Source organism: Megalops cyprinoides, chromosome 6 (assembly GCF_013368585.1).
Source record: "Megalops cyprinoides isolate fMegCyp1 chromosome 6, fMegCyp1.pri, whole genome shotgun sequence".
Classification (NCBI taxonomy): Eukaryota; Metazoa; Chordata; class Actinopteri; order Elopiformes; family Megalopidae; genus Megalops; species Megalops cyprinoides.
The window spans coordinates 9972720-10096412 of NC_050588.1; the positions used below are offsets into that span (position 1 = coordinate 9972720).

Sequence of the window (123693 nt, forward strand, 5' to 3'; positions counted from 1 at the left end):
CTACAAACTTACCTTACCAATTCATTCAACAAACCCATTTCCCATCACTGTTCAGTACCAAGAAGGTCTGTGATCAAAAGGGAAGGCCTTTGGGATAGCAGCCTTCCAGTTCTATGAAAAAGGTGACCTTGATTTTGTGAATTTTGTTGTTATAAAACAGTTGAGCTGACGTGTAAGCCCCACCTCTCACCCATAGTAACACTAGCATGCAACAGTCACATTATTATGCAATTCAGCCTTTCACACACTTCTACAAGCCTACGTTTGTGTGGTGCAACACCACTGGGCACTTAATACACTGATTTTTTTTTTTTTTTCGTTTGAAGTTGAAGGCGGTGATTAAGCAATGGTTAGTGGTTTAAGTGGAATTTTACACATAGCTCATTTTTCTCATAAAGTATTGGGTGTTTTTTCATTTATGGTTTTATTGGTTTCTTGTTTTTGCTGTTGAAAATTTGCGATGACCCCACAGCCCCTCCCCCCCATGGTTGTATTGGCTGCGGGGCGTGTCACCCAAGCACACCCCGGTTTTAGCATACGCCTCCTTCCAGCACTCAGCCCTTGGAGAAACCTCCATGCTCTGCGCTTCCCATTGTTGGCATCCTGCCTGGTTTTGCTCGGAGTCCTGGTGCCTGTAAGGAACACGCATCGATTTGTCAGGCGGAGGCCTATGAACAAGGGTAGCGTTTACTTGTGTGAGAAACGTACTCTCTGCACTCTGGTACTTGCTACACTGAGGCAGAGCCAGGCCTCGCATTGTTTACACAAAAGGTGCAATTTCCCGTGCTCTCTGCCGGTCACCCATGCAGCATATTCTTTATGTAATGCATCCTGTTATATCCTGTTGGATCCCGAACTTTGGGTAAATGTCCCCCCCCCCCCCTTTTTTTTTAAAGTGCAGGATCAGATCCCAATCTGAAAAAGACAACGGGCACCAGCTATTCTTTGATGTAATTCTGCTGCCCTTTATGTCACCTCTTGTCCCCTCTGGTTGTCTGAATGGGTTGGGTCAAACACTTCTGGAGCCCAAACAGGCATTCTTCTTTTAACCAACAGCTGCCAGACTCTTCTTTCCATCCCCAACCCAACAGCACCCAGAAAATCTACCTCTGCTGAGCCTCTCAGAACTTGGGACTGCACAGCTGGGGACACAGAGAGGGGTATCACGGTACCATTCCTGTTTAAATGGAATCAGATTTGAAGCTGCCATAAAAACAAGTGTGTTCTATTATTTTAGTCAGACACACACTTGAGCGAGTGGAACCTTTGCTGCTGATACTGCAACGGTTGCCCTGTTCAAGCTTGAAAGAGCGACTTGATCTCTCAGCGGAACAGCAGAGGACCACATGTTGAACGGTATTAGGCGGGAGGAAATTCACAGTTAACTGTAGGCACTGGGTAAAATGAATGCACCCAAATTCACAGACAGTGGGTTGCATCTCATGTGTGTAAGTGTTACATTGAGGTGTTGATTTTGAAGTTCGGGGTGCCGTAGTTTAATGACCCAAGACCTGCTGTTCACGCTCGCTGACGACCTGTTAAGCCCCTTCTCAGGACTTTCTGTTCTGTACAGAAGCCCAGGCCCCCGGACCCATCCCTGGCACGTCACGTGGACGGGTTGCAGTGCTGACTCCAGCCTTGTCCTTAAGGCTGGATCACATCTGTGTTTACGCACCTCCGTGAAGTCGAGTCAGAACAGGGTATAACAGTTTTTTTTCCCCCCCTTTCTATTTTTTGTTTGCTCCTCATTCTTTGCCTTCACGGATCCTCGGATGAGGGCTTTTGTCGGTTTCATTAGGGAATGCTTTGTGCAGGTGTGCCGTGCTGGGAGTGAAGTCGGCGGATGTTAGCAGAACAGCGTGGCCTGGTGTTGACCTTTTTACCCATTGTCTTCCCCGACACCCTGGGGCCCGGGCTGTTTCGGAGCATTTCGGACGCAGCACCGGCTGGCTCTAATTTTCCTTCCCCCATAGGAAGCTGATGTGCTGCTAAGGGGGGGTGGGCGAGGGTCGAGATTTGGGGGGGGCGGGGTGAGATGGGGAGAAACCAGAGAAGTATAGCTTCCTACAAGGTCGGGGAGCTGGATCAGAGCCAGGGGTATGAACATGTTTTGCTGGTTTGCCCATTTTTTTTTTTGCTCCATACGTACACTTCGTCCCCCAAGCTCACCAGAGATTCAATGTCGGCTCGTCTTATGTGGTATGTAAGCCATGCTGCAGGGGAATTGCCATACACTGGGTGGTTCACACAACTAAATTAAAGTAGTTACTGATACATAGCTAAAGTAGTAACTGATTTTTTGGCTTGAATTTAAAAAGGTATAACAGGCTGCAATGATCTATATATGTTAAATAATAATTTTAAGTTAAATTGTGGATAACGTTTCACATGGTGGCCTCTGGATTTTATAATTGTTCCATGACAATCTCATGCATTTTAGATGTTTTTGCATTGCGGCTTATTAAGAAACATGCTAGCTAAATGTTCTGCAGTGGTCAATACGGTCCATAAGGTTATTTGTTCTCTTTGGTATGAAGTCATAAACTGTGTCCTGTGTGGCAGTGCTTTGTCAGAGATTGTAGCAGCCTGTCCCTGCAAATATTAAAGCAGGCAGAGATGAGCCTTTACTGTGGGTCATCCTCTTCGACCCATAAGCCAAGGCAAGTGGCAGACTGGCTACTGTTACTTCTTCACCCTCTCCATCGGTAACCGGCAGCTGAATCGGCCTATTGTTCCCAGCGCCTTGTCCTCCTTTGTCTGTTGTGCTTGGCAAAAGGTCAGGGACAGTGACGCCGATCACGACCCGGTGCTGAGCCAGGAATGCCCCCATTGTGCAGCGTGTCCCCAGGGCTGTACCTCGTTCCTGACCTCCGCCAGCCGCTGTAACACCCCCCCCCCCCCTCTCTAGACCCCATCCCTCTCCACGGAATAACAGGCCTTCAGGTCATCCAAACCTTGTGGGCCGCGTGTAGACACACTGACCCAAAAGTGCAGGCAGACCACCAGTGCCGCTCTTGCCATCACCGCACCGGTGATGTTTCTAAAGACAGAGTGTCGGTGTGATATTGAAGTCTTCAGCACGTGGTTTGCTCCTTTTAAAACACCATAGCAGAGAAAGGAAGTGTGCTCAAAGAGATGGTTTGAAAATCCAAAAATGGAGACAGAACGTCACCTGGAAATGTACAATTAACATTATTTGAATAAAGTCACAGTGTATCCTAACATACTAGGGATACACTAGTAGCCAGCAAGTAGTAGCCATACACCCTGATGGAGGGAAAAGAACTACACACTGGCTTAACTCCATATAATTGTTATTGGAAATCACATGTGACTTTCTTTTCCCTTTTCTGTGTGTGACAGTAACCCACCAGTGTCTGCTTTGCACCGATACCTGGTTGCTCTTCAGTCAATTATCCCAACACATGCTGGGAGAAACTCACCTCTTCTAACTCCTGGGCACCAATGTACAGTACCAGTCAAAAGTTTGGGTAAGGCTCCTTATAGAAAGGTTTTTCTTTATTTTTACTATTTTCCACATTTCAGGATAATAGTGAAGACATCAAAACTATAAAATAACACAAATGGAATTATGCAGTGACCAAAAATGTTAAACAAATCAAAAATCTAAAAATATTTTTAGAATCGAAGTAGGCAAAATATATATTTTTTTTAAATAACTTCACCAGTTATATTTGTCTGAGAAACACATTTCAAGCATTGAAACAAAAGTCTTTGGATCAAAATGTCTTTCAATGCATGTTTCCTATTATCTTAATCAGTTATGTCCAAACTTTTGACTGGTACTGTATATCAGAAAGCATGCCAAGGCTGTAGAAGTATAGTTCACAGGGGAAGAAAACTACGTGGATGACCTTTCACAGCGAGGGGTTCATCATCCAACCATGACTAGATTTGGCTGCTGCTCTGAGAACTCCCTGGTTATGTCTAACTTTACAGTCGCTGTGTGGTCATTTGTGGTCTGGCTGTGCTTTTTTCTAGACTGACTTCATTGAACAGATGCACCTGTGGTTTCCTCTTTGGGACTCTTACTGGAAACCATATTATCTTGGGAATCCATTAGCGTCAACCATTGACTGTACCCTGAAATGACTGGCATTTAGGTAGCATAGCTTACATGTAATGGAAGTGTCTATTACACTTGAGCTATCTGTGGAAAATATTGAATGTCACATCGTACAGGCACTCAGTTGTATGTATGTATGTACATATTTTTAATATATGTCCTTTGAAACCCTGTTTCTGATCATGTTTTTTCTCCATTCAGTCACACAGTCAATAGTATTTCGATCTAAACAATTCAAAACGTACTAATTCTTACTAAGAAACAACAGAAAATATTCTTTGCACTCATTGGAAAACTTTAATGTTTTTTAATGATGATATTGTGAATATACAGTGTTACCAACAAACAGATGTATTCATTCCATAAAACTTGAGAAGATACTTTCAGATATTTTAAGACAATAAACTTCAACTTTACCATGCTGGCTCACTTCTGTTATTGTTTCTTTTGTTGTTCTCGATGTTTTTATTAAATATATGTCTAATAAGTGATGAAAGCATATATGAAAGCAAACAGAAGAGACCTGGAAATGTGCATAGTGGTATATGTTTGATCTATTAGAGATGCCCTTTGTCCTTAACACTGAGTATCATATTTAATCAAGTGCTGCTATGACTTGGCACTCACCCATGTGGCTGAAGTTGGAGGAAATGTTGAAGGAAGTGAAAAGGAATCTAAATGACCGTTTAGGTTTGCAAAGGACAAAGCTCATCTCAGTTATAGGGAACAGAGACCCATGTCTGAGACTCAAATTGATGTCCTTCTGCACCCTTCCTGCAAATGATATTTCAACTTGCATGGCTTCAAATGTCCAACCTGCTAGAACAAACAAACAACAACCCCCCCCCCCCCCCCCAAAATATTAAAGAAAAAAAGGATAACATTTTGTTGCAGCAACCCAGTATTAGTGTCCATATTTTTAAAACTAAGCAGGGAAGAGCATTTTGAGCAACAACAGGGTGAAGGACTCTAGGGGTGGGCATCCTGAGATGGAGAAAGGGCTGCCACTTAAGTTCACTATCTATGTTTTGAAGGTAGTCAAGAGGAGTCTCAGAACTGTCTACATAAATCACATACTTCAGTGCTGGTATAGATAGCTTACTGCTTACTTTTTTAGACAATATAATAAGGGATGTGAGTTTCCTTTGCAGCTAATAACACCTGAGTACAGAATCTTTTTTGTATTTGCTAATGTCTATTCTTCTTGCCAAGCAATGCAAAGCAATGCCAAGCAACTCACTTCTAATAGATATGCATACGCACCTTGTTGGCCTCTATCCTTATTTTCCCCCAGTGTGAATGCTACTGCCTTTATAATCATTTTACATGTTATATTAATAGGTGAATTATAAAATTAAGATAATGTGTTTAACAGACGACATTGAGAGAGTGTGTTTTGGATACTGTGCACAATGATCTCAGCTTTAGAAATAGATAAATCAGATTTGTTGTGTGCTGGGTGGAGCTTTCGGAGAAAACATACATTGAAAGAGTTATAGTTTGGATATGTCTATGAGTGGCTGTCAGATGATCGTCTGAAATGTGAGGGCTTAGTTGGTTTGACGGCGGTGACATTGCCTGGGGGGTGCTGACATCACGCCTCATGAGATGACAGTTCAATTCAGTGTTAATGGTTTTTTAGATGTTCTTGTGATGCTTTTACCCAGAGGCTCACTCTGTCGCCTGTGTGTGAGCCTAGCCCTGTGATTGGCCCAAAGGGCAGCAGTGGAAGGACCAGCAAAAGGGGTCAAGTGCAAGAGGAAAGACTCACAAATGACTCACTAGGTTTGTGCTACAGTAGGTGGGAAGTGACCTCGGAGGTCAGAAATGAAGTGGGCACTGTAAGACTTTGCTCTCTGTTCATCATATAAGTCAAGGGTGGCCAGTTTGTGGCCGTGAGACCTCACATGGTTCCATGTATGGACCCTGAAGTGACTGTGAAGTAACAAATCATATCTATTACAAATTGAATTGTTATCATTAATGATGTTATTGTTGGGCCCTGCTAAATCTGTAAAATGCTATTTCAGCAAACACAAACAGAATTTGAATGTATACACGATAAAACAGCCAATCAATCATCTCCCCATGATGCCAAGAATAAAATGGATTTCACATATAAATAATAAAACATAAACAGTTCTCAGTATAGTTAGTAGTGTGTGTATTAGAATTATAAGAACATTTTCACTGTGCTCCATTGAATCTGACGCTAGTGTTACGGCCCTGCCCATTTTTTCCCTGTCCTTCCTGGCTTTTGTTTGTCTTGCAGGGTGGAGCTAGTGGGCAGGTGCAGGTAGTTTACCTGATTGGCCTGCTGGGGCCATATAAGGGCTACCTGGCCGATGTGTGGGGTTCCCTCTCTCTCCCTTCCAGTATGCATTGGATGTCCGCTTTGCTTTCGCGTTACTTTTTGTCTTACCGCTACATTTATCTTGATGCTATTTTATCCTTTTGAGTGTTCCTCTTTACTTTAATAAACTACTTTCTTTATAAATTTTCCACGCGTGGTCTCCCATTCATGTTGCCTCACCAAACGAGCCTGGTGGGTGTAACACTAGTAAATGTTGTGTTCGTGTTTGGACACCCCCATATAGATAAAGCAGGCCATTGTATGTTTCCTTTCCACTGACTGAATAGAAGATACACTGTGTAGCTACTAGAATTTTCATATTGGTATCAATTATTTCAATGCCTTCAGATCTGTGATTTTAGAATGGAAAGATGACAAGGTGCAGTTTGTTCGTTCGTTGATAACTAATAAAGTTTGACAGAGGACATTTAATAAGGGGTACAACAAATGTACAAACAAATAAAGTCATATTTTAATGATATTATTCCTTATGACTCAGGTATCCCTTCCTGCTATTACATTTTACTTTGACAGGAAAACAGTTTTTTAGATAAATTAGTTCTTAAAGTTCTTAAAGAATTAAAGTTCTTATTAAATGAGAAGGATCTGAACTGTACTGCATAAAACTGCAGGCTCATCATGTCTGTCTGGGATCTCTTGTTGCATCCGTGTATCTTACATTTATTATGTAGCATTTACAGCATTTATCAGTTTATTCACTTCTTTAAAACTCACTTTTCTTCATAATTGTAATGGATGGCAGATGCAATTTATTTGATTTCATAATCACCACAGCGTGCTTCCTCCACCTTAAAACCAGGCAGAACAGCTTTTATATTTATGTCTGTTTACATGTTTTAATTTAAAGGTTAAATTACATTGTCTTATGATCATTAGATGTCCGCACACACATACAAAGGACTTTGGAACAATTATTGATCACTAGTCGAGATGTGCCCAGAATTATTTAACACGGCTTCAATCGGATATCAGTATATCAGCATATTAGATCTAAGTTTCAAGCATTTTGTTAAGTTGCAAAAAAATAACTTGTGTGTACATGTGAGTAAATTTGTACACGGACGTACAAGTGTGTTGTGGAAATAAATGAAAGCATACGTCATACAGTATGGTAGGAGCCACTACCAATATGGCGCGCCGAACTACCAATCTTATTTACGTCTACATACGTCCGCTCTGTACGCCTACATTAAGTGACCTACTTCCGCCGTGTCTTTCTCTTTCCTGCAAGCTGCACTGGGAGAAACGTGGACAGAAAATGAGGTACAACGAAAACTTGAATAAAATTGGTTAAATGTTTTATTAAGACTGTACTTGACATTGTAACGGCGTATAACAATGTTACGACAGGGAATGCCTCATACAGAGCCGATCGGATAATTCGTTTTGACATATTAGTTAAACAACCGGAGAATTGCCGCCTGCCACAATGTCTGTCAAGCTAGGTAGGCCTAGCTTGCTGGCTAGCTGTCTTACTCCATCGACTTCAAAATTGCCACCACCTGCATGTCGAAAGAGTGTTAAACATAATCAGTTTAATCTGATTGTTCTTGGTGCATCATTATTATCCTTAATGAGTTCATGTAAACGGTTTATGTTGTGAAATGGATAAGCAATAATCGGAGCGTCTAAAAGTTGCTTGGTCTAGCTAGCCTGACTAGCTAATTGACCATGCTCAGCTAGCAGAAGTTACTTGGCTTAATTAGCAAGGCAGTTGACTAAATTGCCGTAATTACGTCACGTTAACTAGCTTTTTCACCAGATGTCAAACACTCAATTTTCGCGAGTCAGTTGAGATGAAGTCAAATTAATTTTTTTGCTGAGAATGAACGGTGCTGGTTCCGCGGCGTGTGAGCAATGAAAGTAACTATCCACATTCCGCCTTCGACTTCAAGTCTTTGCGCAGTCTGCTGGTCTTACGTTCCAGTGAGTCTCTCAATGTTAAATCCTGTCCGCTCCGATTCTTGTAGTAATAGCAAATCAAAGCCCAAGACAGATAAAATATACAATGTATACGAACTCTGCAACGGACGATGGATTTATCCCAGTACAGAGCAGCTTATATTGATGACAGCGCTTTTAAATGGGGTTTCAAATAGGTAAAACTCATGAACGCCATAGCTCTCCCTTGCGTATTTGAAGTAGCACATTTTGTGTAATGCGAAGCACTGAAGTAGGTTGCAGAAAACTATCGTTTGATTGCAGCCACATTGCACCTTTCTGCATTGCACCATGTCACAGAATCCTGGGCAGACGTCTGATTACTGATTTAAAGAACATGACTTTGCATTTGAAGAATACATATTTGGAACAAGAAAATGTTTTACTGGTGAACTCATTTCAACACGTAGATGGAAAATGTTTGAATCTTCATGCTTGCTTTCCGTGTTTCTTTTAGTAAAGTTTCCAGAGACACGCTCTATGAGGCCGTGCGTGAGGTCCAGCAGGGCTCCCTAGCCAAGCCACGCAAGTAAGACTACACACTTTTTCATGATTAAACCACTGATGGACTCTGAATTAGAGGGGAATTAAAGGGGGGGAAACTGTCTAAAATTGAAATGGCCCTGTTGTGGGTGGGCTGCAGTCATGCCTCTGAACATAATGTAAAATGTATCATGACTGAACTGAAGCGTGGTGAAGGGGATAAGGTACCAAGCAGTCATTTTGAGAGGCACTCACACCTAATACATACATTCTCTTACCAGTGATATTAAACATCTGTCTCATTTCTTAAGGTTTGTGGAGACAGTGGAGCTCCAGATCAGCTTGAAGAACTACGACCCCCAGAAGGACAAGCGTTTCTCTGGCACCGTCAGGTTCGGCCCTTTCCCGTCCCACCCAGCCTTCCGCCCGCCTGCCTCCAGTCCTGCCTGAGCTTCCTGTGTGAATTTGCCAGCATTATGGCTCTCGATTGGAGCACTAACCAACTCATGCATTGGGCTGGTCTGGAGCGGGTGGTGTGGAAGAGTTTTGGGTAGTCTGACTACCCCTCCATGTGTTGGAGGGGAAGCAGGCGGACCCCTACCCTGGGTCTTAAAATATGAGGGGAGGCAATGGTGGGCAGGGCTTGTCCCCGCATCCATCCGGAGCCGACCATTTTAGTTACAAAATGGTGTTGCTGGTGGAGTCCAGATGAGAAGCCAGCCCAGGTAGTACTGGTAAGAAGTTTCTGTTCTGCCCCAATAATGGTGGTTTGGAGGGTCAGTCTCCCTCCATGCTGGTTCCCTTTCCCTGGTGTGTACTCATGTTAGTGGTTGGCCCCTCCCCCGTGCAGGCTGAAGACCACCCCCAGGCCCAAGTTCTCTGTGTGCATCCTGGGCGATCAGCAGCACTGCGATGAGGCCAAGGCCGCCGACCTCCCCCACATGGACATTGAGGCCCTCAAGAAGCTCAATAAGAACAAGAAGCTGGTCAAGAAGCTGGGTGAGTTGCAAAGGGTAATAGGTGGCAAAACATTCAATGAACTTAGTGGTAGCAGTAGCTCTTCACTCTGGTGTACTGTCTAACCGTCTTGGTATAAGTTAGTTTTTGGTCGATGAATGTGACCGTGAGCAGACTTAAGCAAATTGAGAAGATAAGGGACTTAAGTTACAGTATTTATCCTTGTGCCATTTGTTACTCCCCTGGGAAAGCCTTGTTTCTTGAACTTCTGTCTTCTGTCCCACAGCTAAGAAGTACGATGCCTTCCTGGCCTCTGAGTCTCTGATCAAGCAGATCCCACGTATCCTTGGGCCTGGTCTGAACAAAGCCGGCAAGTTCCCTTCCCTGCTCACCCACAACGAGAACCTCACCACCAAGGTGGATGAGGTCAAGTCCACCATCAAGTTCCAGATGAAGAAGGTGGGTATACACCAGAGCCCTGTTCCCCCTCCCTCCCCTTATCGTAAATGGCACAAGTGTTAGCTACTTCACATTTGATTGATCTCCTTGAATTTCTTTGAGTGTCAAGTTATACTAGGAGTGAGTCAGCAATTCTGTAAAACTCCAAACACTGACTTGGGAAAACGGGCAATTTGTAGGCTGGGTCTTTGTGTGACTAATAAAGCGGCGTATTGTGTTGTGCTGTGAGTTACCGGTCCCCACTCTAACCGTGTTCCCCTTCGTTTCGCAGGTGCTGTGTCTGGCGGTGGCTGTGGGCCACGTCAAGATGACCGAGGACGAGCTGGTCTACAACATCCACCTGGCGGTCAACTTCCTGGTGTCCCTGCTGAAGAAGAACTGGCAGAACGTGCGCGCGCTCTACATCAAGAGCACCATGGGCAAGCCCCAGCGCCTGTACTAGAGGCCCAGGCTGCTTTTACTGCCAATAAACCTGACAAAACCACCAATGCTGTTCTGCGTCTCTCTTCTCCTCCTCAGTTACCTCACCCTCTGCATGACAACACAGTGCTGATGCGCAGCGGGTAAATCTTAATTTGAGTTACCGGTCTGGGCTTTCAAAGTATATGCAGTGCCTACAATACAAGTTCAGTTGGAAGAGTGGAAATGGCCTAACTGAGTTCAATTGATGTAAGTAATATTGACAATGGCCAGATTTGGCTTGCTAATTGGCAAAATGAAAGCACACACAGATGTGTGAAATGGTCAAAGCCGGTGGCATTAGGAAATAGTATGGAGGTGATTGGGCATATACCCATGCAACACAAACACAAGTGTGAAATTAAACTTGGTATTTTTAGCTATAAAACTATCCGCTTTCCTAGTATGGTTTTGCAAAATGAGAAAAGCTAGTCTGTGCAGTGGTGTTTCTTGTGTTTGCATGCAGGCTTTATGCTGGAGAACAAGTTGCGCAGTATAATTCAGAATGCGCTCAGCATCAGATTAACCAGCTGTGGTTTGATCTTCAACACATTCGAGTACATGTCTTGTGTTCAGCTATGTGTTGGGTGTGATGAAGTCATAATTACAACACTATGTCACTTGAGCTTCTTAGTTTATCAAGAAGGATCATTAAATCAGTGATAAAACAATAAATTGTAAAATTTCATACACATCTGATTTCAAGAGTATGTGAGTTTGTTATAGTCTTACTATATCAAGTACACACATGATCTCCTAATTGGTTTCGCTAGGGATCCCAGCAGCTTGTAGGAGTGAGAATTCAAAGTGCTAACCGACTGTCAAAGAAGGGTTTACCTGGGGCTTAACATCCAACAGTTCATCCTGCGACATCCTGCAGTAGGAATTAGCAGATCAGAGTACGTCCTGTCTCAAATAAGATCAGTGTACAAGTCAGTGCTCCAACCCCAAAAATCTTGCATGTCGAAAGAGGGTGCTGACCCAAGAACAGTTTCTGGGGATAAAAAGAATCTACAGTTCATTTCCCCTGGATGCTCTCAAGTAGAAGAGGTCACTTTTCGCTGAATAAGAATACCTCATGCGTCTGAGCCTTTCCTCTAACGCGCACAGTCTCAGTGCTGTTGTATGGAGCCCTGTGCCTGGCGGCTGCTCATGTTCCCTTGCTGCCTAATCCCATTGCAGCTGAACTCCAGCGCAGGGGAGCGTAGCTCGCCTCTGCAAGGCCCTGCCTGGAGCACGGCAGATCCAATTTCAATTCAGCAATGTGCAGTATAAGCTGAATACCAGATGTTTATTGTCTATGTAAATAATCACTCAAGTATTTCTTATGTCACTCATCCCTAACGTTAGGTCCCTTCATGAAGTAATGTACTTCGCTGTCCAAAATAAAAGGAATGTGCCATAAATTTATGCCAAAGTATACAGCATATATGAGAGCATTTAACAATGGCTGTCACTTTCACTTGTTTTGTGCATGTATTTTTGGAGTATCCTCGACCATTCTTGAATGAAATTGTGCATGTGAGAATGGAAATTTTTATTATGTAGGAATGTCTCGCGCTTGGGTTTTATAGTTTGGACGTGACGTGTGTTGTGCTTTCCCGAGGGCCTCTCGCATCCAAACTCGCAAACTGGCTTCTCCCACCACAGTGCATGGGGCCTGTTTGCGGAACACAGCACCCCCGGGCCGATAATGCACTCCTAATGGCCCGAGTCCCAGTAAGGTCTCCTGAGCTGGTCAGGCCTGTCATGGACATCACTCCTAATGGGATTAGCTTCCTCTGTGCCTTAGTGGTTAAGAAGTCGAGAGAGAGAGAGAGAGAGCTGAGAATCAGAAGGTAGGTTACTTTAGCCCCTGATTTATGTTGTTTTTTTCGTCTGCTTCCTTTGAATGTCGGTAAACCTGCAGCGTGGCCTATCTTGTCTTGCTCGAGCCCTGATAACGCTAGCTAACCTGTCACAGTGATGGAAGAGAGCGCTAGTTTCTGTGTCTCTTCTCGGCAACAGTCTGCCGCTGTTGCTTTTGGCAAGTCCGAGGGCGTATTATCTTTAAGGATACACACCGTTCTAAGGGCATCTGAGTGTATTAGTTAGCCATGACATCTTAGCTTGCAGCAGCCCGTGTCTGTATAAAACGTCTGCGAAGTGTGTAGATGACTCACATATATTTGGCTGTGGTGGTCAGACCAGGATAGGAATGTGTGTGTGCCAGAGGTTGCGCTCCGTGAGTCACCCTCTGTGTTTTCAAATGTGCGTATGCTTGCAGTGGTGCGTGTGCAAGTGTTTCTTTGTGTGTGTCAGCGTGCAAGGGTGTTGTGTGCATGTAGGCATGTCTGTGTGTGTGCTTGTGTGTGTTTGTAGAAGTGCAGAATGTTGTAGAGAGCAGAACAATAAGCTAAGGGCGGTCCCTGCTCGATCCATCATCAGTCAGGCCCTGGATGGACCTCCTCGAGACTAGAGCGTAGGCACCACCAATCCCCTGGCCCCACCCCCCATCCCCCACCCGCGCTGCCACTCCTCCCATGTTGGCTGCCATGTGTCTGTATTAAAGAGAGGGAAGGCAGCTGGTGGGAGAATAAACAACCGCTGGGAGAAGGACTGATGGGGTGTGGTGGAGGAAAGAACAGATAGAGCCACGTCCACTGCTGACACGGTGTTTGGCAGGGGGCTGATGCCGTTTGCATGAGAGCAAAACACAGCAAATCTCATCCCAGTGCTGTTCTGCTTGCTGTTCATTACCATGCTCCAAACTGGGTAAGGATTTCATTCCTCGGATTGGAAACAGATACACATCCCGTTGGTAGCCGCAGCAGTGTAGGGGTTAAGGACCTACGCTGCTGATCTGAAGGGTGCAGGGTCAGAACCTGAGCTGGCATCGCTGTGGTACCCGTGAGCGATGCACTAAACCTGACCCGCTTCAGAAGGTACGTAAACCCGGAAGCTATGTGAGTTGCTCTCCATAATTGTTTCAGCTGTGCAAATGGATACTTGCGTCACAATAATCGTTAACCTCCTGAAGCTTGCCAGGTAGTTGACAGACAGCGCGACTGTTTTGCGTTCTTGTACTTGTGCCTGGTTGTCTCTCAGTGCAGTACCTCTAACTCAAACCAGAAACACATTAAAAATTACCACGTGTGCACACTAGCCTAGGTGCTATCTGATTTTATATGCCATTAACAATGGGCGTTGTCCTGTCACAGAGTTGTAGCTTTGTGCCACAGTCTGTGTCCTATCACTGTAAAATTCATGCCAACAAAAGGCAACTCCAGAATATATGTAATTTTTAGCTCTCTAATCATGGTGTTTGATGGATAGGCGTTATATTCTCTGTAAGACATCTGCACGCCTGTTGGACTGATGGTCAGATGGGCATGCAGACCACCTTCAAAGTATGCTTTGTGCTGTGAGGAATGTTAGACATATCTTATCACTTCTTTGGTCGGCCCCAGCCCCTGAGTACGTGGTCAGGGTGGTCTTTTCCATGGCCATTTAGTAAGGGCTTGTCTCAGGGTCTGGCACCTCTGTCTGCTTTCACATGGCAGAGTAATCCATCTCTGTTACATAGCTCCTGCTCCTCAGACCCTGCCTACTTTATCATTGCCCTCTCTTCCCTCCTCTCTCCTACGCACAACCCCTCCCTTCCAGTCCCTCTGCATATCTGTCCAGCTACACTGTCCTGCTGCTCCATCTTACAAATCATACTGTTTTGTCCCCATTTCACCTTTAGGGTTTTCCCTCCTGGTCCAGGGTGGTATTGGTTATGAGTGTCTTTGGATAGGGACGGGAGAGAGGGTGAAGTTGAGCCCCTCCCCCTTGAATTCCCCAATCTCTCTTTCGGTATTGATGCCATGGAATGTGACCATCGAGCTGCTGTGTAGCTAGAGAAAAGGGGCCAGTGCCTGGAAGATGGTCCCTTTTGAAGTGATCCTCCAGGACACTCCACATGGAAAGGTCTCTCTGTTTTGGGAGGATTGTGGTTATGGGCTTACACTACATTACAGTCATTTAGCAGACACTCTTGTCCACAGCGACTTACATATGTTACAATTTTTACATTATCCATTTATACAGCTTGATATTTACTGAGCCAATTGTGGGTTAAGTGCCTTGCCCAAGGGTAGAGCAGCAGTGCCCCAGTGGGGAATCAAACTGACAACCTTTTGGCTACAAGCCCTGCACCTTACCTCTGTGCTACACTGCTGCCCCTTCTTGACAGGGCAGGCTATTTTGTCGCACGTGAATAGAATACACGCAAGTCCTGGCATTGCCTGAGCCTTCCGAATGAAATATCGAGCAAGTCTAAACTGAGACTCTATTCACAAGGCCATTAGTAAGGTAACAGCGTTTGTTTTGACAGGCTTATTGCAATGAGCAGAGGACAAAGCCATAAGAGAAACCCGAAGACGCATTAACTGGGGTAAGTGCACTGCAGAACTCTTAACTTACAATCGCTGTGTAGGGCGGGGCATCAAACTTACATCTAGTTTTCACTCTGGTCATAAATTCCCTTGGCATAACTGCCTGAGTGATAAGCCATAATTAATTAGAGAGGCAATTCCCAAAAGGGTTCGCGGTGAAATGTTTTTAAAGCACTCTGCAGATATATCATTTTGAGCAGAAATGCACCATTTGCAAAAATGCTGAGAATGTCAGACTGAGTAAATGATTGTAAAAATAATAATAAAAGGAAACAGAGGCAAAGGCAAGAGCTCACTCGCGGTCCTAAAAGAGCTGAGTTTGATACCCCTGATCTCCTCACACACCTAGTGTGTGATGCAGGGGTAACACCCTGGCTCAGAGGGTGAGGGTCTGAGCAGGGTAAACGGGGTCAGTCTCGCCTTTGCTTTCAACGTACTATCACCAATGGCACTGTATTGTATACTGTAGGACCGTGCACCCTGCATATTCCGAGTTGAGGGCACAGCCTATGTCCACACCAGGAACCAACAAGCCGTGTTATGAATGACCAGGTGAGTCTGTGCCCCTTTGTCCAATATTTTCCCCTCTTTTCTTTTTCTCCCCATTGCCACAATCCATTTTTCACACTGATTTTGCACTGACTGCTCCAGTGCTGCACCCTGGATAGCTGAAACCATTCATCATAAAAAAGACACTGGTACCCAAAAAAGACAAAGGCACCTTGATGGCAGATCCAGGGTTCATTTTCTTGTGTGGGGTGTACCTGTGCCTCTGGTGCTGAAACTGTTAATTGAGAGCCGTAGTGAGACGTTCTCAGGAGCACAGGCCCAGTGGTGCTGTACACCCACGGAGCTGGCAGAGGGACGGCTGAACTCTCCGCTTCCGTAAAAGGCCCTCTCTCCCACGCTTCCCATTCCATAGCGATGCATTCACGCCTCTGACCGGGTCAGTGTAAATCAGTCCGCCTGATGGGACAGCAGAGCATGATGGGAAACGCTCATTCCCACCACTCAGCTAAAAGAGTAGCTGCTGTGGCATGTACTCTCAGTAAACCCCATGGGCTCGCTTTGTGTCTGATTGGGGTGGGAACCGGTGCTGTTTTGTAACAACAAACAGTGGTTTGTGTTTCACTTGCAAATGAAAAATGTTCCAAATTTTTTGGTTTTACTGTTTTTACTGTCTTTTTTTTTGTAAAATGCACATTTTATATATAGGAGTGACAAAATAGCCTAAATGTATGAAAGCTTAAATCACCATAGCAAATTTCAACAGTTGTATACAGTGCATTATCAGAATGGTGCAAACCAGTTCAGGCCGGATTCGGTCGATGACGCACTTCTAAACTGATATTGCTGCATCACAAGTTAGGGACTGTTTGGAAATGGCATCAAGGGCACCTCAGGGGCGTTCCTTGCTTTCTGTAAGGAGCCGCTGCATGTTGCTTGGCCTGGGTATGGCCGATCATGCTGCTTGTCCCTCTGTGGGTTGGTGAGTGACGTTCAGGCCTGTGTTCTGTCTGTGACACAAGGAGGGAGAGGAGTTTGTTCATCCTCCAACATTTGCAGATATCAAAGTGCTCTGGCAGCAACCGAAGCATTTCTCACCAAGGAGCAGGGAGTTTCGCACAAAGCAGCCTGAGTGATAGTTATGGCAAGGCCCAGTTTTCCTTTATGACCAGTGCCGTTATCCTGCGTCTCAGCAAGAAATGGAGTCCTCACATTACTTTAATGCTTCCCAAGTGGTTTTTGATTTATTCGCGCTAACAAGTATAACGGACAATTTTTCAATTCATAGCGGTCTTCCTCAGGACAAAGAACATTGATATCACACCTGTATAAACAACTTCTGGTTCAGTGTGATTGATGCAATTGTTCTTGGCTCAGTCAGGTTACAGACAGTAACAGACAGTTACGACATATAAGTGGAAAAATGACTCCCAGAATTAGCGTTGTTCAGTAGAAGTGGATGTTTGGAAATACGCAATTATCTTAGTGCACCATCACATTTAGCAAGATTAAAACTTTGTATGTGCCAGTTCTGCATGACCTTTGTATGTCAGACTGTATTGTCTTGGATCCTGAGTGTCACCCCTAGAATTCATTGACTTTCAGAGGTGATGATATGTATTGCTCTGTGTGTTTGCTGGTAAACGTGAAGAATCCTCCATTTTAAAAATCGACTTTGCCATGATGATTTATTTCAGTTGCTTTGTGCACACACCCCAAAGCTGTTTGAAAAGCACTTCTGTAGCCGCTTGAACCTCTGCAAATATTTTGAGTCTAATGGTTCCCATGATACTGAGAATAAGCTTGAAGGGAGTGGAGCATCTCAATTAACACTAAATTTATTTGACTGCTTGCTTTGGTTAGTCTGGAGCTATATGTGAAACTAGCTGACAGCGCGCTCGATGTGTATCCACTATGAGCAAATTGGTGCCCTGAAACCACTACTGTCCCCTCACATTTAACCCCTTCTGAGCTACTACCAGATATAAACCGAAAGCCAGAGTCAGAGGGAACTCTTTGCTGTGTGTTTTTTGAATGCATGAGTAATCGCTGGTTTGTATTCTCCTCCTCCAGCCCCCTGCGGTGGAGCCGAAGCCCAGCGAGTATGCCAGCATCCTGGGGGACAGCGAGGAAAGTGAGGAAGGTACAACACATTCAAACAACTCAAACTTTACTGACATGTAAAGCACCTAAAACAGACACATTGTACCATGTTGTGCTGGTTCAGAGTCAAGCAGAAATCACTGCATCAAAATTATGAAACTGTGACCCTAAATCAGGACAGTGGTTGGCATATGCGGTATGAAATGAAAGTGATGTGATGCCATATGAAAAAAGGCAGCTTGCTGTTCCCATTTTATCCGCATGATGGCAGTGTTGTACAGAAACAGTATAGCATATCGTATAAGCTGACTCAGGGGGTTTTCAGTCTTTTTCTACACTTATTCTGTACTGCTGAAAACTGTATCTCAAGTTCCACTTTATGACATTTTATTACTGGGTGCTATAATATTTTTACAAAACGCTATTCCAGCACAGACAAGCATGGGTCTTGAGCAAGGACTAATGTATTATACCTGTCCCAGAGTGACTTGCATATCACCCAACAGGACATTCTGGATACTGAGACAAATTGGGTTAAATACCTTTCTTAAGAGCACAACAGCAAAAACCCTGCTGCTGCCTAATCAAATTGGCAACATTTGGGTTACAGAGCATGCTCTTTAACGCTACACCTCTGCGATGCTCTCCTGTTCTGGGTGGCCCTTCATGACCCATAGCTTCTGTTTGGACCCTTTATATACAAGGCACAGGAGACTTATATAATCACCTGCAGCAGAGGTTCTCCTTCACTGTCTACACTAGGTGCAGCAGCCCTCAGTGTTCACCCAAATTACAGCCTGTAGGAGGAGACTTCCTGATCTCGAATAACCTGAACTCTCCCCCAGAGCCCAGCCCAGAGGATCTGCTGGCTGCCTCCTGGGAGGATCTGTCTGTGCTGGAGCGGCTGGGACTCAGCAGGTTTGTAGGCAGGCGCAGGGCTGCTCAGACAGGGCTGTGCTTAGAGACTTTGTGTGCCTCCCATCGGGGCTTCATAAAACTGAATGTATCTGTACTGTAGCACCAATGCTCCCAACCTGTATGCCTGTATACCTATGTATAACCTTCACAGTTATGAATGGATTCTCTCTCTCTCTCTCTCTCTCTCTCTCTCGCTCCCTCTCTCTCTCTCTCTCAGTTTTACTCTCTCCCTCTTATTCCCTCACTCTCCCCCTCCTTCTCTCTCTCTCTCTCTCTCTCTCTCTCTCTTTCTCCCTGTCAACATATTTGTAGCTGACTTCCTCAACTTTGTACAAACACAATGTAAGAAAGATATGGTGTATTTGCTGTTTGAAAGGAAACTGGTTTTGATTACGAGGCTGGATACATTAATGCATCTAGGGGTTGTTTGCTTGGCAGTATAGCATTGTGTATCAAAGCACGTTAACTCTATTTTCTCTTGTGCTAGGACAGGAGATTTTTTGTCAACTTTAGTGTTAATAGGCTTTCATAAAACTCTCTCTCTCTTAGTGCAAAGATGACAGAGGACGACGTGGAGGTGAGCTGCTTTTGTTAATTACTAATTAATGTTTACATTTACATTTAGCGAGACAGGGAGTTTGTTCCACCACTGGGGAGCGATAATGTAATGTTAATTACTAATGGGCGAGTCAGAGTGAAAATTACAGTTTCATTGATGTGTTTACTGACAGGGATATTTTTGTCCCTGGACATATTGACCTTACTGTGTGTGCTCGTGTCACATGGTTAGGGCCTCTCCATACTTGTGTCACATGGCTACGGCCTTTGGGCATCCCCCGTGACCCTGTTGTCTCCCAACAGGACGCCTTTGCCCAGCTGGCCCTAGCGTTCCGCTGTGACCAGTACACCCTGAAGAGGAGGCTGCTGGCGGAGGAACATGACCGCAGTGTGGCTGAGGAGAACCTCCACCTGGAGCTTGGGAGGAGCAAAGATACGCTGCAGGTGCTCTGTCCTCACCGATTATAGTCCCTATCCTTCACAAACAGTGATATATCATACAGTATACAAATCCAATATAGGAACAACATGTTTTTAATTCATGCCAAAAAAATACACTATGTGTATTTCAGAATAATTTCTGATGAAGATTCAGAGTAGGTTCAGATGCAGGTCCTATACATTTACTCTAACCAACCCAAGGCTGAACTGGTTTTTCCAGCATTACTTTCTCTTCTCTTATCGGCTGTTTCAGTCACTTCTTCACCCCTCCAGCTCCGCCTCCTCTCTCTCATGAAATGGAATCAGTCAGCATGGGCTGTTGTCAAATAATAACTTAAGCTGGCCCTGTGTGCAAGATCTGCCTGTCCTTTCACATTGTCTTCTAACAATGATAAATGCAAGCTGTTACCTGGAATTCCTTTCCGCAGAAACCTGCATGTATAAAAAATGCTTGTATTTGCATGAAATGCATATCTGTGTGAAAATGGCATATACAACAGTGGCTGCGGTTGATATATTTTGTGATTTTAGGTAGCATGCTTCAATTATACAATATATTGATGTTTCGATGTTTTGCTGTGAGAGGTGTGTGTGGTGGCATTTTGCGTAGAATGTGAAGTCTCTCTCTCCTCCCCTGTGTGTGTGTAGTCCCTCAAGCTGAGGTGTCAGGACGCCGCCCGCAGAGAGATCCTGGAGAGGCTGGAGCTCAGTCTGGAGACCATGGGTGACATGCTGGAGAGCATTGTCAATGCTGCCGAGCAACTGGGAGCTGTGCACCAGGTACACCCCCGACTGCAGCTCCAGTTATAGGCTTTATGCCCTGCCCCGCCCAGCTATCGATGGGAGGCCCCCACCTGTGGCCTGCTGGATCGCACCAATGGCCACCTAGCAGTGTCTGGACCTAGCGATGAACTGATGGATGTGTTTAGTGACAAGCTTTTGAATGTTTCCGTTTCACTGCTTCCCCAGGGGTACTCCACACTGCCTTTACCTGGGGGTCAGGGAAACATTTTCCAATTTCTCTCAAGCTGCCGTGGAGTATCTGCAGTCTGTCCAGTGCTTTGTGGCAGTATATAACAAATGCATTTTGATTGGTTGATCGAGTTGTAAGGAAAAGCAAGGCGCAATTCTGATCTTCGCAGAAAAGACTTCTTTATTTACAGGAACGGCAGTTGTCAGAAAAACGTGGAAACGCACTCTGGGTTCAGCAGAGTCAATCTGAACCCCGAGCACTCAGCGAAAGCATTCTTTATACTGATAAAGAGCTTTGATCAGGATCGACAATAATTAGCATGCAGGTGGTGAAATACAGGAGGTCTGGTAATTACATTATCTTCCCTAGCAAGAACAGTTCTCAATCACCCATCACCGGCTTCTTTAGAAGTACCAATTGCTGCAATGGCCAGCTGCGGCCATAGTGACAGTTGAAGTCTGTGAGCAGAACTGTGGTTACAATAAGGCCATCTAGACAAATGAATACAGGTATTAGCATACCTTAAGTGAGAGGATCTGTGCTATCTTATACTGCTCTGAGTGAGCTGGTTTAGGGATCTGGACCAAAATCTTACAGACTGAATGGATTTCACTGTGGTTATGTTTTGCTGCAAGAACTGCTATGGTTTGCGAGGTAAGCGAAGAGCAGGGTTTGAGATTTGGAGGCAAATGAAGGAGGATAAATAAACTGAAATGCTCTCAGGGGTGTAGATTTTACTGTTTTTTTTGTGTTCTCATTGATGGTATCAGTAGCTTGTGAAACTATGGCATTACAATACAAACAAATTGGGCAAGCAATCAAATCCAGTGTGAAAGGCATCCCCAGTGCCTGGCTGGAGGTGTATGGGGTTGCACTTGAGCCACAAAGGTGAGCTCTGGGTCTGCTTCTGTCAGGAGGCGCGGGTGAGCCATTCTGTGGAGCTGATGGTGGCCCACGTGGAGAACCTGAAACGTCGCCATGCGAAAGAGAGCTCCGAGCTTGAGGAGACCAGGAAACTGGTGCAGAGGAGTCGTGGTCGGCTCTGCAGTGATTCCACAGGCAAGTGCTGCCACCTACTGGCCAGGAGGACTTCAAGGACTACTTGGTATCACAGAAGACCCTCACAATTTGTATTTCCCATTTACTACCAGCTGCCAGGCCCCAGACCCCTGTGTTATGCTCTCATATTTAATTTACATACTTTGTTTCTCTGTACAGTGATGTACGCACAAATATGGCCTTTAGTAAAAGTCTTCAAATTACCATACCGTACTAACCTCCTCATTCCCATAGCAAACAGATGCTCTTCTTAATCCTCTCTGGATAGACTGATGAGACAGCTGTTACATACATACAGCAGGTGATGATTGCCTCTTAAAACTCAAGTATGAGTATCACTATAAGGAAAACTGACATGTTGCACATTGAATCTCCTGGTTCTCTGTTGCATTATACGTATGATCACATGTTGCAAGATGCACTACTGGATACCATATGCACTGACCTCTGGTGTTTTATTCCAGATGACGGTGAAACGAGGCATGGTATCTTAAGACAGTCTTCCCAGCAGGTAATAATCCAACTGAAACTCAGAGTTGATTTTAGTGTCTTAGCAGAGGTGCTGTGTGTGCTTTATTTGCTGGCTTGCTTACTGCTTGTCTTATATGTCTACACCCACTTGTCTCTTTGTATGGTAAACTAAGAGATTTTATGTGTAACTGCTAAGAACAAGTAATGTATTCTCATGTTTAAACACTGGCTAAACATGGTAATTAATTTAAAAAAAGTTAACTTCCATATGTATAGATAACTCAGACCAATCACTTTGTATTTTTTGACCTCTTTCTCAGTACCTCACTCGACGGAGGGTCAGCATCACTCTAATACCAATGCCTGCTCAGGTAAAAATGACTGAATCTCCTTCAGATCGCACTGCGCTGTAAATATCCTCAGCGATTCAGACAAAATGTGTGTGACTGTGTTGTGTCTCTGCTGTGACTGAAGTCCTCATCTCCTACACAGGGTGGTGAGGTGGAGTCAAAGTATATAGACAGCATCAAGACCAATGGGGACAATGACTCTTTGGGACCACCAGAGGGCAGCACTATACAGCCAGATGGCAGGTACCGTGTGGAGCAATGTTTCTCAAGCCTACTCCTGGAGCCCCCCTGTCCTGAATATCTTCCATCTATCCTTGCTGCTTGATTAAATCAGGTGTGCTCAGCTAATCAAAAGTGCCACTGATGAGTTCAGTCAGGTAGGTAGAGCAGGGAAAGATGGAAAAAGTTCAGAGCAGGGGGCCTCCAGGAGTAGGATTGAAAAACACTGGTGTAGAGGACACAGTTTCTATTCAGTTATATATTTACATGAGAGAGAGAAAGAGAGACAGGTCAGGTCAGGTCTCTGATTTGTATCACTCTTTTTCATTCTAGCCAGCATGTGGCCTCTAAAGAAGCTCTGTCCAGGCCCAGCGCCCCTCAGGCCCCAGCGGAAGTGGTTTCTCTGCCCCAGGCAGGACATCCTGTACACAGACAAGAGGAGGGACCCACCACCCTGTATCTCAATAGGTACAACAGATAAGAGAATCCATCCCACAACTGTGAACATCTATCACAAATATCTATATATAATACAGTAATATGGCAGCTCAAGTTAAGAAAAAAATAAGGGAAGCTAAAAGGCGTTTTGAAAGACAGATGGCATTAGATGCAAAGAGCAACCCTAAATGCTTTTTTCAATATTACAGTCTAAAAAGGATAGTTAAGGCTGAAATAAGCGGTATAAAATATAAGGATGGAGTTATGGTTTATGATAACAAAGCTATTGCTGATACACTAAACAGTTACTTTGTGGAGAGTTTCACTGGTGAAGTGTTTTCACATATGCCTTCAGGTGCAGTCAGTTCTCAGAGACTTATGGAGGAAATTGATGTAGAGGATGCAGAAGTACTAGATAAACTTCAAAAACTTAAAACAAATAAGGCAGCAGGCCCTGATGGAATATATCCAAGAGTTCTCAGGGAACTAGCAGAAGTGGTTTACAAGCCTCTGACAGTTATTTTTAAACAATCCCTTAAAACTGGAAAAATACCAGATGACTGGAAACATGGCAGTGTAGTACCTATCTACAAGAAAGGAGACCGGACTGATCCAGGAAATTATAGGCCTGTCATCTTAACTTGTATCACATGTAAATTACTGGAATCCATCATTAGAGATAATTTGGAATTATTCCTTGAGCAAAATGGTATCTTAAATGATAGCCAACATGGTTTTTGCAGAGGAAGGTCATGCTTAACAAACTTCCTGGACTTCTTTGAGGAAGCTACAGCATGTTTGGACTCAAAGCAAGCTTATGATATTATCTGCTTGGACTTTCAAAAGGCATTTGACAAAGTACCGCATGAGAGGCTCATATTGAAAATGAAATCTGCAGGAATTACAGGAGCTATCACTGAATGGGTTTGAAGTTGGTTGTCTAGTAGAAAGCAGACTGTAACTGTGGGAGGAATTGTATCAGAGCAGGGTCCTGTACGAAGTGGAGTCCTGCAGGTATCGGTGTTGGGGCCTTTGCTATTCCTTATATACATAAATGATCTTGATGCAGAGGTTAGTAGTAAAATAGTAAAATTTGCAGATTATACAAAACTTGGGGGTCTAGCCAACAGTATAGAATCAACTAAGGTAATACAGGAAGACCTAAACAGCATCCAAAAGTGGGCGGATACCTGGCAGATGCCTTTCAGTTTAGATAAATGTAAAGTCTTGCATGTGGGAAATAAGAACCTTAGACAAGACTACTACGGGGGGAGGGGGGGGGGGGGGGGGGGGTTGGAACTGGAATGTGCTCAATTTGAAAAAGACTCGGGAATAGTTGACCCAAGCTTAACAGGATCTAGGCAGTGTGCTGTAGCAGTAAAAACCGGCAACAGGATGCTGGGATATATAGCCAAAAGTATTGTGTTTAAATCTAAGGAGGTTATATTAAAATTATACAATGCTTTAGTCAGACCCCAATTGGAATGCTGTGTGCAGTTCTGGGCACCACACTATAAGAAAGATATTGAGGTTCTTGCAAAAGTTCAAAGAAGGGCAAATAAATTAGTTCCTGGCATGAAATATAAAAGCTACGAGGAAAGACTCAAGTTACCTAACCTATTTAGACTTAGAGAGAGGAGGCTTGGGGGTGATTTAATGGAGGTTTTTAAATTTATGAAAGGACTCAATAAGGTTAACTACAATACATTTTTTAGGGTGAGTTCAGTCTGTAGAACAAGAGGACATAAATGGAAACTAGTTAAGAGTAAGTTCCGCACTGATATAAGGAAATATTATTTTACACAAAGAGTTATCAATACATGGAATATGTTGCCAGGTCATGTAGTTGACGCAGAGACCCTTGCTGTGTTCAAGTCCAGACTTGATGCAGTTTTAGATACTCTTTAATTGAAATGGCAAGCTTAGTTGGGCCGAATGGCCTGTTCTCGTCATAATGTGTTCTTATGTTCTTATGTAAATATCAAACCCCTGTGTGTTTACTTTTCAGTAGAAGTATCCTTTTGCTTTTGTGTGTCCATTTATCTCAAAAGAAAACAGAAAAGTAGATGAGAAAAGATAAGGAGAAAAGAGAAAATGAGATGAGAAAAGATAAGGAAAATGGTTGGGCATTCATTGCATGGCCATCTGAAGGTCCACCGAATTCAGTGTGTTAAACAAGCTTGGGTGGCACAAGGGCTCTCAGGGTAATTTTGGTTGTTTCTGTAGGAAAAGGCTTAACTTTCTGTGTTGTATAGGCATGGGCAGTACACCCCCAGCCTGTAACGCCAGATGGTGTAGAGGTCTGTATTTAGAGGTCTGTTTGCGTTTGGATGATTGAGTGCGCTTGCATGACATGTCTTTCTGAGTGGGAGTTTCTCATGCTTGTGTGGGCGCTGTGTTATCTGTTCACTGCTCAGTGCGAGTTTTACACCTCAGTGTGTCTTTTGTCACTGTGTGTCAGTCCTGTCCAGGACACTGTGCGTCACAGAAGAAGGAGCAGGGCAGGGGTGCGGGAGGACTCTGAAGCGGACAAGGACTCGGGCGCGGACAGTGAGCGCCAGTACAGCGACTCTGACGATTTTGCCCCGGACTCGTATGTGATCTAAGAGGCGTAGATAGATTCTGCTCCCAGGGCACTGACCCAGGATCAGTTTAAGCTTTTCAATTCATTCAAAGCTTAATCAGAATGATGTTCAGGCAGGCTGAATCTGGGTCAGCTGAACGTTTCATGCACAGGGTGCCCCTTTTTCCAAGTATTTCCTTCTACCCTATTTGTCTGATTGTTGGTAACCATCTTTTTTTCACCAGGCATATGACTGAACAGCATCCCCTGGCGTCCTGGATGTCTCAGTGCTACTGGATAACCGTCTGGCTTTTAGTGATGGCACTTTCCATTCTGGTGTTTTTGGTCGTCTTACTGTGGCGTCTAAGAGCTCCCGTCGTCTGGCTGTGATTCCCCACCTCAGAGAAGTCAGCCATGACAGGCACCCTGCTGTCTGCCTGCAAATTTGACTCTGACAGACAGCGGCCAAGTGCCATTGATGTCCAAGGTCTCCGTAGTCAACACCAATGGACTATGCACAGTACATACTGCCATCTAACGGAACTGTCTTGACTTGGTACAGATAATAAAAATGATAATTTCTTTATGGTTTTGTTTCTTAATTGATCTCAGGAAACACTTTGCACTCTCCAGCAGAGTCAAACAGGTGTGTTAGCCCCCCAGAAGCTCTGGCTGCTCTGCTTCTTCCAGGGGGAAGACTGCCCTCTACTGACCAGCCATTGGAAGCAACCTTATTTTCCTTAGATGTCTTTCCCCAAGCGTTGTCCAAGCCCATCCCTGCAGAGCCTTGGCCATTGACTCAGGAGGCAGAGAGTTGTATGTCCACACACTGATAAAAGAATGCACATGCGGGCTATCCTCAGAGTTTCCATATATGTAGCTACACCAGACTAAACCGTTGCAAACACGCCACATGACTTTGTCAGCATATACAGCAGAAAATGAGGGGCTCCCAGGCTGGTGTGGCACAACATGGGGCAGAATTCATATGGAATCACTTCTGCAGTAAACAAAATTCCTAGTAATTACATTGGAATGGGCATAGTTCAAATTGCACAAGTGACTGTAAGCCGGAAAAAATGTTTCCCATTGTGCATATGCAGTTTTATGTAAGAGGAAGAGCTGGTGATAGCCTCTCCTCCACATCTCTGTCAGACCAAGCCCACCACCCTGGACCACTGCCAACTTTACCATCATGTAAGGTTGCATTGGTTTGTTGTCCTGCTTATAATAAAATGCTGTCTTCCTTACAAGATACTTGCTTATGTGAAAAAATATTTATATGCAGCATATGTATCAGACATCAGATTGCGTCTCTAAGACTCCATGATATTACAGTCAACAAAGAACGCAATGGAAGTACATTTGTGGTTGCATCTAATGAATTCTCTTGGACGCTGGAGTTAAATGGAACACTACACAGATGAATTTGTTATTTTGTCATATTAGGACATTTAAACATGTGCCCGAGCCATGGTTTCAAAGACGAAAGGAAATGGAGGAAATGTTCTTCAGATGATGGGCAATACTAATATGCATTCATGATTCAAATGAGTGGGATTACTGAATGGGTTATTGTGCCAGTGCTGTTACATTTAGGTGTAAATTCTGCCATTCATACGGTCAAAGAGAGAGTGGTCCTGTTGTGCCTCATCCTTTTGGTCAGGCTTTATGCTTGAAATATTTGATAAAGGCCTAGTATCAGAACAGTTGTTGTATTTGTCGTACATCACAGGAAGAGGGGTGATATGGTATGTTTTTCTTTATTGTTGGGTTCTATTCCGTTCCAAGCAGGACAATTACCTAGACTGTAATGCTAGTTCTAGTTATCACCAGCAGGAGCCACTGTTGCTTTTTTCTCATTTATACATCAGAGATTTTACCTCACATAGGGCTACTGTTAATGTACAGAAGCCGATTAAGTTAAAATAGGTCCTCTAAGTAAAAGAGGTGTTCGACAACCTTTTTGACTGTGATGACAACATAAGGATAATTGTGGAATACATTACAATTATCTTAAAAAGCTTTGGTGGTGTAGCTGTTAGCCATATGATGAGTGTAGTGTATGTAGCGACATGTAGTGTGTAGGACGACGAACACCAACTGGCAGATCAAAAATTGTCCTGTGTGGACTGCCAGAATATCTTAGTCCTAGCTTGTGGACCATCTGGCATTTGAATCAGCAATATAAGTGGCTTCACGTTTGGTTCCCTTCACTGCCTTATTGTTAAACATAAAGCAATGGGCAATTGTATTAGACTGTGACAACCGCACTCCAGGGTATTTTTCCTTTGCGCCATTGATTGCGCCCTATGTGAATCCAGGCTCTCACCGAGGGTGAATTGATTCAGGCCGATTTAGAGGCACGGGTGAGCCGTAATATTGATTGGCCATTCCACATCCCACCACGCCACCGGCAGTGGCGAGTCCTTGTGTAGCTGGATCCGACCGAGACGGCTAATAAGCGGGGAAGATGCGCGTCGGTGAAGTCTTTCTTGGGGACGCCGGTTCCAACGACACAAAGCGTCGCTTGGGAGATCTACAACAGTTAATGAAGAATGAAGAATTAGTGGCTTGAGGTGAATCAAATGAAACCCGAATGATTCATCTGTAGCCTTGAATATTCCTTTGAATGTTAATCACCAGCACCCATGCAACATTGCAAACTTATTTTGCCTATCTACAGGAGCAATCCGTGCATATTATGAATATGCCTTTGTAGACCAGGGCATTGCGTAAATGAGATTATGACGCTCAAAGATGAAAGAAAATTAAATATTAGAAAACTTAATAAATGTTTTGTGGCAGCTCAGTTTACTAATATCTTAATTACTCAGTATCTTAGTCACTGTGTTTCTCACCATTAAAGTGCAAAATTCTACTTGCTTTATATTAGCAAGACATCTTTTCACACACAAGGTTTGATTTTTTTGAACTATGGTCCCATGATGGTCTGTCTGTGACTAAAATTAGCATGTGGTACAAGGCAGCCAATCGTGAAGACTCCTTGAAATTAATGCAACACCTCACTGTCACTGAAGCAATGAGGTGGCATGGGAACACAAAATTAGAGCAGCAGCAATCAACAGGATGAACTACTATCACTGAGATTTTAATAGTGGTGACTTTTAAGTGTCACCAGAGCAGAGAGAGACAGAACATTTCTAGGGTCATCTCCTTGGCAACATCATACATGAAGCTTGAAAAAAATACAAACTGCAATACATCTCTCTCTGATATACGTCCTCAATGATGCTTGCCTGCTGGAGTTTTTTTTTTTTTTTGCTTTGGACTCTCTGGATCTTTACACATCATCTCCAGCAGACAGCTGATTTACTGCATGTGTGATATCAAAATAGCAGCACAGTGTGTCATTGACCTTCAGCGATAATACCAGATGCTGCCCTGCTTTCAGGGAGAACAATTAAAGCTGTTATCCTCAAATGAACTACCAGTCTTGTGACTCAGATTTCTAAGGTAATTCATTATATGGCAGCACCACAACAGTGTCCCTGCATAATAAATGTAGAAAAATACTGAGTATAGATATACACTATATGGACAAAAGTATTCGGACACATGACCATTACATTGTAATGACATTGTATTCAAATACATATACTTTAATATGGAGTTGGTCCCCCTTTTGTAGCAACAGCTTCCACTCACTCTTCTTGGAAGGCTTTCCACAAGATTTTGGAGTGTTTTTGTGGGAATTTGTGGCCATTCATTCTGTAGTGCATTTATTAGGTCAGGCACTGATGTTGGACGAGAAGGCCTGGCTCGCAATCTCCGTTCCAGTTCATCCCAAAGGTGCTCGATGGAGTTGAGGTCAGGGCTCTGTGCGGATCAGTCAAGTTCTTCCACACCGAACTCATCAAACCATGTCTTTATAGTCCTTGCTTTGTGCACTGGGGCACAGTCATGTTGGAATAGAAAAGGGCCTTCCCCAAACTGTTGCCACAAAGTTGGAAGCATAGCATTGTCCAAAATGTCTTGGTATGCTGAAGCTTTAAGATTGCCCTTCACTGGAGATAAGGGACCTACCCCAAACCCTGAAAAACAGGTGTGGCTAAATACTTTTGTCCATATAGTGTAGCTATAGATATAGACATAAATATAGATATAGAATTATAATGGTTTGCAGTATGTTGTGACCAGGACACTGTAAGAGGTGCAGGTCCTTGTGTGTTGGCACGTATTTTCCAGTTTTTAAACAATGCATGCTTACAGATTCATGTAAGGGAATGTGACTAGCTCCAAGCTGCTGGAAGAGATAAGTACCCAGGTCAATTAGGGAAAGTCAGGAGCAAGTTAGCCTCAAGCTACAGAGTTGATCCACTGAGGTGCTCTGAGCTTCTTCTGAGCGGCTTAGCCTTATCTTTTGTCTGGTGTTCTGCATTACACAGCATGTGAAGTGAAATCCACACCATAGCTCATAATGGTCCCACCTATACCACACACATGTGTATAGCAAAGCTTCTTTTACAGAAATAATAAAAAAGCAACTACATTGGAATATGAGCCTAGCGTGTGATTCCAGAGCTCTGTGTGAGCAGATATATTGTTATGTGCAAATTTACGTGACAGAATCCCTCCCAGCTGAGGATAACTTTTGGTTGCTTGGCAACACTGTCTCTCTTTAGTGTATAAGGCCATGCATGGTTCAGACAGCAGGCATTTTTAAACGGACCACTTTACAAAATGTAATCAGTTTTGGAGATGGAGTGAGGGCTTGTCTGTGAATGGATATGAGCTGGGTATGTGTAGGCAGGGTGGTAAAGACCACGCTGTTCAGGAACAGGACAGGTTGTGTGTGTGCATGTGCCCAGGGTCGGTGGGATTTTGGAAGTTTGGACGTTTTTTTTTTTTGGGGGGGGGGGGGGGGGGGGGGGGTGCGGTGAAGAAAATGAATACAAAGACCAGATCTCTGAGAAGGACTGTAACCAGAAAGGTGCAGGTTGACCAAAGGAACTCTTAGGGAGCACTGTTGTTATCCCTGTCAGTAGTCAACTTAATCTGAGTTGTATACAAATGTACAGTTGCACGAACGGATAAACTATTAGCTTTGCGCTGTTTTCTACATAGTTCCAATGGATTTATTATTTGACAAATGTGTAAAGCCCCCTGATTTTTAAATCAATTTTGCATTGTACATGCAGTGATCGCTGTACCATGTTATCTTATGCCTTCAGCTTTTAAGAGAGCGGCATTACTGTTTGAAATGCAGGTGTGGTTAACATTGTGCCACTAGATCTTTCGACGAGTGTATTATTTTACATATAATTACATAACATTTTTATCCATTGAAAAATGGAAATGATTTCGCTGTTCACCTCTCACGGGCAACTTACATTAAAATGGCAGCTTAATTATACCACCATGAATGAGGAGTTAGTAAAGAAATTCACTCTTGCTTCGCCTTGACGCATTTAGTCAGTGCGCCCTGTATGCTCCTGAAGTTGCTCTTCTTCAAGTCCCCCAAAATCCAAAGCTGTAACCCCCAACCTGGGAGTTATTTCTGTCCTCATCATCAGTGTAAGCTGTCCAGACCTCTGTGGCTTTTTGGCCGGAGCTGCAGAACGGACCATGCATTTGCGCACTTGTTCGCTAAGTCTGTAGGCTCCGCCCGAATAAGCCACTTCCCATTCTCAACAACAGATCCACTCTTCGCAGTACAAAGGTAGACCTCTGGAGATATCGTCGCATCACTTGCTCCTGACACATCTACAGGTAAGAACAGCCCGTTGGGTTTTCCTTCTTTTATATATTGAGCTTTGTATTCTGAGCATGTTTACTGCTTATAAAGTTCATATATAGCGGATATATATTATGTATATGTGTATGTAAATGTAGCAGGATTTCTCAGCTCGTAGCTACAGCATGCTTTAATGCAATTTGTCCGTGTTATCATTTCATTTATCATTTCATTTGTTTCCCAAACATAACAAAATAGTTTTACAAACCAGCTTCTCCCTGTGTTCTTCACTAAAGTGTAATCCACTACTGAATTGCGTTTTCTTCCCGGTAGCCGGTAGAAACGATGAATAACAGTGAAGTGACGCGGGAAGACTCTGCTAGTTAATGTCAGCGAATTACTTTTTAACATCATAACATGACATAACATTAGAGATACATAGGTACAGGAACAGAGACGATGGGGACGGATACAGGCACAATTATGATTGTTAATAAGATTATTACGGTTATCATTTTTACTGTTGTTGTGCCTTTCATCATTTGTATCGATGTGATTGAGCAGGTAATATGGTTAAATTGCAAATTCCCTTACATAGATTATCTTGTTAACGCACTTGTTCATGAAATGAAATTGCTTCATGAGTGTGCTATCGTGCTATAAGAATTCCTTTATAGTACAGAGAATGTTTGTTTGTCTAAATCCATGTTAAACGTTTTAACTTGTTTCCATCAAACGTCATGCTGTATGTTAGGTACTCAGTGATTTGAATTGGGAGGACAGACGGGCTTTTCCCACGTGGGTGTTGCGAGTTGCTTTACTGCTTCAGATTAAGATTTAATTAAAGCTTTATAATTGCACCTTCTTTTGGTGTCGTGTTTACGAATGAAATGCATCAGTTCTCAAAAATACTCATTTTTATGTAGATGGAAATTATCGTAAAGCAACCTAGTGCAGATGGAGCTGAAGTACAAAACAAGCGAAAATGAAAAGAAATGGGGGTAACTTGCACCATGTGCATAACATTGATCTCAAGGCACTGAGACCCCTTTATTAATATTAGCCTAAATGGAGCTAACCAAAGACAGTGTTTTGATCTCATATGCACAACCTTGTTTGAAAGAACAGGGAGTAACAAAGTAGAAAAGCAGAACTTTCTGAATGCCATCACTCAGACAAAATGCTGAAATGAGTCCTAGATATTTGTCCTGTTGGGTTTGAGGTTGTCTCCACTAAAGGACTCTTACAACAATGATCAATAGCTAACCTTACAGCAGTCAGCAAACATTTCTAATTGAAACTTTAGAAGCTTCCTGGAGATGTTCAACAGGTATTTGAACATGAACCCAAGAAAAAGAGTTAATGTAGACATAAAAAACAAACAATATGCCAATATGTCCTTTACAAGGGCGATTTATCAGTGCTTTGTTACAATTTCAAGCTGAAATCCTTGGCTTGGCTTTATAGAGGACTGCCGCAGGTGCCTTTTAAGATGATGCTTTGTTGTCGGAACTGCCAGAGGCTAATCTGAAGCGTAAGCCCACAGACACCTCTCGCTTCCAAAACAGGGATTGAGGACACCTGCTTTCAGGTGACGGCGGCTTCCCTGTCGCCGGTGTAATCGGGTCTGAATGGTCAGGGATTGTGCTCGTCTGGTTTGGCTTGGCTGCGTATGACAATTTGACATATCTGGGACGATATGACATCCTATGTGGCACATATCCACACGATATGTGCCATCCTTCTCAGGCTGTTAACAATGTAGAGAGCATCTCTGTAAAATTGTACGCGAGGAGTAGGGACTGACAGCACCGGTTGTACATTGCTGGCTCCAGTTACCAGATCAGGCAGAGGAAGTCCAAAAGCACTTTTGTCAAAAGGATCCCTGTGTTCCCCTCCCATCTTACTGCAAAGACAAAAGACCCTACTGGACAGAGTCATTTTTGAGGCTGTATGAATTTCTGGTGGCAAAATTCACAGAAACTCTATGTGCCATATCAGTAACCTGATAATTCATCAGTGCCATTGGAGGAAGGGGTCTGAATCCTTCATATGAAGTCACTTCAGGTGACTGACAGTGATAGCTGTGTCCTAGAAGTGAGAGCTAAGACGGACATAAAGAGCCTATCTAACAGACAATCAACTCCCTGGTCTACAGCGCTGACCTTGACCGATGCTGGTGATTATGGAAGTAACTGACCTTGTCTGTGTCCCCCTGACTCCAGACTGACCCCAGACCGTGGGAATTTTCACACCTGTAAGAGTAATCCTCTTCGTATGAGTTAGGAGGGAGGCCTTTGAAATGTAACATTGAACACTAGCTCGATGCGTGTGTATTATGATTAGTGGTGTGGACTTTAAAAAGCAGGCAGGTGCCACCTTAATAAACTTTATTGGTCAGCTGAGTTTCTTTTCAGATACCATCTGTTTTTGTTGTCGATTGTCTGACCGAATACCGAATACTGACCGAGATGCTAAAGCAAAAAGAAGCACAGGCAAACATTCAACCATTTCTGTTTGTCATTCTGGTAGAAATCCCTGCAGAACTTTAAGTCAACATGGGTCGCAAAGAGCCAAACAGCCCCTGGAAGAAGAGCACGGACAACATCCGGGATGTGTTCGACTTTGTGGAGGTGCTGGGATCGTAAGTATCTGCCTGATAGTGGGTCGCACCTCATAGTAAAGGAACCAGTTGTGACCAATATGCAAACAGCTACTCTGGACCCACAGCCACCTCAGTACTTCACTTATATGGCTTCTAAGCCCAGAAGGTAACACGACCAGTGGAAGTCTATCAAGGGCACAGGTTTAATGGCAACATTTTTTACTCAAGTCAGGTGTTCAGAAAGTAAGATGACTAGACATCTTCCTAATATTTCACAGAATTTCCCTGGGAAGCATGACATCAACTTTATTTGTACAGAAAACTTGTCACCTCTCTTTGTTGGTTTAAGCAGGTGGGAGGGTGAAAGTTTAGCATCTCACTCACTGGCAAATTCTTGGAAAAGCAGTAGTTTTTTATGTAAGAGCCACAACGTTAATACTGTATTATGTGGTCCCTGGGCAAACCTTGTTAGTGTGTAGGACCTTGCTTTGAGTCAGAGGTTGAGTAATCGAAATTACTTTGCTCATTAAGGCAGACCAGATGCCATTGCTGGCCTGAGCGTATTTGTCCAGGATCTCCTTTACGGCTGCACTGGAGGGCATTCTGGCAGCGCGTTGGACGTAATCTTCAGAGGCCCTAATCATGTCCGCTACGGTCTGAGATTAATGGCTCAGTGACAAGACAGCCAGGAACTCTTTTTGTCAATGAATTCCTGTGTCTCCAGTCAGGTCTCACTTAAAAAGCGCATTTCTTCTCCATAGCCTTTTATTTATAATGTGAACTCTGAATTTAAAAAAAAAAAATTTGAAAAAAAATTATACTGATTGCAAAACACAGAAACTCAACATTCAATGTCCTGCAGATACAGTTTGTCAAGTTGAATCTTATGCATATTTTGGTATTAGCCTAAAAAGTGTCGAATTCTAGCTATTTTAACACAACTTGATAACGGAACAATAGTAAAGAATTAGGAACAATAATGGATTAGTAAGATTAGGAACAATAATGTAATGCTTGATATCACAATACAGCGTAGTAAGTACTCTACAAAAGTGATAGTTTGAATTACAGTTGGAAGTTTTCTCTTTCTGTTGTGCCTCTAACATGGAGAGTGCCAGATGTTTTTGAGCAGACATGACCGTGAATATTTCGTGGATTATGTCCACAAGAGCTGGGGTTTACCCCTGCATCCTCACAGAAGCCTCTGACTTGTGTTGAGTCACGGTCAATTTAACAACGTCTAAGCTGTTCTTATCACCCTCGACAACAGGCTTAGACCGGACCACATCCAAGCTCCTTTGTAAATACGTGTCTGTATGGGCTCCTTATGTTAGCACGCCGTGGCTGAACATGAGATTCGCAGAGGGGGTGGGGGGGGGCTAGGCAGGCCAGGTGTCCCCTTCAGAGGACGTGCCTGGCGCATGTGATATCACTCGTGACATCACCACGAGTACAGGAGTGTGATCCGCAGCAAGCAGCCAACCTGTTGCTTATGCTGGGGATGTGGCGTGTTGATGCATCTGCTTATGGAGGTTGAAATGAGGTTTGGTTTGGTCAGGAGGGTCAGCTGAGGGATTGGCGGCATGCACTTAGGTTGTACGTCCTGGCGAACAGTCTTTATCTGCATGTGGTGCTCATTTGTGTAGAAGTAAACCACAGTCATCAGGTATTGTGGGCACGAAGAAAGGGTAGGAGAAGATAAGATATTGATAAGAGGTTAGGATATTACAGATGATGTTGTATACTGTAGCAGAGTAGGAATGGTATGGTATGTTATAGTATGGTATGGCATGGTTTGGTATGGTATGATATGATTAGATAGGAACAGTGAAGTTGGTAAGGACTGATGAGGGAGTTACTATAGAGCACATACAGTGACATGGGCATAGAGTGATTATGGGCATGTTAGATACGAGGAGAGGTCTTTATTCGGTGAGGTTTTTATAACAGGGTAATAGTGACATAGAGAGAGGGACAGTTGCTGATGTAAAGTTAGTAATTTACAGCATATGATCACATGGCTTGTAGCAGTGCAACAATGTTTCTGAAACATTACCAAGATATTGAGACAGTTTAATTTCAGTGGGACTACTGCCTGGAAGAGTGCTTGGTACACGAAAACATTGAGGATCTTCAGAGTGTTTCATCAATGGAATGTTTGCTTTCAGAACAGTTAACATGAATCACCAATGCTTTTGTGAATGGTGAAGGCCTGTGAAAATCTAAGAATAGCATCAACCCACAACTAAAGGCAACTAAGGCAACAAGGTCTCTGTGGTGAAGAATGCCCATTTACAAAATTTATCGGAACAGATCTCTGAGTTATTGATTTCTATTTATCATCAGTGAACACTGTGAGATGGGGAGTGATTGTCAACCATGATTTACATGATTTCCATACATACATACATACACACAACATGTTCATAGGAAGAGGCAGATTTGCATTGTTTTAGAGGTATTACCTTGAGACTCATTATCAGACAGCACAGAATTGTGAAGGAGGAGCCTGGTGTAGGTCTCCTGTACCCTCCCAAAGTCCCAGACCTCCTCTGCCCTGAGTCCTCCACGGGTGCTATTACATAATGGATTTCAGCCCTAATCCACTTGCTGGGACAGCTATTCCCAGGCAATGCCCAAGATAGAGCAGGAAGAGAGGAACAGCGGGGAAACTTAAATTAATCCCTTGCCTGTCAATAGAGTAACTGCGAAATAACCCTCTGCCTTTCCTTGTGACCAGGGCTAGATTAGAACAGAAATGGTAAATACATGGACTGCCTTTCTATAGTGCTTTTCTACTCATTTTGAGTACTCAAAGAGCTTTACAGGTTTATACCTCACATCTACCTAACAGTGGCCATGCAAGGTACCAACTGGCCACTGGGAGCAGTTTGGGGTTCAGTGTCTTGCTCAAAGACACTTCAGCATTCTGCCAGGAGAAACCAGATTTGAACCAGGGACTTTCTGATCCCCAGACACCTGCTCTACCTCCTGAGCCACTATCACCCAGACCAAAGAAGCCTTGAAAAGTTACTGTAGAATGTATTCTGTTTTCAGTACTGCATATTCATAATGTTTGCCAAATTGGCACAGGTTGGGATGTGGTCTTTCTTTGTGCACTGCTCTCTCTGTGGCATTAAATACATTTACATACCATTGCTCTTATCCCTTTGGATAAGAGAGTCTGCCAAATGACCAAATTACCAAATGTAACACAGTCACACACAAATTAACCAGTTTTATTTAGCATGTTTGTATTTGCATATTTTGATGCAAATCTCTCCTCATTTGCACTGCATAGTGAAATAGTCTCTATCCATGGTCACGCAAGCACCAGTCAGCTCTGTAGTGGACTGGGGTAGTGGCATTGTTTTTGCTGCCTCATGAAATTTTGACTGTTGTGTAACAGTATAGCATATTTTCATGTAGATCTAACAAAATATTAATGTAATCTAAAACTTAATATAAGACATTGCTATTGCAATTAAAAGCTATAATGGAGGACTCTGACAAGTAGGTATAACTTTTTGTTAGCATATGCAGATTGGATGGTAGCATGAATTCACAGGAAGGATAAAATGACGCACATTACCCGTCCCTGTACCTGAAATGCTGGGTTTCAAGTTCAAACCCAAGGAGGGAAACTGATGCCATGCTCTTTGTCAAAGGGCTGCACCTGGACTGTGTAACTGTGAACTTTCTGCTGTGGCCAGCTGATTGAATGCAGTGCCAACCAGATCTCTCCCACACGTCTGTCTGCACAGGGGTGCGTTCTCGGAGGTGTTCATGGTGAAGGAGAAGAAGACGGGGAACCACTTCGCCCTGAAGTGCGTGAAGAAGAAGCAGCTGAGGGACAGCAACCTGGAGAACGAGATCGCCGTGCTCAGGAGGTGAGAGAGAGAGAGAGAGAGAGAGACTGCCATGATGCAGCTGTCCAGGTGTCACGAGCGCCGTGGTAATGTGTGCGTCGCCTCCATCTGCCCGAGCTGATTGAGGGTCTCGAAGTTGTGTTCAGAAGGTCTCTGATTTTCTGAGCCACTCCACACTCGCAGGTGTTTAGTATGTGAATTCGCTCGGGGTGGAGCACAAGGGTGGAGGTGAATTCAGTTTATGGACCCAATGCAAAAATGGAGTCCTTTCTGTCTCTGGGCACTTTGGAACTCATCTGTGGAAATCCTACCACCGTACTGAGTTTGAATTGTATTCGCAAGCCTTTATAAGAGCATGCAATAAGAAAAAATAAGCAAGAATGATTAAAAGTGGTGCAAGAAATGTTAATCGATCGCTGTAGTAACTGGTGCTTGATTTCTCTGCATGTCCATCTCTGTTCTAGGATTAAACATGATAACGTGGTGGGCCTGGAGGATTTTTATGAGAGCCAGACTCATTACTACCTTGTCATGCAGCTGTGAGTACTCAAGCTGTTCACCCCTCCGTTCATTCATTTATTCATTCATTCCTCTATTCATCAGATCACAGTATAGACAGTTTTCTGTTAATGAAGGTAAGGCTTTAGGCTGCACTGGTTGCTAGGGAGAGGAATACATTAAATAAAAGCAGAACATTCACTCACACACACACACACACACACACACACTCCCTCTCTCTTCCAATCTCTCTCTTTCTCTATCGCTCCCTTTCTTTTTCTCTCATTCTCCCTCTGCTCATTAACTGAGCATATCTGTCCAATCAGACATCTTACATGATTGTACACTCCGATGCCCTTGGTCACAAGCAGGCATGCAGTATTAGCAAGTTGTTTTACTCATTGGAAAATCTACCCATCAGCAAAGGTGAGGCAGATCGGTGAGAAGAGCATCACATGGTAGACAGCAAGCGTAGACCCTAGTGCTTTTGGATAGAATGGGATGCAGTGCAACTGTTGGTGAAATGACAGTGAAATAGTGGCAGGGAAAGATGAAGGAGCCTGAAAATCCCGTTGAGATAACGTAATGTGGGGTGACGGTTTAACAGAAATGGAGCATCGTGTGTGTTCTTACTCCCTTGTCTGTCTGTTTCTCTCTGCCATTTAGTGTTTCAGGTGGCGAGCTGTTTGACCGGATCCTGGACCGTGGAGTGTACACGGAGAAGGATGCCAGCAAGGTGATCCGGCAGGTGCTGCAGGCGGTCAGCTACTTGCACCAGAACAGCATCGTGCACCGTGATCTCAAGGTACAGTGTCAACACACCATCTCTCGGCAAACTCCCACTGCTTTCCACTGAACTGACCCACTGAATTAAGATCAGTTTTATGGCCTGAAGCTATACTATCAATACACCAGCACTCAGCACGTTCAGACTGAACTAGGACCAGTTTTTTTGACCAAAGGCTATTGATATTAGGTCTAACGACGATTTGTTCCTGTCCTCAAGGGTGCTAAGGTCTTGTGGTTTTCATTCTCATTTAACCATTAATTGTTTAATTATTTGGACAGACTGCTATTTGGACAGGCAGACATCTTTGCAGGTGTGGAGAACCTGATGGTGTGTGCATCTATGGAGCAGGACAAATAAGCCCTTTACTGGCTAAGCCATATCAAAAGACAACTTTGAAATAAGGTCTCATGTATAAGAAAATGCTTGTAAGGCCTGTGCTTAGTGTATGAAAGTGCTGTTGGTCAAGACATGATGATCAAAGTTTTGGATCCCTCCCCCCCCCCCCCCCCCCCCATGATTCTCAACAGCCAGAGAACCTGCTGTACTACAGCCAGGACGAGAACGCCAAGATCATGATCAGCGACTTTGGCCTTTCCAAGATGGAGGACCATGGTGTGATGTCCACCGCTTGCGGCACTCCAGGATATGTGGGTAAGGAGGTGCTGATGCCTGAAGGAATGCATGGTCAGACTGTAACCTCGAGCACTGATACAGATTCACACATTAGATTCAACCTCTCCTCTAATAGCTGTCGGATGAAAGGAGAGATAAGGGAGTGTTACGTGGTGTGAGAGAAGCCATACCCAGGGATACATCAGATTAAAGTTATAACAACTTAAGGGCAATAAAATTTTCTAGTGGGAGTTGATTAGATTGGGAAAACTGTCATTTAAAAGTGTTTGCAAAGTTAACTCATAGTTGTGGATCATTTGATTTCTGAAGCCAGCAGATTTTTTCCTGAACTTATCTCTAATGGAGCTGCAACAGCTGTCGAAAGGAAAAACCTTCAATATCACATTTACTCCCCTCAGCCCCTGAAGTCCTGGCTCAGAAGCCCTACAGCAAAGCAGTGGATTGCTGGTCTATTGGAGTCATCACTTACATACTGTGAGTACTACATAAGAGGTCAGAGCCACTCTACACTGGAAAATGTCTGCTTATAGACTCCAAATAAGCTGCAGTTCCACTGACCTCACCTTAGCAGAAGGTCAGCTGTACCTCTGAGGTAAACCATCGCAAGAGTTTCCATAGGGCTGATAGCGCATTGGCTAACCGCTTGCATGACAGTAGGTTGGCCGGTTGCCTAAGTGAGTCAAGGGGAAGAGTGGGCGTGTTTTTCCTATCTTGTCATTATGACATCAGCGTCCACCTCAGAGCTGTAATCAGGTTTGGTTTGGCACCGTTTCCCAGATGACAGGCCTTTGTGAAGTTTACGTCAGTGTTCAAAGAATTTTATGCTTTTTTGTTCTGTGTCAAGACACCTGTAATGATACACAACAACCCAGGCATTTCAGCAGAAAGCCTTCAGAATAGCTTGTTGTACAAGGCACAGCATGGTGGACAGGTCCATGGAACCGGCCTGAAGATTTGAAGTTTTGAAGATTTAAGCTAAAATATTGTGCTAGCATCCAGCCAATTCAGCCAATGCTTATCTCAAGATAGGTAGCACAGTCTTTGTGTATCTTGAAGAGTTTGCACAAGACAACAAACATTTACTACACTGTACTGTCCACTATACAGTATATAGTCAGTGTCAGTGTCCGCCAGGTTTTCTTACCCTGTCATTTTTTAATGAGCAAATGCTCATTTGGGGAGAAGCTGCACTCATTTATTTACAAAACTATACTTTAGGTAGGTGAATGAAGCCTGGAAAAAATGTATGCCAGGTGGGTCAATTGTAATGATGATCTGGAGCCAACAGTGATTGAGATGAGAGCAGGTAAATTGTACCTGAAATGCAGTCCGCCATTTTGGCTTGCGTTAGAGCATCATACGCATAGCTGAAGCAGGCCAGTGGAAACCTGGCTCGCATGAAGGCTTTACAGTTCCTGGGGGGGGCGGGGGTGTGTGTTATAGAAACCTGTTAAGCACCATTAGCAGAAATAAGCTCATTCTGGCAAGGGCTTGGTTCCCTGGCTTTTCTCTGTAGGGGTGACGGTAACACTCTTCGGAAAGAGGGATGGCACTGAGGTAGTGATGATAGGGCGCCCTCTTGTGGAAAATACCCTATCACAGGAATGGCAAGATGTGGCAGTGTATCCAAGATTTTGACCAAATGAGAACCACAGAACCCACAAGTTTTTACTCTACTTAAACATTTAGAAATTTATTAGAAAAAAATAAGGCATAAGGCAACAGATGCAATTGAATACTGTTTTGAACTATTATACTGAACCAGAAAATCTTAATTTACTGTAGGATTAGGTCCATTTGCTCCCACTATTGTAAATTGGCCTGTAGAGTAATTTTTTGAATGTCATCACACCACAGTGTTGATCATAAAAACAGATTAAATTAACCAGGTTCTCTTGCTCTTTCTCACTCTGTCTCTCTGTCTTTCCTTCTCTCTCTATCTATCTTTCAGGTTGTGTGGATACCCCCCTTTCTATGAGGACAATGAAACACAGCTCTTCTCAAAGATCATGAAGGCACAGTACGAGTTTGACTCTCCCTTCTGGGACAATATCTCAGAGTCTGGTGAGCTTGCTGTCTTTGCTCCTGCTTTTGGAATTCAGGGGGTAATATTTCCATACAAATTGCAGAAAATTTTAAGACAACAGCTTACTGTACCACGTAGTTTTAAAGTCTTCATATTTGTATCACGGGATCCTCTTCACTTCTCGCAAATAATAAATAGACTCGTTTGATGCAGGGCAGAAAATCAACCAGTCAGACTGTATTTGATATGGCACTGCCAACCAATGAAATGCGAGAGAGCTTTTTACAGAGCATGTCTTTTAATAAAACCATCACTTGTTGGGGACATAAATTACATTACATTACATTACATCACATCATTTAGCAGAAGCTTTTACCCAGAGCAACTTCCAAATAAGTGCATGACCTGAGATAAATCAGTTATCACAAAACTATTTGGAAGTTTCCTGACAAATTTGGCATATAAGGCCGATCAAAGAAGGATGGAAATTGTACTTGGGAATTGGGAATAAAAATTCAGTCACTGATGTGGACTGCCGTTCTCCCCGGGTCCCTACAGCCAAGGACTTCATCCGAAACATGATGCAGAAAAACCCCAGCATGCGCTACTCCACCGAGGAGGCACTCAGGCACCCCTGGTGAGTACTGGCTTGGGGATTGGATGTCTGCGATATCAACCAAAGACATTCACAAGACTTGCCCAATCAGAATTATGACTCGCTGGAGTTCCTTCATTGCAGAATTATTCCAGCATTGTCTAGGTTGCCAAGCTGGAATCACCCAGAGTCCCTGTGTTTTTCTGCTAAGTGTCCCCTCCTTGGTATTGCAGGATTATTGGTGAGACAGCCCGGAGTCAGGACATCTACCACTCGGTCAGTGAGCAGATGCAGAAGAACTTCGTCAGATCCAAGTGGAAAGTGAGTTCCACACCTGGGGCCACAGCGCAGCAGGCCAACACTAGAGACTTTTCGTCATGGTGTCTACATTCTACTTCATGACTCAAATTTGAAATTTGTGACAGAAATGTTAAAGGCCTTTTGGATACTTCTCTGAAAGAATAAAATCAAGGAAAATTCTGATAAATGAGAAAATGATCTTCCAAATGGGTGAAAAAATGTTCAGTTACACTTGATGCCATTGTCCACTGATTTACCGTTTCATAAACATCTCATTTCATAATGCATTTATAGATATCATTAGCTGATCTTTCCCCCTTGTTGTCATTATGGGAAGTTTTAATCTTCTTTCTTCTTAGATGTAAAAATGATTTATGATTACTAATTGACAAAATTTTTGGTCATAAATATGTAATGTCATGAAACTGTTGTAATTTGGATACAAACACTTCACAGAGTTAAATAATCCAAATTATCTGTGAGGTAATGAAAATGAACCATCTGTGAAACTGTCAAGGGGCTCAGGCAGGGACTCAGGCACAGACAGGAAGGCACAATGAACAAGGCGAGTTTATTGTATCCAAAACGGTATCCAAAAACGAGGTCAGAACAAAAAGTCAAAAACCAGGGAAAACACGGCGAACAACAACCAGAAAACAGACACAAAAAATCGAGGTCGAGAGGAACAAGCAGGGTCGCAAAAACGGGCAAGCAAAACAGAACAAAGAACAGCTGGTAGCGAAACAGGTGGACTGAGACGAACTAGCAAAGAGCACTCAACAAACAGGGAATATATATGGAGAGTCAGATGAGGGGATGAGATGCAGGTGTGCAGGCAGGCGGGTGATCAGGCACAGGTGGGCGGAGACAGGGCGGAGAACAGGGCAGGGCTGGAACACAGGGGGAGAACGGTAAACATGAGCACATGGACAGCGAAAACGACAAAGCCAGCTAAGAAGCCGCCGTACTGACAGAAACTGATCACTAGCTCAGCCAGCTGTCAATTTACATTTGAATAGCAGCATGTCTGGAAAATGTCTGGATGATTCCCCCCCCCTCCTATGTTTTCTTTTTTGAAGATCCCCATAGATGCCCTCATATGTGATTATCAGTGTACTATGTCAGACTAAAGGCAGTGTCCTGAACAGAATGGTAATATGTGCATGCGTGTGTGTGTTTCAGCAAGCCATCAATGCCACTGTGGCCATCAACCACCTGAAGAAGCTGCATCTGGCGCACTCAGAGGCCTGCCTCAGACGGCGCCAGGAACCTGTGCCGGCCATCCACGTGATGGACGTGTCCTCCGCTGACCCCTCCCACAGCAACACGGACGCTGAGAAGACGGCAGCCAATGGGGACGTGTGTCACATGACCCTGCCAACCAACCCTAACGAGCCCAGGGGCCACCATCACTCGCTGAGGACGTGCAACAGCGAGCCGATGCATGCCCTCACCATCGACGAGACAGGACAACACGCCTACCACTCTGCGGCGGCCAAAAGGTACCTTATTACGCAATAAGAGGCTTAACGCAGAGCACTGTGGTGGCTCAAATGAGCCTTTGTTTCTCTTTGTTCACTGCTTTGTGGAAACCCCTGAGGCCAGGTGACTGACTCAGTGCCCGCTGCCCTTTTTGTGTTGCAGCTGTGAGAAAATGACCACTGGCACCAACAGCGAAGGCCAGCCCTTGCAGACCAGTGTGTGCTCTGTCATGTGATTGCCCGGCCGCCAGCGATGGGGGAGACAGAGAGGTAAAGCCCCACCCATCTGTTCCTGTCTCCCTTGTCAGAGGATTCCTACAGATCAGACCTGCACATATTATGAATAGCATGTGTCTTTGTATCTTTGATTAAAGTCTCTCTCTCTCTCTCTCTCTCTCTCTCGTTCTATCAGGTTGGACTGCTCCAATGTTGGGGCTGAGCTTGTGTCTCAGCCACTTTGAGTAGGCAAGCCCACAGCACTTTGGTGGAGGGGGCGTTTCCACAGGAATGAGATTTGATCCCATGACCAGTGATGCCGGGCCTGAATCCGGTGTGTGTCAGAGGAGTGCCAAGACACCCACACACTGAAACACATAATTTACACAATGTACCTAACATTCCAGAACTTTTTCGTAGTGGGCAGCACTGCAGAAGAGGTCAAGCGCCCTCTAGTGGTGCCACTCTTGAGCGTATACATTATAACACAAAGGAACTGTATTTTTTTATGTTTGCTCTAATTGAAGCACTGGGAGGGGAGCAGGAAAGGCATTAACGTAACATAACGCTGTGACACGCTTTTCTGTGTGGTATCGTTCAAGTGGTTTAATTCAAGCATGCTCTTGGGAAGACACAACTGAATGTAATTTCTGTGTTGTGAGCTGTATTTTGAGTCTTCAATATGCCGCTTCTTTGTTCCTGAAAGAGATTTGATGTGCAGGGGCAGACAATAATGTATTCATTATGTCTGTAATTAGCACAGCAATACAGGAATTGCCTGCTGCATGTCAGCTTGGCGGTAATGAGATACTGAAAGCTACGCTAAGCTTGCAAAGTGAGCACAGATATGATCTGATGTCCAGGTGGTTGGGTATTTGGTCTGGTTTCACAAAGCGGCTCTTGGTGGGACTGGTGGTGTTAAGTTATATTTTTATATCGCAAACTTATTTCATGACTGTTCTATGCATACAGTTATTGCGCAAATTGTATCCAGTTTGTCAGAATGCTGCCGTGCTTGCAGGCGCTACCAAACTTGGTAAAGCTTGCCAACCCGCAAATGCTCACGCTTCTTAGAGAGATAGTTGTCCACCTTGTGTGTGATGCTGTCTCGGAGATTGCTACGCCTCTCGTGTGCTGAGGAGCTTCCACAGGTGTTCTAGCGCCGCTGCTATGATGACCATGTGATTGTCTTCATATCATGCAAATGACAACGACAGTTGTGTCCATGCTTATTATTATTATTTTTGCTTATTTTGTCCGTGTGACCAATAAAAAGCAGAATATACAGAACCTTGTTGTTGTGGTCATTGGGAATTAGGGATTAAGAGTGTTTGTATTGTGCATGAGGGCGCGCTGCGCCACTGGCCCAGTTCCATGCGACGGCCTGATTCACTCACACAATCCTCTTAAGCGCGCTCGAAAGCCTTTAAGTAGTGGGTCACGCGTCACGTGCATGACTGTCGGGAACACTTCATGCAGACATACGCCTCGTGGGATCAGCAGGACCAAGATTAAATACTAAGTTCACGCAGCCGAAATAACAATGATGCAAGATAGCTGTCATGAAAAAAATGCTTTATTGGAGAGCTTTTGACAAGTTTGGACACAGGCTGAGAAGTGAACGCTTAGAAGACTGATTCAATGATAAGACTATAAAATGCCAAAAAGTCTAACATATCACCATCAGATAAACATCTGTCATCAGTCTATCACCTCTACCCTCTGTGACTTTGACTGGCATCACAACATGTTGAAGTTTTTTGTGCCAAATTAGGCCAGGAGTGTTGTAAAGTTCAGTACTGGAGATATGTCAGTCCTGAATTTGGAGTCATATTTCATTCAGTAGCTGTGACCCATGGGATACCTGGCTTCATTAATACCTAATGATATATATTCAAATCCAACCTTGAAGCTGCAGGTCCAGAACGTGTCTGAGGCATAGCTAGGTCAGCTACTGCTATTATTGTTTGATTTGATAACTTTAACTCTCGTCCATACTAATCTTGTGACAGAGGCCTTGGAAAATTGTTGAATTTTATGTCTCCAGGACAGGACGATGCACACTCCTCAGGTAGAAACAGAGATAAATTATAAATAACCAATAAATAAAGGTTTGCTGTATAACTGGGTCTCTAGAGCTGTGGTACATTCCAGACCACTCCCTTGTTCCCTCAACTGATCCTTCATCAGCGGTCAGACGGTTAAATGAACTGCACTATGCTGATCACTGATCCAGGGTCAGCCGCGTGAAGCACAGGGTATTGCTTGCTCAGGTGCAAGCTGCCAGGCGCTCGCCCCTCTGGCGAATGTCGTTCAGGATGGTCAGCAGCCTCTCGTCCAGGCCGGTCATCCTCTGAGACTTCTGCTCCAGCTGGTCTGACATCAGCTGCAGGGACTCCTCCACACCTGGGGACAGGAGAAGAGGCGTCAACAGGCGGGGTCAAATGCCTAAAACCGATGGGAGAGACCGAGCTACCCTGCCCGTCTCCCATGATGCTCGGCGGCCTGCTGCCACCATGTGTCGTACCTGTCAGTCTCCTCATCATGTCCACGGTATCCTGTATGAGAGTGCCCGCCTCCTCCTGCAGGTGCTGCACTCTGTCCCCGGGGGAGCCTGCGCCGTCCCCCCTGCCACTGGACTCCTTCGCCTTCTGCTTCAGGAGCTCCAGCTGGTCCTCTACAGCCTCCAGGCCCTGCACACAAACACACACATTATTGAGTGTAAGGACTGCAGAGCGTATTCAATGGCATGTAGGCAATATTCACTGTATCATCCATACCATCCCATTAAAAAGCACAAAGAATAGCTCAGGGTGAAAACATGAATTTTAGTTTTGTTTGATACTTGATTCTGTTGGGTGCACCCATTTCCTTGGTACTGAGTTATGGCATTTTTCAGGTACATATTGCAGGTCTTTTATGGATGAAGTGCCTATTTAGGAGCACTGACATTGTCGTACATGGGAAAAAATGGATATTTACATGGTTTTTCTTTCTTTACCCAATTATAGCTTTTTATGGAAGAAGCCAGGCATTTGCTATACTTTTTTGCTGTACACATTCTCTTTTACTGGCATAAAAACCTGCTGTGAAGCTTAAGTCATTAAGACCTGATTGATATAATCAATGTCTCCAACCACTCATTTGAGACACCACCCTTGGGGGGGGGAATTGGCCCTCTGATTGGCTCACCTTGGCTGCTGCATCTGCCTTCTCCTTGGCAGCAACTGCGTCATCCTGGGCCTGTTCGGCCAGCAGGCCGCTGCTCTCCACCAGAGCCTTCAGATCATCCAGCTGCGGCCGCATGGCGGCTGTCAGGTCTGCCACTCCCTCCAGAGCTTTCTGGGCAGGGCCGAGCTGAGCTGTAGTCTGGGAAAATAAAATATATATAAAATATGTTATACTTACAATATTATTGGTAGTTATTGCTCTACTGTTATACCAATATATTGACGATTTTGTTAACTGCGTAAGATATCGCCCTTTTGAAAGCCAGCTTCAGCAGCATTGCACATTGCGACATGCTGACAAAACATAAAGTTTGAATATTGGATCATCGATGTGAAGAGAGAAATGAAAGTAAGAAAGAAAGGAAGAGAAAGAGGGAGTGGAAGAGAGAGAGGGAAAGACATTGTGAGAAGAGGCAAGAGTGGGAGAAAGGCCCTGAGAAGAACAGGATGTGAGTGAAAGAGAAAATGAAGGAATGGACGAGGGAGGGGAACAAAGAGGCACGCTAGAAGAAGAAAGGAAGGACAGCTCTCGCAATGTCTTGCATGCCACCAGACCAAGCCTGCCGACGGCCAAGCGTGGTCCGGTTCCCACTCACTGCATCTTTAGATGCTGTGATCTGCACTCTGTGTTTAACTTGGGTCGTGAGCTGCAAGGGAGGGTCAGCTGGGCGGTTAGTGACACGTGTGTGCGGCCTTTACTGCCTCACCTCTTTGATGTTGCTGTTGATGGTATCCACGATGCCCAGGCTTTCCTGGATCTTGGACTCGGCGTCCTCGACGGAGGTCTCTGCGCTGCTCAGGTCGCCCAGCAGGCCGTCGACTCTGTCCTTCACTCCCAGAGCCGTGTCCCTGTGGCGCGCGCACAGCAACGTTAGGGCGTCAAAAGGCAAACGTTAGGCCAACGTCACACCGACATTAGTTTAGTGTCAGACCAATAAGGTCAATTAATACAACACCAGACCAATGTTGCCCAAATGCAACGATCGCAGCCACACACACACACACACACACAGACCTTAGCAACATCAGCATGACAACAGTAAGATGACTGACATGATACTGAGACACAGCTCATCTTTACAATCAAGAGCACACACAGTCATTCTGTTTTTTTCACACCCTGGGTTTTACCAGTACATAAAGCACTGTAGAATCTGTGTCAGTTCTGGACTGTTTCAGTGTTCAGGCTGAGAGTGGATGTGCTGGATCAGGTTGGGCAGTTGCAGTACCTGGCGTTCTGGGCCTCCTCTAAGAGCCGGCGGGCCAGGTCAAGCTGTGGAGTGGTGCTGGCCAGGAGGCGCGTGCTGTCGGGCAGGCCAGCCGCCAGCTCACGCATTTCCTGGATCTTCCTCTTGAGGGTGGCCAGGCTGAGGGGCAGTTTGGTGTTCAGGACCCCCTCAGCCACCTTCTGGATCTCGGACGGGTCAACGGTGGGATCTGCACAGACGCATACACACACACAGGGCATTCAGTCTCCACAAACAAAAGCACACACAAGCCACTGAGTCTCCACAAACAAACGCACACACAAGCCACTGAGTCTCCACAAACAAACGCACACACAAGCCAGTCAGTCTCCACAAACAAACACGCACACACAAGCCATGCGGTCTCTACAAACAAACGCGCACGCACACACACACACACACACACACACACACACACACACACACACACTTATGGTGTGCACTAACAGTGTACCTTGCAGGAATTTCCTCAGCTTCTGGACAAACCCCCGGATGTCCTCCAAGTCTGACTCAAGTTCATTCCGAGCCTGTTTAGTCTGATTGGCCAGATTATCTGCGGTCAGCCTCACGTGATTGGCAGAGTCCTGTGTCTCTTGGATCTGTGAAATAAAGGGAGGAGGGGATAAGCATCATTTACCTTCTAAAAAGCAATCAACTACTTATTCAAAAATTTATGCATTATGTTATTTGCATTTAGCAGACACACTATCCATTTACACAGCTGGACATTTATTGAGGCATTTCTGTGTTAGGTACCTAGCCCAAGGGTACAGCAGCAGTGCCCCAGCAGGGAATTGAACCAGCAACCTTTCAATTACAAGCCCTGCTCCTTTCCTCTATGCCACACTGCCCCCCTAAAGCTTGCACCTGTGTGGATTTGAGCCCATAATGTACTGGGTGGATGTTTGCTGCCCTAACCCCTATGCCATCATACCGAAGGCAATCAGTGCACTCTTCTTCACTCACAACTCTGTTGGCAGACTTGCCCGCCAATAGATACTTTTACGTTAATACACCTGAACAAATGGACTGCATTTATATAGCGCTTTTCTACTCATTTGAGTACTCAAAGCACTTTACAGTTATATGCCTCACATCTACCTACTAGTGGCAGAGGCTGCTATACAGGCTTACCAACTGGCCACTGGGAGCTGTTGGGGGTTCAGTGTCTTGCTCAAGGACACTTCGACACTTTGCCAGGATAAGCCAGATTCGAACCAGGGAACTTCCAATCCCCAGTCGACTGCTCTATCTCCTGAGCCACTGTCGCCCCACAAGCCCAGACAACACACAAGCCACACTGGCTGAACAGAGCAGGTGACACCCACCCCTGTTGTCAATTACATCGTGGCGCCGCTCTGGGTTGGTGCTGTGAGGAATCACAGTCTTGTATCTCTGCAGTAGCGTGCTGTGGTACTGTGTTGTAAGCGCGCTCTAACTTTGTGGTTCTGAGCCTGACAAAGTGTTTTGTATTGTACCATCATACTATGGTTGACTGTGGCAAGCAGCACTGCACTGTGTCTTTGTGGTGGTAAGCAGTGATCTGTGATGCTGCTCTGTGCCATGCTCTATTACCATGCAGTGCTGTACCATTCCCATGTAGCAATGTGCCGTACCTGTGTCGCAGCCCCTGTGATCTTGTCGTTGAGCTCCTGCAGCCTGGCTTTGACCTCCTCGGTGTCTGCCAGGGCCTTGTTCCCAAGGGGCAATGCTCCCACGCAGCTCCTGCCCTCTACACAGGAGGCGGCCCCAGGGGCGGGGCACAGCTGTCCGTCACACTTCAGAGGAGTGCAGGGGGTGGAGCGAGTGCTTCCGCATACCTGCAACAATATAATCCATCGGTGGTCAATTTACAGTCCATGGCCGATCTATGGTCCAAGTGCACTGCGGCTCACTCATTCAGAAGCTGCACAGCACTCTGCCACAGTAGATGGGGCCAAGATTATAGTGCACTGATTTGCTCAGCTCTGGTCTACCAAGACCACCATCTATCTGAACATGGGTGGGCGGGGCGAGGGCGGGACTCACCTGCACTGCGGCGGGGGTGAGGTCGGGTTGGGAGGCCAGCCGGTAGTCCAGGCTGTCCAGGTCCCTGGTGTTGGCCAGCTGGACCGTTCCTTGCAAAGTGAGCGCGTCGCCCCGGGCCTCCTCGGACCGCTCCAGCACGGGCCGGGTGGCCTCCGCGCCCTTCACCGCGTCCGTCGAATCCCGGTACGCCTTCTGGATGGTGGAGTAGGCACCTGCGGGGGCAAGCCGAGCGGGACAGGTCAACACTGAGGCGTGGGTAATGCTTATCACTTATCGCTTACCTACACAACTTACGACACTAGCATGTATTCTTTAATGGCAACTTTCTCTATTTTTAAAGAGGTAAGGAATAGGCACTCTGACACCCTTAAAATGAGTGCTATAACTTTTTTCGTTACGGTGTATGAAACATTACGCTGCATGAACCGCACATGCTGAAATGTCAGAGTTTTGCAAGCTCTGTTGAAAAGCAATTTAACAAGAAAAAAGACAAAGGTAGAAAATAACGAGCAGGATGAGAGTTTGAGGAAAGTGCAGAAGAGAGGCGACCCGAGCGGGCTCTGCCTTGGGGCAGTCCCGGGCAAACCCTCACCTTTAAAGTCAGAGGTCACGACGTTTGTCAGGCTGGCTCGCTTGGCGTGGTACTCCTCGTTGAGGCCCTGCAGCTGGGCGCTGAGATCAGCAAGCTGCCTGATCAGCGCAGGCAGCTGACCCGGAGTGAAAGGTTCTGGGTTCAGTCCGTTGGCCTGCTCCCTGGAGGGAGGGAGGATATGTAAGTCATCTGTGCTCTCTGCATCTTACACTCAGCATACAGCATCAGTGCAAATACTTCATCAAAGGGTACTCAGCAAAAAAATTACTATTGTACATTTGTATATACTTAATTCGTTTCAGACAAATTCCCTTCAAAAAAGGTATAGGTATTAGTACGTGAAGCTGGGTGAATGTTGTGAGCTGAGTGTGCCGAGCGCATGAGCTGCATACTTAGACAAGCTCTTATTCTATCTAATCTCTGTCATATTTATACCTTCATTGTCCTTTCAGTATACTTAAAATGTGTAGCTTCACCTCAGAGGCTGTACATTTCTGCACTTTAGTAGCATCTCCCCCTTCAGCACAAATGGACAATTCTGTGACCGTAGTAAAGGCGGTTGTTCGAGGGTCTCACCTGAGCCTGCGCATCTCTTCCAGGGCCTCCGTGATCAGGCTGGAGGATGGGACTGGAAGGGGCAGGACATCCCGGATCTGAGTGAGGCTGGCCTCCAGGGCCCGGATGCGGGGGCCCAGGTCCAGTTCGGCGGTGCCGGGCAGGGCGGAGGCACGGGCTTGAAGTCGTTCCAGGCTGAGGGTGAGGTCCTGGATCTGGCGGTCCAGGGTGAAGAAGCAGGAGGGGCAGATGGGGCAGTTGGGGTAGCTGTTGCAGTGCCCGCGGGCGCAGGAGTCGCAGCGGGAGCCCGTCACGCCCGGCAGACACTGGCACTCTCCTGTCCGCTTGTCACAGCTCGCCGTGCCACTGCGCTCGCATTTACAAGCTATGGACACAAGGGGGAGACAAAGAACTTTTAACTCACATCTCACGTCACAAGGTCAAAAAGAAGATGAAAATGGCATTGTCCAGGTCAGCTTCAATATATTGATAAGCCTGGAGCTAATGAGGGTAAAATAACTGCACTGCTAACCAGAATTGTTATCATTATCATTTCCTGTGTGTCTGTGGTTTCTGGTTTGAAAGATCTGCTCTCAGTGAGAGGCACAGAGGGAGGAGTCACACAGGGGGGATGTAGGGGTGTATACGTACGCCGGCAAACTCTGCGTGGGTCACCGTAAGTGTTTTCAGGGCATCCGCTGCAGGTCCGTCCCCCAAATCCTGGTCGACACTGACACTGACCGGTCGTCTAGCGGAAAAAAAAAGCACCAACAGAGTCAGCCGCAACACAGGGAAACACCCAAAACGCACACATCATACACATCGAACAGCTCACAGCCAGCCCATTGGTAGATCCTGCAACGACAGTAAGTCACCACTGGCTGTGGCTAAAACAAATGAAATGGCACCTCATTGCTATGTGGCTCATTCACAATGTTTCCCTCAGCCTAGACAAAAGCTCTAGTTCTCCTGGAAGCAGAAACCAGCAGCACTTCCTCCTGAGGCCATGCAGGGCAGAACACGGACAGGGCCAGGGGAGACAGGGGCCTACCTGGTCGCAGGTTTGGCTGAGGGAGTTGGTCAGGTCACAGTTGCAGGGCTCGCAGCCACGGGGAGAGAAGGGGTTCCAGTAGTTGGGGGCGCAGCGGTCGCAGGAAAGCCCCTGGACATTGGGGCGACAGGGGCACTGGCCGGTCACAGGGTCACAGGAGTTCGACAGGGAGCCCTCTGAATTGCAGGAGCACTCTAGACACACACACACAAAATGTGAAAATAAGGTGGGGGGGGGGACACTTAGCGGCAATATGGAGCAACCTACATTTTTTCAATGGCAAATGTTATTTAAGTACACATACAGTTCCTGTTCCTCCAGTACTATGTACTAATGTACTATAAGAGTCCCGCAGTTACACAGCCATGGTGTAGTATCTGAGGGACAATTAAAATGTGAAATATTTTACAATCAAAATGAATAAAGACCAAACACCTCTTATCTCTGAATGGTAAATTAGACTCTGGACCTTAAGACCGATAAGTCAGATCCAATCTGAGATGTTTCACTAAGTAGGTTCATCTGCATTGTTAATAATAAAGCCATCCAAGAGAACGGATGAGACCGATAACATTTCAAGCACACAGCGCTGTAAATATCCAATATCTGAAAATGTGATGTGTGATGACCGTGTGGGGAGGGGTGAAAGGTCACTCACTGGTGCAGCCCAGGGGGTTGGCGGCGCTCAGGCCGTAGTATCCACTCTTGCAGCGGTCGCAGTGCGGGCCCTCCACGTTGGCCTTGCAGCGGCATGCCCCCGTGTCCGGGTCGCACTCGGCGCCACCCTCAGCCCCCACCACGTTGCACTGGCAGCCTGTGTAGGGCACAAACGGGACGACGTCAACATCAAATATGATACATTCATCCAGTTACATCACATTCACTCCAGTTACATCACATTCACTCCTGTTACATTACATTCACTCCCATTAGATCTATAACCAAACCAACACCCATCCACCCCCAGTTCGGGGGCTCAGTGAGGGCCCTTCTGAGCCCCCTGAGAGTGCCTGTGCTTGGGCAGCAGGGTGAAGTAGGCACCCAGGCAAAGGGCTTTGCACCGACTTCAAACATCCCACCATGTGTCCTGTGTGTCCGGTATGACCATTACCTTTACCTGCAACCTATAACTGTACTATTGTGTTCATCACGCACATCTGTATTACAAAGCACATCTAACCTATCAAATCCATTTTGGACACATACTTCTTGAATACATTGCTTACTGTTTAGGCAATGATTTTGTACTTTTTCCTTTAAAAATGCTACAGTAATAATAAATGGATGAAGTGAAAAATAAAGACCCTATAGTCTTTTTTAGCTTGAGGGAGCATGGACAGAGGGCACTCACGCAGGCAGGCGTCCGGGCGGTCGATGGTGCTCCTGGGGTTGCGGTAGAAGTTGGGGGCGCAGCGGTCGCAGCGGGGCCCGGTGGTGTGGTGCTGGCACCCCTCACACACGCCCCCACTCACCCGCCCGCTGGACTCAAACAGCACGGGGTCAAACCTGCAGCTCTGGGCGTGGTTGTTACACTCGCAACCTGCAGAGGGCGCCACATGGAGAGACAGAAGGTTCAAACAACAGAATTCACAAGTGTAGGCCGTGCATCAATTGTTAAATCAACAAAATGGTTTCTGCCTTTGTTTCCTTCTTCCTTTGTGCTGCACTGAAGTCAATATATTAACTTTTTCATAGTTTAATCTGTATATTTCTATATTGTAGAATGTCTAGAAAATCTATTTCTAAATTTTAGAATTATTATGAATCTGAAGATTTTTATTCAGGCAAATAGCATAGGGGCACCTGGAGTGTTAAAAATATGTAATATCCAATCTAATGAAGAATAATCACTTTTATCTAACCCTGTTTGACTGTGTGCTCAACCCCCAGATTCCCCCAGGGAGTGAGTGCCTCCGGTAAGACCATTTGCCTCTGTATCTGCATGTGCATGTGTGCTGAGTGCGATGGAGAAAAGCATTGTGGGATACAGGAGGGAATGGTGGCCCAGGGAAGTGCATACGTTTGCAGGTGTGCGTTTGGCCCTCCTCGGCGGGCCTCCAGGGCAGGTCGTTGTACAGGTCCGCGCAGCGTTCACAGTTCACTCCCGCAGTGTTGTGCTGGCACTCACACACAGTGTTCACCTGCTCCGCGCACACACACACACGCACACACACACACAGACACACACACACAGACACACACACACACACACACAAAGGGGGTAGAGTTCTGTTACAAACAAGCCCAGCTGGCTGCTTTATACGATTTATACTTTATACTCCGGTTTTAGATCACAGTTACATAAGTTGTTACATAAATAGTTCTTGCCTTTATCCACCATATTCATTTGCATAAACATTCGAAAAATATCACTAAAAGAAAACACACTGTTGGGGTCTCGGGGCATGCAGCTGGGTTTTTAACTTTTTAAATGCAATATTGTGTCATAACAATAACCTAATGGTGGCAGTGGCTCTGTCAGATTAAAATCACTGTGACAAGTTGTCTAGTATGTTATAAATAACATGTACAGGTCTGTTACATTATAGATGACTGTGACATGCCTCCATATATCCCAGCACTGTATGTGGGACCCCTCACTCTCCCCTGTCCATTGCCTCAGTGCGCGACATTACTAGCCCCCCATGAATGCACTCCCTGTCTGTAGCTCATGAGCGTCCCCCGGTGGCCCGTGGGTGTTACCTGTGTGTAGGGCAGCTGGTTGTCAGAGGTGTCTGGCAGGCAGCGGTTGGCGTGGCCGTGGCAGAAGCAGGAGCCCAGCACCTGCATCTCCCTGATGGCGTAGAAGAGGCTGGGGGAGCGGCCAGGCAGGCGGGACACATCCGCCAGCTGGGTGAGGTTCACCCGGAGGTTGGTGTAGTCAGACAGCGCTGTGGGGTTAAACAGACCCGTTTAGTTAGCGGTTAAACGAGGCTACAGGAGCCCCATAATGGGTGGAGCTACCATGTACTGTCATTCACTGATTTGCGTACTTGCGTACAATCACTGACTTGTATGGACTACGCCAGGGACTTTCTATTCAGAGTCAGTTCTGTTGCTAATAGCACAGGGTAGCTCCACCCACCTTGGGGTTTAAGCACCACTCATGAGATCAGTAATTTTCCCGCTAAACAAATTACCACTCAATGACTCAATATACTAACAGATGGACTGTCAACAATGTGAAACCCCTAACGATCAAATGTTTAGAACAGAGATGCAACAGCCTGATTCTTTAGGGATGTAATTCCACTGAACGATCTTTATATCTGTACTCTCTTAGGGTCAAACAAAGATATGGTACCTGTGCCCTTAAGTCAAACAGCTGACTAATTCAATTAGGTAACTTATAGATCAGGTTAACAACAAAAAACAGTCCCCACATGAGGGGATGGAACACATTAAATAGAACACCTTACCCTCGATCTTCCGGCTCTGGGAGGTGTCCACTGAGGCAAACTGGCGCAAGGGACTGAAATGGATCTAAGAGGGAGAGATGAGAAGCAATTAGCATGTACTGGGAAATTTACAATTAAAGGCTGGACGGAAACATTCATTAGCAGTTATTTATACTGGACATCCAGTTACAATCAGACTATACAAAATCAATCAACAGTAATGTTAGTGTAATAAAGAAATTGTGCACTTCATCTGTTAAGAAGAGCCTCAGTTAAAATATTTGTAAGTGCCGATGGATGATTCTAGTTTGTGAGAACGATCATAGACAGGGTGGCGTGCTCACAATGTGGCACTGAGTGGAACTGTGAGGAACATCTTGAGGAAAATAAACCACTCTTTGCATGGTCACACAGAGGACAGTGATTGGCTCTGACCATGTAGCTGCATTGGCAATGCTGAGGGGGTCAGAGCAACCCAAATGAGGAGTAAATACTGCTCTGTTGCAGAAGTGGTCAGAAGAGCTGGACCCACTAGAGAGGATTTAGTTACATCCCTGGTCATGTGACTTCAGTACCCTTTGCTTTGAGCGACTAAACGTGAATGTAAATGTACTGCAGACAGGGCAGAGTTAAAGGGTTAGCTGCTGCACTTACAGTCTGGTCCAGATATGGGTTGGTGGTGATGGATGGCAGCGGGTGGCAGTAGGTTCCCTCAAGGTTTTGGGGCAGGGAAGTGCTGACGTGGGGGAAGGTCGATTGGCAGTCGGAGGCCATGTAGAGGGCTGGCTCCCAGGTGTGTCCGAAGTCTGTGGATCGCTCAATCACCAGGGCGGTGGGGCGTGGTCCCTGTGAACAAAAAACAGGGGGGTGCTGTTATACTCAGGAGAGAAAGCTGGGTTTGTCTGTAAAGTGGTGGTCTGGGTCACCAGAGCCTGCACCTGCTGGAACATTATGCATGATCATACACCTGGAAAGTCCCTAAAATTTGTATGAGTAGCCAATATGAGTTAGTAGCCAATGTGTAAATCTGTGTCAACAACCATTATAAAAGAAATCATTGATGTAATAACACATTGAAAGGACATGTTCAGGATTATAATTTGGGAACATGATATTTATATGGATTTTCATGGCATCCTTCCATCAAGTGAGTTTTACCTTGAATGTCACAACCAGGGTGTCCAACTGGAATGTGTGCTGTAGGTCCAGCTGCACGCTAACCGGATTAACATCTGGAGGAGAAAACAGCAGAGAGACAGAGAAGGGGCATCATTAACATCTGAATCCTTTCCCCTTTACTTGTTAACCTCCTTAACTTGCACTGCACAAGTCAAGCCTTTTCCTCAATTAAAAGATCACCCATTTTGTTCCATTCAAATTCTTACAGAACACATCGTTGTAGTTCCCATGCACTCTTCCATTTTTCCAAAATGAGCTACAAGCTACTGTATCTATTCAGCCAAAATGCCTTACTACATCTAGCTGAAGAACTTGTATCACAGACACCCACATAGTGAGGGTATCAATCGACTAGACATATGAAATGTTAAAAAGGCCAATGAGGGGTACAAAGTGGTGTGAGGGAGAGATAGAGGGTTTCTGGAGTGTTTGGGCTCCAGTGTTTCACAGAAACCAAAATGTCTGCTCACTTTTCCTGGACTGCCACCACCTGTCGGGCCCAGCGGTGGAGAGGACGTTCTGGAGAGTGTGGGCGTTCCGTGCGTTAGGGTTCCGTGAATCACATGGGCAGCATTTCATCCTCCACTGTGGGAGAGAGGGAGAGAGGGGGGCATCAGTCACACAAGATGACAGTAATATCAGGGTTTTACAGGTTCTGATGCAGACAAGCCACTATTATCTATTTGTAAACTCCCCATAGAAAGTACATTAGCTTTATGGTATGAACTTTGGCTGGGAGCCCTTTATGTCTATGATAATTGCAGCCTTGTCTGCTTGTCTGACGATGAGTGGGCCATAACTAATTGGTTTCTGTAGTATGAAACAAAACAAGTCCCTATATCTGGATGGCATTGCAGGAGTGTTACCACTATTTAATAAGGTGCAACGTCATGCAGAGACAATGAGTGGCATTGGTGAGGCAAAATATCAACAGATGCTGTTGAATTATGGAAATTCAGCAGGAATTTCACAAAACACAGACCCCTGGAGCTACTTTACCCAATGAAGTTGAAGTGAAACATAAATTAGTAAAATCTGGTGAAATTGAATCCCATCTAGATATTTACACATCTTTAACAATGTAGCTTGAGACTGGACCCATAAAAAACATCCTCAACATAAAATATAGACATGAATGCTAAGGTATAAAACTAATTATTGGGACACAGAGCAAAAGGGTACATAACACGCAATGGCACACCAGTAAGAACCTGGGAGATTCCACTGCGCTGGAATACAGCATAAATTTGGCAGCTACCCAACATAAACACACACCAAGCAAATGCAAGCACAGAAATGAATTTGTCCTTCGGGGGTCATTGTGCAAAGCTGACAGACAGCAAAACTCATCCCACATCCTGCCCATGTGTCTGACCCCCTTCTCCTTATATGCTATCAAACCTCTCTTTAGGTGGTTATCAACAGAAGCCGTCAAGAGAGGCCTTCCTCTTCAGGTTTGCATACATCACACAGCCGGTATGGCGTAAACCCAGCCAGATAAATCACACCTGGGCACTAGTCAAATCCCACAAAACTTGAGTAAGCAATTTCAGGAGGACATAAAGAACACAACAAAAACTGTGTAGCGCGCTGATGTTACCCAAGGATAGACGAACAGCACAGCATAAACTGTGACAGCACATCAGAATTTTACGCACTGCTGGCGTATTGGTCAAGCCCTGTAGAGTAATTTCCTGGGGAAGTTTGACATTTCACATGTTTTGACCACGTATAGTAGCCGTGACGACGTCTCAAAACACCCACACAGTGGCGGTTGACAGGAAGGGCTTTGTGTAAGACCCGTGCACTCATCCCCCCACCCCCCGGGAGTGCTACGTGCGGCGTGCCAGCAGAGAGCCTGGCTGGGTGACTCATGGCTGGCTTGGGTTTCAGCCTAGTCAGGTTGCACAGTCAGATCAGAAAACGTGGCACTGATCCCCGGTGAGGGGGCGCAGGGTAAGGGTGGGTGGGGCTGTGGGGGGGGGGGGGGGGGTACTGGTGATTGGAGGAAAGATCAGCCACTGATCCTACATGGAGGTTAGGACTGCTGCAAGGCAGAGAAAATCACTGCTAAATTTACCTCTACCCTTCCACACACACAAATATGATTTCAAAATTCAGCTGAAGGTAAGTTGTCCATTACTCCACTTCCCCACAAGGAATAATCAGCAAATAAGCAAATAATTTCACACATGACCCTAAAGCTGACATACAGTATAAACAGACTATGTAAGATAAAGTTTAAGAAAAGTGTTGCTTTGATAAAACTACGGTCTGAAGAATCCACTGTTCAGAGCTGAGCATCGGTTTTGAGTGGGCATAGGGCTTTGCAGATACTGCTGATCTTTGGCTGTAAACTGAACATGAGAGAAGCAGTGGAAAGCCCATTTGCAACCAGTCAGTTTTGTGCAGGAATGGGACACGGGAGCGACAGGAAAAAAAACCACAGGCAGCACTGGGCTTTGTACATGGAAAGCTCTGGAGTCACAGTGATCCAAGCGCTGCCAGGGAGACAGCTGTTACTCTATAATATATGACTCTCTGCCATCCCATCGGTCCATAATAAACACTTATATCAGCACCACTCATCATCACATATTCTCAAAATGCGTACACCTGTCTTTAAATGAAACAGAACTGAGCTACGCTCAGAGTGGGAGAGGTGAGTTTTGCTAACAGAGATGGAAAAAGGGGAAAAGTTTCCGCACACAGTTGGTGCCACTATGTTTAGAGGTATGGTGAAAAATGAGATATAGATTTTAGAGAATAGAGAATAGAGATATAAAGTGTCCCATAATAATAATACAAAAAACTGAATAATTTTTCTGTAGCTCTGGCCCACAGCCACATAACACTTTCACAATGCTGCACGAATATGGTGACAAAACGTTTAACATTGTTCCAGTGACAGGAGATTGTAAGGAACTGTGTGTTAGATGGCCTGATACATAGCGGAAGGGAAGGGGCTGCAAATCTTTTTTAAAAAGTCCTATGGGGTAGGCCAATGAGAGGAGCAATATAGGCGCGTAGTATTCACTGCCAGAATCTTGTCACATAAAATGCCTCTCATGAACATCATTACATACATGGGATCTGGTATGTGAAACTCCCTGTGTCAGCTGCACCTCTTCAGTTAACATTTAAAACGTGTGTCACAGTAAAGACCTCAAAACCCAGCAGAAATTTTCAAAACAGAAAAACAGCCAGAGTGGTGGTGGGACCACCTCCCTGGAGAGTCCCTGCGTGTTCGGCTCTGGACCCCCACCTCGGGACGCATCCGGCTCGGCTGCTTTAGCTCGCGACCCTGAGCCCCGACTCTGGACGGGGGACAAGGGAAAGGGCAGCCAAAATCCAGCAGAAATCTGAACCGGTGGCCAAGAGGAGTTTGTCCACCATTTCAACACCCCCCTCCCCCCTTATCAGTTGTGCAACGCAGTCAATGTTAAGGGTTCTGGCAGGGAGCGAGGTGGGCTGGATCCAGCTGGTCCCAGCTCGGGAGCAGCAGACGTGAGGAGCAGGCAGGCACGCAGCCTGAACATGGGCAGCAGCACTGCTGGGAGACCCTGTCTGGCTGACTGGCCCATGAACACAGGTTAAAAAACAGGACTGAAAACATCAGGTTTCAAATGTGAGGCAAGGAACACGCACACTCATTTGAATCAGAGTACTAATAACAATCAGACATCCTTACCACTAAAAAGTGCAATAAATCCAGGCCAATTTAAGAGTCTTCATTGATATGAGTAAATATGTACCCGCCTGTGAGGTATGTTACTGTATGCATTGGAAATGGGTGGAGTGTGCAGATTCCCTTCTGCAGCAAATTTATTTCCATTCCATCTATTAGATTGTTCTGAGAGCAACCCTGCCACCCAGATTGTTCATGTTTTGTCTGCCATGTTTAAATAGACAAAGCATTCACGTTTTATAACAATCAGCACTGTGAAAGCCTCAGTGTTGAATCTGCTGACACCAAACGTGCCACTTGGTAGACCGCATGCCTCGACAAGTCTTGATGGTTGTTTCGATATAGCATTTTGGGTTTTTTTGAATATTTATAATATGAAGTATTTTAGCTGATGGGATGGATTGTGACAGTGCTGCTCACAACGCTGAAAATACGTTCAAGATATCTTCAATTTGTGATCAGGTTGTATTCTGAATTCACTGCTTACACGGACTAACCTAGAGTATGGAGCAACAGAGATCATATCAGTTATAAGAGTGTCAATGTCAGATACATCACTTGAGTTCATGAGGCTTCCTCCAGCTAGTTTACGTTCCACACTTCCTGCAGCTCAAGAACAGCACTGTATTTGTCATCTATCTCACTCTGAGCAGTTTTTTCTCTATCTTTGTTAGCATTTTCCTCAATCATTTAAAGAATCGTAATAAAAATGTAAACATAATTTTGACATTTTTCTTTGACCAGCTCAATTGGAGCACATTGTTCAAGTGACACTTCTTAGATCCTTGGATACTATAACCAACACCACATTCACCATGTGCAGAGATGAGGTGATCAATGCCAGATTTACTTCTCCTGGTAATAAATCCCAGGGGTGAGACTCACATGGAATGGGGGCCACTTCGCGGCCACTGTGGGTCATGTCAGAAAGGCCCATGCATCACTCAGAAACCCTGAGTAGGCTTGGCACTGGGTCTGGCTTTTTTGCTGTTTAAGCACTCTTGTCTCCCAGGGGAATGGGGACGAGCCTTGCCTATCAGGCTCCTGATTGGTGCTTCCAAAGGGGCTGATGGGAAAGGCCTGTGGCCATGTTGGCCCGTCCGGCAATTTGCAGTGAGCCAAACGGTGGGTCAAGGGCAGCCAGGGACACTTGGCTGCCAGTTCGCAAATGTGGGTGTGCCATCTGCCTCAGCGCCCACTCCAAGTATCGCAAACGCCGCCGAAATGCGCCAGTCATCTTTCCAGACTCAAGATCATTGCATAGTGGCCATTCCTCGCTCTTCTTCTATGGGTAGCCACCATACATGTTGCACACCATACAGCACACACTATTAATGTTGCATTCAATCATTTCCATCTATGCTTTTCAGTTGCTCTGTCATTTTTGCTTATCTAGACGTGGTCACACAGCGTATTCAGGCTAATTGTATCGGCTCAGCTTCCAACACTGACGGTCGCGCAATGACCTTGACGGCAGAATTGCCGCTCTGTTCTCCAGAGTCACTTCTGTTGCAAGATATTACTTCAGCTCCCCGGAGTGCCTTCCAGTTATCCGGTAGCTGAAGGCTGGCTGCTGACCAAGTGGTATAAAGTTTACCGGCTGTACTGCCACGGGTCAGTCTTGTGTAAAATATTCTGTGGACTTTACCCCCACACTGTCTGCTTTGCCATGCATCCTGGGTTTGTCTATTAGTCTGGGCATTATTACATCCAGTATTTTCTTCATATCAGGTCACTGTGTGTGAGTAAACCCATAGTGGTGGGTGTGCTTGTGTTTATGTTGGGGAGGTGGCAGCACATACACATTTTACAGCTTGGTCTATGGTGATTCCGCCTCTGTTATGTCATGAACCATAAGCTCACTGTGTTCAATATAACACTGAGTATAAGTGCTGCCATCATTTGCCATCCTTTAAGACTAGCGGGATTGCAGAAACATAACTTAAATGTGTATGAGTGATATGTAGGACTACATGGCTATGAAGGAAAATTCATGTTAAATTCATGTTCAATTCACACTGATTGATGAATCTGTTGCACTTATGAACACATTACGTCCGCTGTCACAGTGGCCATTCTCCCCTGGCCCAGTTGTGGGGAAAAGTATTGCAATAGATGAGAACTTTCACAGGTTTCACTTTATTCCCCATGTTGATTTCATCTCATCAACATACGGGTGCTAAGACTGGCCAACTGCTTATTGTAACATATTTAGACAGTCTGTAATTACCATTGCATGTGGGACGAACACTCGAGAGTACCTAAGATTACAGTGGTCTAGACTTCAAAGCACAGGTAATAGACAGCTCAGCTTGGCTTCCATCACTGAGATGAGTCTAAGATATGTATGACTAGAAATGTATGACTAGTGCTTGAGTCATTTACATAGGGATGTTGTAAAAATTTTCAAATTTTCAATTTTTCACAGCAAATTTTCAACTAAATAAAAATGTTTTGGGCCGTACTGTTTCAGTATTAGCTCAGAATGGTCATTTGTGCACAACCACATTACCCACGACAGAAAACTAAGTACTGGTTCATTGGGAAAGTTATCAAAGTGTTTGAAATCGCACTACAGAAGTACAGATATAACAGTGTAGCTGACATGAGTAAAAGCCATTATAAAGGAGATGACGCAGTCTGTGAGTCTGGCCGCAAAGAGGGGAGGATCGTTGGCATGAAGAGAAAGCGATAGCGATGGTACATACTGCCTGATGCTACATGTCGAGACGGCCACAATATTTTAGTCTTTACTTAGCAACCTAGAAACACTGACAGTCAAAGACATGTGACCTGGAGGCAAATTTATATGACTCAGCAAAGTGGAGTGATTTACGTTTTGATCATCAGTGAGATGTTACGGGAACGCAGTGTATTAGAACAAACAAATTCTGTCTTTGGCTTTCAGCAACATTTTTTACAAGAATGAATGAGAATCACTACACAGAAAACTGCAGAAATATAATGTGGCTTTCTGTGGTGTGCAGAAGCACTTTATGTTTTCCCTTTCAGAAAATCATAGTGTATAGGGATATGGTAAATAAAAATAAATACATTTTAAAAATCCATTTGTACTTTTTCTGGTTATATTCTAACATTTTCCTCCTGTTCTACCCGTATTTTTTCATGTGACTCTAACATAATGAAATTAAACTGAAATTCCAACATGGGATATGAATCAACTTACATGTGCCCATGATCATATTCAGTAAGTTTTGATTTAATGTCCAGAACTGTCAGCACGGAAATAACAACCTTGTACATTTTGTTAGGTGTAATATGACATGTATATATGTAAATAATAGAATGTAAGAATAAAGAAAATGTAAAAAGAAGACTTTTAACTAAAAATAAAATCAATAAAAAAAAACCAATAAAAAAAATCAAAACAGTGATGGCAGTGATGTCATTGACCATAGTGTTTCATATTTGCATGTTAAAACTGTTAAATGTTCTTTCCCACATTAGACTCAAAAGACTCATGTCTCGCTCCAGTAAACAGGTGCTGGGAACTGTAATTAGACAACCTCAAGTACAGAGTGTTTCCCTGTGGTTGAAAAGCAAGACTATACAAGATGAGTCTTATTTTGCATAGATGATATCAGAGAGGAGACACTAAAGAGGGAGAGGAACACCCTTTACTTGATATACAGGGGAAACCACTCCACTTACATAGCAAGCTGAGCCCCTCCAGGCCTTTGCAAATTCAGTCTACTTGCCTAAGGAGGGTATAAACCATCGTCAAGTATTGATACTTCATATTATACAATTTAAGCGTATGAGAATGAATGAAAGCATTTCAATTCTAATACATGCTCGAATCTTAAAAGATGGAGAGATACCATTGCCACATCACAAATTGCAAATACTAGATTGTAACACAAAGGCACATCTACATATCTACTTCAGCAATGTAGAAGCTGTAAAGTGTTCATCAAGTACTTGTGCTTCTAGAAATTTTCGATCATCACTAAAAACATTGTGTGGGACTTTGTTGGTGGTACATATCAGGTGGATATTGTTGTATGCATAAGTTGTTTGCGAGTGCTGTCTCTTTCCCTTTTTCTATCTCTTTCAACCTTTCAATCCATTTTTTTTCTGAATTCTCGCTTTTACTGGTGCCTTCCATGGCTATACCCCCACTGCGCTGCGAGAGAGCGGTTGCAACATCTGGCGCACGGTGACTCTGGCATAAAATCCAGACAATTTCACAAATCAGACGACCTTCCCTCCCCTCCTCCTCCTCCTATTCCTCCTCCTCCTCTCTGCCATGGGCAGTAGGTATAGAGAGCAACATGCTGAGCCCAGATGGCCCACACTCCACTGTCTGTCTGTCTGTCTTTTTCACCGAGCTTTTTCACAACCACCATTAAGACAACATCGTTTAAAAACGGTCTGTAAACATCATTTATCCAACATATTTTCAAACAGTGCAGGAATGATCAGCTACATGACCTTCTATAATCTACGTGACTTCTATCACATCACTGTAATGGAACCAGTAACCTCTGGTGACAAGCCCTGTACCTTACCACTATACCACACTGCTGTAACTGAACACAAGTTTACATTAGGCTTGGCTTAGCAGACGTTCTTATTCAGAACAATTTACACAGCTCATCGTTCTTACACGTTAACCATTTATACTGAGGAAATTCGGATGAAGTTCTAAACCCAAAGGTCCCCTTGGGAGCTGAACCGGCAACATTTAGATTACATGCCCCCCTTCTCAACTCAACACCATAGTGCTGCCCCAACACATGCACAGAAAACACTACCCGCTCTCATAACCTTAGAACACCAATCAAACCATCACACACACAGAGAGGCTTCAGCCTTGTAGCTGGTGGCAGGTTCTTACCTCTCCTAAGGGTGTACAGAAGACCTCAGTCCCAGTCAGTCCGCAGGTGGAGGAGGCGTGGAGTTGGCTGTCCCGGCCTAGGAGCAGGTCACCGGGCTGGGGGTAGCAGGCCCCCCGTGAGCAGTCCTGCTGGGCGGTGGAAAGAGCAGCCAGGGCTGTGGAACGGAAAACCAGGTGTCAAAACCACAGAGTCCAGGGCAACACAATGTAAGCACACAGCGTACTGGGAGCTCGACCCGTTCAATGATCCAGGAACAGTTCACAGGCAGGAAAGTCCGTTTTGGGGCGTCTTCACCATGTTAGCTTATGGTCCGGAGTTTGAAATGTTGAGTTTCCCCACAATGGTTCGAATTATATGACAATTCAGAGTGGTCTTCCAGGGACGTACATGTGAATGACGATGAGGCAGAGAAGCCTCTTTGTGAAGCTTGTCTCCACTGAATAAAACGAAACTTTTTTACTCCATAAGATTCCATCTAAGATTTTATCTACCTGCAATACAGTTTGCCCCCTAACTTTTAGTGACAACCTTAATAGTGTGTTACTTTTTTCTTTCCTTACAAAATATGTATGAGCAAAAAAAAGTAACAAATGTATTTTTATAATATTAAGAGGAATGGGCAAACCTTACCAAAGTTTGAATAGCTTTAATTCAGCTTGAATTTTAAATACTCTCTGGATAGGAAAAAATTTCAAATGAGAGCAATCAATAATACATACCTGCTATTTGGAACAATATCCACATTTTGGTGTATTCCTATGTAATTACCTGCAAAGAGAGAGTAAAAGACAAAATATTTAACTTCAAAAAATATGCTCATTGTATATTTAATTCAGGTTTCCAAATATAATAACAAAGAACAAAAATACAATGCAAGAACAAAAAGGCTATAATAACTCAAAGCAATGATAAACAAAATACAAGCTAGGCAGTCAATACCACAGTAAACAGCCATAAATACTTTGGCTGGAGTAGTAAATTCACGCACGTGGTAAGATAAATGTACGGTTAAGATAAGACGCTGACACAGAGAAGAAGCTGTACTGTGCTGTGAACTTACCAGTTGCGGGTGCGCTTTTTGAGTTGTATGGCGTTTGAAGTTCAGGTATATTCTAAAGCCTTGTTTCCAGCTTCCTGTTCCTATATAGGCACAGCCTCACCTGGCCTGAAGTGATACAGAGTGTGTCAGAAGCACGGCAGACGGCCGCGCCCTTCCGACCCACCGCCACACCCGCACAGGCATGAATCAAATCATGCTTGAGGTCATCCACACAACAGAGAGAATTTCACACTACTGTTCAAATCTTTACGTCCTTCACCGTCCCCCATCCCTAAAGAAAGACCCTTTCTTTCCCTTCCCAAAGGGAGACAAAATATAAAATGATTCTCTGAACCAAACGACCAGTTATCATCAGAACAGGCTTTTCAATAGACGCAAAAGCAATGGACTGACCTGTCTCAACAGGAAAAAGGGAAAGTTTGTGTGCGCAGTGATTATGCAACACATAAAGGAAACTGCTAGTATCATTTAGATCTAGTAACATATGCTGTGGTGTGTTTATGTGCTGTTTTATAAAGTAGTTTTCCCCTGAAAACACAAAATAGCTATGATTTAACATATGACAAACACCCATCACTGTCTTGTCAGTGCAACAGGAGACAGTTGCAATAGGAGTATATCTATACATAAATATTAAATGAACAGACATAAAGCAAGGAGGACATCAACAGAATCAAAAAGGATGGCCATCATGGCTTAGTGACTCATTTTCACAGATCACTTTGAATATGGTAAATTACTAAAATAGTGCTAATAATTCAAAGCGAATAAGAAGGAAAGCAAAATGTAATGAAAAGTGCCTTGGCCAATCAATTGTGATTTTTGGAGACTCACTGTGGAGAATACAGAACCAAAGAACAGTGACTGAACAGGCTGGAGAGCACTCAGTCAACCGTAAATGAAAACAGTTTGAGTCTGCGGCTGAGATGTGGGCAACACCATTTATCTTGAAGCCATGGTTATCCTGGCCTGACCGCCAAGCAAAAGCACAAAAACAGAATATGTCTGTTGGGGTGGGGTGTCGGGACAGCTTAATCTGGAAATGTACACTGTTTACCCAGTTCTTACTCTAATCTGGGCTCAGCTGGGTGCTGCTGCTCAGCGGCCTCTGAATGCTTGTGGTTAACTCACACCAGTGACGAACTGGAGGCACAGTTCCAACCTGCAGAAGCAAAAACCTCCGCACCTTACCCTGAGGGCTGCAAAAATCAGGAAAAGGGATTATCACGATAAAGTGGCTGGAATTTTTATTCTTTTCTTTGGTTACAGCGGCCATGATTTCCCACCATCCCTCTTGCCAGCCTCTACTTTACCCTACAGCCATGGTATTGTCCTCAGATAGAGATGGTGAAGTTTATTTCAGTTGGTACAACTGTAATGCTGAGCTCAAGGACTACAATCAGTTAAACTTTAAATAAGAAAATACCTTTCCATTTATTGTGTTTACACCATGATCAATGATTAGGAGGTCGGAGAAAGGTGTGGCACAGGTGATAAATGCCATATTTACTTCATTAATGTACAGCTGTCTGTTGATAATCACAGCTGTGTAAAAATCCTTGGCCTGAGGCTACTCTGTTGCACCTTGTTTTTTTCCGCAGTGGCGGTGACTAACTATAAAGTAAAAAGGTGTGTCTTCAGTGATTCACAGCTGGCAGACTGCTGATGCCACACCCTCATTTCCGCTGCCAGGTAACCATGGAGATAACAGAGGGGCAGGGTAGACCTTCATGGTGAGAGATTCTGGTTTATTCAAAGTGTGTTTCTTTTCTCTGAAGGAGTGTGCTTTAGCTCAATCTGGTGTAACTGTAATTCCTTATAAAAGTTGGTGTTAAATACTTGTTATTTTTATAAAGGGGAACCATTTTCTTCATATAATCTTGTTTTTTTGCTTTGCAACACAGTTGTGACTTTTTCTGATCAGCCAACCTCCTCTTCCTGTATTTGGGGGACTAAATAAAAACCTTGAAGAAATTTTAAGCATACTCACTTTAGGATTTATGTTCCTCCTGGCCCCTCCCACATCTGCTGGTCCACAGTATTTGTCTGTGGGTCACACCATGTACTTTAGATAACATACCGACTGAGACCAAACGTGCAGAACACCAAGTCAAAAAGTGCTGGCACTGTTTCCACTGTGGAGAGAAAATTAGTAATTGTAAATTCCTCTGAGCTCCCAAGCCCAGTCAGCTCCACAGCTTTGAACTCTTGCGTGAAAGTTAAACTATTAAAAGACTTAAGTATCCTCTTGTCCTATATATTTTAGTAAATGTTGGTGTTGTAGTCAATGTGAAATCAAAATAAGGCCCCTATATTTAGATATCCCACAGCGAATCCAAATCTGTGGAAGTTCAGTAATCACTTAATAAAACAGAAAATATTTCTCAAATACACTTTTATCTTTCTGAGGCCTGATACCAATAAGTGCTTCTGTTTGACAAGGGATTAGTAGCTTGTTGGAAATCCATAAAGAAAAAACATTTGTATTGCAGGCTGTGTAAACAAATGGCCTTGCAAGACATTTTACCTAATAAAGGTCTGTGCTATCAAGGTTATTAAAGCCACACATCCACAACTCAAGGTCGGCCTCTCCTCATACTGATCAATGTTCTACAGCAAATGCTCACGTTACACTCATTCTCATACCCACAATACACTTCACCTCCAGCACTGCAGGGATTGAATGGACGATCAGAGAAGAAGAGAAGAAGAGAAGGGTTTAACTAAAATAAACCATCTGAGGGTCATACAGGAGAAGGTAGCTGTGAGGACAGTCACATTATTTGGACTTTTTGGGATGAGGCTAACAGCTCACATACCATAAATGAATGTAATGTGATATACACTACTTATTTATTGTAAAAACATGTTACAGTGGTACAGTAAGTACCGTCCTGCAGACAGTTGTAAATTAAAAAAGTAATGTAAAGTATCACATATCCTTTTCTAGAAAGGCTTACCCAGCTGACATTTTTAAATATGATCCATTTATACAATGCATTATTTTCTGAGGAAAATCAGAGTAGCGTAATCGAAGAATACATATGCGTCCATATATGCATGCAGTGCCCCACCTGAGAATTGAACCTGCAGCCTATAGGTTAGGCTAAAAAAAACTCAACCACAGCTGCTCAGCCACACACTCATGTAATTGGCTGAAGCGTCTCTTAAGCAAATAAACAATCGTAATTACACATGCTCGATTATTAGGGGTTTAAAGTACTCTGCAGGCAACAGTACACATGTTCTATGACGAGATATTTGCTTTGACGCTTCGAAGGCAGAGTTCATGTAGGCCGTGGCTGACACGCACTTTGCGTGAATTAATCAATATGTTAATCACATTTTTTTATGATGCGTGAGACTAAAATGCCAACATGGTTAAAAAAAATCAAACAGTTCAGTCATTGTTTTTGAATAGCTGTTAGAGACTGAAATGTATGTATTTAAAGTGTCATTTTAAACTTTTTCCCCTAGTAATCATAATTTTGCATTATATTAACAAGTGGCAAAACTTACTGTAACTGTTTTAACATTGTTCCCTTTTGACAGTCTTACAGTCTGTTCAGCGCAGGTTCTGAGCGGGCAGTTTCTACAGTAGGTGACGCGAGTAGGTGAAAGGGGAGCTGTGCGCTGCGCAATTCGGGGAAGTTTGTTTATAAGATTGTGAGTGACGTAATAGGCTTTTGCGATGAGCTTCCATCTGACATTGGCATTCTCGTAACAAGGGGTTCGTATGCGAACATGTTTCCCCTTCGCCAGTATGATGTGTACTATGACAGTGTGATTTGGATTTACATGAATTTACATTTACAGCACAATTGCCACAATAGTAATAGCTTGTTGATAGCTATGTCAATACAATGTTGCTGATGATTGTTGAGATCATCATTGCTAAACTTATGCTGACAGAATTAAGGGATTCGGTTACACATGCACATGTTTAGGCATTTTTACCTGAGCCAGCTGTGAGTATGCAATCGACAGGGAAACCAAACAAGGAAATCACCAAGTAGCACATTTTGGTCCCCGCGAAACGCGAAGACTATTAACTCGTTCTGACAGTTCATAAGTTGTATTAGTTTTTTTCTCCACAGAATAACACTCAGTATTTAACCACTGTATAGCGTTCACATTTAGGAACCACCGACTTGAGAGATGTTCTAACTGCATAAGATAATGGTAAACATGTTCAGGTATGAGATATTAAAGATGAGTAGCCTGAGAATGAGTATCTATTTTCATGCATAACAACAAAGGAAATTACTGATCCATCTGGACAATAACTACATAACATATAAACATTAAGTACAACGAAATTCCACAAATCAAAATTTCATTGATTTGACTAGTCAGTGGTTAAATGTGAACTTGTTTACAAGAAAAAAACATTAGCAAAAAAAAAAAAAAAAAAACCTTGCTGCGTTGACCAGTCACCTTTGAACTTAATTACGGTTGGGGATAGTTGGAGGGTGATGGAGTACGTGCGGTCCGTGTTTGTATTTTTTTCTCACCACGAGATGCATGCTTTGTACGTGGAGCCTCACCTACTGCCGCATGGACACCCCGCACAGTTCACCAGGGCGCCACCTCACTCATGAATACTCATTTAGTGGGCGTGCACAAAGAGCTTAACGTCTTTATATTTGGGAAACGCCACAATTCACTCCACTCGGCAATTGCCAGAGACAAAGGCTGGAGGAGGAGGAATAATTTGGATACGGGAATTACCAAGCAAGATTACCAAAGCGACAAATTAAATTACGTAAGTTCTTGTTTTCTGTTTCACGTAGCAGTAAATTTTACTGTTTTTTTTTTTACTCTCGGTGAGTAGTATTAGTCTTTGAATCGAAGTTGCACAACACTACATGCTGTGAACTAGCTATGTAAGTGGATTTGTTTTATAATAAGTGAGAACAATGAAGCTTCTCTTCATGTACATTTTTTTAAAGTGTACTTTTGGTCTGTTCACATTCAGCATTAAGCTGGTGAAGGTAAAGAACTTGAATGTAAATATGCCATCTAATTTATGTTTTTCTTTTTCCTTGAACCTGCAGGTGAAACTCAAAGCCAAATCTGAAATCCTGCACAAATGGAGACCATGCACGAGATCATTCCTTTTGCCAAGGAGATGCTGCAGCAGAAGCCCAGCCGGCGGATGGTGAAGGTGTACTTGGTTGGAAGCGTGGTGGCGTTCTTCGGGGTGGTGCTGGGCCTGGTGGAGACGGTCTGCCAGCCCTTCTCCTCTGACGAGCCCCTGGACGAGGAGCTGGCGCGGCTGGTGGCGCGGGAGCAGCGTGCGCTGGAGGCTGAGAGGAGGACGAAGAGGACAGAGGGGGAGGCGCTGGAGAGGGAGGCAGCCGAACCTGTGAAGAAGCAGCAGCGGGAAGAGGCTGGGCAGAGAAACACCGCCTACAGGCTACATGCCTCCTAAACAGCCCTCTCCTGCAACACACACCTCCATGTATTTATTAAAGAACTGTCCACATTGCATAACGTATGTAAATGTCCCTAACGAACTTAAGCAAGAAAAATGACCACCCCTCCCCCACCACCCTCGTTTCCATTCAGAAAAAGCAGACAGACTAAATGGTTGATTTGAGCTGTTTCATCTGAACAAGTGTAGATGACAAGCTCAGGGGGAGTTGTTGGGCTGTGTTGATACGTGATGGTGAGTGTGATGGAACGTCCGAGCCGGCGTGTGAATGTTTGATGTACGTGCAGTCTGAGAGAGGTAAATGGACTGTCTCTGCCCAAGGCGATGACATCACTTGCTGCTGTGCAGCAGAGGTCCAGAGAGGCTCCCATGATGTTGATGATGTCATACTGGCTGTGTGAAAGAAGATTTTTATACTGGAAGAGAAAACGGACATATACTGTACCGTGTATTCCAAGTCTGTATTTGTACAACATTTTTGCAATTTAATAAATTCTTATATTTATTTACAATGCTGTCAGAATTGTTGTTTCACTATCTTCAGAAAGCATCTCCATGGCTAATTAATCAGAGTGTACAAGTATTATTAACACAGCATACAATACATATCTGCGGTAACAAGGTATTTTGGTCAGAATATCCAGATATAGTCTGCCAAGATCCCTATGAACCACTAATCTCTTACTTAAGTATTGGATTATTATATATAGCTTCCATCTTACATTAAGGGAAAAAAAAACTAAATGGAACTGAAGTAGAGATTAAAGCTTGATGCTAAACAATGTCTGAGGACTAAGGCTTCACAGTCCATCGGAGTAGAAAGTATGGTAGTAGTCATATCATGATAGCGCCTTTATGACTCCCAAGGAAGAGTTATTCCTATTGCTACAGTGGATGTTGTGTGAAGTCTGACCTCTAATGGCTTTCAATGAGAAGTGTTTTCCTGTGCCCTGTTGATAGAGGGCTTTCCACTAACAGTGTTTCTCAATCCTACTCCTGGTGCCCCCCTGTCCTGCATATCTTCAGTCTATCCTTGCTCCAAACACACCTGATTGAAATGATTATCATGCTCTTGATTAGATCAGGTGCGCTCAGCTAATCAAAAGTGCCAATGATGAGTTCAGTCAGGTAGGTAGAGCAGGGAAAGATGGAAAACGTGCGGAGCAGGAGGGCCCCAGGAGCAGGATTGAGAAACAGTGCACTATGACAATTATCTACACATTAGGACATTTTCCAATCTATCAACAGCAACAATGAGATTTTCTCATTAGAGTGCTACAAAGACATGTCGTAGTTGTTTCTGTGACAAATACATATTTTTTGGGACGGGAGCATTTTTTATTATTTAAAAATGGCCCATCATTTCTAAAAGCTTGTTTCATTCAGATAAACAGGCAAAGAGAAAAAGAAACACAAGAGAGCTTTCATGATAGGAAACAAAATAATAAAGCCCAGTCTAGGATGGCTGCAGGTTGGCATTTCAGCTTTGTTTATATTATGCTTTATTATGCATTTTATCATTAATGACATTAGCTGCTTCTTTTGTACTGATAATAAATCCTTTAAAATGAACTGATCATTTAGACACAATATTGAATGTGACTTCACATGTGAAACTTTTAGATGCCTGCAAGAATTGAACCAAACATACAAATGAAACACCATTTTTGGCAAGGATTAACAATAATGACCTTTTTAAGTATATGAAAACGTCAACACTGCTTCATGGGACAGTTGTGCATTCCCAAAAGCACATAAACTGAATAAGACAAATTCTGAAAGTCATACTTAGTATTCAAATCATAAAAAAAAATCAAATACATCCAGTGATGGAAAAATAAGATTACATGAAATATACAAGCAGATTTCTAAAAACTAAAATTCTAGAAAAAAGGTTTGACATTTAAGCATTATTTGTTGTTTGGATAAAAAGCTTAAAAAGTACTGCAGGTTTTCATGGAAATACTGACACAAGGAGCTCATTCATAAGGATTAGCACTAGGCACGCGATGTGTGGAACTTGTCCAGCATTTCAGCAGCCTGAACTTGGAATTAGAGGGAATGGGACATACAGTAATCACTTATCTAACACTCATGTATTTACAAATAAAAAGTGCTGTTTATCTTCATGGAGCTTCATGGGATCTGTTTGACAAGGTGTTTCTGGCCTGTGCATAATCCAATAACAGCAAACCAGTTTCTTGGCTTCTGGCCAAAGTCAATGGCCATGTGAGAAATTTCACCTGATAAAGGTCTGTGCTATCAAAGTGATTAAAGCCTCGGCACCGCACATCAAGGTCAGCCTCTCCTCATCCGGGTCAATGTGCTAGAGTAAGCGCTCACGTTACACTCCCTCACATACCCACAATGCAATTCACCTCAAGCAGCACAGAGACAAAACAAAACAATCTCGTGATCTTACAGATGCCACAACAAGAAGACGTGCTGCCGAAACTGGGTCATTATAAGGGTAACGGAGTTCATCTTGATACGTGAGGAAAGACACAGAAATTGTACACGAGGCGGTTGACTGGTGCAGCGCTGCGTATAGTTCAAATACACATTTTGTCATATGGCACCAGGCTATTGTAAAAGACATTGACAGAGGAGCATTTAGCATTGTTCTACATACAGGTGTTGGAAACGTACACAAAGGGTATGGTATCACCTTTGAAATACATTGATGGGTGGGTTAAATATCACCTGAAACACTTTTTTTTTTTCCACAAAGATCCGTCACAACGAGCACAAAAACAAAATGATCTCTTTCCAAACAACACCTGTTCCTATGTAACCCCAGCTCTCAACCGTCACATAAAATGCCATCACATCATTGCCCACTTATCATTCATCACACCATTCATTACCTCACTGGGCAATGGCATTGCCTTGATAGATAGCACTTTGAGGTCAAAAGCTTGCATGCTTCATGTGGATGTGTCTGCAAGAGACCTCTAACACATAACCCAGGCTCCATGACGTCACATTTGCGTTGATGTTTTGGAGGCAGAGTTCACTGGGTCTGTGGCGCAGACTTTGCGAAGGGTTAGTGGGTTCAAAGGCCTTTAGTATTAATCATAATGTTACCAGCGAACAGAATGTAACAGGATGTGTTCAGCACAGCACATTAATGATTCACAGCATCACCCTGTTATGAAATATAATTAAGCTGGTGAGATGTCAGTATGGGAAATAACATCAGGCAGCAGCTCTTGTCATCTTTGTGTATGCTCATTGTGGACTGGAACATCTCAGCCCCACAGTAATGCGCTTACTGTACCTGTGCAGCCATGTATGCACTTTGTGTGGATACGCTTGCATCTGATTGGCTGAGAAGTCCTCTTTGATTTTCTCTGAAAAGATCACCATTTTGCGAATATTACAAAGAATTGCTAGCTTAGAATACAGCTTTTCCAAAATACTAGCTTTTTTTAAATACATAGACTAGGCTTCATTCTTTTGTTTCCACCTCAATCCCTGCTCCCTAACACCTGCTACCTCTAAAATTTGATGTTTATATTATATTTAGTATTGTGATGTGATTTGGATTCTATGTTCTAGTGACTGCTGTATCGTAGCGTGCTTGGCTTCTTTTGCCTAGTCAGGTTGCACAAGTTTACTTGTGGTAGGGCATGAATGGTGTTATTCACACACTGACTGCCCTGTGGTATTGTTAGCCTGGTCTGAGACTGTTGCTTATTTAACCTTAATGTTTCATATTGTGAAACCACCATTTTGTTTCTTTTTCTGATTTTTCTGTTTACACGAGGAATGTAAACATTCAGAAATTCTGGGGATGGGGGCATTTTTAAAAAATCCCCTTCAGTGCCAAAAGCAAAACATATACGTTAGTTACACAACAATTTATGAATTTCATCTACACGGTATTCCATTCATAACCAGCCCTTATAACTCACCAATGAAATAACTCACTACATAATGATTGCCATTAGGGATCAGACTTTACATGGTTCCTACTGTGGCCAGCAGAATAACTCCCACTCGTGTTGAAAAGGAGTATTAGCAACAGGACTGTGCAGCGTTAATGCCTGAACACAGTTTCAGGCACTATGGATCCATGGACGTCTTTCAGGATTAATGAAATTTTGACATATGGTGCAGTATTCTGATGAGAGTTGCCTTTTACAGCTGGTTGCAATGATCTGCTGAAATAATGTCACTCCCGATTCTTTGCTGTGACAATAATGCTTATATGCTTCCACAGATTAGCTACGGAGAACCAGTTTGAGAGTGGTAAAACAACAAATGTGACAACATTGTAAATAAATATAAGAATTTATTAAGTTGCAAAAACGTTGTACAAATACAGACTTGGAATACACAGTACAGTATATGTCCGTTTTCTCTTCCAGTATAAAAATCTTCTTTCACACAGCCAGTATGACATCATCAACATCATGGGAGCCTCTCTGGACCTCTGCTGCACAGCAGCAAGTGATGTCATCGCCTTGGGCAGAGACAGTCCATTTACCTCCCTCAGACTGCACGTACATCAAACATTCACACGCCGACTTGGACATTCCATCACACTCACCATCACATATCAACACAGCCCAACAACTCCCCCTGAGCTTGTCATCTACACTTGTTCAGATGAAACAGCTCAAATCAACCATTTAGTCTGTCTGCTTTTTCTGAATGGAAACGAGGGTGGTGGGGGAGGGGTGGTCATTTTTCTTGCTTAAGTTCGTTAGGGACATTTACATACGTTATGCAATGTGGACAGTTCTTTAATAAATACATGGAGGTGTGTGTTGCAGGAGAGGGCTGTTTAGGAGGCATGTAGCCTGTAGGCTGTGTTTCTCTGCCCAGCCTCTTCCCGCTGCTGCTTCTTCACAGGTTCGGCTGCCTCCCTCTCCAGCGCCTCCCCCTCTGTCCTCTTCGTCCTCCTCTCAGCCTCCAGCGCACGCTGCTCCCGCGCCACCAGCCGCGCCAGCTCCTCGTCCAGGGGCTCGTCAGAGGAGAAGGGCTGGCAGACCGTCTCCACCAGGCCCAGCACCACCCCGAAGAACGCCACCACGCTTCCAACCAAGTACACCTTCACCATCCGCCGGCTGGGCTTCTGCTGCAGCATCTCCTTGGCAAAAGGAATGATCTCGTGCATGGTCTCCATTTGTGCAGGATTTCAGATTTTGCTTTGAGTTTCACCTGCAGGGGAAAGACAGGTTGGTTGGCAAATGCATGGAAATTGAACTGAATGAAACAGCGGTTTTGGTGTGACTCAAGTTCCTCTCCTTGAACAAAGCAACTTATTCCACATGAATGATCCAAACAAAGCACAGTTTTGTGCTTTTAGACACTTCACTATAAAAGCAACTATATTAATTTAATCACTTTCAATGTGGAAAAAAGCTACTTAGATTCTAAGCTGACAGCATGCTGGCCTATTTCATTTTAATTTCTAAAGAGGGTTAACACAACTGCCTACGAATTGACGTAATTTTGAAATACTTTTATCATGTGACAACATAAAACAGGAAAACTTGTACTTACCTGATTAAATTCTTTGTTTCAGCTAATCCTTGGGCTAATTCCAGAATCCGAACAGTTCCTCGCTTCTGGGCGTCTCAAGCAGTTACTGCTGAGTGGCCCGTGAGAAGGTGCCTCTGTCTTTTAAGCGTTCAGGCTCCGTGTGCACGCCCACGGGTATAACTTTATTAATATTCATGAATGGTGGTACGATTCCAATTGACACGAAGTGCAGTTGATTTTCCTGCTGTTGGGCAATGAGCACAACTGCGTGGTGTCCCAAAAGAAAAAAAAAATACAAACACGCTCCACACGTACTCCATCACCCTCTAAATATACCGTAATTATGTTCAAGGGTGATTGGACAGCTGGACTTGAGGAGCCAAAAAGTGATTAGACTGCCTGTAATTATCTGAAATAGGCCTACAACCGGAAAAGTATACATGTCACGCTACAGTAGTCTGAAGTTTTTATAGTCTAAACATTTATAGGTGAGCAACTTGGCAATAATAATAATAATAATAATAATAATAATAACAATAATATGTTTACTATATACAGTATAGGTATTCATCAGCAACTGCCTGTGGCAGGACAGCTGGTGCAGTTGGCCGTATTGAGATTTGTGTTTTTTAGGTAAATAATTCTTTAGTTATTTGGTATCCAATCAACACGATATATATAATAAACAATCGAGTCGAACCATATCTATTTGCAATAGCTGTTTGCATTAACAGCAATGAGGTCAGTTGTATTTTTATTTGACCGTTCTGTTCTTAGCTACCGTGCCAACATTACTATATCAAACACACTTGGGACTTTGCACGAGTACCCCACGCTACGGTACGTATCACAATTTATAGCCCGAAAGGGCGCCTCAGTACCATCACGCCAGATCAAATCTGTTGTAAACAAACATCACTTCCCGTATTCCCTCACAACTATTTTCACATTACGATAGCACCATGGGGTATCTCCACATACAAACGAAGGGGTAATGTTAAACCATTGCAGTCTCAAAGACTGGCGATTTGTTAACATGACGCAAAATTACAACTTTCTCAATAATGTACATCACAAAATATGAAAGATGAATTCTTAACCAGTAGGTTGCAGGCTTACCCGCACCGTAAGCTAATTACCATAATACTGAGACAGTCAAATCCTCAATAGCCGTAGAAAATAAAACAACAGCTGCTGTTTCATGTTATTTCTTTGAGCGCATCCTGTAACTGTCCACAAAACTGTCATGGATAATGCGCTCACCGGCCCGCGGCATGGACCCAGTGAACTCTGCCTCAGAATCATCAACGCAAGTGTGGCGTCACCAAGCGTGAGCATTGTGTCAGAGGTCTCTAGCTGAAACTTCAGCTGCAATGGGTTCAGCCTCAAAAAACAGGCTGCTAGTTTGCCAGATAAATGAAAGCATTTTATGTTACTTAAAAGAAGTTTTTGAAAGTCAGTATATTGTTTTAGAGCTGAGGACCTAGTACTTCCCACTGTAGCATAAAGGTGTGAGTTTTTTTCATTTAGAAAACCATGGCATTTGTCCTCTTGACAACAACGTGCCAGTGATTTCGTTTCAGAGATAAATTGCCAAGACTAAGATCTAGACTGATAACATTGAATTCCAGACCCAGACAGAGTGGTCTTGAGATTGAGACCACAATATTAAGATTCCACCTCTGATCAGAAATGTAGAGCAAGATGGAGGAAGGGACAGACACAGAAATGTTACCTCTCAAGTTTAGTTTTGTGGGTGAAAGAAGAAGATGAAAACAAATTAGAAATAAGCCAAGTTATGGGTTGGCAGGACAAAGTAAATACCTATAAAGAGACTTAACCCCTTTTTGGGGCTTCCTAAAGAAATGACCACAAAGACCCAGAGGTCTGACCTATCTGTTCACATTTGACTATACAGAATTTGCACACAAGCTCACATGACCACACAGTAAATGCCTCATCTTGGACCTTTTTCACATTCTTCTTTACCCTCTTCTTTTCCTTCTCTGTTTTATTTTCCCTCTTATTTATTACACAATCTATAATGCTCCAGGCCCTCAATTTACACTTTCCTCCATTAGTATCTGCCCATTTTTACCCAATTGCCACATCTGCTCACAGTAGCAAGTCACTTTCTGCTCAAGACAGAGAAGGCATGACGACCATCTTTGGTGTGCATGAATGATAGCTTGCTCGCTAGTCAACAAAGCTCCCATCCAAAAGACTAATAATAATGCTAATATAAAATTATAACCTCAACAAGGCTAGCTAGCTACATAGGCAGACCATGAGATTTTGCATAGTTTTACGTGGCAGATGAAACTGTTGTTATCACCTAAGGTAGCACTTAGTGGTGTAACTATCTAGAGAAGAGGGGTTCTCACTGCATGTTTATTTCAAAATAATGTCCTTTCTGTATTCTGAAGGACAGAATGTTTGTCAGCAGCTGCATCTTTTTCCAACTTTACAATACACAGACATCTACCTTTAAGTCAGGATGTAAGGCAGGGCCAAGTTACATTGCACAATTCAGGAATAATTGGACAGATTTTTCTATGGAATAGTGCTTGTCCAGTTTGTGTGATGTAACATCATCCAACTTCTTTAGAGTAAGCTGGCATAATTGTAATATCAGTTCATCTAATGGCAGACCTATTTTTTACAAGTGTTAGTGCTGATTTGTGAGTAATTTGGCGTTTTTGTGCATTGAAAGCATATTGTGGAATATTGTACTCCAATTCTTGCAGTGTAGACACAATAATGTACCAAACACACAACAAAACATACACATACTCATACATACCTGTGACCAGCATTATAAAACTGGTGCTTCTATGTTACATACAGATTAAGTGTTTTTTACAATGTTACTTTGTATGTTCATAATGAGAAAGTCTCCTAATATTTCCAAACCCATTTCGCAACTAACCACACTTACAAAACTGCAGCATACTCCCCCTTCGACCTCCATCTACAGTAACTTAACTGGATATGCACGTGCTTTTGATGTGCAATTATCTGAGGGTTTAAGCTTCTTTGTGCTGGTGCTGTCGTGCTGTGGACCTCTGTCATATTAATCACGCTCTATGCCACAACATTAGCGCTGATGTCTCACAACAGACAGAGTTCAACAGGGTCTGTCTCACTCGAGGGGAAGCGTGTGCCAGCTGGGCTAAGTGAATCCGTAGACTTTGTGTTTACAGACATACAAAACGACAGCTGTTCTGGCAGCACGCTATTACAAATTGTCTTCTGTCTTCTTCTTATTCATTGGTGTTATACTTTATGCTGGCAGTTTTCTTTACAGACAGAGATTTAATTTCATAGCATTAAATGAGAGCTTTGATCTCTTTTTCCTTCATATTGTTCATTGGAATGTGCCTGGATGAAATATATACACATTTATACTTCGATTTACAGCATAAATATTCCCACAGATTACTTTGTTTACTTTTGTTAATTAGCTGGCTGACAATTATACATATATAAAAGAATATGTGCTAGCGAAAATCAGGAAAGCAACGTGAAATGCTATCATAAACAAGAAAACAAATGTGCAGAAAATGTTCATAGACTGGTTCATTCCTGACCATAGAAGTGACCCAAAAAAAGAGATTTTTTTTTAAAACGTCTAGGATGTGCCCTGCTTAACAGAGTATGTCTGTCTGTGTCAACTCAGCGCAGTTCCAGTGTTAATAACATTCAGGCCCTGGAGGAGACGGCATGAAATAGAGCTGGGGGAAAAACAGCATGTGACAGTGGCAGCAGGGTCTGACTGTCCATGCAGTCAGCTGTGGCCAAAGAGTAGCGGTTCAGAGTAGCAGGGCCGAGTCTGAGCTGGAGGTCCAAAGGTCGCGGCGTGACAACATTGGCCTGAGCGAATGGGAGCCGAGGGAAAGCCGTGGAGGCTGTCGTCCTGAGGGAGGGCACCGGCCAGAGCAGTGAAGAAACACTTTTGATGTCATCACATTGCAACCCCAAATGTTTTATTTCATAGCTACATTAACGGGAAACAGGATACCAGCATAGCTCATCACTACAGTTCACATGATCCTATCTCTAATAAATTGTCTTAGCAGACAGCTCTTTCTGTGCTTGATTTAATCCAACTGGGGAAAACGCATAGGACACACCCTTAGTTCTGGCATGGGATGGCAAAACTGTTTTTGCAGTTCTGGTCCCTATAGGCCTTGTTTCAATTAAATACTGTACATTCAAATCTGGAGGTACAGACACCACATTTAATTACAGTGTTTGTATGTAAAAGCATACTTTAATACAAATGTATTAAAGTAACTTAGCAAGTCATACAAATCAAGATAACTCATCATATTATGAAACTATGCACACTTTGGTGTAGTTTGGTGCTGGAGAAAGGGATGCAGAAGAAACCGGTGGCATAACTCTTTACAGTACGTTAGTGCACCGATGCTTATCTAAATACTGTGTAACAAATGGTTACTCTGTTCGCCAGTAAAAGAGTTAATAGCTTGCTAGCAAACGACTGAGGCGTCCGGTTAGTACACTACATTGTAGTGTAACTACAGTATGGATGTCGCAGTTTATACACTCACACAACAGATCTACAGATACTTCTCTATCTGTACATCTACCTATCACAGGTCGCGTAGCTCGCCCTCTTTCTAACGTGCTACCGCTATCCAGCTGAGCTTGTAGCAGTCGTGGGTAGGATTAGGACCCGGAAGCGGAAAGCAGCACTGCACGTGGTGAGGGAACAGCAGAGACCTTGCCGGTTCATTCATTCGCGGCATTGACACCGAGACGCGAAACAGAAGAGTACCGGGAAGGCGAGGTTTAGGACCGGATAGTGTGAGCGGGACAGAGCTGACTGTTCGCTGGCCGCGGCAGAGTTGGATCCGGATCTCTGTATGCTGATCGGGGGGTGGAATCCTGCTGTTTGTGGAGGGAGTAGCTAGCTAGCTAGCTGGTTTATCTAGATATCTAGTTACCAACACTAGGATTTCAGTAGCTCAAGTTTCCTGGATCAGTAAAACGCCTGAATGAAAAGCACAGCGAGCATGATCAAGGAAAATCGCTGGAATATTCCCCCGAATGCACCCGCGTGCATGGAAAAGCACCTTGACTCGGTCCATTATAGGCCAGGTAAGTAATTACAACTGTTTTCAGTGCTAGCTAGCACGCTAGCTGGTAACCCTGCAGAAGTTAGCTTGTCTGCTAATCAGCATGTGAACAGGTGCCTGGAGTTAGGTGGCTAGCTAGCTAGATGTAGCCGAGGAACAGTTTTTTTTTCATTTTAGATGGGGTTGAATCTGTAACATTTAACTTTGTTATTGCTGTAATGCATTCTCCGAAGAATCACAGCCGACGATCCTTTTCGTGGATGGATTTAAATTAGCTAGGTAGTTGTTTAGTCCCATAATGATGTTAGCTGGCTAGATAGCTAGATAGCTGGTGGTGCATGCTAGACACATGCTGTTTTGCTTTGACGTATGTTTATCTTTAACACTAGCCACTTTTGCATTACAGTGCAAGTAACTGAAATATCAAAGACCTTAAATTAATCTGTGCCGGTAAAACAATATAAAAATCCAAAAAGTTAGAGTGCATGATGGATAAAAATGGGAAGTACTTCGTACTTGCAAGAAAAATGTAAAATCAATAACAAATATTTTAGCGGATCCTTGCGGGACCCTGATGGAGGTGGTGTAATTCGAAATCATTTTTTATCAGTATGTGACTTGGCTAATTGCTTTACTTGTTTGCTGTTTTCCCCCTTTCCAAGATGGCACCCTCTTGTTGGGGGCCTCCAGCCTGACTGGCAGATGCTGGTTGGGCTCTATTTGGGTGTACAAGGACCCAAGACAGTCACCCAACGAAGGGTATTGCACAGCGGGGGTGCAGACAGAGGCCGGGGTCAGCGAGGCGAAGTGGCTGTCCGAGAGAGGCATCCTGGTGGCATCTGATTCCGGTGAGTCCCCCACACCTTCCCTGACAGAGCGACATGGGGTGACAGGTCCACCTCGTCTGACACTAGCTTGTGGCGGAAGTTGCCCCTAAGTGCTGATCTAGGACCTGACTCCCTAAACACAATTTTAACTCTAACCATTGTAACGGAGCAGGAAAAACTGACCCTACGTCAGCACTTGAGGGCAGCTTCTGCCTGGAGCCTGTCAAGACTGCTGCGGGTGATGATGAACACTGTCCTGCCACAAAATACGTTGAGGGTCTCCCAGTGATTGCCCTGCTACATCTCTAGTGAAGGCAGTCTGTGAGTGAGAGGATGGCCCACCAAATGACGCATCCTCTGAGAACGTGCATTCCTGAGTTTCCTGAAACAGATTTAGTTACTTTTGTGCATGTACACATTATCCCCACTGTGTTTCCACAAAAATAAAGAACCCCTCTGTATATCTGATTTCCCTGGTTAGTGATATCAGATGCATGCATCTTTATGTATGTCTGATTTGTTGCTCTTTGACGTGCTGCAATAAAACTGCATTTTTGGTGCCACAATTACCATACGCAATAAGTTTAGGTAAACCAAATTGTAATGATTACATGTCATATTTTAATAAAATACTGTTCTCTGTACCAGTCCAAAGTGAATTACTCATTATGCATGCATGCCATAATAAATATTTGACAGTTTACATTTAAGCAGTCACAGTAATTACAAGTGCATGATGGGATTGACTGCATCTGTTCCACAGGTGCCGTGGAGCTGTGGGAGCTGGCGGAGGACGAGAGCCTGATGGTCAACAAGTTCAGCCGCCACGAGCACGACGACATCGTCACCAGCGTCAGCCCCACGGCCGGGGGAGGTCACGCGGCCAGCGGCAGCATGGACTCGGGGTCAGTGTGGGGCGCCTACATACCCTGCCACTTGCGTGTTTGAGGCCCCTGAGTGTTTGGTGTGACTTTGGAATGTCCTCGAGCGTGTACCCAGTAACCTCTCCTGGGGCAGACAGCTCTTGGCCTAAGTCTAAGTGGTAGCAGGTGTAGGAGCCCAGAAATGAGGAGTTGGAGGATACGTAGTTGTCTGTAAAATTCTTGTAGTCCAGGGTGTGGGTTTGATTGTCTTTGCCAGTTGTCCTAGTTGTTTAAAAAATGATAAAGGATACCCCTCAAAGTGGAACAATGAGTGCAGCGTTTCAGCATTTTGCCTTCCTCAGGAGCTGCTCTGGCATTCCTCCCACACCTGATACTGAGCTTATTCTGATTTGAGCCCAGTCCAGCTGCTATCAGGCGTTTTGCATGGGACCGGGGCCGTGGGAAAGCTTACCCCTTCCAAAATGTGACCGGCTACTTCCAGTTGGAATGGTTCATATGGAATTTGGCCTGAAGAATTACCTCAGGATCTTTTCTGTTTGCTTCTTGTTTTTCAGCATCAAGATGTGGGACCTTGCTCAGCAGACAGTAATCAACACATACAACGGTAAGAGACGCACCACTTGCCACTACTGATAATTCATTACATTACATTACATTATTGGCATTTAGCAGGCACTCTTATCCAGAGCAACTTTGCATATTACCATTTATTTACATATTACCCATTTATATAGCTGGGTATTTACAGAGGCAATTCCGGGTTAAGTACCTTTCTCCAGAGTACAACAGCAGTGCCCCAGTGGGGAATCGAATCCCAATTCATCTTGTACTGATATACTGTATGTTTATGGTATTTCTCTGTCAGAAGAAATGTGACTAATTTTTAAGGTAGTCAGAGAAAGGTGAGACTCTCAAGCCTTAACCAGTGGTGTTTATTCTAGAGTATCCAGTTACCACTTGTTTACTTATGTGTTGAAACAATTCACACAAATAGATCCATATCTACTTACTGCCCCCCACTGGAGCATTAGAAGAGTTAAGGGGTGTTAGAGGTTTACCTTTTTGTTCCTTGAAGTTGACCAAATGGTGTGTAATAGAGGTGGCAAGTGTCTGCTACTCGTATCTCTGCTCACAGCCAGACACCTCACCACACAGGTCTGTTTTTATTCCTTTACTCAGATTTATTAAATATTCATGTAATAAACTCCAATATTACGTTGACTGTGTATAAGGCATGTTATAGAATATGTCACAATTTAAGGATCAAACTGTTTAAATGGACTACTTTAGCAGTTGGACAGAGTGTGGAAATAACGCTAGCAAAAGTTGCCCGTTCAAAAAAATAATATTTGCCATCCTTACCCATGGTCCAAAATTAACTTTTTAGTGAACCAGCCAGGTTGGCAGGCAGGTGAAAGTATTCTCCAGCCAAACAAATATTTCACCAGCCAAAATAGTTGACAGCAAATCAAGCTACATCTCAGCTGAATCCAGTGTGGCACATACCTGTATGGTGGCAAGATGGCATTACTGCTGAAACTGACAGCTAAGGGTGTTCGTTTTGGAACAGTGTGTTCAACCCCACGTCTCTCCCTGTGTGTCCAGCTCACTCAAGCGCCGTCACCTGCGTTGCCTGCAGTCCCACAGAGGAGGCGCTGTTCCTCTCCGCTGGACAGGTGAGAAGATGGATCCTCCCCACCTGCAGATCCCCAGCACCCATCAGCAGTGCCCCCTACGCTTTTTGTGTGGTATTACGGTAATTTTAGCCTCCCCTCGTCCTCATTGGTTCCACTGTACTTCTGGTTTCCTTCCAGGATGGCCGCCTGCTGCTCTGGGACAGGAGGAAGCCCAAGCCTGCCTCCCGGTTAGGTGAGTGAAAAACGCAAGGGGCGCCTTGGGCTGTGCTTTAAGAAGATTAACCACTTTCACTTGATCTATACTGAAGTTCGCTTAGTGAAATCCAGTGCTTTAAATGACCACTGTTATTACATGACTGGCTGGTCCCTAATATCATGAACAGAACTGGGGGCGTTTTGGTACATGCTGGTTTGTGTTGAAATGTATTGACTTGTGCAGAGCCAGTTTCAGTAGTTATATATACTACTGTATATTTACACCGTGTGTGTAATCCCGTGTTCTGATAAGTATTTTCATTCACTCCAGAACCTGTGTATTAACTTGCAATGGCTCGTTTCCTAATATTATGGTTCCTACCATTTGATTGAATTTAGGTACAGGAAGCCACTGCTGAGGGTTGCAATTTGCATGCCACAATTGCAGCTGAAGACAACAGGCTCTTTAGGAGCCAAAGAATGGGACCTAAAGGTTTAAGGCAGGGGTGTCCAAACCTCTCCTGGAGGGTCACTTGTCCTACGTGTTTTAGATCTCTCCCTGCTCCAACACAGCTGATTCAAATGATCAACTCCTGAAGCCGCTGAATAACAAACTGATCATTTGAATCAGCTGTGTTGGAGCAGGGAGAGATCTAAAACATGCAGGACAAGTGGCCCTCCAGGAGAGGTTTGGACACCCCTGGTTTAAGGGGATCTCTAAGAGTTCTGTTTGAATTTTGGGGTGCTATTTCAGCACCATATCCATACATAGCCCGCTCTCTGCAAACTTCATGCTTGTGCACATTCTAACACTGGGAAAACGTCTCTGTTGGTCTGGCTCATTTTCAGATGTGGTGTCGCCCAGTTGCCACCCCACCTCCATAGCCTGGCACCCGCAGCAGGGCAGCACATTCGCCTACGGTAAGCATCCTCACGGTCATCCGCAGCGCGCACCGCCGCCGCTGCCCCGTGCCCGTGATCTCAGGATCTCAGGAGTTTACCCTCTGAGACAAGTGAGCGTGTAATGGCAGCCCTGCAGGTGTAGTCTGGGTGTGGTGACATTTCTCCTGTAATTAATGGTGCAGCTGTAGATAAGTATGATTGTCATGGTGATCTCACACATTTTACACCACCACTCCTCAGTGACAGTCCAACTGAAATGTAACTGGGCCAGTTTGAGGAAAGTTTAAAGTATCAGTTAAGTGTAGAGATCTCTGATATTAACAATGTGCTTTCACTCTCCACTGGAATGTAAAAGAGAGCTGTAAATAATTGGGGAACTAGGAGAACTGGAAAGCATTAGTTCTCTGATGACTTCAGAAAGACCTTGAGGGTATTTGCTTAAAACTACCCATTCATTCTTTAATATATCACAATTTCCCCAGGTCTAATAAAGCTTGGATTGATGCTTTGATGGATCAGCTATTCAGTAAATTTAGAGCACACTTGTATTGACACATAGTGGCCTTTCCTTTAAAATGCCAGATGTCAAAAATATGTGTATAGACCACTCGGCAGAAAAAAAACAGCCTGTCTTGAGTATTGCCAAAATATGAAAAATGACAGTGTTACAATACTGCTTGATATGCAGTCAGTTTTTCGTTAGTTTTGTTCCATGTGAATGAATGCAAGGTTAAAAATGAGATGTTTTTCTGAATGCATTGAGTTATGTGGTATCACACCTCATGGTGTGGCTGGTTGCTCACCCCTTGTTATGTAAGAAGCAGCAGTCAGTGGCCACCACCATGCCAACAGTGACAGTCTTGTGTTGACCGTGCCTTTTTCCTCATGCAGGTGACGAGCTGGGGCGGGTGACACTAAGGGAGCTCCAGGAGGGAGGGGGCACCCGGACACTGAATGCCCACAGTCGTAGAATCACCGGTCTGGCCTTCTCTACACACAGGTATACGGGCTGAGCTCCTGCCTCCCATTACATCACTTACTCACTATCTCACTCACTCACTCACTCACTCACTGTCTATCTCACTGTCTCACTCACTCACTGTCTCACTCAGTCACTCACTCTCTCTCTCATCTTGCTCACTCACTTTCAACCGTTCACTCACAAGCATGTTTATTTATGGGGACACATTTTAAAAATAAAAAGTTATTATTTGTTGCCTGTTGGCAAAATCTGAAGAATTTGCAACAATCAACCAATCATTCTTTAGATTCCTAGTAGACAATTTCATGTGTGGTCAGAGGCTTGCAAACGCACAAGATATAGTATATTGAAAACTACTGCTGTGCACTATGAACTTGCACAGACAAATACAAAATACAAAATATGTTGACTAAAAAGCCATCTTGCAGTGAGGGCACCTGCTAATACTCAATCATTTACTTCTGTCATTTCACTTCCATTAGAAATGATTGAGTCTCATTACATATCAAATGATGGGCACATTTGTCAAATGGCAAATGCATAAAGGAGTATGGAAAAAGAGATCCTGGTGATATTGTGGACAGTGCAACGATAGTATTCTTCTGAATGGACTAGTAAACACATTTTGGTAGAGCAAATCCAGAAGCCGATAACCGATATTAGTTAAACACTGCTCCATCACCAAGGCATCATAAAATATTGCAAATATATCTGGACGTCCAGCATTTGGAATTTCCTGCTTGTATGACCTTGGTGTCATTCACTACTCTAGTGACTGTGACAGGTGGCAACCATATGGTGCTGCCACATTAAGCACTGTGATTGGACCATAATTCACTCAGATCCCCTACCTTCTAGAAATGTGAACTGTACTCAGGGCTGTGTGTATGGCAGATTTGTTGCAGTTTACATGTTTGCCAGCAGATGGCGAATGTGCACCTCACAGGAATATTCAAGATAAGGCTTCCTGAATTTATTGTTGAGGTCCTTGGTTCTTAATGTACATTTTTTTTCTTGAGAAAAGCAAAATCATGAGGGTTTTTTATATTCCATTGCTACTTGAAGCTAATTTCAAGTGCTCTGCAGTAGACTTTAAAGGTCAGGAGACCATTTAAACGTTAAGCTGTTTACTGAACTTAACTGATTACTTTTAGGGTATGAGGTGCATATGAAGTGTCAAGTAGACTTAAATCGTGACTTCGTAGTACAGACTTGATACATCAGATTAAAACAATATGAAGTGATTTTTTTCTTAAATGAATACAAGGTCCAGGTTGATGCACATAGTTAAAGATCACACAATGAATGGTTGAAAAATTGTTCAGTCTTAATTTTAAAATTTAACAACAGCTCGTAAGCGGGCCAGCTTAATGATTCTTTGCACGCATCTGACCTGTCTTAAGTAACCGTGGTGACTTGTGTTCTCTCTCTGAAGTGCCCCCCTTATGGCCTCCGTCAGCGATGACTGCTCTGTGCTGGTGCTGGATGCAGAGTTCACAGAAATGTAAGTGCAGCCGTGTGCATGTGTAAACGTGCTTTACCGCAGGGTTTCTCCTGTCCTGCCTGCAGCAGTGTGCTCTGTGATGAAAGGCCTGCGTGAGCTGCCACTGCGACTAATCGGTGTGGGAAATGGAACCCTAATCCGCTAAAGCCCCCACCCCATCTGTGCATGGACTGAGTGCAGGGGGGACTCCGGCCTCTCTAAGGACCCCTAGAGGACCTTTCCCTTTTGCCTGTAGAGCCCAGGTTGGAAAGGTTGTTACACTCTGTCAGGCACTCTGATGTGGGCATTTCATGGGGAGCAAGCCATCAGGGGACTCCAAATCTGTTCTGAAAATAATTTGAATAATAATGTACTTGTCTTTTTAGATTTTCATTTTTCTAGTAGCCCGTTGTATAATCTGCCATATTTATGTGATTCCCTGTCACATGATTTGGCAATAATGTAAAACTTGACAGATTCTAGAAATTTAGATTTTGGGATTGCTATTAGTGTAGAACAGTTCAGTTTTTTTAATCTACCAAGTTTCAGTGTGTGTTTTTGTGCTCTTTGTTTTGCTTGGCCTGCTTTTGAAGGCTTGCTGCTATCTGTCGTTTCCAAAAAGCATACAATTGTTTCATTTGTGAATGCTCAAAAATGAACTCTAAAATGAAGCCTAAAACAACTTATCAAGCAGTGGACAAACAAGAGAAGTTTCCTGAATTTCCTGCCTTGTAGAGAGCAAATTGGGTCGTGTGGAGGTTTGGTTTTGAGACCCTGTGTCTATCCCTTTTCTCAGCTTCCGAGACAGAAGACATCAGGACTTTGTGAGAGATGCGTGCTGGGTTCCTGGCGGCTCAGACACCCTCACCACAGTGGGTTGGGACCACCAGGTCCTCCATCACAGTGTGGGACAGACCCCACCCACCTCTGCAGTTTCTGCCACACCCCCCTAAAGCCAGTTCTCAGAGAGGTGGGGGGAACCGGGGGGGGGGGTGTGTGGGGGCGGGCAAAAGAGGGCACCAGGCCCCAGATGCAGGCACCCACACAGGAGTAGAGAACTGGCTAGTCTCAAGATCAGGACAGGGGTACACAGCTCTGATCAAGGTGCACTGGCACCCGGCAGTTTATTTTTGGTTTTGTTTTTGATCGATTAATCTAGCTTCAGAGCAGGAAGGCAAAGTCATCTAATCTGACAGCTGATTAACGAGGCAGCAGTTTTGGGGGGGGGGTTGCTGAGGAAAACGGGAGCAAAGAGTTGCACATTTGATTCCCAGGTTAGGGGGGCACTGCCCCGGACAGTGGCACCTACCAAACAAGTAGTTATTATGGGATGGAATAAAGTGCAGAGGTGGACTGGGGTTGTGTGGCACTCTCCTGCACCAGGATGTTTTTATAGCCAGTGAGCCGTCTAATGCTCCAGCTCAGGCCTTCCCCCCACCACATTGTTGGCACACACAAGACCGGCTTGTGCCCTCTCTAGGCAACAAAGTGTGAATTAGCGGCTACTGCACTAATAAGATTACATTAGTGTGTTGAATCGGGTCCAAAGGTGGTTTACTTTCTGGCTTACTCAGAGAGTTCAGCTAGCATGAAATCTGGTTGGCTGCAATTCTTACCTGACTGGCAGCTGAGTGAGGGCAGAGCCGTAGCTACTGATATGGGTGAATCATCAGTGTTCAAAGGCCTCATTTCTTCCTGCTTGCCACAGCCAAAACTGGTTTGTTTTCCTGATTAGGCGCATTGCCTCTGGGCCAAATGACAGTCCCCAGCTGAGCAACTCAGCAGATTGGAGGCGGCTGTTGTGGATCTCCTCTAGTGAGAAAAACAGCACAGCACTTCGATACCTCTCAAAGCAGTGGTAATTTTCCCAACCTGGTCAGAGCAGTACCTCAGTCTCCAGATGTCCCTCTGGCACTTACCTTCTTTTTAATATCAAGGTCAGTCCTCGCAAAAATAAAACACTGTTCAAACGGTTTTGTTCAAAAGATCTCCTCCACTCCCAGTTGTATATACATGTCTGGTGTCTGTCCTTTCCGAGGCCTGGAGCCAGACGATAACATAATCAATTGTTTTCTTTAATCTTCCCGTCCTCAAATAAAGTTTGTATCCACTATCACTGCAGCCTGAGGTGTGGTGAATCATTTCTTGTCCTGTCTGTTAATCCTTCATGGACTGACTTCTGTGGAATCTGTCTTTAGGATTTTTTTCACTTGCTCTGCCTCTCCACATTCAGTAGGTTAAGCTGCCTTGGCGTTCCAGTTCAGGAACATAGCCCTTGTATTGTAAATGCCTATTTCCAAGAAATAAAAATTTAATATTGGCATCATGTCACTGATACAATCACTGATACAATCTGGTCATAAAATTCACTGCTGTTCCAAGAATTAAAATCATGGCGGCGGTGGTGAGGCATTCTTTCAGCATGAAGCCAGGTGTGTGCTGACTGTGAGATACAAAGTGCTGCATCTGTTGTACTTTAAATTGTTAGTGGCCTTAGTAGTTGGAAATGGGGGGAACTACAATTCATAGCGCTGAATCAGCCAGCAGCCACGAAAGTACCATGATGTTGATCTAATCAAAGCCAAATAAGATGACAAAAAGAGTAATTTCCATATATGCTCACCCACCTACCTAAGCAAGACAGATGTATAATATAGTTGGTCCTATGAGTTTGTATATTAATTGACTCTTAATGCATTTAGATGCAGTCATATTTTCAAGAAACACCTTCAGAGCAGTGGTTTAGACCATTATTTAATATCCTGGATATACACAACAGCATGCACAGGGTATTACCAGCGAAACCCCCACTGCAGACAGCCTCTTACATCTTTTTTTTTTTTTACAGTTTACAGTTTATCCATGTAGGAATTGCTCGAGATAAAATATGACCAAACGCATGCAAACTATTTGTCACATGTTTGGGCAAAACCTATCCCGACAGTAACACTTCAACTTCCTGTCCAGAAGTCATTTACTTCATGTCTTGGTAATGTTCAATACTTGCCCCACCTTCATTGTAAACATTGCGATGTAACCACTGATGATGCATCCCAAAGAGCTAGGGACAAATCGTCACCATTTCTGATTTCTAGACATCTTTTGATTCCTGTCAGATCCTTTGCATTTCTACAGCAGCGTCTTAAACCCCCCCCAACCCAGCAGTGAGAAAACCCTCGTATTTACATTTGAATGACTGAAGAACGAGTGGAATCAGGAGGTTATAAATAAAACTTTCACCTTGATTTCAACAGCAGAGATCTGGTTACAAAAACGATACACATTTCCAAACACAGTCTGGGCAGTAGTTTGCCCACAGGGACTGTATCTGATTTCCTCTTGTCATAACAATGAGCCAGTGTTTACTAGTCATGCTGATAAAAACTGCAGCAGCCAAGGTTATCAGGTATATTGCCGAAAGCAGAGCTGACATGGTCCAAAGACTTGGCACTTTGATCATAGGCACATACAATTAGACCGAAACCTTTTAAGGTTAAGCAACATGTTGTTCAGATTTAGCTTAAAGAATAATAAGAATCGTGCACGTTCTCAGGATCCTCTCTTTATGGAGTGGTTAAAATCTCAATCCTTCTTGTAAGTGCTATTAGTTCTTTAGTTAACTTGGTTAATTGCCCCCATCTTTGCAGCAGTACATATTTTCTTCACACTGTCTGTTCCTGTGACAGACAGATTGTGGGGGTAAGACAAGTTCAAATGTCACACGTGCAGGTCAGGAATGGCCCGGAACGCTCTCTGTGTCCTCAAGGAGACTCCCCTCTGGTGACAGGGGTGATGGGTTGTTTGCTTCCCGGTCGTACTGTAAAGGTCATGCCATAAGGCTGCTTTGACTGTGACCCATTGCTGTAAACAAAAGAAAATGAAGTAAAGGTGAAATGCCTTAGTTTCATACCAGGCGCTATAACTGTATGTTGTGTGTCAGTGCATCACACGTCATTATGCTGATCCTCTTCATGAAAAGCACTCTGTGAACAATGTATTTAAGTCCATTATATATCAAACAAACCTTAAATGAATACTGTTCTGAGAAGAATGATTGACAACTTATTATAATTTACATGTCCAATCAATGCAAAGAGAGAAAAGCGATAAGTAAACTTAATGGGGTTCATATTTGCATTACAACACTCCTCTGATTGTAGTTTGAAATAGTTTCTTCAGAATCTGAGGTACCTAATTTTCTAAAAATCTTTGCTGACCACAGATGTTACTTCAAGAAGAATTTCTGTACCTGGTGGCAGATTTTGCAGAGTTGGACAAGTCCTGAGCTTTTTTGGCAACTTTTCTCTCCAGTTCTTTCATGTCCAGGCCAGGGGCCTTCGAGGGTGGGGCTGAAAGGGTGTTTGCGCTCTTGCTTTTTGGCAAGGGGCTGGGCTTGGCCGGAACTGCGCTCTCCTCGTCTGACAACGGCGAGCCCCAGTCGTCGTTGCTGCTGTTGACCTCCTTGAATGAGTGCTTCTGGTCCATCTCCAGCATCTTCTTCTGCAAGATGCTCAACAGAGTTGCCTGGCTGGCAGCAAGGGAGGATGCTGCTGGGGTGGGGGCAGGAGGAGGGGCTGGCTTCGGTTTGTCCTGGCAGACTGGCTTTGGCTTCACCTCAACCTCGGGCTTTGGAACAGGGAGCTTTGGAGGAGCTGGGGGTTTTCCAGCCTTGGGTTTTGGGGGAGGGGTGGGAGCCTTTACTTGGGGAGGCTGGGATGCAGGAGTTGAAGAGGAGGGACTGACCTTCTGTGTGGGTGGGTCGGGGGGAGGGAAGCTTGGGGGAGGCTCTGGGCAGCTCTCTTCCTCTGTGTCTGAGTTGGCAAATTCCGGAGGGGGTGGGATGAAGGGCACACAAAGCTCCTCTCCCTCCTCCTCATCCTTGACGCAGGTAGGGGATGGCGTGGTGGGGGCAGCCTCAGTGTCATGTTTCTCCAGGAGCTCTGCAACCAGGCTGGTGGCAGATGTGGGCCTGGAGGGAATCGTGGAGGCCGGAGTTTCCCGCAAGCCCGCAGATGAGAATGAAGTAGACCTGGGAACGACTGTGAATGAGTTGGGCATGGACTGACTGTGGTGGATACTGACTGTGCTCGGCTCACTGTAACTGTTCCTTTTGGAACTGTTTTCCCTGGACAGAGAGGACCTTTGCTTTTCTCGCTCTTTAGCAGCCAGCAGGAGAGCCATGGGTGAGGTGGAACTCGACGCAGATGTCTCATTGGCTCTGCGGTGGTACAGATTGCGGCTGACATATGGAGCATACTTACAACTCCTGCTATGTGACTCAGCTTGGGGAATGACTAAGCTTGTCTCTGACGGAGGCGAGATGGCCGGTGCCTTCTCGAGTTTGGGGGAAGGAATTGGGGAAGGGTGCGCTTGGGCAGGCTTGTCAGTATCTTGAGTTGCTTCCAGTGGCATGGCATCCGAAGCGTCGGTCTTAGTCGCCTCACTAGGGACAGCGGACTGCAAATTCTCCTTGAACTCCTGCAGATCCTTTTCCAGCTGGATGCCACTGCTGTTTCTCCGGGCTGGCTTCGCAGGAGGCTCCAGGGGCTTGGCTGAGTCAAGACCCTTGGCGTCTGAAGGCACCTGCCCATTTACCTGGACTGGGATGGCATCAGTGGCATCAGAGTCCTGTAGGAGTAAGATGGGCTTCTGCTTCTTCTCACGGTCCAGCTGCCCACTCAGGATGCTAGTCTTAGGCAGGTTGTAGATCTTGGCTGTTTGTTGGGGGTTGAAGCTGGAAGGCATGGGGACATGAGCTGGAGCTGGCACTGAGGGCAATCCCTCCATGCTGGATATAGAGGAAAGCCTTGTTGGCTTTGGAGGGGGAACTTTCTGGCTCTTGGGCGGTGTAACTGTGGGTCTCTCTACAGAAGGCTTTGGGGGTTGAGGAGGGGCAAAATTGGGACACTCTGTAATATGTGGGTCATTAGTCGGTGGGGTTGAAATAGGTGCAGAGACTTTGGCAGTGGATGGATCAGAGGGAGGTTTTGGGGGTGCCATTGGTGGGGGCTTAAGAGAGGCAAGGTCAGGCTCTTGGCTGGGGGCTGGTGATGGGGGCTTCGGGGGAGGCATGGGTGGTGGCTGTAAGGAAGCTGGGTCTTCAAATTGGGGGGGTTCATAGGAGAACTCAACCGGGGGAGGTATGAATACTGAAGGAGGGGGTGGAGGTGCCATGGAAGGGGGCGGTGGAATGAATATCTCCCCTTCTTCCAAGTCAGGAACAACCATGGACTGTCCATTGGAGAGGTTCCCTTGGTTTCCTAAGAAAAAAGAGGAACATTTGACCACAGGAAAGTACATACAACAGGCATCTAACAGAAACTGTGGGCCTGTGTAAGCAAAAAGGCTTTCATTCAAATGCAAGAACAAAAATAAAAACCCTTTGTCTGAATGAGGAAGTGAATGAAGATGTTTACTTTATCACAGGTCTGGACACCAGCAACAGAAATATATTGTTTTAAAGAATGTTTATCTGATCCTGTAATAACATGGAGGCACTGACAAAATACTCTACTCTGTTGCTCCACTGCAAAGGCAGAATTGAACTTTCATCTGACACGCAGTATTTCATGCACGTCCACCAACCTGACATTTTGTTGAGCCTTGATTTCATGGAAATAATAAAACCAGAAGAGCTGGTTTCATATGTGTTTTTAATCCTGGACAGTCTACTATGAGTTGGCACTAAAACACTTGTTGCATTTTAAAACTACACGTATAGTGCTTTATGCTTCACTTACAACTGAAGCTTTGCCCTAATTGTCACATCTTCTGTTCATTTGTCTCATCAGAAAAAAAGATCTTGCCCTCAGAATATCTTTGTGTGTTTTCCGAGTGTGAAGTATGGGGCAATTATAATTCTACCGACACCTTTGCCACAACCAGTGCTGGTATTCAATAGCTCTCATGCGCTGATGCTACTCTGATCACATGTTGACAATCATGTTTTTAACCCTGGATAATTGCTTCAGAATGTTGTTTGTCGGAATGTCATGGTGATGTGCCAAGACTGACGACAACCAGGGAGGCAGCAGGGTATTGTCATGTTGGAGGTGTGGTATAATTACTTCAATGTAGTTACCTCAATCGACATCCATACAATGCTTTATAACAGGTCCTCCTCTTTATCTATAAAATTTTATACTTAGTGTCAAAAGAAACACATTGCTCAATTACTTCATGTTGATTTTTTAGACCTGCCCAAGGAATGGCTTTATGGACTAGACAACATATCACTCTTCTCATCTGTCCTGGTCTTGCTCTTGTCTTTGATTAATCATAAACTCACTGTTGTCTGTAGTTCATCCACCTGAGGTCTGGGGCAATACTGTTTCAATCTGCTCCTTAAAAACCATTGTCATGCACTTTTTTCTTCCTGTAAGGACTGCCAAGCTTCCTCACAAGTGAGCTGATATTATGAAGGTTGTTGCAACCTGGAGTTTCTGTTGTAACTGGCGGTGTAAAGAGGGAAGAGGGAATAATGATGCTATCTCAGCCTTGGTGAGGTGTTGTGACTCATTGTCTTCCAGATTATGGAGTATTGGTGAAAGACGGTGTTTGGCCGTAGTATAGCTGCTGGGTTTGAAATTACTGGCTGTGAATACTCCAGACAGTGAGGGACAGTGCGCCGACTTAGTCCAGCCTCCAACATACCCATGGCATGAAGGCAGCGTTGTCTTGATACACGAAACCTACTTGTGTTTTTCTTTCTTGATTTTCACCAAACTCGGCTTCCAGCAGGTCAAACCGCCTCATCACCCCATCATCCAAACACCTCTCTGACTAATGAAGTTATGTGGTGCTTATGCAAGTTGCAAGTTGCAAGAGTATGACAGTCAGTGAGGAACGATCAATAAATCAAAGGTGATACCAAAAATATTTTATCAACATCCACAATCTGCACTGTGCTTACAAAAGCATCCATCTCAACAAAGTGGCAAGTTACTTTTGATGCTCGGTACAAACACTATTTCAAATAAACTCCCAAATGTTTTTTCCTAATTTGTGGGTAAAGCTGTCAAGAAAAAAGTTAGCCATAGAGATAACCACATTTGCAACTTCCTTTGTAAAATACCAGCATATAAGCATCACCTAAAAATGATTCACTATAATCATTTACCCAGTTCTATCCCCACATCTGCACTCAAAGGGAGTATTGCGACTATACTTGAAATAAAATGAAAGTGATAGAGTCTTTTGGCTCTGTAGAGCACGCAAGCCAAAGGTGTTGGAAAAGGGGACTTTACCTGTCCCATTTGCTGCTGGTCCATTGACAGGGGGCAGAAGGGGCACTTTCGGGGTTGGGACGGCGAACCCTTGCACGACATCTGAGGAGGGCTATGGGAAATAAAAAAAAACATGCATGTCAAAACATTACACATGACAAAAATGCCTATCAGCCAAGGTGTGGAGAGAGGGTGTGGATGGGAACATAGAGAAGAGGGACTAATTTATTGTTTTCATTGCTGAGGTGGTGATGGGTTTGCTAGACAGCAAGCTGGCTCGAAGAAAACAAACCTGTTCTGCGAACTATTTTCTCTGCCCTTGAATTGCTTGCACTTGCTAACTTGATAATCTTAGAATCCCATAGATGACAAGGGGTGGGGAAAGAGATCAACAGGATGTGGCTCTATTACATCATCTTATTTTATGAGGTCATTTTCACCAATGGGGTCACAGGCTCTTTGAGGGCCTCGACAGGCCACTCCTGAACCTCACCTGACAACCACAACAAGATACCGGAATGAACCGGATCAGCAGACTTCTTAAGTGAGAGCACAGAGCTCACACGCCCTTCTCAACACACATTGTGTGGATTACCGAGGGGAACAAAGGCTTTCTCCCTGACTCTAACAGTGTCCTTGCATGTGTAATGGACAGCTATGGTGAACGTGTCATGTGTTTCACATGCACAGAGAGGGGGCCCAAACACACCTGATAGGATTCACCTCTGCTGAAATGTGCAGAATGCATGTGCTCTGCCACCGCCGAACATTCCCACGCAGTTCAATGCGGTTTCTATTGTTTTATGAGGGACCACTTGCTACTCTGTGAAGGCTCTAGCCAGGGAGCTCAAAGGACTGTTCACCGTGTCACACCCACCAGATACACTATCATCTTGACTCAGATACGGCACATTCCACAGACAACAACAAGATGTTTCAACAGCAGTCCAAGTTTTATCCTGTTTCTCTTGAGTTTCGACTAATTGGCACATGACAGAACAAATATATGGAGGGAAAAAGTGACAATGTCGCATAATTTCCGATATGTTATATCTGCGCGTACATTCCAGCTCCGGCAGCTCCTCTCAGGACACTGTGTACTCATTCTACATGGTGTATGAACTTGCCTCCGGGTGTGACAAACTAACGCCTCAGAAATGCGATCTTGGCAAAGCACCTTGAGCTACGAACATCGACAGCTCCGCCACCACCCTCCTTGCGCATTGCCAGTGGACCCATCGCATGACGTCCTGCTTGGCCACTCTCGTGCCACGGCGCAGCTAAAAATAAACACCGCTTGTGTTTACTCAACACAGTCCCTGCCTTTGGAGAGCTATGGGCCGGACTCTGCCCCCACCCCATGTCTACTGCAAACAGAGACAGGAAGTGCTCGTGGGAATCACAACAAAATCTCCCAGTCTTCCCTGCTGGTATGGAGGTCACCTGTCCATTAGTGGAATCCAGTGGGTACTGTAGGTATGCTGACAATGGCAGGGGTAATGGCCAAATGCCTGCCAACTGTGGAGCATGTCATAGAATTTCACAAGAAGAGGCATACACGTTCTTTCCTTACTTCCCCAAATCATCCTTATATGGCAAATGCCTGGCCTGTGTGCTGTGCACTGTCAGCTCACTGGCGCGTAACAACAATGTCAACCCGCTACTCTCCAATGCAATCCTTTAACCAACCAGACACAATCTTCTACCTCTCCTTCACCATCGCTCGATTGATTGGCAGATGGAGTCATCAAAGTCTAATTCAAGTGCTCACATTTTTACTGTTTGTGAGGTTATTCAGCAGATGCCCTTAGCCAGGGTTGTTTAGTGCATATGACTTGTGTATACAGAAACAAATGGATGAAGGGAAAAAAAAAACAGTGAGGGTTAATCATTAATGAGCAATTCAAACACAACTAGAGGTTGCAGGTAACCAGAGGGCTTTCAAGCGGAATGTTGTGTGATCTATGACCCATGACCCACGTTCACAACCTTAGGTTCAGAGTTACTCTCCCTGATACGTGACCGTAACTGAACACAGTTTCTGCGTGCCTGCTGGCTTTTGTCACATTGGAGCTCATCAGTAAAATTGCTAATATATTAGACTGCAAGTTAAAAAGTGAAATTAAAACCACGCATATTCTATGACCACACCGTTCAATGAAATGAATATACACCATACGCATGTTTTTTTTTCTATCAACAAGAATATGAATAAGAAATGAAGAGTAAGGAAAGATCTTGCAAAAAAAGAACAGCTACCCTCCAATCACCCCCACAGACAAATCAGAACAATTCAGACTACGTCTCAGCCACAGTAGGTAATAAAACAGTCTCTTAAATCATCTGTGTGTTCAGTTGGTCTACATGAGCAGGCTTAGGTAACCATTTTCTATGTTCAGTTCTTGGTGACTTTAACTATGGAATGCACTCTGGAATTTTCTTTTCTGTTCAAAAAAGACAAATAAAGCTGACTCATTTGTGAAAGGTGAAACAGAATCCCTGTCCCCATACATCACTTCACATGAAGCCTGGAAGGATTGATGGCTCCTTTGCTTTCAGCGCTTAAAAGCCCACAGCTATTAAAGCAGGTGCTTTCAAAGCCATGGTCTCAGGAGACTGAGGCATTGTGGCCATGGTTCATGTGTCAATCACTAATTGGTCAGCGATTATCAGCAGTATCTCTTCCTCATGCTTGAGACCACAAAACTGGATTCAAAAAAGAACCAAGAACTTTACTGCAATATGCAAATGAAAATGCAAATACTTACTGTGCTGTACTGTGAATTGTAATGTTTGACTGTCGGTCTGGCCCTCACTTTGGCTGTGCCTGACTCAGGGATAGCAGAGGAGTCCAACACCAATTCTACATTGTCTGAAAGGGGAGGAACACAGTTGCCGTCACACACTGGTGGTATTGGCTGTAACTGTAGAAAATTTATGATTCTGAGCAACACCAACATCAATGGAACAAAATCATACGGGCAGGAGCAGAAATGAATCATGTCTTTACATTCTAAATTCATATTTTCTATTAACACATATTAAAGTCAGCACAGTAATTGATGTTTGTTCAACCGTGGTTCCACTTTTACAGTACTGTCACAAACAGGGCAATATAAACCAGAGTAACTGTCTGCTTGCTAAAATGCTACCTTCCAAAGCTATAATTTTACCAAATTCTGTCAAGCCAAGCTAGGGCAAAATTACCATGTAAGTGTCATAATGCTGACCATCTCAAGATAATTCCAAACTATCTGAATGCACTGAATGCTCATTTGGAGCATGCAAAGCAGTTAGTTAATCAGCAGTTAATCTCCCTCCCTCTCCTTGTAACGAAGTACATAGCATAACTTCCAGACTTTGTAACCTATAAAGTTATGGATATATGTAAACTTAGGTACTCATATTTGCACTTGCGCAATAATGTGACGGTTTCTCTTTTTTTAACCCTGTGTTTACTAGCTGGATGTAAGTGATCATAATCAGAATGGCCTTTTGTGAAAAGGGTCACATGGTTACATGCACATCACTCACAGAGGGTATTTAACCCACATGGCCTAAACTCATCCTGATGAGTTCAGACAGCCTGTAAGCCTGGTCCTACAAGAAGCACCAGAGAACTGAGAAATGGAGCAGCTCGGATCCCGGGAATATCAGGTGTCCTCCAGCTCTGGCGCATGCTGTATAAACTATAAACAGCCACAGTTCTGCGATGTGTGATGTTTGGGGAAAGTGACAGGGGATATTTATGTTTCATTTGAACGTGTAACTTCATTAACCCTAACCCTTCATTAACAAATTTAAACAAAGATCACCAAGCTGCTTCCTCAATATTATGAACGTGACAGTCACTGACAACAACCAAAACGTGTATATCAAACAAAATGTGCTGCTTGAATTTGTTATTGGATAGCTTGGAGGTTAAACTCAGCATTACTACTACCACCATTATGATGTTGATTATGATTATTATTATTATTATTGCTACTCCTGGTGTTGCTGCTGCTAGTGCTGCTGTCAGTCTTTCTCCTATTAGTAGTAATGAATACTATAATCAATATACTGTATAGTTATTTATATTATAGCTATTTTGTTGGTATTTTTATTATACTATTGGTGATACATTTTCCCCCACTGTCTCAACTTTCTTCTGGGAACATTCCTATTGCATAAAACCCTGGGAGCAAAAACCTGTCAGACAGGTGGGTGACGGTTACCCCCACAAAAATGCATGACACAGGACTGGCCCAAGCAACAGCGATTCACCTCCTGTCGCAGAGGTGTCCCCTACACATGCCAATGTAACTGAATGTAAATGAATTCCAGTTTAAGTTTACAAAACAGCTTATAATATATACACATACATACTGTACATATGATCTAACTTATCCTTTATGTTCAGGTCATAAATAAAAACTTGCTGTCTGAAAAATGAATGTAAAACTGTATACATATTGACTGTGTAATGACTATATAACTGCGACATACATTTTTACTTTGACTGCATACTTACGAGTGGGAATTCAAATCTCTACAATGATGCACTTATTACTTAAAGCCATACAGTTTTCTTACTTTTTAGAGGACAGCTGAGGATGTAGAGTTAAGACTGGATTCAGTGTCAACCTGTACTTACACAGGAATAGATAGAGGCTGTAATAACAATTCCATTAATCTAGTGTTAAAATAAAGGTCGCTATATTTATGTTATTTGAGTCAGTCAGTGGTTGAGCCCTGTTACCTGATTATTGTCTAAAAGGCCCTTTCCGATGATGACTTGGGGACATTTGTATGAATTCATTTCCTAATAATTGCGCATGCTCATGACTGTTGCAATGATATGCACATAAATGGACTATGCACATAACAGGTACAGGTTAAATCAGAGGGATTAAACATGGGACCAGCTGCACACTCTGCAATGATAGGAAGATGCAGCTGTTTAACATGCAACTATAGGGAATCACCTCTGTCTCATAGGCTTTTAAAGGATTAATGTAGATTTGCTCGCTATAGAGTGCAGCTGCATGGCTCTCCATTTCAAGGGCCCAGACCTCTCTGTTGTTTTCCTAGTATGCAAAATACATCAAGGGACGACTGGCTTCTGCATTTCACTTTTAACCCACTGCACCTCCATTGACGCTACACTGGTCAAGTGCTGTATCTCAAGTACAGAACTCTCTGAGGCTAAACGCATACTGTCTGTGGAAATGTCTTTCCCTTAACATTGGGCAGGGACTAACAAATTCGCAGAGATGGACACCCACACTTTTTTTTTCTGGCAGGGGCATCCTGTGTGACCTGATGCATGGGAGCTTAGTGGTTGTTGTGTCCATGGCAGCGTGACGCAACAACCCTGACAGAGCTCAGCACTCTTTTGCAGAGTTCGTAAAACTGGCCAGTCGCCGCCTTATTATTCCGGACCCCTTGCCAAAGTCAGATCGCAGTAATACACGCAACCTGATGCATGGAGCCAAACGAATATAACCGGTTATTATCCGCGAAGCTAACTTTCCCCTGTCATCGTCGTTCTGTAAGCACATCGCATCTGATGAATCACATTGCGCCATGTTAGAGAAACTCACTGAATGCCGGCCCGACGGTGCAAGCAGCTCTTGTATTCATCGCATGCTCGCTTATAGTCACCTGTCAAATAGGTAACTAATCACATGATCACACTTATTTCACAGGCATTATGTTATGTCATATGCTGGGGTCTTCAAATGGAATACAAAATATTTTAACTATTCGTGGAAAAAAAAACATGTTTAACCTCATCAATTATTTAGGTAAATTTTATTGTGCACATTTTGATCACGATACAAAGATGCGAGACACAAGTCACCTGATAAGTCTATTTAAGTAGGTAAAAGAACAAATTTACATTATTACTACCGGTATACTATTACAAGGTATATTGTCAATTTAATGGTAAGGTGGAGCTCCTGTTTAATTTCTAACCAGTGAAAGTTTCACAAATCACATCAAAATGGTGTGGTAGTGTAACAGGTGCACGCACATTATCTGTCTGAGAATTATCAGGTGGAAGGTATAAAAACATATTTACAATACTATAGAAATATTCAAATAAAGGTTATCTACTTCCCTTTTCAATCAATTTTAATGTCTTCGCGCTCAAATATGACAACCACATTTAAAGTGTCTTGTAAGACACACTATGGCAAAATGCCCTTGAGGAGTTTCCGCATATCTCTTCAAGGTTTCAGTGTTATCGATGTAAAATTTAAATATAAAATGGACTGCTTTAAATATACAAATATTCATTCGTGTGGTTCAACAGTAGGTTTATGCAAGAGACCAACTCCAATTATCTTCACCACAAAACTAACTTCCTGCTCAGATACAATATTACCAAAGAAATATTAAAGGTGCTTTCACTGCGTTTCCGAGAGAGTGTTGTTCCGTCAAAGCCAATATGACAGGTGCCAGTTGCGAAGCTCGCTTAAAATGCGTATCTACGAGACGCTGGAATTGTGCGAGACAGTGCATAATGGGAAAGATTACAGAGTCCACATTTCTTGGTTGCGATCATCGCTTGCTTTGTGTGTTTTATGCATATAGGCTCCGTATTAAGTCACAAACATCACTGGCTATTCTGACCTCGATCTGATTGTGCTGAACGGTCTGTTTGGCGGACTTGGATCATTGCGTCGCGATGTAGACAGGGCCAAGAACTAAATCCGTCTCCACAGTTTACTCGAAATAGTTTGAGGGTAGGATTAAGGTGGATAATCCCATTTTGGACGAGTACGAATCGTAGAAAATACCCCAGGCTGCTCGGCAGGACACGGCAGCAAGCGCCAAAATACGGCGAGTACGTCATCTGCGAGAACTTTTACAGGTGCAAAGTCCGGATCCCTCACACATATTAAAGACAATGAACGTATTTCTTATTTCACAGCTGAACTTTTTGACTAGAGTCTTGAATTAAGAAATCGGTGGTACTTACCGAGATCCTTAATTTCAATTTTGGTGTCGAAGAGCGACTGGTTCTTCCGACCCAGAAAATGATTAAAAGTGCCTTTCTTCATATTTTATCTCCTTTAGTAATCCTTATTGCGTTAAAAATCACAAGTCACAGTTCATTTTATATTATGGTTTTTAAAAACAAGAGTGCTGATTAAGGAAGCTGTCAGCGTTAAGGTTTTAAACAGATGGATTCACGCAGTTCTCTGCTTTGGTGCTTTTCCCTTTCTCTTTGCCTTGGGAAACTGGATGGGTAAAATGGCCTCCGCCTCCTTGCCCTCCCCTTCGTTACTCGACAGGTGAGGAAAACAAACCCAAGCGCGCAGTGAACGGCTGAATGCGTAAACCTTCCCCTTTAGATTCTGGGCCCTGCCAAATACCATGCCCTGTCAGGTACTACGTACGCTCACACCCTCCGTTAGTCACCCGTGTATCCATGACAGCAGCAACATTCCCATATAACAACTTTATCTACCACTAGTAGTAACAGCTTTCCCACAAGTTACTGTCTAACGTCAGTGGAATGGGCGCAGTGTTTTGGGCGTCAAACTCTTCAAGGTTTTGTGGTGCATCTGTTCTATTAAGAATGTGAGTTTCTCCTCTGTGTGAGCCTACAACATAGACTCAGAATTTCCACTGAATACAGCTTTTAGTTATTTTTTTAATGCCCAAGAAGTTATTAATGCAGCATTTAGTTCTGAATATTTAGTATTCACTTTTATGTAAGTAGGATGAACAAAGGTATTAGAGGGTAAAATTTTGTTACTTTTTTTGGTGGGGTGGGGAGGGTAGCTCTTAGTGGACTTGGGTTGAAAGTAAGTAACTAAGTTTATAGTCTGTTCAACACAAGTGGTTCCTTGGTGACCTGCTCTCAGTTTCCTTGGTGGAACCTGTTCGGTCAGTCCACGGGGATAGTCTTTGTATTACTGTGATTTCCTTTGCTGAATCAGAGTATCACAGGTGTGTCCCACAGATGTTCTATGGTGTTGCACTAGTGTGACAGATCAGTGAAACGTCTTTGATCAGTGGGTTATTATAATAAGAAACAGCTAAGTGCTCTTGGAAAACTAGAATGTGTGCTGTGTCTTAACTCTACCAATACCTCGAAATATTCATTTGACTATATTGTTGAATGAGCCTAGTATGTATTTAATCCTCATGGATCTATTTCAAGCATTAGGATCTGTTAAATGTCTGAATTAAGACATGGGTGAGGTTCAGTTACTGGCCACCTGTTGATGAATGGTTTGATTTGTTACTCTAAAACATCTTCATCAGCATACTACTGTGGCTAAAGGGTACTGTAACTGTTCTAACAATCTAAAACGTCATTATTTCTTACCTTAGTACATGTCCATATTGAAAGGCTCCACATTTATTTAAATAACAAAAACCCAAGCTATTCTAAAGATTTTTGTTGGTTGCAATCTACGTCAGGCCATCTAACCTTCATACAGAGCCCAGCGTACACTGTGCCATCTCTGCCTCTCTCTTTAAATCACATCGCTCATTATTTAAAACAAGTTTCAATCATTTATGTACATAAATATACCTTAACATTAACATGAGGTTATTGGCTTCTGTTTGTATGCTGACCCATTTTGCATTTTACTGTGTGGAATTTGAATTTATTCCCATTTTGTAAATGCATTATCCTTGTGATAACAGGCTGGCATGGGCCAGCCAGATTCATAGGCAGACAGGAATGAAGTTAGGATTACACCCAGTTTCAACTGTACTTTTAAGAAATATTAAACATTAATATTGAAGTACTATAATGATTGTAAAAACACCTGATAAGAGTTATAACAGGTGGTCCCCTCACTTCGGGAACCTGGCAGCCGTTCCACTCGGCCACATCTTTTTTCTGCCCTTGTTCCGCGGTGGTGGAATGACCTTCCTCACACAATTAGAACTGCGGAATCACTAGCCATCTTCCGCAGGAGCCTGAAAACCCACCTTTTCAGAATCCACCTGTCCCCTATTGTGTATCCTTTCTGTTATGTATCTATGTGTCATGGTATAAAATGTAAAAAAAATAAATAAAAAATAGAAAAATAAAAAAAAAATCTTCTGTACTAACCCTGTCTCTATGTTGCAGGTTTTGTTTGCATATTTCTGTTTTACTGTTGCAGGATATACAGGAGCATGGTAATGTAAATAATTAACTTGCGTTTCTACTGTGATCTTTTGCCTATGAGGAAATCAGCTAAACCTGATTGATGCACTAATTGTAAGTCGCTTTGGTTTAAAAGTGTCTGTGAAATGCCAAATTGTAAATTGTAACTGATACTGTAACTGTAAAACTCACTTCTGTCTTTTCATTTTGCAAATTTTCTTTGTGTGGCAATGAATAATATGTTCAGTTTTAGATATATGGTGAAGTTAACTTTTAACAGATAGCTGCTTATCCATTCATGAACTGAGCATGACAATGGTGTACTTGTTTGTGTAAGGTTTTGTGTCATTTTGTTGGATGTGGTTTGTGCTTGACTTTGTGACTTTGTGAGATGTAAATGTAACATTGAATGAAACCTATATGCTGTAAATCTCTCTGGATAAGAGTGTCTTGTAAATGACAAAATGTAAATGTAGTGTAGTTGATTTATCATTTAAATGTAATCTTAGGATACTCTGTCACCAGCATAAAATTGTGAGATTTTTTTGGTGAATTGTTAGTCTTTTATCTTACTCCAAAGAGTAAATTAAATCTCGGTTGAACTAATTTTGCCTATTTGAATTTTGAAACACAGAAAGACATACATTTTTCTTATTTCTTCTTTTTGTTCTCTCTCTAAAAAAGAGCACACTTGATAACAGCCGTGACTCCAGTGAGAAACAATTTCATTCTGGCTTTGAAGGTAACATTCCATTAATAAATTCCCGTGGGTCATGCAGGCAGGGGCAGTGGGGCAAGTCCTGGAGCGTGAGGCCAATGTGAAGGTGTGGGATGAGAGGATTTCCTATGGGGAGATTAGAGATCCTTTCGTGTGGATGGCTCCCTTTTCTGCAGTCCAGCTAGATGTGAAGGCTCTGTGCACTTAATCAGGGCTTCCCAGGCCTGAACCTGGATCACCCCTGTGTGTCCTACAGTTCGAAGGATGCTGGCTAGTAGATTTTGGCACGCAGAGCTTGATCCCCATTTCCATAAGCCCAGGTCTGCCTAGGTCTTGGCAAGGGCCCCCCTCCCAAGTGCTTGTTTTCATTCAGCTCAGATTTACTTACTGTGTCCAAAAGCCTGCTTGCTGACTCAGCTAGCTGCACGCCTCATGTTTGGCGCGGCCAAAGCGTATCAGCTGGAAGTAGCAGCATTTTTTCAGCGTTGTTTGAGTTGAAAGTGATAATATTTCATTCCAGCAATGCGTGTTTTCAGCTCCCAGCTGTTGAGCAAACCGTCCTCTATCCTTTTATTTTTAATGAACCGTTTCAGTTTAAAGCATTCCTAAGGTTCTAGATGATAGATGACAGTCTAAAAGATAAAAGAAAGATAAAAGTCTCAGACTTTTCTCCTCAGTTACAATTTTACTGGCATATCTAGAAAGAGGCTGAAATTATTTTTATGCACTCTGGAAGTTGTTTTTGAAGAGAATTGCAAAATCAAAAAAAAATTGCAAATCAAATACAAATCTATGGAGCGCAATCAGGGACACTGCTTAAGTGGTCAGCTGGTATGGCGAAGACAATCAATGTTTTTACCCAGAATGTAGTGTGGTCAGTGACAGTGAGCACAAGACTTACTGTATGTTGCTAGGCCTTAGACCCCCTCTCAAGTAGTTAATTTTCATGATTCACTGTAGGCTTCAATATGTTGTCAGGACAAAGGTTGGCTAAAGTCCTCCCTGAGCTCAGATAATCAGCCTTACAGTGGATCACGTAACTGTGCGAGAGGCCAGGGATCCACTGTGGGTCTGTGGCTTATCTATAAGCAGGCTCAATATGACCTGCACATATGTGGCCGCTAATCTCCAGACCTTTGATGATTGTGTTGGACCTATAGCATTTCACACCACCAACAACATGTCACCACCTATTAAGAGAGATAAAGTGGGCCAGAGGTAGAAAAGGGCAGCTTTCATTCAATATGAGACAAGAGAGAAAACTGACCCAGACAGACCCTTGCGAAACAATGCCAGCTGGTTTAGCTGTCAGTTGTATTTAAAGTACAGAGACAATGCTATAGAAAAGTGCAGTAACATCCTGCTTTGAACTCAGACTGTCTCCTGCAATGACTAAAATACCAAAAGGTGTGGCCTTTTTTTCCTCCCTCCTACGTCCTCACAGAAGGAGGAACTGCTGTCTGATGTCACCCCCCTCCCCCAGCTGCAGTCCCTTACATGTGATGGAATCTGGACCGGTCGGTCCCGTTCCGCGGTGTTTAGCGGGCGGCTGCTGCACGTTTGCCAGCAATGTGTAGAATGTGCCGCTGAATTAGAGCCAGATGCCACAGCCCTCATTTCTCAAGTTCTTGTGGTCCATCTCACTTGCAGGAAGTGACACAGCCTGATATGAAACAAATGTGACGGTAAAAGTTGAATATGAGCAAATATGAAACTCTCTCAAAGGTGCTTATGCCCAAGGTTATTCCAAAAGTGATCAAATGAGAAAACTACCACCACTCGATGTAGCTAGTGTCTGCTCATTAACTTTATTTAGTTATTTATTTATGTATGTAGCACACCACATTGTGACATACAGTAATTGCCTTCCTTGTGTCTATAGAAATATCCTATGTATATTTAGTTCCGAGTTAGTGATGAAAGAAAAAATACACTTTACACGGTACTTATCGGAGTATAGATCTTTTGCTCAAAAGTACTTAGTATATGTTTTTTCTTTCTTTTTTTGGAAAGGGCAACGTTTCTTTTATTCAACATTGAGATGGTCATTATGACACCTGTTTATATGGGTATGCCTCTGATCACTGTTCAGTAATGGTCTTTAAGTGGTAACCCTCACACATACTAACACACACAGAGGAAGACAAATGTAATGCAATGCAAAATATATCCTTTCAGAGGCATCACTTGAATGTTGTGTTTATTGATCATAATATGGTCTAATTTCTGTTTACAGAATACTAATAGTGAGAGGCAGTCAAAATCGTAAGAGGTTTCAATTATTTTCTCAGCGATTTGGAATGAAATTTGCAATCATTTTGGTATTTTAGGATCTTTTTATACTGGAATACTACTATTCTAGTATCTATAATGTATTATTGTAGTATTGTAGATACTAGTATCTAGTATCTATTGTAGTACTGTAGTATCTATTATGTAGTGTAGTGTTGCAGTATTGTAGTATTATAGTATCTAGTATTTAGTATCTGTTCTAGTCTACCCATTTTTAAAAGCACTTATTTCAGACTTATGACTGAGATTGGAAGCTGTTCAAAGCCCAGGTTCTGTTTTGTTGTCACTGACCCCAACTGTTCTTGGATGCGAAACCCTGTCCAATAAGGCTCTTATTGATGTTTGACCTGACTTCTGCTTTCATTCTGGTGTCATATCTCCACCAACAGTCAGCGCAGCACAGTAGATGTTTTGTCAGCACAGTAGATGTTTTGTCAGCACAGTAGATGTATTGTCATATAGTTTTCTTGCGATTTCAGGTCCAATTGCACGTGTATATTGTTATACCTTCATTTACAGCATCCAGAAATCATTTCACTGAAACATAGGCTAAAAACAGGCCATCCCCCATAAAATAAGTTTTAAGTTTTTTGTACTACGTTGTAACTCTTAACAGTAAGCAATCGTGTATGCATTTTAAAACAGAAACCGAATTACCTAAAGGAGGAAATTCACTGTCCCCAGAGAGGAGTACTACTGTACAATGCGAAAGTGGTATGTGTACATTACAGATGGAGATCTGCTTGAGAGATTGATTGATGGATGGATGTGAACAAAGGAACATATATTAATTTAGTGCCCAGCATGAAAAAATAATACAGTCATGGAGCCCAATTACATATATTTGATAAATTATGGTATAAATTGGCCAAACGTAGTTGTAAACCCTGTAAGACACTGCATGTGATATCTGTGCTGCAGACTGTGTTGATCCAAAAAGTATTTAGTGTGAAATTAGAACTCCATTTAGTTACACTGTGTAGTGTTATAATGTCAGGTGAGCAGAACCCTGGAAAGCCTTTGGCTCAATAAAACCATTGCAGGCATCCCCTTCTGTTATGTGTTTCCCACGTAGCTCTCTCAGCCTATCAGGGATGCTGTTTTTTCTCCCACCTAATTTAATTATAACCAGAGAGAAGAATTAGTGGGTGGAGCTGAATGAGCCAGCTCCTCCCAGACAGCTCCTCCCATGCAATGAATCCTCTGAAGTTATCAACAAAGCAACAGAAACCCTGCCTGTTAGCAAATTCACGCGGCACAATACTTTCTGAGGTGGGGAACGTGGGGTAGTGGTAAGGAGCAGGGCTCGTAACCCTATCCGTTACTGGTTCGATTCCCCAGTGGATCACTGCTGTTGTATGCTTGGGCAAGATACATAACTCAGAGCTGCCTCAATAAATATCCAGCTGCATTAACTGATAACATTTGTAACTGTAACTTATGTAAGTCACTCTGTATAAGAGCATCTGCTGAGCAACTAAATATAAATGTAAGTAAGTCAACAAATACCCAGGGCACTGCAGGGAAGCCAGTCCCCTGGGAATTCCATCCAAGTGAGGACAGATGGCCTATTGAGGAGGTTGTTAGGGTAAGCTGCACTGGTTACCTAAGGCTGAAGTAGTTGAGATTATATCAAAGTGTGAGAGTCCAGAAGGTAGTGGCTACAGGGCTACTACAGGGCCATCTTTGGCAAGTATAGATGTATAAGACTATCTCAACTCGTCTTTGTGAAACAACATTTTTGCAAATATTGCCACTGAAATTTAGCAAAAGATCCAAGTCCCACTAAAATGTGGTAGTAGGTGCAGGAAGTATGGTAAAGAAGGTTGTGTCATTGATAAATGCATTTCTGTTCATACTTGTGATGAGGACAACCCTATAGGCCATAGGTTTGAGGAGTCTTATGCTGACCCTGTCTGAACAAACAAACAAATTAAATATTAATGTGCCCAGTAATATCATTATTATTCCCAGCTTCTAGTCTTCTTAAAGTACAGAAATATGCCCACAAAAATGTTTACGGTAGCCTTTGAAAGTCTTTCAGTGGAAATTAATTGGGTTTTGTTTTGTTAGATTTTTCACCTTATTTTGACTTGACTTGAACCAGGATGATTTTTCCATTTAATTAAGTCACTTAATTAAGGCTGTAATTCAATCAAAACCAGCACATCCAACAGACAGACATGTTTTTTCCAGTTTGCATTTGGTTTTTGTTGGATTTGCTTTGAGTCTAATTGCATTTTTTAACTCAGCATAAGACTGCCAAATCCTTCATTAAGAAGAAATTTGGTCCCAGATAGTGGGAGCTGCAGTGAAATCCTTTAATGAAACCTCAGACCCTGTAGTTGGTGTTGTTATACCAAATTAACATCCTGATTGTTATGCATTAAGGCTGTGAATTATGTCAGTAACACTAAGACCCTTTCTCTGAAGTCAGTGTCTCTGCACCTGAAATCATATATGCTGACTTGTGTGTATTTCTTTTTGCTGGTTCAGCTTGGCCTCATTCAGAGCATGTCCTGATGAGACCCTGCTTGAATGGATTAAACCTTGTTGTCATTAGGACAGCTATTCCCATCCCTGCGTCAGCGGCATTAAACAGCAGTGGGATCTTGCTAGCTTTGTAGTTTCGCTGGTAACCCCCCACTCCCCCAACAGACCTGCTGGAGCAAGTTGGTGGACATGCCCCTGTAGCTCCACACCATGTCTCAGAGTAACCAGCACTCTGGTGGCCTTAGTAAATCACTGGAGTCTCTTCAGCATGATCCTGATGTCACCATATATATTACAAGCTGCTGTAAGGGAAAATGCAGGAAACCCATGCATCCTACTATTGAACAGATTGAAAGTATTTCCCCTGACATCATCTACATGATGATGTATAAGACAGGACTTCAAATTACTACTGCTTTATTAGAATCATAACAGTGTGATTTCAATCTAACAGAAAATTTAAGGACATGAATTATTAAATTAAAAGTTACTAATTAGTATATATGGTTTTAGTAGACTTTTAGTTCCTCCCATTTTACAACGAATATTAACACTTCTGATATGCACATTTCTGCTGTCTGTTAGTGATGGGAATTCCGGCTCTTTTTAGTAAGTGGAGTGCCTGTGGCCGAGCAGTGTGGCGAAAGATCATCCTATTATTCTGTCTTGTATTAATTAACCAAAAAAAAAAAAAAAAGAAAAAAGAAAAAGAAATCGGCTCTCAGACGGACCCGGCTCATAGAGCCGACTCGTTCGCGACCGACACATCACTACTGTCTGTAATGTTGTCTTACTCTGACTGACATATTTGCTTTGAAGTCGTACCTTCATGGCAAACTTTTTCTTTACTGAAGTACAATATAAGAATTTGCGAAAGAACATTCTGCTTTCATAGCTATGTTAAGCCTGTTACGAAACGCTTGTATTTGCGATGACTTCTGACAACTTAACGCCCACTGGTGGCCTTTGAGGACTTTCGTGTGGCAGGCTACAGATCCCGTTAGTCAGTTATCAGCTCAGGTACCTCACCCCCGAGGGATAATTTCATAAGACCTAAAGCTCGGTGCTTTAAAGGAACGGCCGATTGAGAATAAGTTCCTCTTATACACATGCAAAGCTCCACGACACGGCAAGTGAAATTATTTTCCTGGTTGATTTAATACGCAAAAGATGAAAGATCGGAAATCCGATAAAACTGTTAGCATTACTTCTTCGAATACTGCATATTCTGCTGTGGGTTTTGCAACTCTTCAAACGCAATGCAAATTGTTTTGTTTGCAAATAACTGAGCATTAATTGACTATGTATTTGCTTCAATTAGTTGCCAATGCCTCTCCAGACTGCTGATTGTGATAGGTCTCACGATTTATTCAACTGCCACTCCTCTCGCCTTTTGATGCCTAAAATATAGGCCATGGTACGGATTAGTTTGCGGTGTTCCTGGGACTCACCGCACGGTGATTGGTCGTGCGTAAATAAGATAACACATATTATCCCTCTCATAATAGCCAAAGAGTTTTAGCAGACGAGCTGGTGCAGCCCAAAGCGGGGCGTACTCAAAGGGTGCAGAAGACACGAAGGACTACGTAATTAATAGCAGCCATAGTTTAATTACAGTTTTCTGCTCTGATAAATTTGATTTTTTTTTTCCCCTGGAGTGGCTGGTGTACAGAGCAGACCCGACGGGCACCTTGGAGGTGGTCGCTTGGAAATATGGGAAACAGTATTTGTTTTAATGAGTTCAACTCTTGTGAAAGTCACCAGTGGTACAGGAAGTTTATGACCGAGTGCCCATCCGGACTTCTTACATTTTACGAATTCAAGCAATTCTTCGGACTGAAAAATTTGTCAGAATCTTCCAACGAATACGTCTATACCATGTTCAAAACATTCGACATGAATGACGTAAGAATGCATCTATATTATTTATTCAGTTCCTCCAATCTAACGCGCATGGCAATATGTTAAGTAGTATTTATCATTTCATGTTGCCGGGTCAACAGTTTTTAACTATTATTATTTAAAATGACACATTCATAACATGTAGCATGCGGGTGCGATACAGAGTTTTTCAGTTTTTCAATTTTCCAGTGCATGGTATGGCACTGTTATTACCTGTAACCAGCAACCATTCTAATGAGTGTTTTAAGTTGGTAGCATGTAGCAGGTAATTTGTCTGAAAATATTTGAATAACTACCGTGGCATCCATATGATGTTTAAATGCAGTTTTAAACGGGGATCATTCTAAGTGCAACTTGTGTGAAATGAACAAGTTTACAATTTAGAACCACTGGCAGCTGAATATATTTCGTCATATTTTTAAGTTTCGCGATGATGTGCAAACGTGGAGGATGTTACTCCTTATTTAAATGTTTTTACAAGATATTAACCATTTTTCTGTGTTCACCGTCAATTAAAATACCGACTGGTTATATGTACATTTTCTGATATTGGCAGTAAAAGAAATATCATATCGGGGCCCTTACTGTATTTTTACTAGTGGCAACGTAAAGAATTTCGTGGGCGCAGATAGATCTTGACCATCTTTTAGCCACTACCTTTGATAGACTTGACCATCGTAAAACGGATAAGCAGAGTGTCAAATTTATATTACATGTGTTAATTCGCCATATACAACTGCTTCCAGAGGCGCCCCGGAATTTGATTGGTCCGAAGGCACAGTAATCTGTCGACAAAATATTTTTCATGATTGCCAGCCGCGATGAAAATAATCTCAGACTATGCTCTGAGGGAAAAGGTTCAGGAACATTACAGTTTAATGTATGATTGTTAGTCATATTAAGAGGGTTTCTGTTTTGGTTCCAGTTATTGTACCTATCTATAATCACAGAAAATAACATGCTATTGTCAGTGTTAATGACCGACTACCTCTGTCATGATATTACTGTTTTGCTGATAAGATGTGTTTATTTTGGCTGTTTTGCTATTTGAACATTGTTTAAGGGTAAAAGAACAACTTTCAGTTGGGATTCAAACCCGTGACCTCAAGTGCCGAAAGTGCATAGTCTCCAATATTTCTCTCAACGTGAAATAGTGCTCATGCACTCGCTTCAGAAGTCACCTGATATGCTGGGAATAGTTGATTTGTTCTTAGGAGCTTTACAGTCTATTTTGAAGCCACTGAATTAACATGTTGAAAATAGACACAGGGTCTATTGATCCCCCCCCCCCCCCCCCCCCCATGCCTCAATGACCACTGGCAGGGCACGCTAACCATAGTTAGTGCTGTAATCTCCCTTCAGTATAACTCCACTAAAACAGAACATTTTACTTGTGGAGAAGAGGACATCATTTTTAGTGGTGTGAACAGAAACCACTGCAGGAAGAGATGAGGGTTCTTGCTTCAGCCAGTGGGTTGCCTTGAGGCTATCAAAGTTTGTCAATGTCACTTAAGTGCTTGTCAAAGTAGAAAGTGCTGATTGCTGGTGTCGAAGGTTATAAGAGAGAACTGCTTTCACACTTCCCAGCAATCCTCACCAGCAAAGTGAACCCTCTGTGACAGCCTGAGTCAATGGAATGTCCTGGTTGAGCTACTAGCAGCAGTTTATGTCATAATCTGCCACTTAATGACTTAAGTGACGGTTAGAGACCAGTGCTTTTTCATGGTAAAAACAGCATCCCATTAATTGAGCAGCCCATGCGTAAGTATCAAAATGGCTCATCACAGTGGCCAGAAGTGGACATCTAAAATGCTGTGGGGTAGTCACACAAAGAATTTACACAATGGCTGCATGAATTTTTTGTGTTGTTTTATTTGTTTATCTCCCTGAATTAAAAGGGGATCACATGCCTGCTCCAAGCAAAATTGGCCTAGATGCGAGCATTATGTTATGTAGCTCTGTTCTTTCACGTTCTGTGTCAGGCTCAATGCCAATAGCTATTGAAGATTACATGCTCAGGGGGCTTACTTGTTGCTAATCTTTTACGTCAGAAACGTCAGACCCTGTTTGTGGCCAGCTGCCGTGCAGAATAACCACTGACAGGTCTCTGCTCTTAGCTACTTACCTAACCTTCTCCTGACACAGAAACATGTTAAGGGACGAACCTTTAACTTTTAGTCAGAAATGTGTTGCTGACAATTATGGATAGAAATGCTGACAGTTTTGGATAGAAACAGATTGGGTATAAAACAGTCCCATCTGGTTGGACAAATAAAAAAGCATGCCTCTATGAATAAGTATATTTGTTAATATACAGTATCATGCAAAATGCCAACTATATCAAATATGTAACTTACTAAATGTCACAATATGGGGCATGTGTTTCATCATTTAACGAAGTTATTGGCACTGTCATACATACATGCATACATCATCTCATTTCACATTACATTCTAGAATGCATGCATGAAGTTATTGATATGAATGTGGCAAGAAATGACATAGTAGTAAAACTTGATTGAGCAAACGTTCATGTGTCGCATATATACTTTCTTTATTTTTCTTTATATTTTGCATTTTATGTTTCTGCACGTTACACATTGCTTTTTGGTTTTGGGGGGAATTTGGACTTGTGGTGAAGCAGAAAAAAAAAAAAAAACTACAATATGCCCAGGCCCTCTGTCACTTTGGTTTGTTGGCTGTGCTCCATGTCATGGAGGAATAGAATAGAGAATGAATTAGGTACCTCCCCTTACGCGCTCAGAAACAGTTAAGGTGGGGAACGGAAGCCCTTCGTTGAGAATATTCAGTGGCCATTCCTCCCAGTTAACCTGCGTGTGTGGTCGGCAGGATGGCTTCATCGACTTCATGGAGTACGTGGCTGCCCTTAGCCTGGTCCTGAAGGGGAGTGTGCAGAAGAAGCTGCGCTGGTACTTCAAGCTGTACGACGTCGACGGAAATGGCTGCATTGACCGCGAAGAGCTGCTCACCATCATCAAGGTGAGGGTCGGCCCCCCGAGTAGCGGGGATCCCTCCGTCGCTGCGTGCATGGCTGAGATGACTTAATGACAGTGATTTTGGTCCATGATGACATGACCCATTTACATTATTACATTATTCATAAACATTTACTCACCTAATATTGTAAGACCTGTTACCTGCACAACAAGTTATGTATAACAAGCAAAATGTATTACTTTATGAAAAGTTATTATACTATACAGAGTCCTTACATTATAAGTTGTTATGAGCTGTTTTTGTGAACTGTTTTCTGTAGAACTGTTGCGTGAGAGAGGCAAGGGAATAGAAATATACAGTGTGCAAGATGCAAGAGCCAAGCCATAAGCACACCCTGGATAGGAGTGGACAGTAAAGACTTTATTGAGCCATGGCAAGAACATAAGGGTTTATTCACAGTAATCCACTTACAGAGTCAGACACCTACCATGGTGAACAATGGCAGTTTAAAGAAGTAGCTAGGTTTCTTAACAGAAATGATTGGTTATTTCTAATGTCCTGACGTTTTATTGGACGCCTATAAAGCCTTTTAGAGTGGCACCACTGACAGTGAGTGGCACCATGTGGTTTGCAGATTCCTGAGGTGGTGACATACCATTCAGTTCTTGTATGGTGTGTCAGACCTGATTCCACTGATTCTGCAACAGTCTGGTTGTGTGGCCTGTAGTGGCTCAGCTGTGATTCCCCATGTTTACTACTGTATGACGACAGCATATCACATATCACACAGACTGCATTTGAATGGTACTTTGTAACAGCTGATCCAAATGTGCTCTAAGCGTTATTACTTTTGTACTGTTGTATTCAGTAGATTAAAAGTAGAAACAAGCTAGGTTGTGCTCTGGGTGTAAAGAAAGGATGAGAGGGCCGCATTAGTTATTCTTTAATTTCCTTTGACACCTGTCACAGTCCATCCGTGCCATAAATGGAAGCAAACAAGAGATGTCTGCGGAGGACTTCACCAACATGGTGTTCAACAAAATAGACATCAATGGCGATGGTAAGCAGTGACAATTCATGTCGACGTTCCAAAGATCTCACTCAGGGCCTACAGTTTATAGGCTTTCCCTATTTTCCCTATTTAAAAAACTCAGCAAAATCACAGTTTGTATGAATTTGGGCTGATGTTGTTTCTGTCCTTTACAAGACAACTAAGCTGTCAGTGCAAGAGTGGTGATTTTAACAGGGTTTGTATGTATCTTACCCTAAAGTCAGTGGCCACTCAAAATAAACCAAACTAAAATACAAACTACTTTAATAAGGTCCCTATAAGTCTGTCAATTTATTCAGAGAGAGTAGTGCAACACTTTTAGTTGCTGATAGAATGTGTTTGTGTCTTTGCATATGTGTGTGTGTGTGTGTGTCTGTGTGTGCGTGTGCGTTTTTGTGTCAGGTGAGCTCTCGCTGGAGGAATTCGTGGAGGGCATTCAAAATGACCAGATGCTGCTGGACATGTTGACCCAGAGTCTGGACCTCTCTCACATTGTGAAGAAAATCCAAGGGGAGATGAACAGCTCTAATTCCTGATCCTGTGGCCTGTGGGTGTCACCTGTGTGCCTCATGTCAGGACGAGGGAGAGTGGAAGTAGCTCGGAGAGCTCCACCCTGACCACCAGAGAGAGCTGTTCCTGGGTGATGTCATCACTGCGCGCCATGGTGGAGGAACTGGAGGAATGTACAGTACCCCATGGCTGGTTTATATGGGCCACCGATCTGCCCTCTTTGGAGCCTACTGTGCAGGACTGCATGACGATCCAATTGACAGTCAGGGTATGAATTCTGTGCTTAGGCAGGCTGAAGAGCTGAAACTGAAGCTGTTTCATTTTTTCTGTTGAAAATGTCTTGAAGTATTCCAAAAAGCCATATACCACATTTTGTGACCACAGAACAAATCTGCTTAGAGAAAAGAATGATGTTATCTCAGTTCCTGCATCAGAATATTTATCTCATAATGTCATCATATCTGCTCACACCTCTGTGAAGAGGGGCCTCAACATTATTACTTTATACAAAATCAATAGAATGTCAGATATTATGTGCTGTTTTCAGATTTATTTATTTTTGAAATCCTTGGATCCAGTTTTTTTGTTATTTTATTCTGGAAATGTTGAGTTTTAATCTCACTAGGTTTGCTTGAGGGAACCAGGCTGGTTCTCAATACTTTGCTAATGTAGTTCTCAATACCTACTTAAACACCTTAAACTAACAATGTGTACATCAGGTGTGGACTTTTTTATTTTAAATTATTTGGATAAAAGACAATATGTTTTGAAATTAAAAGTTATTAGGGAATCTTCTCTTCTCCTGTATATGTCTCACTTTGTAAGACTGCATGTCGTTCAGAAATCAGATTTGCTACATCTTCCTTTGCCTGTAGAGGGCGCCCTCTGTCTTTCCTCCCAGGTCAAAAGTCTGTCAAAACACCGTGACTCCTTGACAGCTTGCAATAGACATCCAGAGCTCCATAGTCACCCACTGTTACTTGCTGCTGCTTTTCATTGAGTGAGCAGGTGTTTATGCAGCTGATTATGCTTCCCTAGGCTTCATTATTGATGGGCTGCATAGAGTTTCTAGGTTGCCTCTAGCTGAACAGGTCCTTCCCAAAGTAGGGTCTTTCAGGTGAGTAGTGGAAACCTTACAGGAAAAATTTAGTGCTGTCAAGATGGGGTAGCAAGGTACCCAGGCACTGCCTAGAGAAAACAGTGGCCTTTACAGTTGATTTAGAATGGCTGGTGGCCATGTTGAAAATCACCCCCACTTATGAATTTATGAAGTCATTAGTAAAGCCACTTTTTTGACAGTGAATGAAAGTTCTAGGAGGAGATGAAAATTCACACAGGTCAGTGTTTGTGAACCTGCAAAGATTACTTACAAATCACTGCCTCAGGTGCAGACAAAATTAAATAAATGGAAAAGAAATAAATGTGAAGACTTGCCAGGGGAACAGCTGTGTACTTGGATGTTGTTGCACATGATTGAATTGTCGTTCTTATATGTGGTTCGTATATGTGAGTGTGTGTGTGTGGCGGGGGTGTGGGGGAGGGATTGTTGTTTATTTGAATCAAGGCACAATGATAGGTTGTGCTTTGGTTGTCTCCAACATTATGAGAATCAGTGGCGTATCCATATTTTGGGCTTCATAAGTATTGAACTCTGGAGAACCACTGATTCTATTTCACTTGTCAACATGCAACACCCATAAGGCAAACTGTACATAAGATGAGACAAATGTGGCGGGCCTGTTTGAGACCAGCGCATTCTCAGAGGTCTGTCTTACCAAATTCTACCGGCGTGAAACAACCGCATTCATCTCACACATCTCAATACTGGAAAAAATGCATCTTCTGTAGGGTTAAGGAAAATTTTTCTGAATTAATTTAGTTATTAACAGGAATGCATAAGGACATATTTTAAAATCATTCACAAATCTCACAAAATCTTTAAAATATAACAGGACAGTGACGTGTTTATCCAGACACAGCAGCGTAGCATTTAAAAGATAAAGCTGTCTATCAGCAGTGTTAGAGACACTACAATTAATTGGGTGCTGCAATTACTTTGTGAACTAACCCCCACACCTCCAGCCCCATGCAACATTTCACAAAGTGTGACTGAACACTCCAATAGGGATTTTTATTAACAAATCTGGCTACCCCTGGCATCCCCGACTACTCATTCTTCGTTTGTGTGGAAGCGTTGGCAGTAGTTGATAGGATGCACATGGAGAACCTGTGGTGCTTGGGTCCAGCACTGGTAGTTGTGCAGTGCATCGTCAGATTATTTTGAGGAGAACTGAGGAGCTCTTCAGATTACATCTTTTGTATTTCTGTGATTTAGCCTACTTTGCATTTCTTAAGAATCATTTTCACTTGAACAGATGCGTTTAGGTGTTACTTATTCAATTCTGTGAGATATTCACTTCAATAAGGTGAAATATTAAAAATACACAATGTAATACAAATTTACACAAATTCCTAAATCACATCTCACTACAATATGAAACACCACAAGTTGTAATATACAGTGGCATGAAAAAGTATTGTCCCTCTTCCTGATTTACTCTTTTATTGCGTATTTCTCTTACGGAATGACTATATAAAATAAAATTTTAAAATTTTATTTTAAATGAATAAAATTTAATATTAGACAAGTGAATCCTGAGAAAACTCAAAACATAGTTTTTCAATCATTATTTCATTCATTTAAAAGAAAAAGTCACCAATTAGTCATATTGCCCCTCTGAAAAATTTCCCCTTACTTTTGAAACAAAGAAATCAACAAAATTTTGGTTGATAATTAGATTCAGGTGACTGAACACAGCCAGGCTTGATTGCAACCAGCGCTGTTGAGTTTAAATGCCATATATATTGAACCTTACCATCAGAGAGAAGTAGTCACAACAAAGTTACAAAACCATTTCTAAGGTTTCAGGATGCAAGTGCAAGCCATTGCAGAATGCAGAAGACTTGGAGTAGTCGTGAATATTCTCAGGAGTGGCCAACCTGCCAAAATTTCTCCAACGGCACAGCGTCACCTGATCCAGGAAATCTCAAAAGATCCCAGAAAAATTTCCAAAGAACTACAGGCTTCTTTTGCCCCCTAGCTGTTGTGTTTTTGTTTTTTCCTGTCCATGTGCTTTTGTTTTCCTTGTGTTCTAGCCCTGCTCCGCTCTCCGACCTGTCTCTGCCCACCCGATCATCTCCACCTGCCTGCCTCCACACCTGCTTCCCATCATCTCATCAGCCCAGCCCTATATCTACCCTGCTTGTCTCTGTCTTGTTGTTAGTTTGTTGCAATGTTTATTGCCTGTAAGTCTTGCTGTTGTTGATCCTGCCTGTACCTTGACCTTGATTCTGCTTGCCGTCTTGCTCTGTTTGCCTGATTTTCTGCCTGCCTGGTTACCGACCCTGCCTGTTCCTGTTTTGACCTTGCTTTCCCCATGGACTGCCTGCCTGTTACGAACACTGCCTATTCCGGTTTTGCTACTTCGCCTGACATGTTTATTAAAGCTCTTGGAACCTGAAGCTCTTGTGTCCGCACTTGAGTCCTTGCCTGAGCCCTGACATCTTTAGCATCAGCTAAGGTTAATGTTCAAGACTCAAAAGTAAGAAAGAGACTATAAAATTGGGCTTCATGGAAGAGTAGCAAGGCGGAAACCAGTGCTCCCCAAGAAAAACATTGAAGCTTGACTTGCTAAAAAGCACCTTGATGAGCCCCAAGAATTTTGGGATAATATTCAATGGACAGATGAGTCAAAAATGGAACTTTTTGGAGGGTGTAAGTCTTGCTACTGTATGTCTGGCGTGAAGCAAATACAGCATTACACTGTAAGAATGTTATAACCACAGTGAAACATGGTGGTGGCTATGTGATGGTATGGGGATGTTTTGCTGCCTTGGGACCTGGTCAACTTGCTATTATTGAAGCAAGCATGACTTCTGCTACGTACCAGACAATTCTTATTTCTTATTCTTATTCAATTCTAGGAGAATGTCCGACCATCTGTGCGTGAGCTGAAGCTAAAGCGTAATTGGGTGATTCAGTGGGACAAAGATCCAAAACACAGAAGCAAGTCCACATCTGAATGGCTAAAAAGAAGAAAAATTGAAAATTGGAGT

General features: G+C 43.5%; 9 protein-coding genes across 10 annotated transcripts; 6 read left to right on the plus strand and 3 right to left on the minus strand.

Annotated features, from left to right (window-relative positions):
* Positions 1–7665: 7665 nt before the first annotated feature.
* LOC118779130 (60S ribosomal protein L10a) lies at positions 7666–10789 on the plus strand. The gene is made up of 6 exons (XM_036531046.1): positions 7666–7724; positions 8860–8931; positions 9197–9277; positions 9736–9884; positions 10129–10301; positions 10573–10789. Exons 1-6 carry the CDS (start codon positions 7720–7722, stop codon positions 10741–10743), a joined length of 651 nt encoding a protein of 216 aa, XP_036386939.1. The 5' UTR covers positions 7666–7719; the 3' UTR covers positions 10744–10789.
* An 8212-nt stretch (positions 10790–19001) lies between these two features.
* On the plus strand, positions 19002–26312 carry LOC118779989 (inositol 1,4,5-triphosphate receptor associated 1-like). Its single transcript, XM_036532371.1, has 11 exons — positions 19002–19048; positions 19256–19283; positions 19568–19708; positions 20354–20485; positions 21593–21737; positions 22202–22248; positions 22529–22579; positions 22701–22801; positions 23111–23245; positions 25677–25808; positions 26024–26312. The coding sequence occupies exons 2-11, from the start codon at positions 19263–19265 to the stop codon at positions 26166–26168; spliced, it is 1050 nt and encodes a 349-aa protein (XP_036388264.1). The 5' UTR covers positions 19002–19048; positions 19256–19262; the 3' UTR covers positions 26169–26312.
* A 5127-nt stretch (positions 26313–31439) lies between these two features.
* On the plus strand, positions 31440–44509 carry LOC118778932 (calcium/calmodulin-dependent protein kinase type 1D-like). The gene is made up of 12 exons (XM_036530734.1): positions 31440–31511; positions 34009–34120; positions 37846–37971; positions 38415–38489; positions 39115–39253; positions 39766–39889; positions 40270–40345; positions 41823–41935; positions 42456–42534; positions 42726–42813; positions 43975–44294; positions 44437–44509. Exons 2-12 carry the CDS (start codon positions 34035–34037, stop codon positions 44507–44509), a joined length of 1299 nt encoding a protein of 432 aa, XP_036386627.1. The 5' UTR covers positions 31440–31511; positions 34009–34034.
* A 1570-nt stretch (positions 44510–46079) lies between these two features.
* On the minus strand, positions 46080–70977 carry si:ch1073-15f12.3 (laminin subunit beta-3). 2 transcript variants are annotated; one of them, XM_036530305.1, is made up of 25 exons: positions 70899–70977; positions 69370–69425; positions 67380–67484; positions 67039–67087; positions 66319–66473; positions 58240–58354; positions 57749–57822; positions 57245–57436; positions 56612–56675; positions 55896–56083; positions 55213–55333; positions 54544–54732; positions 53851–54006; positions 53193–53386; positions 52793–52889; positions 52163–52526; positions 51587–51747; positions 50995–51206; positions 50583–50786; positions 49421–49565; positions 48949–49156; positions 48427–48568; positions 47682–47858; positions 47017–47182; positions 46080–46895 (listed from the first exon to the last, which is right to left on the minus strand). In XM_036530305.1, the coding sequence occupies exons 4-25, from the start codon at positions 67061–67063 to the stop codon at positions 46759–46761; spliced, it is 3486 nt and encodes a 1161-aa protein (XP_036386198.1). In that variant the 5' UTR covers positions 67064–67087; positions 67380–67484; positions 69370–69425; positions 70899–70977; the 3' UTR covers positions 46080–46758. The 2 variants fall into 2 exon arrangements, with proteins under 2 accessions (XP_036386198.1, XP_036386199.1); XM_036530306.1 differs by lacking the exons at positions 69370–69425; positions 70899–70977 and having other exon boundaries at positions 67380–67575.
* A 1063-nt stretch (positions 70978–72040) lies between these two features.
* Positions 72041–73235, plus strand: LOC118779754 (G0/G1 switch protein 2-like). Its single transcript, XM_036531984.1, has 2 exons — positions 72041–72144; positions 72437–73235. The coding sequence occupies exon 2, from the start codon at positions 72472–72474 to the stop codon at positions 72811–72813; it is 342 nt and encodes a 113-aa protein (XP_036387877.1). The 5' UTR covers positions 72041–72144; positions 72437–72471; the 3' UTR covers positions 72814–73235.
* Positions 73236–77159: 3924 nt separating this feature from the next.
* LOC118779824 (G0/G1 switch protein 2-like) lies at positions 77160–78410 on the minus strand. The gene is made up of 2 exons (XM_036532107.1): positions 78331–78410; positions 77160–77985 (listed from the first exon to the last, which is right to left on the minus strand). Exon 2 carries the CDS (start codon positions 77948–77950, stop codon positions 77609–77611), a length of 342 nt encoding a protein of 113 aa, XP_036388000.1. The 5' UTR covers positions 77951–77985; positions 78331–78410; the 3' UTR covers positions 77160–77608.
* Positions 78411–83042: 4632 nt separating this feature from the next.
* wdr77 (WD repeat domain 77) lies at positions 83043–92435 on the plus strand. Its single transcript, XM_036531540.1, has 10 exons — positions 83043–83433; positions 84074–84259; positions 85002–85143; positions 85677–85726; positions 86728–86798; positions 86937–86991; positions 87804–87875; positions 88749–88857; positions 90275–90343; positions 91119–92435. The coding sequence occupies exons 1-10, from the start codon at positions 83331–83333 to the stop codon at positions 91273–91275; spliced, it is 1014 nt and encodes a 337-aa protein (XP_036387433.1). The 5' UTR covers positions 83043–83330; the 3' UTR covers positions 91276–92435.
* Positions 92436–93075: 640 nt separating this feature from the next.
* LOC118779909 (proline-rich extensin-like protein EPR1) lies at positions 93076–105833 on the minus strand. Its single transcript, XM_036532239.1, has 5 exons — positions 105518–105833; positions 101316–101419; positions 98569–98659; positions 94572–96582; positions 93076–94183 (listed from the first exon to the last, which is right to left on the minus strand). The coding sequence occupies exons 1-5, from the start codon at positions 105597–105599 to the stop codon at positions 94084–94086; spliced, it is 2388 nt and encodes a 795-aa protein (XP_036388132.1). The 5' UTR covers positions 105600–105833; the 3' UTR covers positions 93076–94083.
* A 9033-nt stretch (positions 105834–114866) lies between these two features.
* LOC118778934 (guanylyl cyclase-activating protein 1) lies at positions 114867–119603 on the plus strand. Its single transcript, XM_036530736.1, has 4 exons — positions 114867–115061; positions 117909–118058; positions 118986–119076; positions 119470–119603. The coding sequence occupies exons 1-4, from the start codon at positions 114870–114872 to the stop codon at positions 119601–119603; spliced, it is 567 nt and encodes a 188-aa protein (XP_036386629.1). The 5' UTR covers positions 114867–114869.
* Positions 119604–123693: the final 4090 nt, after the last annotated feature.

What these genes read in the sequence shown, in the direction of transcription:
- LOC118779130 (XM_036531046.1), top strand. An exon ending in CGTTTCTCTGGCACCGTCAG is followed by an intron (nt 9,278 to 9,735) that starts GTTCGGCCCTTT and finishes TCCCCCGTGCAG; the next exon opens with GCTGAAGACCACCCCCAGGC. An exon ending in TCAAGTTCCAGATGAAGAAG is followed by an intron (nt 10,302 to 10,572) that starts GTGGGTATACAC and finishes TTCGTTTCGCAG; the next exon opens with GTGCTGTGTCTGGCGGTGGC.
- LOC118779989 (XM_036532371.1), top strand. Translation starts at nt 19,263, where the DNA reads ATGACAGAGGACGACGTGGAG. An exon ending in GCTCTGCAGTGATTCCACAG is followed by an intron (nt 21,738 to 22,201) that starts GCAAGTGCTGCC and finishes GTTTTATTCCAG; the next exon opens with ATGACGGTGAAACGAGGCAT. An exon ending in ACCACCCTGTATCTCAATAG is followed by an intron (nt 23,246 to 25,676) that starts GTACAACAGATA and finishes ACTGTGTGTCAG; the next exon opens with TCCTGTCCAGGACACTGTGC.
- LOC118778932 (XM_036530734.1), top strand. Translation starts at nt 34,035, where the DNA reads ATGGGTCGCAAAGAGCCAAACAGCCCCTGGAAGAAGAGCACGGACAAC. An exon ending in TTTGTGGAGGTGCTGGGATC is followed by an intron (nt 34,121 to 37,845) that starts GTAAGTATCTGC and finishes CTGTCTGCACAG; the next exon opens with GGGTGCGTTCTCGGAGGTGT. An exon ending in TCGTGCACCGTGATCTCAAG is followed by an intron (nt 39,254 to 39,765) that starts GTACAGTGTCAA and finishes GATTCTCAACAG; the next exon opens with CCAGAGAACCTGCTGTACTA.
- si:ch1073-15f12.3 (XM_036530305.1), bottom strand. Translation starts at nt 67,063, where the DNA reads ATGTGGATATTGTTCCAAATAGCAG. An exon ending in TCACAGGGGCTGCGACACAG is followed by an intron (nt 49,566 to 50,582) that starts GTACGGCACATT and finishes TTTATTTCACAG; the next exon opens with ATCCAAGAGACACAGGACTC. An exon ending in CATGATGAGGAGACTGACAG is followed by an intron (nt 46,896 to 47,016) that starts GTACGACACATG and finishes TCCTGTCCCCAG; the next exon opens with GTGTGGAGGAGTCCCTGCAG.
- LOC118779754 (XM_036531984.1), top strand. Translation starts at nt 72,472, where the DNA reads ATGGAGACCATGCACGAGATCATTCCTTTTGCCAAGGAGATGCTGCAG.
- LOC118779824 (XM_036532107.1), bottom strand. Translation starts at nt 77,950, where the DNA reads ATGGAGACCATGCACGAGATCATTCCTTTTGCCAAGGAGATGCTGCAG.
- wdr77 (XM_036531540.1), top strand. Translation starts at nt 83,331, where the DNA reads ATGAAAAGCACAGCGAGCATGATCAAGGAAAATCGCTGGAATATTCCC. An exon ending in CCTGGTGGCATCTGATTCCG is followed by an intron (nt 84,260 to 85,001) that starts GTGAGTCCCCCA and finishes TCTGTTCCACAG; the next exon opens with GTGCCGTGGAGCTGTGGGAG. An exon ending in AGTAATCAACACATACAACG is followed by an intron (nt 85,727 to 86,727) that starts GTAAGAGACGCA and finishes CTGTGTGTCCAG; the next exon opens with CTCACTCAAGCGCCGTCACC.
- LOC118779909 (XM_036532239.1), bottom strand. Translation starts at nt 105,599, where the DNA reads ATGAAGAAAGGCACTTTTAATCATTTTCTGGGTCGGAAGAACCAGTCG. An exon ending in AATTGAAATTAAGGATCTCG is followed by an intron (nt 101,420 to 105,517) that starts GTAAGTACCACC and finishes CTCCCCTTTCAG; the next exon opens with ACAATGTAGAATTGGTGTTG. An exon ending in ACCAGCAGCAAATGGGACAG is followed by an intron (nt 96,583 to 98,568) that starts GTAAAGTCCCCT and finishes CTTTTTTCTTAG; the next exon opens with GAAACCAAGGGAACCTCTCC.
- LOC118778934 (XM_036530736.1), top strand. Translation starts at nt 114,870, where the DNA reads ATGGGAAACAGTATTTGTTTTAATGAGTTCAACTCTTGTGAAAGTCAC. An exon ending in AAACATTCGACATGAATGAC is followed by an intron (nt 115,062 to 117,908) that starts GTAAGAATGCAT and finishes TGTGGTCGGCAG; the next exon opens with GATGGCTTCATCGACTTCAT. An exon ending in AATAGACATCAATGGCGATG is followed by an intron (nt 119,077 to 119,469) that starts GTAAGCAGTGAC and finishes TTTTTGTGTCAG; the next exon opens with GTGAGCTCTCGCTGGAGGAA.